This window comes from Xenopus laevis, chromosome 9_10S (genome assembly GCF_017654675.1).
Source record: "Xenopus laevis strain J_2021 chromosome 9_10S, Xenopus_laevis_v10.1, whole genome shotgun sequence".
Lineage (NCBI taxonomy): Eukaryota > Metazoa > Chordata > Amphibia > Anura > Pipidae > Xenopus > Xenopus laevis.
The window spans coordinates 81,437,985-81,576,015 of record NC_054388.1 but is presented as its reverse complement, the minus strand read 5'-3'; the positions used below and the strand labels follow the sequence as shown (position 1 = coordinate 81,576,015).

The 138,031-nt window shown below is 37.2% G+C and overlaps 1 protein-coding gene across 1 annotated transcript; it reads left to right on the top strand.

Annotated features, from left to right (window-relative positions):
• Positions 1 to 17,916: 17,916 nt before the first annotated feature.
• On the top strand, positions 17,917 to 87,171 carry pth2r.S (parathyroid hormone 2 receptor S homeolog). Its single transcript, XM_018237869.2, has 13 exons — positions 17,917 to 18,446; positions 33,217 to 33,319; positions 36,135 to 36,245; positions 37,597 to 37,718; positions 40,243 to 40,340; positions 42,973 to 43,159; positions 47,590 to 47,743; positions 57,811 to 57,871; positions 60,417 to 60,483; positions 65,858 to 65,952; positions 73,388 to 73,526; positions 75,816 to 75,857; positions 84,543 to 87,171. Exons 1-13 carry the CDS (start codon positions 18,375 to 18,377, stop codon positions 84,936 to 84,938), a joined length of 1,647 nt encoding a protein of 548 aa, XP_018093358.1. The 5' UTR covers positions 17,917 to 18,374; the 3' UTR covers positions 84,939 to 87,171.
• Positions 87,172 to 138,031: the final 50,860 nt, after the last annotated feature.

The following is a 138,031-nucleotide window of genomic DNA, read 5'->3' as shown; positions in this document are numbered from 1 at the left end:
GGCAGCCCATTCGACTCTTAGATGTTACAAGAAGGCCAAGCCAACCCCCAGGTAAGAGTCCAAGAGATGTACCCCAAGAAGCAGAAGGTCGCCGTTCTTAGGTGTGAGTTTATGTTTGGTTTCTTCATTACTTTCAAGCTAAAACTCATACCCATGTTCTTGGGTAGTCCCAAGAACACCCAGAGGTGGTAGCTGAAAAATTACAAAAGGAGGTTGAATTGAGTAGGATGTCAGGTCCTTTTGACTCCCCACCATTTCTGAACTTGAGAATCTCCACACTGGGTGTAGTCCCCAAGAAGAAACCAGGGAAGTTCCACATTATACACCATCTTTCCTATCCCAAAGGTGTCGGTCAATGATGGTATCAGCAAGGACAACGTCTTCTATGCTTCCTTTGATAGGGCCATCACCTTAGACAGGCAGGTAGGGGTTCCCTTCTTACCAAGGCAGACATTGAGTCCGCCTTTCGCCTCCTCCTGGTACACAAAGACTCCCATCATTTGCTTGGTTGCTCGCTTGAAGGCTATTATTACTATGATATGTTCCTCCCTATGGGTTGTTCGATGTCTTATTATTACTTTGAGGTATTTAGTTCGTTCCCGGAATGGGTGGTTTGGAGCGAGTCAGGTTTGCATTCTGCTAACCACTACCTAGATGATTTGTTGTTTGATAGCCCTGCTAACACTCCCTTCTGTTCCCAGTTACTTTGCAACTTTCTTTTTTTTTTTTGCAAAAAATTTGGGGTTCCCCTAGCTGAAGACAAGACTGAGGGTCCTACCCCAGTTTTAACTTTCCTGAGCATTGAGATCGGCACCATCGAGATGGGATTCCTACTTCCAACCCGAAAACTAGAAGAGCTTCTCTTGTTGTGGATCAGGTCAAAGGTGCCAGGAGGGTCACACTGAAACAGATCTAGTCCCTGCTGGGTCTGTTGGTTTTTGCCTGCTAGATCATGTCAATGGGTAGGGCATTTTGCTGCAGGTTGTCTTTGGCTACGAAGGGGTCCCCCCACCACTTTATTAAAATTACAAAACAGTTAAAAGATGATCTGTTGGTTTGGTCAGCCCTTCTGCAGGTTTACAATGGCCGGTCTTGTTGCTCTGGAAGTACTTAACTCTGAGAGGTTCGGCGATATACTGAGCAACCAGTGGTGTGTGGGGATCTGGCCTTGTGGCTGGAGGAACTGGGGTTATGAAAAAACTTGACATTGCTGGAACTCTTCCTGCCACGTCCGCCCGACAAAGGGCATTGTGAGTGTGCACGCACACACAATGCGCAGCAGAGGGGATCCGGAGGGGGGCCCTGGGACAGCAGCCCAGTCCGACCCTGATGGCACATAAAAAGATATGTTTTTGGACGGACAACATAAGTGGTGTTTTTGCTATAAAAAAAAAGACCTCTTCTGCCAGTTTTAGCTTTGTTACATCACCTGGTCTTTTTGTGTCTGACACCTAATATCTGGTTCTGAGCAAAACACATGCAGGAATGCCCAGTTTCCTTGTAGGGGATAGTGGAACACAACTTATGAGCCTGGTACAATTCTCAGTGGCCCCCTCCACCTGGGCGGCACATGGTAAGGCCTAGAGGGAATAGTTAGCTTTGATCCCTCTGAACGTCTTTGTCTCACCTGATAGTTGACTTTATGTTTACAGTTAACTATCTCTTGCGGTTCCGTCACCTGGGCCAGTCAGCCATGGTTTCAAAGAAGCGCTTAGAAGCCCTAGCCTTTTTGTTCAAGCTTCTGGGACGGGAGGATGTGACCAAGCAGTTTGCACTAATTCAGGCTCTGAAGGGTTGGCACAAAGGTTATAGTAAAAAAGAGGCCAGGAGGCAGATATCTTTAATGCTGCTTTCTATTAGCATTTTTCGCAGCTTTGTGAAAAGTTAGTCCCCCTCAGCAGGTTTAAGTCGGACTGCTAGTGGCCGATGTTTTACGTTACAAGTCCAACATTCACTTGTGCATTAGGAAGTCTAAGACTGACATCCTTGGAAAAGGGGCATGGGTTGTGCTTTTCACCATTGAGGGACCCGTGTACCCAGTAGCCTTAGTTTCAGAATTTCTGTCAACCAGGTTCCCCTATGACCATTTCTTGTTACACCAATTGGGTCAGCCATTTACTCGTTATCAGTTTGAGTTGGTTTTCAAGTGCTGCCTGAGCAAGCTTGTTTTGAATGAGGCAGATTTTGGCACACATTCATTTCGTATTGGGGCAGCTACAGAAGCTAGATTGCAAGGGTTGGAGAATGAAAAGGGTCCGCTTCTGTTTCGGTTTAGCTGGTTGGACAATCCTATATTTTTCAGGCAGAGCAGATAGCAGCAATCCAACCTGAAGTAAACAGTTTGAAGTTTTAAGGGCGTAAATTTTCATTGGTGGGGAATGGGAGGGCTACGGTGGTTGCAGGTTCTTCCAGAAGTGGTGTTGGTTAGCAGGGTTACCTCTTCCCGGGTCATCTGGTAACTCACGCAAAGGGCAGGACAGGGTCCACCTTAATGATTTCTGACTTGACATATTCCTTTCAAGGTTGCAGGATGGCATAGACGAGGCCCTCCGCTTGGGTGGGGGTCGGAGCTCTGTGTATACTTACACAAGCTCCTCTCTGCTGGTAATTGATTTTGGTCCTTGACATTTGCGTCTGGTTAATAAAGATTTTTCTCTTTACATGCCCACCGTGGCTGCGGTGGCTGGCATCTGGGGTTACCTTTGTTTCAACATAATATGGCAAGGACGGGTTATCTGTTTGATTAAACATTTTTTAATAAAGCTGTTTCCGACCTCCACCCATTAAGAAAAGGAAAACTCTGTCTGGTGTTTTTCATTTTTTGGTCGCAAGAAGGTTGTATGTTTCACACAAGTGACTGCCCCCCACAGTCCCTCCTACAGCTATAGCGAGTGTTTAATTTCCAAGAAAAAGCAGGAATACTGAGGAATACTCTGGAGTAATGCAGTATTGAATGGTCTCTGGGCATGTCAGACAGCTGGAAAAAATGTATCCTTATTGGAGGCATCACAATCTTATTGGGTTTATTTAGTGCTTAAATGATTTTCTAGTAGACTTAAGGTATGAAGATCCAAATTACGGAAAGATATATATATATATATACACACACACAGTCAGTAGGGTGGCACACCGCTTACTAGTTTCATACCTGGGTGCTCGGTAAAGTAGTGCAGAAATGACCAGCAACACCAGGATTTTAGTGAAAAAAATGATATATTCATATATTGTATTCAACGTGACGTTTCGGTCCTCTCAGGGACCTTTCTCAAGGCACACATGGAGGCACACATGAAATACACAAACACTTTTGATTTGTAAAATTAAAGAAATTGGAATATGGGACACCTGGATATTAAACAGACTTATTATTATTATTACTAACTGGGCAATGGGCAGAGTCCCCCATCCTCCCTACTCCATAGGTCACCACATTGTTACAACCTGGCGTAGTAAGCCTGTTCCTAAAAAGACGACAGCCTGAGGTGGTTAATGTGTCTGTGTAAGACGCGCCGGGAGAATCAATCAGTTACTCACCTCCCGGCGCTCCTCGCTTCATGTGCGCAGGTGTGCATTTCCTGTTTGATCCCCTGTCGCCCGACGCTGGCGCCATGACGCTGGGCGCCAAACTTCCTTTTAAAAGCCTGGTTCACCATTTTGTCTCTGCCCAAGCTAGGCTTCAGCTTACTTATCCTGCTCAAGCATATATTTATATTGATTATCTGGTTTTGACTCCTGCCTGAGTTTCTGATTACAAATTCCTGCCGCCTGCCTTGAACTCTTCACCTGTTTTTGACTATACCTCTTTGAAATCCTTGCCGGTACCTAACTTACGGACTTGTCTCTAGCCACGCACATCTTTGTTGGTTTTCCACAGCAGAAAGCCCAAAAGGGCGTCGGTGAACACCGGAGACCACAGGGTTTAACTTGTGCAACCTAGTGTACCCTTCACTGTGCAAGGTTCGTACAACGAGCTTGTTACAGTCTGGACTTAGAAGCACAAAGAGTTATTTCACTCTCGTTTTCTCTTTATTTCCATACATTTATTTCTTAATTTCTTTATTTTTTTCCTTTCTCTTCCTTTTGCTGGCCACATTCATAGCCATCCTGGGCCGCAGGTTGGACACCACTGATTTAAAATAAGGGATAAACAGTCAGGTTTAGTAACTATGACGAATTCTTAATAGAGGGTGAACTATGTAGCCTCAGTCCCAGAAAACAAAAACTTTACAGATCACCTGTGTCTTGCAATTTTTTTAAAAATAGATTTTTCGGAACATGCAACATGTCACCATCTAACAAATCAGAATTTTTTACTACTACATGTGTTATATTCCAGGGTTTACAATAATACAAAAATAAAGACTATGTACCGTATGTGCTAAATGACAGGGTTATTATAAACTCTATAACTGGTGCACACTGCCTTTGCACCGTATGTCTATGAACTGTCAGTATGTGCCTGCAAATTTACATTTAGTTGGATTTGTGCAATATATTATCCTGCTTGTGCAACAGCCATAATAATGTAAATGCAACATTTGTGAACCATAAAAATAGTTAGTATAGTTTGTGTCTAGCAGTAGTTGAGAATTTTGCAGTGGGCATGGGCAGACAAAAGAATGGATTGTTGTAATAATATTTTGCATGTTGCACATAGGCATTTGCAGCAAATTAGCATTGGCTTTTTTATTTAATAACAGGTGCAGCTGATTGTATGTGCTAAAGAGGCAAAGCTGCGCAGCATGGTTTGCCTCTACAATTTCTGACTGCTTGACTTGGAATTCTGGTCGCCAATCAGGAGCAGGAGCTTTAGTACAGGTATGGGACCTGCTATCTGGAATGCTCAGGACCTGGGGTTTTCCAGATAAGGGATTCTTCCATAATTTGGATCACCATACTGGTCTGCTAAAATAATTAAAATATTAATTTAACCCAATAGGATTGTTTTGCCTCCAATAAGGATTAATTATATCTTTCATTGATTAATTTAATCTATTATTGGGATCAACGTACCGTCGTATTACTACAGAGAAAGGAGATTACCTTCCTGTAACTCAGAGCTTTCCGGATAAAAGGTTTCTGTTTCAGGATCCTATACATGTAATTTCTGAAATATAAAATGGGAGACCCAGTTCATAAAAGCATTTAACCCTTTGCCTGTCAAGCACGTACACACTGTCACACAACTTTTAGAAATGTACAGACATTTATACACAAAAAACTGACAAAGAGTGTTTTTTTTGTTTTTCTTTTACTTTTTCATTTTACCATTTTGTGTTTTTACTACCCCTAAAAACAGTTTATTTTGGCAGTGTGACTACTGGATAATCTATAATTTTATTGCTACACATTAACTTAAAATTGTATTTTATGAGCATTTTACTAAACACCACAAAAAAATGTTACATCTAAATGCAGCTATGAAGCATTTACATTTATTTTGTGGTGGTCTATGTTCTTTTACATGCAACGCTGTAAAAAATATATATTCATTTAATGAATATTTTCATCTCTAATTTTTGTACTCATGAATTATTAAAAAAATAAGATGCACCTCACAAGAACTTTTTAATACATTTTTCAATTCTTTAAGACACTTTGTGAAAACAGTTGAAATTATTTGTATATTTCGCCCTTTGTGCTAAAAGAACAGTCTAAATAATAAATCAGCTGCTTGTGTCAGAATACCAATTTTAAGAGTGAAAATGGGAATAGTAAGGCAGAAAGCCAAAAAAACCTCTCTCAAGGTACTATTTAAATATGGAACAGTTGAAGGTCTATGAATCCTATGTGTCCCGTGCTAAGCTAAAGTATTGATGTAGAGTTGATGAGTAAATTGATGAATAATTTGCAGTAGAATTGTACATATTTAGTATGTTAAAGGTTTTCATAATTGCAGGAATCCACTTACCTCCTAAACAAGCATTATGAATATGAAATAAGTAGAGAGTATTATTGTGCAGTACTGATACAGAATAATTAAAATGCTCAGCATCTGTGCTTGGATGCACACCAATATTATCTGGCACATAATGCCTGCCCAATCAGTCTTATTGTGTTTGGCTGTATACCAACCCTGGCAATCTCTCATTGACTCTCAAAATTGCTCTCTAATTAACTACATATTCTCAGATAAAAATCAATATTGAAACATGTAAAACAAACTCTCAGGCTTTGGCTCAGACAAAAGAAGTAGGGATCAATGGACATAAGCATGAGTCTGTGGATTATAGGGCTAAGGGTTGGCCCATTCAATGTTAAAGGAGAACTAAACTCTAAAAATTAATATAGCTAAAAATGCCATTATTTATATACCAAACTTATTGCACCAGCCTAAAGTTTCAGCTTGTCAATAGCAGCAATGATCCAGGACTTCAAACTTGTCACAGGGAGTACCATCTTGGAAAGTGTCTGCGACAATCACATGCTCAGTGGGCTCTGAGCAGCTGTTGAGAAGCTAAGCTTAGGGGGTCGTCGAAATTATCAAGCAGAAAATTAGGTTGGCCTGAAATATACAGTAAGCTTATGCTACAAAACTGTTTATTCAATTCTGATGTTAATTGCTCTGGTTAATGTGCTGCCATGTAGTAATTATCTGTATTAATTACTAATCAGTCTTATATTGGGACATTTATATATTCTATGGGTACTGCATATAGTGAGTCAGTCCCTAAATTCAGTAACTAACGGCCACACTGAACACGTGAATCATCAGAAAAGAAAATGGGGAGCTACTCGGGCATCTTTGGAGGCACAGCTCTTCCCCTACACTTAGTCCCTACTTCTGGGCAATTAGCTAAATAGCCTGTCTGTCACTCCTAGAGTGACCATTTAAGTAAGTAGCCTATACTGATGAGACCTGATCTGTCTAGGCTCCACTTTTGCCCTGCCCGCCTGCTCAGGCCAGGGTTTGAACAAAAATGGACCCTGAGCACATGGCTACCCAGGATTTTATACTTTAGCACAGTGCCATCTACTGGGCACTGGTTGAACCACAGGGGGCATGGCTTTAACCAGGATAAGGAAACAGGTCCCCCTCCTAACTGTATTTTAGGACCCAATTAGGTGTCTATAACACTAGGGGACTGCTTGCAAAATAATACTGGGATACTAATTTACCAGTCCCCTACACACTAAAGAAAAAATTCTGCTAAAATAAATGTAACAGCCAACCTTATCAATAATATATTTATATATATATATATATATATATATATATATATATATATATATATATATATATATATATATACAATTCCACATATAACGGCACTCACCATATAAAGTATCACAGCTGGGTGCTAACCGTAATTCACATAAGCCCAATATGAAAGCACTCACAGCAGATTTCATCAGTGTATAAAGAGGTTTATTCACGCGGTGAATAAACCTCTTTATACACTGATGAAATCTGCTGTGAGGGCATTTCATATTGTGCTTATATATATATATATATATATATATATATATATATATATATATATATATATATATATATATATATATATATATATATATATATATATATATATATATATATGTGTGATGGAAGGCTAGGGCACACACATAAGGAGTTACATACCTGGGTGCAATGCAGGGATGCAATATTCACTCAAGACAAATGCTGCTGCACACCAGGATTTTTCGTGAAAAAAGTTAATCCGATCAAATAAAGGATTAACTTTTTTCACGAAAAATCCTGGTGTGCAGCAGCATTTGTCTTGAGTATATATATATATATATATATATATATATATATATATATATATATATATATATATATATATATATATATATATATATATATATATTATTCAGCACTCTAAGGACTTAAAATTATAAAAAAGGTTTTTATTCATAAAACATAATAAATATTGTTGGTTTTGCTAAAAAAAAAAGTCTGACATGGAGAAACGAAACCTCACAGAACAGCTGTTGCTGTCTCTGAATTCAACTTGCAAGGCTAGTATTGTGCAAGGATGCTAACACTTACACATTTGTATAGGGTGTGGGGTTAGGACTGTCAAGGTTGTATGTTTAGTTTGGCATGTTTTTTACATGCTACAGGGTCTGAGAGATTTATTAAAGGTTTGGTTTTACCTAAGGGTTTCTATAAAATATTTTGGGGCAGTTGCCATTCTATACACATTTCCCTCAAGAGGACATAAGCATTTACTCTTAGAGGTCTTGGCACATTACTATGCTGATTGCAGGTTCTAACTATGACTATGTCTCTCTCAAGGGCTTTGTCGGCTTTTGTTTGCTTTGTCTGAAAGTCACATCCATAGTTGTTGGAGACAACATATGTCTTTTGGTAATGGTCTTGCACTCATAGACCTTATAGGTAAGTTTTAATATGTCCCTGCCTAGGACATAGTTAACTGGCCCGTGTTATGGATTGTGTAACAGTTAATAACTTGACCTGAAGTATGTTATCTTAAAAGACAGGTTTTGAAGCTTGGAACAGGGTATGTTTGACTTCCATCAGATTTAGTCAGGATACAGGGCTATCAAATTGGTTAGGTTGATCAGGTGTGACCTTGACTCCTAGTTCTGATGTGTCTCTTTGTTTCTGTACAAAAGAGATGGTTGCCTTAATGTGTCAGTGTACAGCAAAATTTAGGGACTGTTTGTCTAGATATTGTAGTACATTTATAGGAAATTTGCCTGGTTTACCCTCATGAAGGTCAGTATTCTAGTAAGGTTACCTTTTGGCATGATAGCAATCTTTTAGAGGTCCTAACAGGATAGTATCTGGTGAGTGGTCAGGAGGCCAACATAAGCACATATAAGCCTTGTGAATGCCTGACAGGGCCCAGAGGGTTTTTGCCTACAGTAATTTTTCAGAGAGGACATTTTGCTGTTGCATTGTGTTGCTGTTCCTGATATGTTATCAGATTATCTTTTTTCAATAAACATTGTGGTACTCCTGGAACAGAACTTCTAGTTCTTTTGGAGTCTGGGGTTAGGTTTTGCATTATAAACAGGAATTTTCTCTGCTATGGTCTTAACAGGTATCTTCCACTTCTGCATTTTACTCTTCGCAGGGGTTCATTTTACATCTGTCATTTGGTATGACTCCGCATTGTTCATGTTAAATTCTGGTAGTTGGTTCAGCTCTCCATAGGAATGGGAGATGTCAGGTTGGGGTCATTCTCAGTGTGCGTTCCTTTGTGTAGGACTGGTATCATTGTTGGTATCATTTTTGGCTCCTGTACATTAATAAGTTATGTTTAACTATTTATAACAATGAATAGTTGCTGAACTTCACAATACTAAGTTATTGCAGTATTATCCAAGTGTCTAGTGTCTCTCACAACTGGGCATTAAGCTTGTTATGTCCCAGTGAGTGCTGATATGGAGTATGTGCAGGGAAAAAATTATTGAATTGAATCATACTTATTTTCAATGTAACAGAAGTTAGATTAAAGGGGTGGTTCACATTTAAGTTAACTTTTATTATGTCACAGAATGGCTAATGCTAAGCACCTTTTCAATTGGTCTTCATTTTTTCTTTTTTATAGTTTTTGAATTATTTGCCTTCTTCTTTCTTTCCAGCTTTCAAATTGGGGTTACTGACCCCATATAAAAAAAAAACAAATGATTAGTATGGCTGCATGTTTATTGTTATTGTTAAAACTGCAAACTGGAGAGCTGCTGAATAAAAAGCTAAATAGCTCAAATACCACAAATAATGAAAAATTAAAAACCTAACTGGGAATGGATTAGCAGGATTGCTTCACAGGCAGATAAAACAGCATTATTTTTCTACATCCTCCTGTGTGCTGTGCTAGCAAGAGTAGTATTTACTGAATTTGGGTCATTGGGCTAACAATTCTAAAGGGACATTCTCCGCATTATTAAAATGTAATTGTTTTCTGAAAACTGCATTCTTAAGCAAAACAAATAAAGACAATATTTTTGCTCATGCTTAACTAATGTGTTCAATTCAAGGTGCTGATTTCCGCATGAAAATAATCTTTCTTACTTATTTTTGTCCTAACTATGTCTTTGATGATAATGCCTAATGGGATCGACATATGGAAGGAAATTTATCAAATGCAGTTGACCTGTAAATCACACCTTATGTTTCAGGAAGAATGGAACCCCCTGTTATGCATAAAAATGACTGCAGTCAGCAGCAATACAGTAGAGCAAATCCCAGTGCACCCAGAAACTGACTATACTTAAACCACACCATGAGCTTTACAAGCAAAATAGTTGCTTTATAAAAATAGAAGCATAATTATCACAAGAAATACACACACACACACAATTGGACCTTGTTTTTTTTAAATCAAACCTGATGCAATCCAAGTAAAAAGCTCAGGAAAACGTCTGCAAAAAAAAAAAAAAGAAGGTAAACTAAAAGGGTGAATAGGTCCTAATGTAGGAGTGGATGCTAACATCTGATTTTATCACACACACACACAATTGGTTAATATCACCAAAAGCCATTTTTATTAAAACTCAATTTGTTTTCTCTAAAAATTCGAGTTTTTTTCACAAAATTTATCAAAATGTATTATGCCCTGAAGCTGCTAAAAGTCTGAATCCGAAAATACTCTAAAACCTGTTGAATTCATGTAAAAGTCAAAGGCATCTTTACATGTAACCATTTGAACATGTTTTTAACCTTCACGAATTTTGGAAGTTTTGGGGTGGCTGATGCTGGTTTTCATTCGAAAACGTGAAAAATTCAAGGTATTTAAACATATAAACTCTGAAAAATTGAGATTCATAAAAACTCAGATTTTTAGAGTTTTTTTTCTGCGATTTTTTCAAGTTGAATTATTAGTAAATTAGCCAAATTCATGGATGGGAGTTAGGTTGAGTTTGTTTCTGGTAAAATGTGGAAAAGTGTGAGTGACAGAAGAAAACAAACAAAAACAAAGACATTGAAGGGTAATGTTAAGATGAATTTAAAAATGTTTGTTTATACCAAATATCTTTAAAAGTTTATAATCATCTGAATGCCATTTTTTTACAATACCCTACACCAAAATGTTTTTTTTTCTGCCAGTTTAACTCCATTTTAAAGCCACAAACTTCAGTTTGGTAAAAGTTGTACTTAAAATTTGTTTGGAGAAATTTGGTACTTTAGATCATTAAACTAGCATTCTAGAAAGACAGTAATGCTAAACCTCAGTATTTATGAAACGGATTGAAAACTATGTAAATATGATGCTCTTTAACTCCAATAACATTTCTTACGTTTACTTCAGTTTACCACACTTTCTCAAATGCCACCCCTCCAGAGATTCTTCCAAATCCACTTACCTTTTTTCACATTTAAGAACCCTAGCATGTTGCTTGTTGTCGTTAGGTGCGCACTTTATATTACAAGCAAAACCTCAAAGTGGAACTGGTGTAAACATGACTTGAGTTCTTGTAGATAATTTGCCATTGCACTCACCATTTGTAAAGATAATTACACCTGCAAGATGACCATTTCATATTGTAAAACACTTACCTATATTTATGACAATAGGTTTGGTTTTGCCCACAGTTTCCTGCATCTACATAAAATTCAGCCAGTACCAAATTTATAGTCCTGAAGCGAAGGTGTTTTTCTGTGCACTTACTTGCCTTGTAACCGATCATATTTGTTTAATAGAAATGTAGTTTTGTGTCCTTGAAATCTGTTTCATTGCTGTGGCTAGTTTTATAAATAGTCTCTAGATGGCAGTATCTGAATATTAATATGCCAAAACTGTTCACGGCAGTTATCAAAATCAGCTAATTGCTAAATTATTGCTGGTTAATGCCTATGTGCACATGCCCGGTGTTAGCCCTACCTGTGTTCTGAATTGTGTTGATATGCTATATACTAACAATTACTCTTGCATAAATCAAAGTTAAACAAATGTACTTGATTACAAATCCAATAAAAACTACACTGACTCTGGGAGTTAGCCAAATGCATTACATGCTTAACCAGCATTTTATCACAGGCTATGATTAAGTGCTGCGATAGCATGAAATGCGTTAGGTTAACTGTACCGGATGAATGTAGTGAAAGAATTTACATTTAGGGGGCCTAGTTATTATGCTGTGTAAAACAATAATCCCCAGAAAAACAGTGTAAAAAGCTGTGTAAATAAACAGTGAATTTATCAAGGTGTTATTTAATGCCAGATTTGCCCCATTATTTTATACTGCTTTAGACCTTTGTAATTAAGTCCCCGAAGGAAGTTGCTCACAGACAAAGGGCCAAATTCACTAAAGTGTAGATTTTCACCTGAGAAGGCTTTTCGTCACTTCGCCAGTCATCAATTCACAAAACGCTGGAGATGTTTCACTAGGAATAAATTCGTTTCAAGCATTTCATAGCAAGCTTTCATTAAAGTTAGTTTCTGCCTAGCAAAATTTCGTTAGTACACTTACGCTTAGGTCAATTTGAATAGGGGGGGGTACATATAGGTCATATACAGTATATGTCTTTATTAGTGATGTTGGTGAAATTGTTGGAATTGGCCACTTATTATTAAAAATGTTCAAGGAAGCAAAAACAGTTACAGCTTTTAAATACAATCTCACTTTAAAATATGAAAATAACGCCAGTTTTTTTTTATCATTTTTATAACTTTTCAGCACACCGGATATGATGTCACTGACATAAGATTGAGGAGGATGTCGCTTCATCTTATCAATTTGCCAGGTCTAAGCTGGAAAATTCGCACAATTTGCAGAAAACCAATTGTTTGCCGTAATGAAAACTTACGAAAGGGCATCACATCTAAAGTATCAAGTGCTGCCCATGCCTCAAATGATAAGGAGTTTAAAGGACCAGTAACATCAAAAAATGAAATTGTTTTAAAGTAATAAAAATATAATGCAGTGTTCCCCTGCACTAGTAAAACTGTTGTGTTTGTTTCAGAAACATTACTATTGTTTATATAAATAAACTGCTGTGTAGCAATGGGGGCAGCCATTCAAAGGAGAAAAAGCTCGGGTTACGCAGTAGATAGCAGATAAGCTTTGTACAACATAATGGTGCTATCTATTATCCACTATTTAACCTGTGCCATATAGCCGTTTTTCAATTTCCGCCATTGCTACTCAGCAGCTTGTTTATATGAACTATAGTAGTGTTTCTGAAGCTACACCCCTGTTTTACCAGTGCAGGGCAACACTACATGATATTTTCATTACTTTAAAACACTTTCAGTTTTTGGTGTTACTGTTCCTTTAAGGTTTCTGCAAATAAATTGAAGAGGGGAATAAATTAGGATGTCTCTGTAGTTCTGGGTCCCTCAGCAGCTTCTGGGTTCACCATCTATGTTTTATTTGGGTTTTTCTAATCATTTTTAAATACAGTTTATTTATATAACAGTTTATATTATTCTGACAAATGCTGACTCCCCTCCCTTCCCACTCGCACATAACTATAGAGGAAGCAGAGCCGGTGTATGATCAGCCACATAACTACAGAGGAAGCAGACCCAACAGTGCAGGCCCCCATGTCCCCAAGCCCAACAGGGACTGCTTCCTCTATAGTTACATGGCTGATCATACCCACAAATGGAAGACTGAGTTATTCTATGTCCCTGTTACAAGGAATCTGTAACTGATTTTGTATTTAAATTCCTGGTAATATTTCAGGTTTGCATATTATTAATTCACAGTCCACTATATAATTTACGGTCACTTTGCCTGATATATTGCAGGTTTTCTGTTCCAAGTCATAACTGCAGCAACACTGAAACTCAAGCATGTCCTTGTCAATCTTTGCTACAAAAGAGCAGAAAAACAAGATATCAATCATATCAATCATATCAGTCATCAATCATATGTGAAGGACCCAGCAGTCCTGAGAGTACAGACCTGTAGAGTAAAGCTTTTACCCTGCAAAATAGGTTTTTTTCCGATTTTTATGTTTTCACAACTTTGAAAGCCTGTATATATGCATGCTGCTTAAGCACCTACTGTATGTGTTTAGCATGCTCTCATGATGCCTCACGATTATGTCAAAAGACATTTCTAACCTATAATACCTGCCCAGGTACCGTTACATCAAAGCTGCAATCTATTAAGCCCTTTCCTCCCACACAAAGCATCAGCTTCTTTCTTAATCATTCTTAATCATTCTTAACATTTCATTTATGTCTGCCAGCTAAGCTGGGAAACATTGGGGGACACTTACTATGCCCACAGAAGAAATGCAAGAGCACTAATCATTCATTCATGAAGGACTTCCGATTGGGGGGAAATGGTTGCTGCACTTCAAACCAAAAAGAAAACTCCTGCACTCGATTCAAAATCAGAATCAGCAGGAGCAGGCCAGACCTATCCTTGAAAACAGGGCCCCATTGAAGCCAGTGTCCTCTGCTGCTCCCTAAGTTGGACATATGAATGATGTGTAAGTTAGGGGACAGGTATAGGGCAGGTGTGGGACATCTCTGTGCCTCTCTCACCCAACTCCCATGTATACAGCACTATTAAAAACAGGCAGCACTTTATTTATGGGGATACCTGAGGCGTCTGTGTGTTGTAAAATACAGAGCAGTGGCCTGCAAAAATACTGCAACAGAGAAACCCCCATATGTAATAAAAGGCACTAAGGGCAGTAACTCATAGCAACCAATAAGATATTTGGTTTTAAACATGTGACCTGTAAATTCTACCTGCTGATTTGTTGCTATGGGTTATTGCTCCTGGGCAAATCTATTGCCTTTTATAACCCTCAAAGAGTGCTAAATACAAAAATGGTGGTTGCGGCTATTTTTTGGACTCGTTCTGATTACCTTGCTGTACATAAGCCCATTAAACTTGCACATGGACAGTAGCATCAAATACCATTCTTAGTCTACTGTGCATGAGTGAGTCTCATCTGCTTTAATATCTTTGGAAGGTAAGAAACATGGCAGTGCTGCTCTACTTTTTCTCAAGGACAGTGTGTTTTATCTTCCAAAAAGAGCACCAGTCCAGGAAAAAAACTTGATGATGACAAATGATTTCACAAGGGGGATGCCTAACATTGGCACTCAATCAACCATCCAAATGTCCTTTAAACCACATTTATTGGTAAAATCTTAAAACAGTGAATAATTCCTTATACACTCCAATTCCAGAAGGTAGTATTGATGGCAATTAAATAGTTATTTACAGTCAGAGTTGTAAGGGTAATTTACAGCTGCAGGTGTAGTTTGCAAACTGCACTTTCAGATGCAAATCTCTATTTTTTTATCCACAATGCAGCATATTCGCCCAGGATTTCAGTGTTGCTGTGGCCGTGCTGGCAGTTGCGCCCACCACACTTGTGTCTGAAGTGTTAAAATTAGCACAATTGCATTGAATGAAAGTTGTTGGAGCAGAAAGAAGGTTACTGGTTAAATTAAGGAATATTGGCCGGGAATATAGTATATGTACTTGGAAAGAGAACTGGCTGAAGGTTAGATTACAGAGAGTGGTAGTAGATAGTATATTTTCAAATTGGTATCTTTACTTATAAAAATGATCAGTGCACTAGAGGCCACCCCTTTATGGCTTGTACACATAGCATTTTTACCCTGTGCTTCCCTGTATTGTGTTTTAATCCATTCAGCCACAGGGGAGCGCAGAATTAAACACATCAGAGTCTTCATTATGCACGTAATTGCCAAACTCAAGTGGAATGAAGCATGTTGCTTTCCACCTGCGTTCAGCACTTACGCGTGGCGTCATCTGTACGTGCCAATAACAGAGAATTGGATATGTGTCAAAGCCTTTACACTAGAGGAACAGAACTTTCATTTGGAGCAGTGGAGGTGGTTCTTCATGGTGTGAAATGACTGGATACTGCATGAAAGTCTGCGTATGCAGGACGGGCGAAAGAGAACTCCTCATGCAGCGTGTAGTTAATTTATTTTACTTCATTGCTTGTATGATGAAAAGTCCCTTAAATTTATTGATTTGGATTGAGTTTTGCCAGGAATGAGGATTTGGCCTAATGAGAATCCTGCTGAAAAAAACTGAATCCTGGCTCAATACCTAACCAAACCCTGTATTCAGTGCATCCCTAATTCTCATAGACCAGGGTACTGTTTACATCTTCCCTCCAGCCTATCAGAACTACAGTATGTCCCCCGCCAAGCACATTGTGACTCAATGTGGTTAAACTTCAACCCCTTGCAGAGCCCTACACAGGTTAGTACAGCGTGAGCTAGGGAAGGCAGGGGGCATTTTCAGTAGAAAAGAAAAGCAGCACTAGGGTTTATGGAGGGATATGTCACTATACCTTTAACCATGTCTGCTGGGATCTTGCTCCCTGATATCACAAAGTAGGTGGGTTAACCTAGAGCGTTTAAGAGAAATAAAAGTGAGCAGAACTGTTATGATAAGGTGAATGGAGAGAAAGGGCAGGACGGGGGAAGAAATAATTTGCTTATTATCTATTTTGTAACATTGCTTACAGAGCAGATAGCAATGCATTCTGAGTTTAAAAACTCTAAATGCATTGTTATTATAGTTAATATTCCAAGAGCCCCTTGACTGGTGAAAAAAAACACTGGACTAATAAACACCCTTGTTTTTAAGAAAGAAAAGGCATGTTTTCCCCCACTTGAGACTTAATTTAATTGTTAAGGCATTTAATAAGCAGTGAAAAATTCAGCGAGAATAAACTTCCTAAGAAATACCAACTACTGTGAACCTTGATACAGTATATAACATTTAATTGCAGTACTTCATAACTGATGCCTATTAGTTACTTTGTAAATGAACAGAAGACCATATTTAGGCAGGGTACATTTGTCTCTAGTGTTAATTATACCAAGGCAATTATGACCAAAGGCATTTGTACTTCTGCAACTATTATCTCGAGGCTCTTTCCATATGCATTTATTTATTGAAATGGGCTTAACTGCATGTACAGCATATACTTAACAATGATGTTATTGCCACCACATCCATTTCGGGGTTGCAGCTGATACGAAATACATAATAACGGAACCTTGTCTTTTACTGCTAATATATTCTAAATACATTTAAGTGGTACGTATTAATTTGTTGTAGAAAGGTGCACACTTAGTGCTGAAAATGATAAACTAATTAATTTAGGCTGTGCTGTTATGGTCTAATGATTGAAAGTGGATAAATTCATTTTTACCCTATTAGCATACTCTGTATGTGTTTGCTCATTAACCTCATTTTTGTTCAAATTGTTAAACATTCCTGCCAGCATAGAGAACAAAACATAAAAATAATAATCCCAGGAGTACAAAGGAATTTGTTACTCTTGGAAAAAAAAAGGTGAAAGTGATTACAATGTACAGGTATGGAATCCGTTATCCGGAAACGCATTATCCAGAAATTTCAGAATTATAGAAAGGCCATCTCCCATAGACTCCATTTTATCCAAATGATCACATTTTTTAAAAATGATTTCCTTTTTCTCTGTAATAATAAAACAGTACCTTGTACTTGATCCCAACCAGGGCTGGAACTAGGGGTAGGCAAAGTAGGCACGTGCCTAGGGCGCAAAGGTGGAGGGGCGCCAGGCACGTACTTATTCCTACCCCTAGTCCGGTCGATTTGCGCATGCGCAGAAGCATCTTTTCGCATATGCGCAGAAGCGTCTTTATGCACAGAAGCGCGCAACTAGCCGGCGCAGTAGCTGGGCAGGCTGCCTAGGGCGCCTGCCTGGCTTGGCCCAGCTCTGATGCCAACTAAGATATAATTAATCCTTATTGGAAGCAAAACCAATCTATTGGGTTTATTTAATGTTTACATGATTTTCTAGTAGACTTAAGATATGAGGATCCAAATTACAGAAAGATCCATTATCCGGAAAACCCTGGTCCCGAGCATTCTGGATAACAGGTCCCATACCTACAATAAAAAAAATACAATAAAATACACGTGAATTCTTGACTTTGTTAAGCCACCCCTGCTTGAAAAACAGAACAGTCCTCATAGCCAGAACAACTGCTCAGTGTGAATTGTAAGGATCAGATCAGAGTGCACACAGTTATGAGATAGGAGAGGTAATGCATTTATAGTAAGATCACCTCACTGCATTGCTATTAGTCTAAGGCAGCAGCAGAAGTTGCAGAAGCTGATGTGCTACATTTCTACGGCATGTTCCAGAAGCAGTGCCATCTCGGCAGATTCAGTCCAATCCTTTCTACTGTTTTTTTCAAGCCTTCCAGCTGAGGAAACAACATGTTAAAGGATATAAAGAAGAACATTGCTATCAGCAAAGAGGAGAAGAACCGGACTACGGTGTTACATGGTTTTATTCAGCCCAGATAAAGTTGTGAATTCATGGACCCTTCGGACTTGCACAGGACAAGAAAGAGTTAAAAACCACATGGATCTGCAAAGCTGTCTCATTTAAGTTCTGGGATTTAAATTTGTTATTCGAGGAGAAAATTAATGTTGATTAAAAACTGATGGCCAGCTCCTGGATTCTGCATGTGTTGGGACTGCTGTTGACTATATCTACATGTGTGATTGAGGGTCAGGTAAGATGTTGTTTCTTTTTTAAAATAACAGTATCTGTAATGAACTTATTAATGATTTTCTTCACTACATGCCAGCTCTAGTTTTCTTAGTGAGAGTGTGCTTACGTTACATTATTATCATTATTATTAATCTTTGAAAAGTATTGTCTACTTTAAGGCAATACTTTGATTGAACCACAAAGAGGCATAACATACATACACAGGTGACAAAATCCAATATAGGATAATAGAAAGAATAAGCAGCAAACGATTTTTAAAAAAGATGATCATAATTTTTTTTTTTTACCTATACAAGCATTTGCTTGTAGAATGCTTCCACTTATAATAATCGGTGCATCTAACAAAAAAGTAATAAGAATAACTATATATGAGGTTCTGAAGAGCTCCGTACCACCAGGAATAAAACACTTTGCTGGTAGGAACGTTTAATGAATCAATTATGACACTGAAAGTGTAATTTTGTGGAAATACTCATGGGGGAGCCAGTTTATCAAACAAAAATTGAATTTGATACTAGAGTGTTTATACTAATAGAGTTTTGTAGTTGCTCTTAAATATAGTACAGGTTTTATTCAAATCAGTCTTTATTGACTAATTGTATTTAAGTCCCTGTTTTTTTCTGAATTATTTCAGCGTAGGTGTCCTTCATCTTATTCTTCATCTTTTTGTGCCTTGTAGAAGGCTGCATATTTTAGAAATATGTATATATTTTTAGTGATATAAATTATACTATTATAACAAAAAATAATATATCACAGTGAACTTTATTTTTTCAATCAGTTTTAGTATAGAGGAGATGAGAAAAAACAGCATGAATTTTACCTTTTTTTAAATTTTGTGCCTGACTTTGAACTGAAAAGTATACCTGCCTGGACATTGTAAGGTTGCGTTATGTCCAGTTACTTTTATGTTGTGTGTTCTTTTAGATCTGATATACTATTAATATATGATAAATATAAAAAAAGTAACTTTTAATACTTTTTGTTTCATCTACATGTGAATTACTTGCCATATGCTGTTTTATCTGTGAATCTGCACTTGCTTCTTGAAATATGCTTGGGTTATAATGAAGGCAAGTCTGTTACAGTTTTGTTTGTCCTTAACCAATTCAACAAACCAGAAACAGAAATACAGGTATATACCTGTGAACTAAATATTATTATTACTGGTACTGGTATTTACTGTATATAGTGCAGTGCTTTACAGATATTATACATGATTCCCATTGGCCCCTGCCCCAGTGGAGCTTGCAATCTAAGTTCCATATGGCATTCACCCACAGTAGGGTCAATATTTATCAGTGGGCCTGCATGTATGTTTCAAAGGTATAGTCAAACACGCATGCAAACACAGGAAGAACAAACTTCTTGCAGATAGTTCCATGGCTGGAATTAAATTTAGGACCCGAGAGCTGCAAGGCAACAGTGCTTACCATTGAGGTGCTCAACAACATTTAGAATGGGAATTTTATAGATGTGAGGTCAAAGTCACTAGGGGTCAGTTACAACTGCAAGGGCCATTTCCAGTGCAGTCTCTGTATTCCAGTCGTGGTCACCAGTGAAATTTGCACCCAGTGTCTGATGGTTTATGCTATTGTTTATGTATGCAAATCCAATGCAATTGTGCTGAAAATGTTCTAAGTCTAGTTGTTGTCATTTCCGAACTCTGCATGCAAATTATGTGTGGCCAATTTTTTTTGGCTCAAAAATGCATTGCAGTAATTGCCACAGGGTGCTGTTTGAACCCTGGAGCTAACGTCTGGGTTCTCCTGCATCAATAGGTGCAACAGGTGCAACTACAGTTAATTCGGAAGAGGAGGCAGGAAAGACTGGGTGACGTTGAACATAACTGTATGAAAGTGCAAAGAGCACCCTTTGGTGCAGGTACAGGATTTTTGGCATAGTTTCAAAACTACAATTGCACTACTAGTCGTAAATGAACCCTACCTGACTTCCAGATCACTTTAAATGTGACTTTACTTGCAGTTCAGTCTAATGTTTTGCCTCAATCCCTGTCCTTGAATCTGAAGAATAGGCAAATCAATGGGTTGGGAAAAGTGTCTAGCAGTATACTATACTTGAGCATTTTGTTTCCAAAATCTATTTTGATTTTACTTTTTTACATCATATAATTCTACAAAAATGTATTATTTGTTATTTATTTATTTATCAACTTATTGGAATAGATCTGATGGGTCCTATTATTACATTGCTAAAGCAACAGCTACATGAATAATTTAGTTCAGCTCATTATTTCTTAAAAAGTGTTTTTTTTTTTTTTTTTTAATTGCCAGCTATAAACCTGTAAGCTTTAACTTCTCATTTATTAAGAAAATTTTCGTTGTGTTTCGCCTCAAAAATTACGCATATACACTCCATTGGGTGAAAAAGATTGTTGCACGACAAAAATATTTAACATGCCGCATCACGCAACCAAAAAAAATTGATGCCCATAGACTTCAATGCATTTTGGTGAATTTACGCTGTTTCTCAAATTTTTGGCAAAGCGAAACGGGTCAGATTCGCCCATCGCTACAAGAGCAAAATGGAATGTCAGTGAAAAAATTTGGATACATTAGATTAACTTGTAATATTTTGTATTATGTAACATATGTACTGAGTTATTTAATGTTTGTTTTAAAAAAAACATTATTTTAGGCTACTGTATATAACCTATTATTTCTGTTAATTTGAGTTTATAATGTGACAAAGCATTAAATGGACTAGGGCTTGGTATCAATTATTTTCTATAAGGAGATGTTATATTTTTTGAAATTATTAGTGCATTATTACCTCTAAACAGTCTCACATAATGCTTGATTACCTTTTAAACAAATATTTAAATATTGGCTCTAGAGCCATAAATGAATTGATTGGAAGCATTGTTTGATGTACACAAAGTGGTGCAATTATGACTATAGCTTAAATCAGGGGTGTCCAAACTAAGGCCCGCGTCCAAATGCGGCCCGATATCCATTTTTAATTGGCCCATGGCACATCTCCACTCACTACCTACCCCCACAATCCTAATTCCCGCCTACCCCTTTCGCTGCCAGAGAATTGCGTATCACTACCACGTGACTACTCATTCTTCCTGGGTTGCCCATGCATAGAAGCTGATAGCGTCGGCCCGTCAGCTTCTGGAAGGAAGCAGCCAAGGAGTCATACAATGTGATTGGGTGTGGCAATGAAAGGATGTGGCAAACTTTGCTTTGGAGCGTTCAGATTGGCGGAGATAGTTGTCACTCACACTAAGGGTAGCTGGCTGGTGTGAATGAGCTCAGCGGGTCGCACTCTGCTCTGTGATTGGTACCCGGCGTGACGTGCAGTTTATTGTCACTGGTTCATTTTCGTGGAGAGGCGGAACCATATGGACCGGGTGTGGGAGGATGGGGTTTACTGTAATGTGTATAAAGACAGCTTGTTATGTATATTTCACTTTAGCGTTTCCATGAGCCCTTAATGGTCTAATAGAAATTGTATTTGTCTGGAAAGCTTACATCAGTAGTGTCAGTGAGAGTCTGGGGGATGTACATCATCAGTTCCAAGGCTGAGCATTTCCTGTTTCACCTCAAGTGAGTGGCCCTGCTGTTTGTGTATTTTACTGCATATGGCTCTTGGTGGAAAAAGTTTGGACACCCCTGGCTTAAATAGTCAATTTACCATATAGAGGCCTATTTTTCAAGATGTGCAAACAGTTTTTAACCAGAACAGTTTAAAAAGCGGTGTAAAATAAAAACCGCTTTTATTCTCATGCTTTAACTGTCCAAATACACATGATTTTCTTCAGAATAGCAAGGAGCTAAAGGGATGATGTGTGGTGTATTTTAACTCAACATTTTAGTTAATACAAAGAAGACATATGTTTCAGTACGCAACAAAGACACAAGAAAATCGTGTGTCCTATTATCCTCTTTTTACACTTTAATCAGAGGGATTTGAGCAATTGGGATTTGGACACCAGATAAAATCAGCTGGTGGTCAGATGTATTAGTTCTGCCTGTGTTTGTAAGCTAGTTTAACTTTCTGGTTAATAGCAACATTGTAAATTAGTAATAATAGTATATTCTATTACCTGTTCTCCAGAGGTAATGTAAAAAATAAAATGTTTAAGGTTCCTAAGAAGCAGAGGTGGGCCAAGCCGGCTGGGCACCCTAGGCAACCCAACCGTCCAGCTTTCTGCACCCGCCTTGCAAGATTGTGTGTGCATTATTTGCTGCATGTTTGCACTACTGACCCTGCACAGACGACCCTGTAGCACAGAAAATAATTGCTAAGCAGTAAGGAAATGGGGGTAAGCTGCAGAAGAGGTTATTCTTTATAACACTCAGTCTTTGGGGGGTAGGCAGAAGAGGCGCGTGCCAAGTGTGCAGTGCCAGGGGGTGCCAGTCATGTACCTCTTCTGCCTTCCCCTGCTTAGCCCTGCTAAGAAGTATTTTTCAAAGACTGAGTGTTATAAAGATTAAAATAGAGTTTTATACTAGAGTATAAAGCATTTCAGAAATGAGATCCCAGCTACATGGAGTTTATAACCCAAGTTGTTAGTTGGTGACTTACAGGCCCAAATGACAATGAAATAAATTAGAGATAAGAGATCCTTTCAGAAGAAATTAGGATGGAGAGGATAGGAGCAAGAGAGAAAGTGTTAAACCAGGGAATAGAAGTGTAGCTGGTTTAAACTAAAGTAATGATGGCTTTCAGAGGAACAGATGAGGTGCTAGGAACAAATGAATACACAAGGGAATTAAAGGGAATGGGATACGGTCATGGAAAAACATGTTTTTTCCAAAACATATCAGTTAATAGTGCTGCTCCAGCAGAATTCTGCACTGAAATCCATTTCTCAAAAGAGCAAACAGATTTTTTTATATTCGATTTTGAAATCTGACATGGGGCTAGGCATTTTGGCAGTTTCCCAGCTGCCCCAGTCATGTGACTTGTGCCTGCATTTTAGGATGGAACTACTTTCTGACAGGCTGTTATTTCTCCTAATGTAACTGAATCAGTCTCAGTGGGACTTGGCTTGCTATTCTTAGATCTTCCAGGGAGCTGTTATCTTGTGTTAGGGGAGCTGCTATCTGGTTAACTTCCTATTGTTCTGTTGTTAGGCTGCTGGGAGGGCAGTACAGCAGTAAAGAGTGATTGAAGTTTATCAGAGCACAAGTCACATGACTGGGAGCAGCTGGGAAATTGATAATATGTCTAGCCCCATGTCAGTTTTCAGAATTGAATATAACATATTACCTTGGAGTTCCATGACCTGTATAAAAACCCTCTGCCTTCGGCCTTGTGTTTCTATATGGTCATGAAACTCCTCTGTAACTTATAATATCCTTATATTTTACAAGGGGGGGTACTTTATTCACTATATATAATGTGTGTGTGTAAACACAAATATGATATATAAATATTTAAGTATAATATGCCTCATTAATTTTCCTGCACACTCTGTTTATTTTCAACGATATACTTAGCTTTCATTTCTTCTTGCTTTTATACATAAACAGCTCATTATTCATGGTAGTTACTGTAGGTTTATTAACCATGGAGGCAACAATCAAAAGCAACATGGTATATACAGTATATTTATATAATATATTGTATCAGATAATAAATAGCACCAATAGCCATTCAACTCCTTCTTGAACCTATTTAAGGCAACCTCAGGAAGAGAATTCCACAACTTGACTCACTGTACAAAAAAAAATCCTTATGATTGTATTTCTAAATTATACTGTTTACATTACAAATACAGTTATTCACACTACCATATAAATGTTATTTCTGGACCAAAAGTGTATTTTTTTTTAGCTGTAATATTGGTGTGTAGACAGTCATCTCATTGTGCCAGTATGTCATGATGTAACTGCTTTCAGATAAACTATTGTTTTCTCCTACTCAATGGGTTTTTACTATTGAGTGTTATTGTCATATCTACTACTAAGTGGGGTATGTGAGCATTTTTAGCGGTGCAGAAGTCAGGGAGCTGTTATCCTGTTACCCTCCTATTGTTCTGTTGATTTGCTGCTTGGGGGGATAGAGGGGGCGGGGGTGATTTCCTTCCAACTTGCAGTGAAGAGTGACTCAGAGCACATGTCTCATGGCAGGGGTCACCTGGGAAACTAACATGTTCAGCCCCATGTCAGACTTCAAAATTATATAAATATATATATATATATATATAAAAAAAAAAATATATATATATATATATATATATATATATATATACTCCAAAAAGACCAGCAACGCAACACTGAGTAATCTTGTGAAAAACTTCAAAAGTACATTCAAAAGTGCATGAACACTGTTGAAGTGTTCATGCACTTTTGTATACACTTTTGAAGTTTTTCACTCGGTGTTGGTCTTTTTTGAAATATATAAATATCTATATATATCTATTTATATATATCTATATATATATATCTATATATATATATCTATATATACTGTGTAGCTGGTGCACACGGCAAATAGTCCAATGCCTGTGTGCTGGTTTACAACAATCACATAGTCCGCTCAAAAAAAACCGCATCAACCAGGTCTTAGTATGAAAAATCAAATATTCAAAATTTTATTGTCAACGTTTCGGCTCCATACTGTAGATTGAGCCGTCCTGAAGACGGCTCAATCTATGGAGCCGAAACGTTGACAATAAAATTTTGAATATTTGATTTTTCATACTAAGACCTGGTTGATGCGGTTTTTTTTGAGCGGACTATATATATCTATATATATATATCTATATATATCTATATCTCTATCTATCTATCTATCTATCTATCTATCTATCTATCTATCTATCTATCTCTATATATCATTTTGAAGTCTGAAATGGAGTATCTAGAATCATTTGCAGTGCACCCAAGGCAAACAGTACAAGCGGTGTTTGTTCTTTTGAAAAATGGATTTCAGTGCAGAGTTCTGCTGGAGCATGAAAAAAACATGTTTTCCCATGACAGAATCTCTTTGAGTTCAACTTTTTAGTTAAAATGAAACCTGCCTAACTGCCAGTTGATTGAGAGGAAAGGAAAAATCCTGCCTGCAGCCTCTCATGCCTTCTACACACACAGTGCCTGTCCTGTCTAATATTTTTCCTATATTCTCCACCAATTGTCTTCCTCTCCTGCCCTGAATGCCTTCCCTTTACCCCTTTGCCCTACAGACTTTTTCCTGTTCACCATCTATTTTTTTAAATTTTTTTGAGCCCACAACTTTACTGTTCAGTTACGGAGATATTCTTACTTCTTTTTTTTTGTTGCTCCTGCCTGATATTCTTTCTGTCACTACCACGCTTTACCACTCACACGGTTCTCATTCCTAGTCTTCTTATTTTGTATTTTATACTTGATGTGTTCAGTCTCTACCCACAACAGAGCATTCCTGCTTCTTCTGATCAGTATGCCTTTTTAACTTCAGATGTCTGCTATATTTTTGTAAAACTTCTGTTTAATGTTTCCCTTAGCTCATGCAATAAATCTTTTTGCTTCTTTAAAGAGATACTGACACCAGAAAGTACAACTTTTTTTTTTACAACTTTCATAACATTGTCTATGCATGCTATTTTATACATAGAAGTACTTGTCTGATGGTTTTACATTACCCATCTGATCCCCCATGTTCCTCTATAAGGGGGCTGCCATATTTGTGCAACAGTAGTTTGTTAGAATTAGAAGCTATAACTGACAGGTTGAGAAGGGACAGTCAGGTTCACAAAACAGTCAGGTTTTGGAACTTCAAATAAAAATAACTTACAAAAGCAGACCTTTTAGCAAAAAATGATGACCATGACCTATAGATAACTTTTAATGTACATTTATATTTTGAAAAGTGATTTTTAAGTGTCAGTATCAATTTAAATGCCCAAATTACTGTTCTTGTGATAGTTTTATGTTTTCAAATTGATATATCAGTGCTGTCAACACCCCTACATTTATCGGGAGTTATCAGAATTTGAGGTCTGTCCCCCGGTCTCCTGTCACTCTGACACATTCTCCCGATTTTCAGACAATTTCAGACAATTTTCTGTGGAAATCCGGTATGCGCCGAACATTTAAGTGATGTCAGCTGGGGCGTTGTACGCATGCGCAGGTAAATTTATTTGCCTTTAGGAATACTTGTATGCGTGCACATGATGGCGCACACCACTGGTCCCCCTACTGCACACTTTGTCAGGTTGACAGCTCTGTATATATCTATATATATCTATATATACAGGTATGGGATCTGTTATCCAGAATGCTCATTACCTTGGGCTTTTTGGATAACAGATCTTTCTGTAATTTGGATCATCATACTTAATTCTACTAGAAAATCATGTAAACATTAAATAAACCCAATATGCTGGTTCTGTTTCCAAAAGATTTTTTATAACTTAGTTGGGATCAAGTACAAAGTACTGTTTTATTATTACAAGGAAAAAGGAAATCATTTCTAAATATGTGGATTCTTTGCATAAAATAAAGTCTATTGGAGATGGCCTTTTTGTAATTCGGAGTCTGGATAATGGATTTCCGTATAATGGGTCCAATAAATGTACTGTATATATACATACATATATGATCTAAATGATCTCAAATGCTTTAAATGCTAAAAATGGCAAAGACTCAGCCAATTAACAGCTCCAGGAAGATAAAAGTCTAAAGCTACATGTGAGTACTGTTACAATATCATCAAAATACTTGAAACGGTCATGTTGCCTCATGCCGAAGAGGAAATGCCCTTGAAATGGGTATATAAAAAATGCTGTTTCTGAGGCAAAACCAAGAAATGCAGAAGAATTGTGGAATGTAACAGGTGCCAGAAGTTGGTTGACTCCATGAAACACAGATGTGCAGCAGGTCTCAGAAACACTGATTATACAACTAAATATTAGTTCAGCGATTCAAAGGAAAGCAAAATCTTGAAACATGTTTCAGTTTATACAGTGAATGTTTGAGTTTGTAAAGAAGAATGCAGCCAATGCTGTTTTTTGGAACAGTCTAATATTCCCTTTTCTTCACTTTCTATAAAGGAATAACACAAATTTGATACAATTTCTTCATGTTATGATTGGGAATAGAATGTGCAGTGTTCCCAATGCATTTGCCTGTATGGGAATAAAAGCTATTGTAAGGATTTTGAGCTTTATTCCCTTTTTTAAAACCATATTATTCTGAACACAACTGCATGTAGCAGTGTTTTATTTTTAAATGAATTTTACAGTATAAAGCCTAGATTCCTTAACTAATACATATTTTAAGAGGGGCTGGAGATTGTAGCGGCCTTTGAAGGCTTAAAGTGCTTTAGATTCTTTAACTAGTCTGGGAAACTGAAAGAGCATAGGTACTTTAATTAAGGCTGGAGCACTAATGACAAGAACTGAAAAATCCCAAATGATTTTCTTCATATAGAAGTAAAGATATTATTACATTCCCTTTGTCATTTCTTTATAGCTGCTTAATTTGATGATCTGCTTTTCTTTTTTTTTTTTTTAGACCCTTTGGCAGAAATGGAGAGAAATACCATAATTCTTACATATATTCTTCTTGTATAATTTTGACCCTAATACAAAAATAATAGTGCATTAAATTATGGTTCTGTGTGAAATTAGAAAGTGCATCTATGCTTTGATTTCAGTCATGCTGCTATAACTAATGAGGAATATACGCTGATACAGATTGCATCACACTTCCCCTGATACCTTTGTAGAGTAAGGGGCCCATTTACTAAGGGTCGAAGTGAATTAAAAGTGAATGTTCGAATTCAAAAACTTCAAATTTCGAAGTAATTTTTAGGTACATCGACCGTCGAATAGGCCAAAATCCGATTCGAATTGAAAAAACTTTGAATATTCGACCATTTGAAAATCGAAGTACCGTCTCTTTAAAAAAACTTTGACTTCAACACTTCGCCACCTTAAACCTGCCGAATTGCTATGTTAGCCTATGAGGACCTCCTAGAACCTATAATCAGTATTTGGCTAAGTTTTTAGAAGTAGAAGTTTATTTTTTGAAAAAAAAATCGATCGATTAAATCATTGCCACAGTATCAGCCCCATGGTGTAGAGTTCTTATTACCCCCAGTTTATGTTGTGTTTGAGGCAGAGGATAAGGATAATAATAAGGATAAATAAGGATTTTTCCGTTTCCTTATTACTAGACTACAAAGGCAGTCAAGAGCTCTTTTGTGAATCTGAGCCTTTCTCTTGCCTTTAATGCTTGTTGTAAAAACCCACACCTGCATTTGTTAGTGGCCACAAATCATCTTATTCCTATTTAATCCTCTTTTTCCTTCCCATCACATTATTTTACCCCCTATTAGTTGTAGCTGAGCAATTCTGGCAATTACCTCATACAAGAACCAGTAAAAATAATGTGTTTATTTAAAATTCGGAATGCAATTTTTCTGAGCATGAAGCTCTACATGATATCATTTCAGATAATGTAGTGAAAATCACTATTTTTCAAGAGGACTAGAATTAAAATTGCATGCAATTATAGTTTTTTTAAAATCTGTGCTTACTTTGTAATTAGTCAAGATTACAAACATGATATAAACTTTGATTAGACCATTGGCAAACATACTGTAGTGTTATTATGCTGAGAAAACAAAGACACACAATTAAATGCAAGCATGGATCCCTTTCTATTTCTATCAATATGTATTTGCGTGTAATTTGTTTGCAATTCTCTACTATTGTACCATTCTAAATTGCTTTTTATTAAAAAATGCATTTGTTGCTAAAAATGCATCCATCCCATACTTCCTAAGTATCTTTTAGTAAGGAAACAGTTCATGGAGAAAATTCTACAATGTTAAAGTTCTCACCATGAAAACCCTTTTTACACCTTAAAATGAAACTTTTTGGTCTAATTGCAAGAATAAAGATTCAGATCACATCTCCTTCAAGTCCCCAGATGGATGGAAACTACAAATAACTGAAACTAAACAGTATTCACTTATAGGGGCAAATTCACTAAGCTCTGAAGCGCCGAACGCTAGCGTCAATTCGCTAACGTTGGGCATTTTCGTTACTTCGCAAATTCACTAACGAACGCTGGCGTAGATTCGCTAGTGTTACTTTGCACCCTTACGCCTGGCGAATTTTCGCTACGGACGTAACTACGCAAATTCACTAACGCCCGCAGTGTACTGAACGCTACCTTTTACGCTAGACTTCCTTCGCCACCTCAGACCAGGCGAAGCGCAATACAGTAGATAGGGATTGCTTAAAAAAAGTCAAAATTTTTTCTAAGTCCCAAAAAACGCTGGCGTGTTTTCTACATTATGGGTGATAGGCTGCAAAAAAGATCAAAAATTTTTGTGGGGCTCCCCTCCTTCCCCCCTACATTTCCTGACTCATGGCAACTTACCTAGACAGTGGGCACATGTGTAGGGCAAAATAAAAATTGTATTTGATGTTTTGAAGGTTTTCTAGGCATTTGTAGTGCTGATACGTGTTCCTCCATTGAAATTTGAATTTGGCGCCGTATACAAATGAACCATCGCTAGCGAAACTTCGCGTCGCTGGGCGAATCAACGCTAGCGCAACTTGGCAAACTTACGCTACCCCTGTGCGCAACTTCGGATTTTAGTGAATTTGCGGAGCGCTGGCGAAACTACGCCTGGCGAAGTGCGGCGAAGTGCGGCGAAGCGCGGCAAAGTTGCGCCTGGTGCAACTTCGAATCTTAGTGAATTTGCCCCATAGGGTTTCCAGCTGGTCTATATTTGGAAAAAAATTAAGCTTGATTCTATTAAAAGGGTTGAGAGGTAATAAATATAGCAAAACTTGTATATTTTTACAAATATGGTGACAACCCCACTCTTTTATTAGTATATTCAGACAGGCCACAAGGCTAATTCAGATTAATTTTGCTTAAATGCTGTCCGCCTCTCAGGCAGTTAGTTAAAGCCTTCTGTACTACAGGTATGAGCAGGGCCGCCATCAGGGGGGGACAAAATGAGACCTGTTATCCAGAATGCTCGGGACTTTGGGTTGCCTGGATAATGGATCTTTCCATAACTTGGACCACCATACCTTGAGTCTACTAAAAAAACATTTAAACATTAAATAATCCCAACAGGCTTGTTTTGTCTCCAATAAGGATTAATTTATATCTTCGTTTGGGTCAAATACAAGGCACTGTTTTATTATTAAGGAACCCTAAAAAATAATACTGTGCTTATCTCACTCACAGCCGTGTCCAAAATGTGGATCACCATTCCACCAAAAACAATACTACACAATTCCAAAGGATGTGCTTTTAAATATGGATCTTTATTTCCCTTCCGGTGTATTTTAATCTCTTCGTTCCGAGATAAAGATCCATATTTAGAAGCACATCCTTTGGAACTGTGTAGTGCTGTTTTATTATTATAGAGTAAAAGGAAATCAAATTTGAATTATTTGGATAAAAAGGAGTCTATTGGATATGACCTTTCCATAGTTTGGAGCTTTCTGGATAATGGGTTTCCGGATAACAGATCCCATACCTCTACTTCTGCATTAATGCTATTAATAAACCAAAATGGAAAATAAACCATTAAGTATATATGCTTTTTTAGAGTAACCTGTAGCAAAATATTTCAGTTTCGACACATCTATTTATAAGATGGTTCATTGCAAGTAAAACAATGTATTTTTTAATTTTATCATCATCATCATCATTTATTTATATAGCGCTGTCAAGATACGCAGTGCTTTACTGCAGTTATAGCAAACAGGGAATAAATGGTGGCTAACGGACAAGGATTACAGAGTACAATGGGGTTTACAAACTAAAAGGTTAGGGTACAATTGAGACATTAGGATTGTATAAACACTTTGTCATTTTTGATACAGCAATGATTAATTAAGGTACAACGAATAGGCCTCTTTAAAAAAGATGGGTCTTTAAGGAGCGCTTGAAAGTTTGGAAGGAAGGAGAAAGTCTGACAGCTTGTGGCAGAGAGTTCCAGAGAAAAGCAGAAGCCCGAGAGAAGTCTTGTAGACGAGAATGAGCAGAAGTGACGAGAGGAGAAGTGAGGCGAAGATCAGAAGCAGAGCGTAGGTTTCGTGAAGGAGTGTATTTGGAGATTAGAGATGAAATATAGGGAGGGGTTTCATTATTAAGGGCCTTGAATGTGAGTGTAAGTAATTTTATATTCATATCCATGTGCAGCACAAGATGAAGCTATTCCTTATTTTTACATAATAGAGTTTCTAAAATACTCGTAAAGTTAACTAACAATATGTGAAAAGTTATAACTAACTAAATATGGGTACCTTTATAACAGGTGATTTACGTTATGATACAGGATTTCTGCACAGAGATGTACAGCATGAATGAGTTGTATGAGTCAGATCAGATTCTTTGCAGCTTGCCTTCTGCTAAGCAATGGATTATCTTTGTACGTAACAGTAAGCCTTCAGAGAAGACAAGGTAATTCCTACTGGCCTTTAACACTTATAGGGGGTTATTTATCAAAGTCCGATTTATCTCTTTTCTGTTACAAACGCCGATCAAATCCGCTTGGGTCTTTTACGCTTATTTATTATTAAATTTTACAGAAAATTAGTTTTGTGAGAAAAACTCTGATTTCTTATGCTTTTTTTGCCTGAAAACTCAGAAAACTTCGGGGGATGGCACGAAACCCAGCGCACATCAAAAATCATTGGGACTTCTCCCAATGACTTATATGCAACCTCGACAGGTCTGAGATGCCAGATTTTCTGGTTCGGATATTTCTATTCTCGGGGTTTAATAAAGTCCGAAAAATGTGTGATTAGTGAGAAATGACGAATTTTTGCATTTGGAGTTTAGTAAATAACCCCCATAATGTCACATAAATTGCTCTGCAGAAGGCAAGCTGCAGAGTGCCTGAGCTGATCCACAGAACTTCCCTGCCTTTTAAAGATGTACATCCAGGTATCATGTCTTTATAAACATACATTTAATTAAGGGGATTATGCTAACAATGCCTTATTTTTTCTATTTTTTAATTTAGTGGCTCAACAGACCATTTTTTTCCCTGCAGACCAAAACATTTGGGGGCAGATGTATCAAGGGTCGAATATCGAGGGTTAATTAACCCTCGATATTCGACTGCCGAATTAAAATCCTTCGACTTCGAATATCGAAGTCGAAGGATTTTGCGCAATTCGTTCGATCGAACTATCGAAGGAATAATCGTTTCGATCGAACTATCGAAGGAATAATCGTTCAATCGAACGATTAAATCCTTCAAATCGAATGATTCAAAGGATTTTAATCCATCGATCGAAGGATTATCCTTCGATCAGAAAAATGTTAGCAAGCCTATGGGGACCTTCCCCATAGGCTAACATTGGCCTTGGTAGGTTTTAGGTGGCGAACTAGGGGATCGAAGAAATTTTTAAAGAGACAGTACTTCGATTATCGAATGGTCGAATATTCGAACGATTTTTAGTTCGAATCGTTCGATTCGAAGGTCGTAGTCGAAGGTCGAAGTAGCCAATTCGATGGTCGAAGTAGCCAAATAAAACATTCGAAATTCGAACTATTTTTCCTCTATTCCTTCACTCGAACTGAATGGGCCCCTTGGTGAAATTCAAGAACCGATTTGTGAAAAATGTTCACCACTGGGGAAACATGGATTTTGCTGCAGAATTAACATATATTGGAAAAGAGTTTTTGGGCAGACAACCCCTTAAACCAGGGTTCTGCACTGTAATATTGTATTATTAATGTGTCAATATTAATTTGACTTATTTTATTAAGGTATTTTCATGCTAATAATGTCAGATAACAGTAAAACAATTATTTACTTAATAGGTTGATTCGGATGATACTGTTACCATGGAGGAACAGATCTATCTTCTCTTGGAAGCAAAAGTGCAGTGTGAACTTAATATTACAACACAGCTGCAAGACGAAGGTTAAGTATTCGAAGTAATATTTTCTGTTTGAATGATGCATGCGAATGATAATTTCACCTTTGATTTAATTCAACATTTGGAAACATTAAATATAAAAAACTTATAGTAAACAGCAAAAATGCTTACTGCTAATTTGAAATTTGCTTTTCACTTTTAATCTCTCATACTGTGATTCATTGTAATTCTCTATGATTCTCCCTTTATAATTTTTTCCCATGTCAACTTCCCATCTATTCACTTTTGCATACTGTGTGTCAATATTCTAAGTTAAAAAAATCTGTATACAAGATGCACAAAAGAAGGTGACTGATTATACCTTTTTTATTTATTTTCTATACATTGGAGAAACATAAACTTCTTGCAGATAGTGCTCAAGTCAGAATCGAACTCTGTATCCCAGCACTGCATGGCAGATAATCTATCACAACCAATAGCAACACGTACAATACATCACAAACATCCATTCTACTCTGCATAGTCTTTATTCATTTCAGAGCCTCTCTATATTTTCTTTTCTTCCACCAGTGATTACAATACATTTACACATAAGTGAGTGAGGTCAAATTAGAAGCCTTTGTTTTAGAGATAGAAACCCTGTTTGACAATGATCTGAATCTAGGTTTTACAATGGCGTTGGATCCCCATAAAATTAACCTGGATTTTACTCTAATATGCAATCTAGGGGTGGAAGTTTCTAAGAACTTTTTTTCAAGACCATATCTGGCAATTCTCTGCTTCATGTCAGGAGTTGGCACCCATCACTTGCCATTAGAGGTTTGCCCTACTCCCATCAGATGTGGTGACTTTGAAGTGTTGCTGGACTGCTGCGAAATCTTCTGGATTTTTTCACTACAAACTAAAATGTGTGACTTAAATAAAATTTTGGGTATCCTTAAAGGGATACTGTCATGGGAAAAATGTTTTTTTTTTCAAAATGAATCAGTTAATAGTGCTGCTCCAGCAGAATTCTGCACTGAAATCCATTTCTCAAAAGAGCAAACAGATTTTTTTATATTCAATTTTGAAATCTGACATGGGGCTAGGCATTTTGGCAGTTTCCCAGCTGCCCCTGGTCATGTGATCACAACAGGCCTCTTGTTATTGAATCTTTTCTGTGTGGAAAAAGAATCCCCACTTTCTGTCCTCTGATGTACTTGTTTAAGCTGGCCAACTACGTCATCCCATATCTGGCCAGTCCTACGCTTAATTTTCATCTGAATTATTAATAATTCTATTATTTCATTATACATTTTACAAAGGGACTAAGTTTTACCTGCAACTTACTTGCTGCTTTCAAAGTAAAACTCCCAAACTTGGCTGCCCTTTTATTAGACACCAGTGGGGATGATATGGGATGACTTTGACGTAGTTGGCCAGCTTAAATATATTGCAATATATGGACAAACAATCCCTGTTTTGTTTAAAGGGTAAGGCATTTTTCAGTAGCAGTATGCACAAAATGTCTCTGTCTTAAATGTATTGATAATGGGTTGAGTGGAGAGGACTCTTGTATTTGTCTATATGTATTTTGTGGTCACAGCCTCATTGCACCCCCGCCTAATGGTTTTAAAAATTAGTGGTGAGAACAACTTTCCCTTGTTTGTTATAGTTATACAGGAGCAGTGACCAGCTCCATGTTGTAGCTCCCACCCTTCCCAGCTATAGTCAGGTGATCTCACTGGTGTCTAATAAAAGGGCAGCCAAGTTTGGGAGTTTTACTTTGAAAGCAGCAAGTAAGTTGCAGGTAAAACTTAGTCCCTTTGTAAAATGTATAATGAAGCAATAGAATTCTAAATGAATCAGATGAAAATTGAGCGTAGGACTGGCCAGATATGGGATGACTTTGACGTAGTTGGCCAGCTTAAATATATTGCAATATATGGACAAACAATCCCTGTTTTGTTTAAAGGGTAAGGCATTTTTCAGTAGCAGTATGCACAAAATGTCTCTGTCTTAAATATATTGATAATGGGTTGAGTGCAGAGGACTCTTGTATTTGTCTGTATGTATTTTGTGGTCACACCCTCATTGCACCCCCGCCTAATGTTTTTAAAAATTAGTGGTGAGCACAACTTTTCCTTGTTTCTCTGATGTACTTGTAAAGAGTATTCAGGGGCATAACTATAGAGGAAACCGACCCTGCTGTTGCAGGGAGACCCAGTGAGGCCCTCATTAATGAACCATTTCAATATATCTTGTTAAAACTTGTCAATATCTTAGCAATGTTTTAGGAACCTAAAGTGAGTTGGCAGTGGGATCCAGTAACATCTAGCTAAGCTTACTAAGAGTAATTATGTCCCCTTGCAAGAGGTTGTTCTCCAGAGAGAACACTTGGGATTTTGTTTTTTCAGAGAGAACAACCCCAGCCTTGACAGTCTGCCCTCATAATATAAATTTTTCTTCCCCTTAACCAGTTTAGTTGCACTTCTTTACACCTGCTCCAGCTAATTAATTTCCTTGTTAAGGAAGGATATCTGTAGCCTGTATATGTTTGCTCATATTTGTTCAATGTAATAAACAGGCTTTCACACTTTGATAAATATGCCCCCAAGTGTGATTCTAATTATTGTTTTTTTGTATATTACAAATTGGACTCATTCTAGATACAAACTAAACTATAATCATTAGGGACATTGGACCAATATGGATTGATGATCTGAGCCTTTACTAAAGTGACACATGGATATGTATAAAATTGTCTGGAACAAGCTAAAATAACGAATCTAAGATGTCAAAATGTAACACGGTCATTTTTCTGAAGGTTGTACATATGCAAACAACCACATTGAATAATTCTTGTTACTTTGTCAGCAGATAGTAACTGTATGCCTGAATGGGATGGACTGGTTTGTTGGCCTAGAGGAATGCCAGGGAAAATACTTGCAGTCTCTTGTCCTTCATATGTCTATGACTTTAATCACAGAGGTATGAAATGTCAATATTAATTATTTCCACATTATGTGATCAATAATTTTATTTTCATTGCCTAGTCAGTCAGTCAGTCTTATATAGTGGCATTGTCATTGTCCTTAGCTTTCCTAAAAACAGTACTCAAAAGATTTGATAATAGATAGATAGTAAAGACTTTAAGTTTCTTTACTTCAACACATACTTTTTATTTTAATAGAATTTGGTCAAAGCCCAGTTGTTAAGCAAAACCTTATCCAGAACCTTAAAGTAACGTGCAACTTATTGTCAAAATTACCTTTATTTTAGTATCCCATTCAGGCACATTTTTAGACAAGACAGAATTTTAGACATACAGTATGGGGCCGATTCACTAACTTTCAGTGAAGGATTCGAAGTTAAAAAACTTCGAATTTCAAAGGTTTTTTTGGGCTACTTCGACCATCGAATGGGCTACTTCGACCTTCGACTACGACTATCGAACGATTCGAAGTAAAAATCGTTCGACTATTCGACCAATCGATAGTCGAAGTACTGTCTCTTTAAAAAAAACTTCGACCCCCTAGTTCGCCATCTAAAAGCTACCGAAGTCAATGTTAGCCTATGGGGAAGGTCCCCATAGGCTTGGCTAACTTTTTTTGATCGAAGGATATTCCTTCGATCGTTGGATTTAAATCCTTCGAATTGTTCGGTTCGAAGGATTTTATCGTTCGATCGAAGGAATTATCCTTCGATCGTTCGATCAAACTATCTGCGCTAAATCCTTCGACTTCGATATTCGAAGGATTTTAGTTCCTAGTCGAATATCAAGGGTTAATTAACCCTCGATATTCGACCTTTAGTGAATCGGCCCCTATGTCTCAAAAGGTGAGAACATTTTAAACCAAAATCTATAAAATGATTTGCCAATATTTCATTATTGCTGTATAATACAGGGGTTGGTATATGGTATATATATATATATATATATATACTGGAGAGCCAGTGTTTGCTCTAGTGATAAGACTAGCGAATGGAGTAATATACAATCTGTTTCACTGGGTTATTAATCTGATAGCTCTAGTATTAAATATTGTAAAACCTTTTAAAGCGCACTTAGCCGTTGTGTGCTATTGCCCTAACATTCAATATTGATCAGCCCTGTCTTAGCAAAACTGGAAAATGGATTGACTTCTGGAGCCAAACTCTCAAAACTCTTTCACCTAAAGGCTGAAAAATAGAATACTGATTAAAAAACACATAGGCAGGAACATATACAAATAATTATTCTTTTAATAGATGGTATTTAACAATTATATTGTCATTACGTAATATCAAATATAATTGTTTCTGTTTATATTTTACTGTCTGAACATTTTTTTTTTTGCAGGTCTGGCCTATAGGCGATGCAATACCAATGGCACTTGGGATTTTGTTCACACTTTAAACTTAACATTTGCCAACTACTCTGAATGTCTACGTTTCTTAGGACCGGAAATGAGCCAAGGAAAAGTAAATATTTTTAGCTTGCATATTTTAAAGGTAGCAAAAAAAAAAAGAGCTTTCCAATACAAAAAATCTGTAATTATTAAAGGAAAACTTTACCCCCAAAATGAATATTTAAGCAACAAATAGCTTGTATATCATATTAAGTGGCATATTAAAGAATCTTACTAAACTGGTATATATATATATATTTAAGTAAATAAATCTCTTGCATTGCACCACAATTTTGTGATTGTCTCTGTGCTGCCTCAGAGATCACCTGACTAGAAATAATGCAACTGTAACATGAAGAAGAGTGGAAGCAAAAGATGTTTTGCAATATCTTTTTGTAGAGACCTACCTTGCTCGGGGGGTATAGTTTTCCTTTAATGCAGATCGAATTCTTTGCAGCAAACCCAGTTTGTCACACCTTTAGAAAAATTATTGACTTTGCAAGAAAGCCATACAAGCTATAAACACGTATAAATAGATTTATCAATTTTCAAAATTCGAAATTGTGATTTTACAGTGATATAACTAAACCGAGAGAAAAGGTTGCAATCTGTAATGTAGTTTTGAACCAAGAGAAAAAAGTTGCAATCTGTAATGTAGTTTTGAAGTGAAAAAAATCTGAAAACCTGAATAATTAAAGCCTGGAACTCAGTAAATGTTGATTCAGCATTTTATTTTAATGTTTTTAAAGCGGTTATTAATTAATGGAAGACTGCATTTTCATTTGCTATCATTAATGCAATCACAAAAAAGAAATTAATCTGCCTCTTAGAGATTTTAGCTCTTCCCTGGTATTCAGTATTACAGGTAATTTGATAATTGTCCTTGTCCTTTAAACTGAGGGCACACTATGGGGGTTATTTATCAAAGTTCGATTTTATCTCAACACTTTCAGCTACAAACTCTGATCAAATCCGCTTGGGTTTTTTTTACGCTTATTTCTTATTACAGTTTCCTGAAAGTTTTATCATTTCTTTTGGATTTTTCACCCGAAAACTCAGATTTTTTATGCTTTTTTGCCCGAAAACTCTGAATACTTCTGGGTATTGCACAAAACCCAGCACACATCAAAAATCATTGGGACTTGTCCCATTGACTTATGCAACCTCGACAGGTCTGAGATGCAGGATTTTCTAATTCGAAGGATTTAGCGCTATTCCTACAATCGAACGATCGAAGGAATAATCAATCGTTCGATCGAACGATTAAATCATTCGAATCGTATGATTCAAAGGATTTTAATCCATCGATCAAAGGATATTCCTTCGATCAGGAAATTGTTAGGAAGCCTATGGGGACCTTCCCCATAGGCTAACATTGGCCTCGGTAGGTTTTAGGTGGCGAACTAGAGGGTCGAAGAATTTTTTTAGTACTTCGACTATCGAATGGTCGAATAGTCAAACGATTTTTAGTTCGAATTGTTCGATTCAAAGTTCGTGGTCGAAGGTCGAAGTAGCCCATTCGAAGTAGCCATAATCGACCATTCGAAATTCAAACTATTTTTCCTCTATTCCTTCACTCGAGCTAAGTGAATGGGCCCCTTAATGTATAAAAAAGTATCAAGTACCTGCATCGAGACAATGATTCTTTTGTGTAGATATTGCCGCTAAATCATATTGCTTCAACATGTATTTTATATCATTTTAAATTATAATTTCATGTTTCAGTATGAAAACACAGGCAAAGTGGGAAGATATTTGTGCACTGTCTCTATCTCATAATGTGATTCACAGGGCATAATAATACATTTGGTAATCAGTACAGGTATAGGTTCCATTATCCAGAAACCCGATATCCAGAAAGCTCCAAATTATGGAATGGCCATCTCCCATAGACTCCATTTTATCCAAATAATCCAAATTTTTAAAAATGATTTCCTTTTTCTCTGTAATAATAAAATAGTAGCTTGTACTTGATCCCAACTAAAATATAATTAATCCTTATTGGAAGCAAAACCAGCCTATTGGGTTTATTTAGGGGCTGATTCACTAAGGGTCGAATATCGAGCATTAATTAACCCTCGATATTCGACTGGGAATTAAAATCCTTCGACTTCGAATATCGAAGTCGAAGGATTTAGCGCAGATAGTACGATCGAATGATCGAAGGATTATTCCTTCGATCGAACGATTAAATCCTTCGAAACGTTCGATTCGAAGGATTTTAATCCAACGATCGAAGGAATATCCTTCGATCAAAAAAATTTAGGAACATTGAGTTCGGTAGGTTTTAGATGGCGAACTAGGGGGTCGAAGTTTTTTTTAAAGAGACAGTACTTTGATTATCGAATGGTCGAATAGTCGAACGATTTTTAGTTCGAATCCTTCGATTCGAAGTGTAATATATACATTTAAAAATATTTTGTCTTGACATGGATGTGTGATTCATAATTTGGTGCCTAAATTATGCTAATTTCTACTTTTTTGTTATAATTAAGGTACAGTCATAAGTAGTAAACAAATTATTTAGCTATTTCATGGACATCTTTCAGCTAAATACCATAAGTTTATCTAAAAATATTTGGTGATTTTTTTTCCAGAGAGAATTTTTTGAGCGTCTTTACGTCATGTACACAGTGGGATACTCCATATCTTTTTGTTCCTTGGCAGTTGCTATATTCATCATTGGATACTTCAGGTATGAACTAAAAGATATTTCTAAGTAATACTATGTGGTTACAGACCTTTGTTTTCTTGCTTTCATATTCTCAAAATTGTTAGGGGGAAAATCAGTGTTCCTTGTTTCTCCTTTTGGATTATTATGACACATGCTGTATAACATCTGGTGAATACTGTTTAGATCAGAGCCAGAAGTAGGGGTAGGCCCTGCAACTTCAGCTTCTGCTATTCAGCTGTTAGCATAGAAAGACTTAAAGGAACAGTAACACCAAAAGGTTTTTAAAGTAATAGAAATATAATGTCCTGTTGCCCTTCACTGGTACAACTGGTATGTTTGCTTCAGAAACTCTATCATAGTTTATATAAACAAGCTGCTGTGTAGCCATGGGGGCAGCCATTCAAGCTGGAAAAAGGAACAGGATACAGCTGATAACAGATAAGCTCTGTACTATACAATGTGATTCTTCAAAACGTGTATCTTGTGCTTGCATAGCTGTCCCCATAGCTACACAGCAAATAGTTTAGGACCTATAGTTGTGTTTTTGAAGCAGACACAACAATTTTACCAGTGCAAGGTGTTACTGTTCCTTTAAGTGAGCGAGGGAGAAACTTCACCAGTCAGTAGCATAAGAAAATCTTTAGTGAGTTGGGCATGGGTGATTTGCACGTGGTTGCCACGTGGTGGCCATGTCCATTGGTGTGGAGATCAGAGTGGTATGGAGGAGGAGAATGGGAGATGATTGAGCGCATTATGTTTGGGTTGATAAATCAGTCAATGGAAATGTAACCGCTCAAGACTCACCCCACCACATCAGTCCTTCCAATCAGCTCTACAAGCTCCTTGTGCCACCAGTGTTCCAACTGTAGTAGATCCAAGAAAAATATTCCAGGCGGCACTCCAGATAAATATAAAGAGGTATGATTTGTTGTAGTCAACATCGCCTTACGCGTTTCGGGAACACACTCCCTTAATCATAGGCATGCCTATGATTAAGGGAGTGTGTTCCCGAAATGCCTAAATAAGTCAGTCCCATAATTTTTCAAATTATTCCTGTGTTCCGTCTAAATCTGTCTACAGGGAACTGTCTATTGCCCTATTTCTTAACTCTGGATTCCCAGATATTAATAGACTTCAGCTGAAAGCATTCTTCATTAGAAAAGGTGAACAAAAGAAAAACAAAACTCATTAATATGGTACCTTTTTCCTTCTGAAAACCTTTATTCTTAAATGTAATGAATAGTCTCTTTTTCCAATACATTTCAACTTCTTCCCCGGGATCCAATATTCTGCACCTCCCCAAGGACCATAATCAAGTTTGGTCTAAGTTTAGTTTCGATAAGCCACTATATTCTTTTGAACTCTTACTCCCTCTGATATTCCTATATTTCTTCCTTTGTCATTCTGAATGTCACATGTTTCACCTGCTATTCTCAGTCCTTGGAAAATGTTGCTGGAAATAGATCAGTTTATAACAAGTTTTTGGTGAAATGGTCAGACATTATTAGTATGCTCAAAAACATTCCATGTAATAGCTTTACCGGCCCTTCAATATGATGTATGTTTTAACCAGCCTATTGCATTGGTCCTTTTATATTTATTACATGCACATTTTTATTGACAAGATTAAGGTAACGTTTTAATAAATTGAACATTGGAAGTCAGAGAACAAATATATAAATTAGGGCTTATAGAAGAGAAAAAATATTTGCCATATAAAGTGCTTTGGTTTTTCTTTTGTCCGAACAGACACATTTCACTAGAGAAAAACTTCCCTCTGTATTCTATTTTATGGACATTGGTGCACAGCCACATTTTTAAAAAAAATCAACAGATAAAGGAATGTTACAGCTTCTATGAAATAGTAGTCCATCAATATTATGGCTCTAACTGAACCATTATCTTGTAAATTAAATCTTTTTGAAATATGCCCAGTTCTATTAGGTACAGGTATGGGAACTGTTATCCAGTATGCTCTAAACCTGGGGTTTTCCGGATAATGGGTCTTTCCGTTATTTGGATCTTCATACCTTGAGTTGACTACAGAATCATCTAAACATTAAATAAACTCAATAGGCTTGCTTTGTTTCCAATAAGGATTAATTATATCTTAGTTTGGATCAAGTACAAGCTACTGTTTTATTATTACAGAGAAAAAAGAAATCATTTTGAAGAAATTGGATTATTTGGATAAAATGCAGTCTATGGGAGATGGCTTTTCCGTGATTCGGAGCTTTCTGGATAACGGGTTTCCGGACAATGGGTCCCATACCTGTATTAATGTAATTTAGGCATGGATCCTAAGGCACTCCATTTATATGAAATGCATCTTTGCAACAGAGAGAACTATATTTACCACTGCATTTTGTGAAACAGAAGGGTGCCAGATGTGTTTAGGGGCTTGTTTTTGACAAAGCATCCTCATGCCATATAAAACAATACAATAAAGATATTCTAAAGTCAAGCCTCCCTGTGGTAATGCTTATGTCTCTATTGCAAATTACATGGTGAATGCCACAAAAGTGATATAAAAGTATGCTTCTTACCATGTAAATGTAATTGTTATTCTGTTTTCAGTAGTATACTTTGAATTGTTTATCCAATTTTTTTTATTTCATTATATATATATATATATATATTTTTTTTTCTACAGGAGATTGCACTGTACCAGGAACTACATCCACATGCACCTGTTTGTATCATTCATGCTAAGAGCTGGGAGTATCTTCATTAAAGATAAAGTGGTTCATACACATATAGGAGTGAAAGAACTAGATGCGGTTCTAATGGGTGATCTTAGAAGTATTATGGTTTCCCCAGTGCTGGACAAAGCTCAGTATGTAAGTTTCAGATATATGTCCTTACCTTTTATAGGTATGTAACCGGTTATCCAGAATTCTCGTACTTTGGATCTCCATACCTTAAATCTACTAAAATCATTTAAACGTTAAATAAAACTAAAAGGCTTGTTCTACTTCCAATAGGGATTAATTATAATTCACTGCACTGCAACGGAAGAACGACCCGTGAGGTCCAAACATGTATTTCTAGGCATCTCTAAATAAACGACACCGAAGCTGTACCTGTATGCTCTTCAGACGACTTTGTTTTTTCATTGTAGGCATTTGCATTCTGTTTTTTTTTCATACTAAAAAAAAGACACATTTTTTCCCCATTGCTTAAAAAGAAGATAGATTGAAAGCACAAACGCAAGCACTGTCTGATGAGTCTCTTTTGAAATTAAGAAAACTCTCAATCAACGTTTAATTTTTAAAGATTGCAAGTGCACCTACCGTACATACTATGTACAAAAGAAAGTTGGACATACCCACAAGGCAAAAAAAATCTCACTAATAATATTAGATATACACTATGTTAATGTATGGATTTATAGATCCAAGAATTTAAAGCTGTCAATACTCTTTCTTGGCTGGTGATCTTCAGTGCAATAGTGATATATGACTACAAATCCCTGTACTATTTTAAGAGCAGATCTCATCCAGTCAGCAATGTCAATAACATTTTGCTAGGAGAAAGATAATAGCTAAATAAAAACAAGGGCGGCGAGGAGACAACTGGGGATGGATGGGTGAAATACTCAGTATGCTGTGTTGTTTACCAACTATGAAATTGCAGCTGGCGTCTCTGCTGTGCAATTTTATTTTACAAGCTGTACATGAGAATGCCTTTTGCTGACTCAGCTTGCACCAGATGTCCTTGCAGTTTCATCAGCAAACTACAACCTAATATTACAAATTACAACCTAAAAATAAAAGCAAATATTATTAGCCTATGAATAAGGCAGAGCACCTATGACTACAGCTTGGTATAATGCTTCCCCCTTAAGAACTTTTGTTATATTATTAGAATTGAATATTATTTAAAATGTTATAATTGTGTTACTGTACAGGTATGACATTTCCAGTTTTTAGGTTTGAGAAGTCCCTTAGCAAAGCAAACTACATTTGAAAATGTATGGGAAAATGATTGGTATTTGCAGGCTCTTCTTCCTTAAGTGCTTTAATATGTGCCTGCACTTGAGGATGTTTCATTTGCAGTACAGGTATGGGACCTGTTATCCAGGGATCACAAAGACCATCCCAAAATGGGGGGGCTCAAGGGAAAAGATTTAAATGGCAATATTTATTCAAATATATATTCCACTTGTCTTACTTTTCACTATTTCTTACCACTGGTAAGATTATTGTATGTGCCACTTTAACTGTCTGTTGCTGAAATACTCATTATGGGGGTATATGGACACAGTAGCAGATTTATTAAAAGTAGAGCTCACCAAAGAAATGCACCCACTTTCTATTCATTCCTATGGGATTTTTAGAAGCTTATTTATCAATGGTAAATAATTAAGCTTCTAAAACTCCCATAGGAATTAATTTTTCTGCGGTGAGCTCTAATCTCACATTTTGCTAAATCTTTCCCATACAAGAGCTATTACATATACAAATTATTGGTAAATTAATATATATTGTAAAGTTTGGGTTGACATTACCTTTAAAGGAGAACTAAACCCTCGTTAATCAAAACCTCCCATCCCCTTTCCTCCATTGGTCCCCTTTCCTGCTTTCTCCCTCCATAGTACGTTACTTAAAAAAGTGTCCCTGGCATTAACGTTGGCATGTTCATGCAGAGTAGCACATCGGAGCTCTTGGGCACTATCTTCGGTATCTTCGGATTCCTTGCGGAAGTGATCGCTAACATGGGGTTTTCGAATATGCACAGTTGGGGCTAGTCTGGTATTCGTGCTTACTGTGCATGTGCCGGAAAGCTGTGAAGATTGTCGACAGAAAAGGATCCGAAGATACTAAAGATGGCGCCCAAGAGCTCCGCTATGCTACTTTGCATGAATATGCCAATGTTAATGCCAGGAGACTTTTTCAAGTAAGGTACTATGGAGGGAGAATTCAGGGGGGGGGGGGAAATGGATGGGGGATGGGGATTTTTGATTAACAGGGGTTCCTTTATGGAAAATGTACTGGTGTACTAGAAGTAAAGTAAGTATTTCGAAGCAGTCCAGGATAAAAGATAATAAAACTGAATAGGCTTTAATCTGTCCTCTAATATAAAGTATGTCTCTTGGTAAACCTCTGCACTTCTCCCTCAGGTTCAATGATAGCTGTGCACACAACCTTGGCCTTGCCTCTTAATTCTGAGGTGCATGGACCATGTCATTTCTTGCGCTTTGTGCAAATTCTTTGTAGTGAAAGCATTTTTAAATTATAGTTCTCTTTTAAAGACTGTATCTTAAAGTATGTACCTCTTCTGCTGCCTTCCCCAAGTTCGGATCCTTATATCCCCCACCTGTGGTGCATCTTTGGCTCGTGCGCTTTTCTGAGCATGCGCATGAGGAGGAGGAGACACAGCCAGCCGGGTTGCCTAGTCCACCCAGCTCGGCCCAGCACAGCTATGAGTATGCCATCAGCATACTCTTAAAACATCTCTTACAGATAAGATATTAACAAAAATAATATTACCATAAGTGACATATACAGAGGCAAGAGGATTGGAAAAACTGCCCATTGAATATGTATGTTTGTAAAAGTAAAAGAAATAATTTAACAAGTGAATCTTTTCGGTTTTGTGAGAGGATTCAGTCCAGCACTAACATATTTAGGAACGCACAGCCATTTATCCATGTCAGCTCTAGCAGATTGCTGGTTCATGAGATGAATAACCCAGTTAGAGTATTCCTTTGTGCAGAGTAAAGCAGCTCACGAATGCAAAAGTGAGAAGGAAGATAAAACAGTTCAGCTATGTCAGTAACTATGTTTACATGGAGAATAAAACGGGTCAACAAACAAGCCTTCTGGCATTTGAAAGGGGCTGGGTAAAACAGACATTAAAGGGAGGTGTTTTTACTGTAGAAAATGTGATGGAATTAAGATGTTAGTAACTTGAGCTATCTGTTAGACAATTTATGTTTACTCTGAATTAAGGCATTACATGTGTTTAGTATATGCTCTAATTTTTACTCTTACCCTTGCAGTGAGTTAGTATTAATTCTACTTTTAAACATGTTTCACCATTATAACACATACGAAGATGCTCTTTAAGCAAAATGTCATATTTTGTTTGTTCTGTCATTATTATTGAATTGTCCACATCCCTATTTGAGCACAGATACTGATGGCTAAAATCTATATTTGTAAACAATTCAGCCTCAAACTAAAGACCTAAGCACTTGAGGATGGGTTGCTGTACACTGTAATAAGAAGTAATCTCACTGCCAGTGGTCTGCAGGCAGCTAGGCTTGTATTTTAATAGTCTGTTCTTATTCTGAATATACAGTGTTTTATAAAAGGAAATACCATCCTGAAGCTACAATTTGAAGTTGTAGTAGTGGCAGCGTATAACACAGTTATTTGCAGAGAATGCTTAGTCATACACAGAAGTACTTGTTTATGTGCTGCTGCGCAAATTCACTAACCGGCGAAAATTTGCCAGCGATGGCTTCGCGCAAATTGCAACACTTCGCTAGGCGTAAATTCGCCTGGACAACGCTAATTCATGAAGATCCGAAGTTGCGCACAGGGTACCGAACGCTGGCGAAATTACGCTCAGCAGTTCGAAGTTACGCTAGCGTTGGCTAATTAGCATACGGCGTGCAGTTAAAGTACAATGGCCGTATATGCTGCAGCAAATACATTAAACTACACAAGGCCTGGGAACCTTAATAAAATTATATAAAGTTGTTATAATGTCCTACACATGTGCCCACAGTATAGTTTAGGTGCCATATGTTAGCAAATGTAGGGGGGAAGGAGGGTGGCAAAAAAAATTAAAATCTTTTTCAGTCTATCACCCTTTGAAAAGGAAAAAACGCCAGCGTTCAGACAGAGATGTAACCCGACTGGCAAGAAGACTGGGTAAATACTGTTCTGAAGCAAATAATTTTGGTGAAATGGTCATGCTACTTCACTGCAAGTTGTATCTTTTGCTAATAATGTATATCCAGTTAATGAAAATGTATATAAATATCTAATTATACATAATATTACAGCAGTTGGAGGAATAACGACTATCCCTTTTTAATGCATTTTCACGTGTGAAATAAGGCTTAGGAGACAAATCCTTTTTAATAATTACATTTTCCAACAAATGTTACCCTGCTGTTGTTGGCACTATACAAATTGAATACCTGCTTAACCTGTGCGTAACAATAATTTCATGGCTCTTTTAAGCAAACTATTGCAAACAAGATATACACTTGTTTAGTGCTTGATGTGATTTCAGTGTGTCTCTGTTCTTGCAGGTTGGATGTAAAATCACAGTTGTAATGTTCATTTACTTTCTGGCAACAAACTACTATTGGATTCTTGTGGAAGGACTCTACCTGCACAGTCTGATATTTGTGGCCTTTTTTTCCGACACCAAATACCTGTGGGGGTTCACGCTTATAGGCTGGGGTAAGGTATTTTATAACTCATTTCCAGTATCCAGTTGCAAAATATTTAAAAGGTTCAGTCATATTCCCTTTGTTTTCTTTACAAATTGTGTATAATATTACAGTGAGAGAATACACCTACAGATCTTTACTCGGTATGCCCACATTGAGCTGGGTGATATAGGGCTGATATAGTGGTTACAGCAATGAATGAAAAGCCAATACCTTTTTATGCATCAAGCTGGGTGATCCCAAAATTTATTCCATGGTGCTCTTGATGAAGGGCCATGCGGTCCCAAAACGTTTGATCTTGTGAACCGTATCAAGAGCACCATGGAATAAATTTTTGGATCACCCCGTTTGATGCATAAAAAATGTATCGGCTTTTCATTCATTGCTGGATTCATTGCTGGCGTGTGGCTAGGCCAGTGCCAATACCAGCATCCCCTCCTGTCTAACTTTAATGCATATTCTGATCTAGTGGTTGACCAGCAGTGGTTGTTGTTGTTGAGAGCTGTACATATTTATAGTTACAATGAACAGAGTGTGCAACCTGACTTGCTCACTGATACTGGAAAACCTGAGAGGAGGGGAAAATAAACAAAATAATGTTACAAAAACAGCAAATAATTACTTTTTCAATTATTTCCATTTTTAAAGTATTTCATACAAAAACAAAGTTTGGCACAGATCATAACATTTATGTGCAGTAATAGTTTACAGTCTGCTGTAGTATAGTGTTATGGAGTTGAGGGGTGCCTTTTAAAGCCACTCCTTTCCATCACACTTATTCATCTGCACCCTTTGGAGTGTGATTGCCCCAGGAGCCCAGGATAATATAGCACACATGATTTTGATCCACATTGCATCCCTCCATCATCAGCTGTAGCCCTCCTGAATCTCCTGTCTGCCTAGCTGTACCCAGCTAAGTGGCACACACATATATTTTTCACTTTTACACAATTAGATGCACAAATGCACATACACACTCATATGTATCCGCATCCCTTTTTCATTTTCTGAAAGCTAGTTTTTGCCTTAAGTGTTTTATTGCCCAATGTGACTAGCAGTTGTGTATAAATTGTAATTATTGTTTTATTTGAATTCAGTGATATTGATTAATTTTATTTCATGTTCATATTTTCTTGCTTTAAATTATTTGTTTTCCCTTAAAAACAATCCTTGCACAGGGAAACAGGGATTTAGCCAACCAAGTCCCCTATGCAATGATTTCATTTTATTTTATTTGTGTGTGCAATAAGAAAGAGAGAGAGAGAGAGAGAGAGAGAGAGAGAGAGAGAGAGAGAGAGAGAGAGAGAGAGAGAGAGATATGTGTGTGTTTGTATGTTCCAAATATATATGCTTTTCTAGGATCCACTTACTGTTAGAATTTTGATACTGTAAATACATCTCCCTGGGGCTGGAAGTTGTTGATGATTCGGTTCTTTTAAAATGATGTTTAAGTAGGCGTTATGTAAATTCATATTATGTAATAGTTGCTGATGTTTGCATTGTTGTAACTCTAATGAAACTGCGGCCAATATCATTGGTTAGTTAAGTCAGTTGTGTTGGCTGGTGCCTGGTTTGTGTGATCCATTCGCTGTAGCTACTCTGACCATTGATAGGGAGCAGTAAATCACTATATATTAATGTATATATAAATATGATATGCCATTCAGTTATGTTTGTCAAATGAGTTTATGTGGAAGTGGTGAATATATACAGTAATATATTATAGGTGAAGATTTCCATGCAGCACCTGCATTTCCACTATGTCTACAATGAGAAAACATTATACAAACTCAGTAGGTTTAATTCCCCATTGCATAGCTTTAATAGAACAGCAAAGACAAATACTGCTCACGGAAAAGAGGAAAGAGCCACATATTGTATTTGAATTTAAAAAGAGCACACAGTAAAAACTAGTTATTAAACCCACATATACCATATTCCATTTTGCTTTTTTTCTGCAGTTCTGATGAACTGTGTTTTAATTAGTGATTCATATTGTAGGCTGAGCCATAGCCTCTTTGCTGGTTTTTATCAGAATGGTGAATCAGTAAGGTAGCTTTAAAAAAGCTTAAGAGCTTGGAGAGAATGCATATGGTAAGCACTTATTGACTCATTATAACAAGTATACACATTTTCTTTTTCATTTCATAGTAACAATCCTTAAATTGTAGGGCACATCTAAAAATATTGTAATTCAATTCCAGGTTGTTGCAGAAGAATAAACCAACTGTCCAAGCAATGATTAAGAAAAATGTGCATGTCCTAGAAAAAGCAAAACATTTTCAATAAAAAAAATGAAGATCCTTTGAGGATCAGTGTACTATACAAAATTAGCAATATATAGAATGCAATTACTTTTTTAATCTTTCTATTAGGTTTGTACGTCTTTATTCTATTATCTTTATTCTGTTGCCCAATGATAAGATTGGCAACTATGCTGATAACTAACAGGCTGCTGGCTAACTATGAAAGATAAGTAGCTTTCTTATATAATGTATAATTAACATGTGAGTGTTTAGAATACTTTTGAATATTTGTTTGTTTTTCAGATTTAGGCAAGAGGGGTTACAGCAGGTTTAACAGAAGATACCATTTTTTTGCTTTTTGATGTATCTTAAGTTTGATTTGGGTGAGTTTACTATATGGAAGAAGTTAAAGATTTAGATTAGGTCAAGGATTAAAGCTAAAGGAAAATTCTTCCTATGTCAGGAATACTAAAATTTTACAGGTGCCATGTACAACATTAACAAGGCAGTGGAAACGTTGGAAACTTAATCTGCAGCTCAAATTCTAGGTATAGGTTTCTATAGGTAAAAAAGTTTTACTGTCCTAGAGCAAAGGGTGGAGTTTTTATTGCAATATAAGCTCTATAGCTGCAATGTATTACACTTCAATGAATGGGGGCCTGCTGTGCTAGTGGATGGCTTAGAGGCTGGATGGAGAGACGGAGGGTGGGTCAAGTTATAGAATAATGGCACATTAGTATAGCTTTAAATTCTAGATTAAAATGATGGGGAATGGAGCAATAAGTTTACATGCTAAAGACATTTCACTATTACAATTACATCAGATTAATAGTTGGTGTTGGTGGAAATCTTCAATAAATAATGTAAATTATTAATTAGTAAATTATTAAAAGTAGTAACCTCCACTGTCTGCTTGCAAATGCATATAGCTTACCCAGCAAATTGAAATAATTATTAATTGCATGAATTGAACATTATGATTTAATTAGTATGAACTGTTATTGATTGGAGGAATCATATGACTGGACTGTGACTTTATACATTTTGGGAATGAGAAAGTTGGATTTAAGATTGCTTACAAAATGACCACTGATTTCTACTGCTAACATCCCAGTATAAAAAAGGATAATAAGCTCCAGCTACTATTACAAAGGGAAAACAGCTCTACAGCCAGTTCTGGCTGTAATTATGATCTCAATGATCCAAAATATCCAGACATTGAATGAAGTAATATGATGGAGAGCTGTGTCAGAAAGCTCACACAGGTTTGTTAATATGCTAATTATAACTTATCATTTCAGGTAGTTCAGGAACCTACTAGGAAAGATATTCTATTGGTCTTCATTAATCATCAGTAATCATTAATCATACCAAATGTATTGTCAGCACTAGTGTGGGTGAGCTTTTAGGGAAGAGTAATCACATCATCCTTTAAGCTTTCAGAGACTACTTTATAAGGGAGTGACTCATACACAACATTTTACAACTTTGGCAGTATAAGAGCATCTCTGCAGCATATTAACTGTGACAAATTATATTGTTAAACACAGAAGGCAAATTAAATGACTTTAAATGCTACTTAACAAATAAACATTTCTGTATATTCCCTTATAAAAAAAAAGGAAAGCACACAGAAAGGAAATCATTATGGTTTAAAAGAAAGGTTAGCATTTCGATTTGTATGGAAAAAAACATTTAAGGCGTGTACGTTCTCTAGAACTGGCTAGATAGATTACAAAAGGGGTCATTTATGACTTCAAAGGTGTGCAAAAAGAGTGCAGTCAGTTTTTTTCTTCCCTGCAGGTCTTTGTGATCCATTTTGAAGCACGGGTGTATACAGTCAGCCCCATAAATACAGAACTGCCTGCATTTGGCAGCACTGTATTTGTAAGTGGGTTGGGGGCAAAAAATAGCCGTGCCCCCTACCCATGTCAACCGTAGTGGAGCCGGGTCCTTATTGCCTGCCTTATGGCAGGCGGTAAGGACAGGGCTGGCCTTAGCCCTCCAATGCTGCACTTTGCAGAGCCATTCCTCAGGGCAGAAGTGGGCACACATCCTTTAAAGAATTAACTAACTTTACACAGTATTTCTCACAGTCATGAGTCTATAAAGGACTCTCTTTTATTTAAAAAAAAGGGCATTGGGTCAAGGGATGAAAGCATAAATTTCCTTCTTTCAACTGGTAAACTCTTATCTATACAGTGGCTTTTGGGTGCCAGTCCATAGGAAGAATATTAAGAAGCTGACGTGTGCAGCTGAACTGGTCAACAGAATGGAAAAACAAAAGGGTGTGGAAAGATTAAAAGGTTTTGCTATTATTTCTCTCCAGAAGATGGGCCTGAGAAGGAAGACTAAACCTTATGCAACGGTTAGAGATGTTATAGCTAGATGTCTGGGTTTTTCACCACACAAAAGTAACAATGAATGAAAGACCACAGCTTTAGACTGTTTTACATTGTAAGACAAAGGCTTTAGAATTGAAGTGACAGAAACTTCACCTAAAGCATAGTTCCTCACAGAGAGGCTTTGTATAATGCCCTGCTGTAATAACTTACCCTGTTGGTCTAGTGGTGCGGCAGAGACGCCCGCCACGCTGTTCCTCTTCCTCTGTGTGCCGGTAGCTTAGTGCGCGCGCGGCGTACATCTTCACTATTTATAGGTGCATTGCGCAATGGCGCAAAATTCAAAAGGATTTAAAGTGACAATTTGTATTTTCTCATTGCCCGTTATAGGTTATCTCCTGTGAGTTTATTGGGTGCTATTTTGTATCTAGCTTGTATCTGATTCTTGTTGTGACCCCTGCCTGCCTGATTAATCTGTTTTCTGTGATCCTGACCCCTGCCTGGTAAACCGACTATTCTGATTTCTGTACTCTGACCCATTCCTGTCCTGACCATTCTTGATTGATCTCCCGGCTCTGACCCCTGCTTGTTTGACTCCGCTTGTTTTCTGCCTACATCGACCCGGCCTGATTTGACTACACTTTCTGTCTGGGAACTTCTGCCCAAAAAGACTTTTGCATAACAATCGTGCCCCTCTGCTCATCCAGAACCCTTAGCTTGGCTCCTCTCTTTATAAGACCTGGCGGCATCCGATTAGCTGAGGGCTCCTCCCAAGGTGAAAGGAGGCTGTTAAAGGCAGAAGCAAGAGCCGAGACCAGGGAGCCTAGCATTGGTTCTGGATTCTGGGTGTCGATCGTTAGACCTGCCAAATGGGGGTAGCATTTTCCCTTAATGTCTTTAAGAAGGGCTTACATTTATTTTTTACTGCCAAAATAAAGTTACAGTAAGTTTAAGGGCTAAACTTAATCATTCCACAAAAAAAACTAGACAAAATTATTTGCACTCTTTTAGGCATTGTGATATTTAGGCATTTGAACATTTCATTATGGAATATCAGCAATATTGCAAAAATGTATATAATCTGTGAAAAGGTGGTTCTTTTTGAGACCACTTCTTCCTTGTGATGTAGAAATAGGTTCACAGTTATTAAAAAGTGTTATATCAAAAATAATTAAATTATTCCTAAAAATAAATGATGGATCTGCAATTCAGTGAGGTCCTTTTTAAATTAGTAGCTAGGTTGAGATAATATTTAGAAGTTTTGGTAAATTTACACATTTCCCCAGCAGATAGTGCTGAACACCAAATTGGTTGGATTAGCTCGTTTAGCTTTGAACTTCATAGGCAGGTGTGTCCAACCATGAGAAAGGTTTATTTGAATTTTAGAAACTCTAAAATTAACAAATTGGAATTTGATACAAAAGCCTCCTAGTGTTTGTCTAGCCTTTATGTAAAATATCAAGTTCAACCCCTCCATTTAAAATCTGTGAATATCATTTGATTTTTTTTTTTTATCATGTTACATCATAAGAGGATAATAAATAAAACAAAGTGAAAACCATAAGTAAGATATTTATTGGCAAGATAGGTTTTATCCCATATCATCATATTTGTGTATAGAATATTATTTAACAGAGATTCTACCCTTATTTATCAGTATGTAAGTATGAAAACTGATGTATTAACATTTTTGCTTTTGTTCCTTGTTGACTGTAGTCAAGTAGTAGCATAAAATTGTAATGAGCCATACCTCACATCACATCAATGAAATTCTAAAACACTTAGGGGCACATTTACTAAGGGTCGCATTTCGAAGTTAAAAAACTTCGAAATTCGACCATCGGAATAAAAAAAATCATTCGTTCGATCGATTAAATCGTTCGGATTGAACGATTCGAACGATTTTACAAAAAAATACTTAGACTACTCAAACCTTAGCCAAAGTTTATAGGAGGTCCCCCATAGGCTAAACAGCAATTCAGCAGGTTCAAGGTGGCGAAGTGTCGAAGTTTTTTAAAGAGAAAGTACTTCGATTTTTGAAGTCAAAGTTTTTTGAATTCAAATAGAATTTTGGCCTATTTGATGGTCGAAGTACCCAAAAATTACATCGAAGTTCGAAGTATTTGAATTTGAAAATTCACTTCGACCCTTAGTAAATGGGGTGTTTTTCACTGCCCATATTCTTTTATATATATAAGAATATATTTATTTTCCTTCAATTGTGTTCAATGAAATTCAAGAATGTGCAACCACTTTTTAGGTGATTTCAGCCTATTTTCAGGCAAGCTACTGATTAGTAATTGCAGAATATCATTAGCAAACAAACAAGGGGTAAGAAAGCCACTAACTAGACTTATACCAAGATAATTGCAAAAGCACATTTATTTTGTTCGTACATTGTTGGTTTACTGCTCTTCTTTCCAAGAATAAATCTTTGATCCAATGATGAAAGGATGTTTTGAAATTATTGCCAACTAAAATTTACCCTCCCTATCTCTGTTGGAAGTAGGATATGAACTATATTCCCTTTTGATGCCTGGGAGTTACAAATATCTGTGGACTAAAATATTAAAGAACAAACGGCTACTGCTCAGTAGGAAAAAATCTAGATGAGATGACTGATAAGTAGCATGACTTGTATAAAGTGTAAAAAGCCAATCCAGAACCAATTACAGTTTACTGTTCTGACCGAGGGGTAAAAAAAATCATAGTGTCAATTGTTGCCACAAGTGAACATGTTTTCTGCTGTTCCTCACATCAAAAAACAACTGGTTTAACACAACTATTAGGAGGGGATATATAAAATCTGAGTTTGCTGTTTTTCTTGAATCAAGACAGAACATGATTTAAAAAAAGTGAATATGAATAATTGCAAAAATGTGAGATTTTGCCTGAAAAAATATGGCAGGTAAAAGTTTCTATTAAAGTCAGTGGAAACTGTCTTTAACAACTTTTTATCCCAGTTTATTACAACATTTGAGAGTCTCAGTCATATTGAAGATACATGAAACATTGTAATTCTTGCATGTGTATTAGATTTTTTCCCACAGAAAAATATGACCATGAATATGTTACCATTTTTTTCTTAAATAAGCTGGTGTGCTTTTTTGCATTTTTTTCCCTCAATGACAAACAGGAGTAAATAAGCCTCCCTGTGTAAGATCATTTTCAGAACTTTTTAGTAGCAAAATAAACCATGGCAGAATTGTCAGCAAGAAAGTTTTGAGGAACACCATCTCTTGCTTAGCTGTGGGAGACTAGTGGGGATTATGGCTACCATCATAAACAGTATGAGGACCTATAGGTAAAATGGGTTGTTCACCTTCAGATTAACTTTTAGTATAATGTAGAGGGTGATATTCTGAGACAATTTTAAATCAATTTTTTATTTGTGTTTTTAAATTATTTAGCTTTTTGTTCAACACTCCAGTTTGAATTTTTAGCACCCATCTGGTTGCTAGGGTCTAAATGATCCCAGCAACCAGGCGGCTGTTTAAATCAGAGAATTGTATATGAATAGCCGAGGGCCTGAATAGAAAGGTAAGTAATAAAAAGTAACAATAACAATAGGTTTTTTGGCTTCTAGGGAAAATTTAAATTGAAAAAACTATGCAAAAACAAAAGGAAGCCGATTGAGATGTTGCAAAGAATTGGCCATTCTATATCATGCTTAAAGTTAATTTAGACATGAACTACCCCGGGTTAGGGTCTGTACTTGCCCAACAGTACATTTTTATAAAAAATAAGGCATATTGATGTTATATAAATTGTACTATTGTTGTTTTACTGTAGCTCCCGTTTTAAACATTTTGCATTTGGTTGAATTTAGGCTTGGTTAGAATGGTACTCTAACTTTCCCCTGATGTTCCCACCAGTTTTATTTCTCTTACAAAATGCAAGTGTAATGTTAAATAGGCTTTGTAAATTGTTATGAATTCATACAAGTCATAAGTGAAAAACCTTTATGTGGATATTGATAACTATCCAAATTTAAATACATACAAACATAGATACAATGTGTATATATTTATGGAGTTCTTATAAAAGCAATCCCCTTACTATGGAGCAGTGGTCCCCAACCAGTAGCTCTTGAACAACATGTTATTTACCAACCCCTTGCATGTTGCTTCATGACTTTGTGGCAAGTTTTGGTTGAATAAAACAAAAAATACTGCCAAACAGAGACTAGCCAATTGCCTTTGACACCCCTGGAACTTTTATCATAGTTGTGTTGTTCCCCAACTCTTTTTACAATTGACTGACTCACGAGTAATAAAGTTGGGGATCCCTGCTATGGAGGGTGCATATTACTGCTCAAATCGAGATGTAAATAACACAATAGCATATTCTTTACCTGAGCGGTGACCAGAGTGGAGACCCCATCTACTATATAAACAAATTGCCATATACACAGATCACCAATCAGTGCCTGTAAAAAGCTGCAGAAGAAAACTTTCATAAACTCTGCAAGAAATTACTGATCTCCAAGACAACTCCAGAACTTGACTGCATAAGATTCAGATATATTCTTATACACTTCTACTGACTTTATCAAGCCCATGACGTACAATAATGCCTCAATTTTACATACCGTGATTTTAGATTTTCTCAAATTTTACACCATTTTTGTGGTCCCACCATTGTATAAAGCATAATGAATCTCCCTGTTTTTACATTTACGTTTACATTTATTCTGGTCTCTAGGGATGGGCGAATTTTTTCACCTTATTTCACAGCGGAAATGACGCCCATAGACTTGTATGGCGTCAGCAACATTTCGCCGGCGGCAAATTTTTGTCGAAGCGAAACGGGTCAAATTCGCCCATCCATACACATGTAAAATGGAATTCCAGCATAACAAATGAATTCATGATAAAAGGGGAGCTTGGTGTTAGTTTGACCACTGTACTTTTATTATTGTAAAATGAAATACGCTTTCGAATGATAATAAAATCGGGGGGTAAAGCTATCCAAAAATAAACTTTGCTAATTGGATTGCCTACACCTTTTTTTAAGTGCTTCTCAAAAAAACAGGGAAAACATTTAATATATGAACTTACGATATGTATAGATTATTATGGTTTAAAATGAAATAAATGAATATTAATGTACAGGTATATGAATGGCTGGCTCCCATAGACTCCCTTTTATCCAAATAATCCAAATTTTTAAAAATGATTTCCTTTTTCTCTGTAATAATAAAACAATAGCTTGTACTTGATCCCAAGTAAGATATAATTAATCCTTATTGGAAGCAAAGCCAGCCTATTGTGTTTATTTAATGTTTAAATGAATTTCTAGTAGACTTAAGGAATGAAGACCCAAATTACGGAAAGATCCGTTATCCAGAAAACACCAGGTCCCGAGCATTCTGGATAACAGGTCCCATACCTGTACCTTATTCCACCACCTTATAAAAGGCTGCAATTTTAATATATTTTGAAAAAATGAATGTTTCTAAAATAATTTTGTATGTTGTATAATTATAGGATTCCCAGCTGTATTTGTAGTCATATGGGCAGTGGCACGGGCAACCTTAGCAGATGCCAGGTAAGATTTAATATATTACACAATGGCACTGCCTGACATGCGCTTTTAAACACGGTTTACATTTTTTGAACCTAAAGAGCATATAGAATGTAATTAATTTTGTTACCCTTACCACATGCTTCTTTTTATGGACACTATTCACATTTTTACAGTTTTATTATATATATTATTATATATTTTTCAAATTGCTGCAATATTTGCATACTTGTACAAACATGAAATTGTTCCTTTTTTTCAACAGCAGTTAAGTCAAAATGCATGTGCAAAAAATTTAAACTGCGGATGCTTGGGGTCTCAGAGGGAATATCTACACATCATTAAAAATTGCAGGGTAGAGACTAAAGGGTTTATTTATTAATGTACAGGGTTGGACTGGAGCATTGGGGGCCCACTGGGGCTGCAAAATGAACGGCCCTCCTTGCAGTCCCCAGGGGCCCCCTCCCGACCTCCAAACTTGTGCCGAGCATATGTGTGAAAGACGAGGTGCCTTGTGCATGCGCGAAACATATTGTGCAACAACTGATTTACTGATCGTGGAACTGGTCTGAGGCAGTGGGGGCCCATGAGGGCCGAGGCCCACCAGGTTTTTTCCTGGTGTCCTGTAGGTGCAGTCCAACCCTGTAAATGTTTGGGGGGTTTTTCCACAATTTTTTGTACACAAAAACTCATTAACGTCCTTAATATATCCTTAAATAATAATAAATCCTTACTGGAGGCAAAATAATCCTACTGTTTTTTTTTAATGTTTACATGATTTTTTTTAGTAGACTTAAGGTATAGGGATCTAAATTAAAAGATGACCCCTTATCTGCAAACTCCAGGTCCTGAGCATTCTGGATAACCATTCCCATACCTGTATTCAAGCTTTATTCTCCACTATTTTATTCATTGATGTTTTTTGTATTTGGGTTTTTTTTAATAATAAAGATACTATTTGTGTTTTTTTTAAATTGTGAGTTTATTCAAAGTACCACTGAAATTACACGAATCCAAATTTTGATAAATAGGCCTCCAAATCAAATCAGCGGGAGCCGACTAGGCAACATTACAGATTTATCAAAGTGTAAAATTAGAGCTCATCACAGAAAAAACCCACCCACTTTCCATTTGATCCTATGAGATTTTTAGAAGTATATCTATCAGTGGATGAAAGCTAGAGTTCACCATTTGATAAATAAAATTCTCAAAATCCCATAGGAATAAATAGAAAGAGTGTGTGTTTTTTTTCTGTGGTAAATAGTGATGGGCGAATTTCTCCCGTTTCACTTCTCCGGAAAATTCAGAAATGTCCTGCAAAATTTGCGAAACTCGAAAAATTCTCAACAAATCGTGAAATCGGAAAGTTCACGAAAAATCTTGAAATTTGAATTTTCACGAAAGAATTGTGAAATTCAAACGTTTTCACGAAAAAATTGAGAAATTCTAACGTTTTCACGAAAAATCATCCAATTTGAATGTTTTCACAAAAAAATCTAGCAATTCGAACGTTTTCATTAAAATCGAGCAATTCGAACGTTTGCACTAAAAAAATCTAGCAATTCGAACGTTGTCACTAAAAAATCTAGCAATTCAAACATTTTCACGAAAAATTTGAACAATTCAAACGTTTTCATGAAAAAATCAAGCAATTCGAACGTTTTCACAAAAAAATCAAGCAAATCGAAAGTTTTCACGAAAAAATTGGATGATGCTCAAAGTAGACAGAAAGCAGGTGCTTTTTTTAATCACTGTCTTGGAGGCAAATTTTGGTTGCAAAAGTACAGGTGTGCTGCCAAACCGAGCCTCCTGTAGGCTGCAAGTCCACATAGGGGCTGCCAAATAGACAATAAACAGTCCTTATTTGGCACCCCCAGGAACTTTTTTTCATGCTTGTGTTGCTCCCCTACTCTTTTTATAACTGAATAGGGATGTCGCGGACTGTTCTGCGGCGAACTTGTTCGCGCGAACATCGGCTGTTCGCGTCCGCCGCAAGTTCGCGAACGTCGCGCGACGTTCGCCAATAGGCGTTCGCGTCAAAATCGTTCGACCATTCGACCATTCGGTCGCTAAAATCGAACGATTTTCGTTCGATTCGAACGAAAATCGTTCGATCGAACGATTAAAATCCTTCGATCGTTCGAATCGAACGATTTTCGGATGTTCGAAGTTCGCGAACTTTGCCGAACGGCGTTCGCGAACACATTATCGGCGGTTCGCTACATCCCTATAACTGAATGTGGCTCATGGGTAAAGAAGGTTGGGGACCCTGGAAATACTGTAGGATATGACATTCTGTCAGTGCTCTATTAGAATAATTATTCACAGATCTTCTAACTTTTGCGCCATTTTTTGTTTTTCTTATAATCGGGGTCCATAAAAAGTTGTCACCTGGTGTACTAACACATATACAGGCAGAAAATGTATATTAAAACCAAAATGTTTTATCCGGCAAGATCATGGAGAACAAGTTGACATGGAAGAACCAGAATTCAGATGTGCAAACATAGTGTTGAATAATTACTGCAGTGCTTTGTGCTACATTCAAATGCTTTGATTTGCCTTTCAGATGTTGGGAACTTAGCGCAGGTGACATCAAATGGATTTATCAAGCTCCGATACTGGCAGCTATTGGGGTAAGTTACTAAATTGCTTATTAATACAAAAGTCTAGAAACTATTTGGGAAAAAATCTTGTCTTTGCAACCATTTTTTTCTGGATTTTAAACATCATTTATATAATTTGAGGATAATTTAATTTTATGAACACATGAACCTTTGACTACTTGACTACTCATTTTCTATCCACATCCTTATATATAAGATACTTTTAGATTCCACCGTCTGTCCTACAGGACTTTTTTTAATTTGATTTTTTTTCATCAAAAGAAACATAATAATGTGAAAAAACAACTCTAATGCAGCAATTTCACATTGTATCCTAATTTAAAGAGTCTGCTCAATTTTGAAATGGTCTCAAACTCAAATTGAAATATACAGGTATCTTGAATGTTGCCAATACAACTGCCATTGACCTTTAGATTTTTGAAATTTATATTCAAGTTTTTCTGCTTAATAAATTAGGGAATTCAAGTTTAAAAAATTTAAATTTGCTATTTTTTTGACTGTGGTAAAATGTCAAACTTTTTTTTTTAAGAAATGCCTTATAGATTCAGGCATTATTATTGAAATCTCTAGATGCAATATATATATCTCTCCTAGGGGAAATATATCTCCCTTCAAACTGTTCTCCAGTTACGGGTTCACTATGTGTGTGTGTGTATATATATATATATATATATATATATATATATATATATATATATATATATATATATATATATATATATATATATATATATATATATATATAGTGAACCCGTAACTGGAGAACAGTTTGAAGGGAGATATATTTCCCCTAGGTTCATGTCTTACTCCCATATGTACAGCAGTCCTGAGTGGGTTCATTGTTCTAGAAAGTCTCATTTGGGGAATAATTAGCAGGCTAGATCCTCAGAGTAATTTTGAGCTACACTCTGAGAGGGCTGAGACCTGGAATCTGATTGTAGCCATTTGGAGCTGCTGTTTGTTTGTCCAAAGGAAAAAGGACCTTGGAAATGTACTGTGACTCTGTGGAGTTGTGTTTGGCCTGGAATCCCAGTAGGGGACTGGTAGTAGAGAGGGGAAATGATCCTGCTCAATATATATATATATATATATATATATATATATATATATATATATATATATATATATATATATATATATATATATATATATATATATATATATATATATATATATATATATATATATATATATATATAGACAAATACAAGACATTTTGTGCATACTGCTACTGAAAAATGCCTTACCCTTTAAACAAAACAGGGATTGTTTGTCCATATATTGCAATATATTTAAGCTGGCCAACTACGTCAAAGTCATCCCATATCTGGCCAGTCCTATGCTCAATTTCATCTGATTCATTAAGAATTCTATTGCTTCAGTATACATTTTACAAAGGGACTAAGTTTTACCTGCAACTTACTTGCTGCTTTCAAAGTAAAACTCCCAAACTTGGCTGCCCTTTTATTAGACACCAGTGGGATCATCTGACTATAGCTGGGAAGGGTGGGAGCTACAACATGGAGCTGGTCACTGCTCCTGTATAACTATAACAAACAAGGGAAAGTTTTGCTCACCACTAATTTTTAAAATAATTAGGCGGGGGTGCAATGAGGCTGTGACCACTCGAGGGGTGTTATCACTCGAAAATGGAAAGATCCTTCACCCCCCCCCCCCATGGCAGCACAGTGGATTCAGGAGGTTAAACACATTTGCACCCTCGGCAATCTCATCTATGAGGTAGCCCTAAGAAATACCAAAAGATTTGGGATAAATGGTTGGAGTGGGTAAACAATTAGTCATAGAATACCAATAGAATACATTGGTACAATTTGTACGATGTGAGGAATATTACAGTTTATGACTTCAATAAACTGTGCCTTAATTTAAAAAAAAAATGTAATTGTCTGCAGGTTGGGGTTCCAGTAAATGTCTATTAATAAACTTACCAAAATATTCAATTATTAAAAGAATGTCTGCACATCAGTGATTTGATGACATTCCAGCAATATATTTAAAAGTGATTTGGGCAGCTTATTTTAAAACTGATTATTCATTTTAAAGAAATACGGTTGATTTGTAGCCTGCAGAGAGAGAGAGTAAGAATTCACTTTGATTCATTTTTTATTTTTATTCGTATTTCACTTTTTATACATTATTTCCTTACACATTTCTAGGTCATATAAAATATGCTAACTAGATCACCCATTTAAATCAGAGATATTATTATTATCAAGGTTTGCCTTCCCTGAAGAAACATGTTGTTTTTAGATACCTGATGAATTTTCATGTGATTGTTATTCTTTCTAACAGTACTTTATTCATGAGTTTGACCATATTAATTTAGAGTTAATTTTTGAGTAATGAATATGCAATGAATGTGTCAATAATTTGTTTATTATTATTCTAATGAATAAATACTTAATAGTAACTTTTGGTGTAAATAGGCAGTGTTTGAATTTTAGGTTCTTGATTCATTTTAAGTTTTCTTTTCTACAAGTAGGAAATCTTTACATGAAGGTTTTGTAACTGTTAACTGTGCATCTAAAGCAAACATTTTACTAAATTAAAATACTGTATGCAAAGCTCATAAAGAAAATGTGACCATTATAGTATTATGAAGACTTCAGTGTTAATATTTTCTTTAATACAATGTTTCTTACAGTCACAATCTTAGCTTACCTAAAAAAAATGATTTCATTGTATAATGACTTAGCACCTAGGGGGTTAATTAGGTTTTACCTGTTTGTTAACGATTCATTGTAATTCATATTTAATAAAAGACATTTGAATGTTACTTTTCTCTGGGCAATAGAAGAGTATCTGTGTATGCATATTAATGACCCACTTGAAATTGCTCTTTGGCATGCTGACTTAACATCTTTGGCAATGGATGCCATGTTTTTGGAAAAAAAAAGTTGAATATTCTAAAACTAAATCTGTATTCTAAAAACAACCTTTATATCCTTAAAATTGTATTATTTTTATAGTTGTCTCCAACGTAGAAAAAAAAAATAGTAATTTAATAGGTAAGTTCTGTGCTGCATTTTACACGCATAGGAAAGAACTGAATTCAACTGTGTAAAATTGACTAATTGACACATTTTTCTGTTTTAATAAATGCATCAGTTCGTTAAACATTACTTAAATTGCTACATTCGATGAAACAAGGGTTAAAGCTTTCTGCGTGGCTATGATAAAATACTAAAAAGACTTAAAGGCGTATCGTGCCTGTGAGACTTCCAATTTGTAGAGGCACATTTACTAAACTCAAGTGAAGGATTCGAAGTAAAAAAAACTTCGATTTTCGAAGTTTTTTTTGGGGTACTTCAACCATCGAATAGGCTACTTCGACTACGACTTTGACTTTGAATCGAACGATTCAAACTAAAAATCGTTCGACTATTCGACCATTCGATAGTCGAAGTACTGTCTCTTTAAAAAAAACTTTGGCACTTTAAACCTACCGAGCTACAATGTTAGCCTATGGGGACCTTCCCCATAAGCTTTCTAAGCTTTTTTTGATCAAAAGAAAATCCTTCAATCGATGGATTAAAATCCTTCGAATCGTTCGATTCGACCGAACGATTTTTCCTTTTGATCGTTCGATCGAAGTATTTGCGGTAAATCCTTCGACTTCGATATTTGAAGTCGAAGGATTTTACTTTGATGGTCAATTATTGAGGGTTCATTAACCGTCGATATTCGACCCTTAGTAAATGTGCCTCGTAGAGTTTTGCTGAAGGAAAAACAAGAATAAGGATTTTATCACGGGGGGGGATTATTATTAACATGTATTTATAAAGCGCCAACATATTCTGCAGCACTGTACAAAAAATGGGTGTATATATTTGAGAAGATAAAGAAACAGGGCTGGCCACTCAAATGGATCCACAAGACCAGAGATGCTCAGTTAAAAGATAAATTTATTGGTAGAAAAATTAAAAATATAGCTTCATCTCCATCCACCCATGGATGGATTGAGATGAAGCTATATTTTTAATTTTTCTACCAATAAATTTATCTTTTAACTGAGCATCTCTGGTCTTGTGGATCCGTTTGAGTGCCGGTCAGCCCTGTTTCTTTATCTTCTGCTGTACCGCTCCCCGAAGCTGGGGGTCTGGGGCTGGTGCACCCGGACCACTTTTACTGTTTGGTGAGTAACCTTACAACCAATTCTGGAGCACCTTGCCGTCCTCTAACCATTTGAATTGTATATATTGGACCCACAGTTTACATAAAAAATCATATCAAATCAGCTTATAACCAATTCAAAGGATAAAATAAGTTAACAAAAAGTGCCAGTCTCTGGATAGGAAGGTCAATTAACAGAGTTACTGTAGTCAATGCATGACATGATGCCTGAGGCCTGCTTCCTCTATAGTTCTGAGAAATCCCTCCCTGCCGAGTTGCTCTATTACCTACCCCAGTGTAAGCAGGTGGAGATTGGAGGCACAAGTGGTTTAGTGCTACTGACAGGCAATCCTGTGTGGGCTGGGCCCCTCTGAAGACCTTTTTGCATGGGGGTTGGCTTGGTGGCACACGGTTATGATGCTGGTGGTGGATACTCCCCCTAATCAGGCACAAGATTGTTAGAATCCAGGTATTGTTTCAAGCCTTAGCCTGGTATGTATTCAATGTCATGGCATCCTTGTGTAAATATGTCATAAATTAATAATTATATTAATCTGCTACCAAATGGTTGTTCATTTTAAGCTGTGGAAGATGTGTCTCTATGTTTAAGGTCTTTAAAAGTTTGTTAAGCATTTTCAAGGCTATTATGGCTTTTATAGCAATCATAGCTTGAAGTTTTGCCCCTGTGTTTCCCTCCACTAGCTTCAGCCCTTCAACTCACCCCTGTTAAAAACGCCCATGTCCATGCCAATGGTGTCCTGTTGCATACATAACTTTAACTACACTTTTTAGATTATATTCATTCAACAACAAGGGGTGATTTTTCAACATTCAAATTTAGATTTTAGCTGCAATTCTAATCCTCAAATGTAAAACTTCGGCATCTAAAAGCTTGCAAGTTCATATGGAATTCAGTGGGGTTTGTCCTAGTCAACATTTTTGTTTTTTTTTACTTTGTTTTTTTTTGAGAGTTTGTATCAACCATTGAAAATGATGAGTAGAATAAGAATTTGATGCATTTCTCAAATGTAACTTTTGATACATAAGCCTTTAAAAGAGAAGAAATGTTGTAGTCTACATTTTCACTAGCATGCCATGAAAACATCTAATAGGGAAAACAAGCTGTTATGGAGTGAGAAAATGAGCAAATGATATGCCTAGGCACACATATGTATGCAAAAACACATATTAATGAATTACAATATTTTGCAAGATTTATTTGAAACTTCTATTTTTTTTTAATTTGCAGTTGAACTTCATCTTGTTCCTGAACACAGTGCGGGTTCTTGCAACTAAAATCTGGGAATCAAATGCAGTGGGTTATGATACCAGGAAGCAGTACAGGTTGGTTAGTACTTACTGGGAACAAGCAATGTTCTTTTTAAAATGTAACATTTACAATATCTATTGGTATTATCATTGTTATATACCTCCCAGTTTACACTGCTAACATGTCTCATAGTATATTAACCTATAACATGTCATTGGCTCTTCTGACACACTTTGACCTTTATTCTGCAAATATGTCCCTTAATATATTGTTTGTTTTGACTTGAGCTGCTCAGGACACTGCCATTGTTTTGTTTATCTTTGTTTGGTCTCTAAAACATAACTAGATTTATCCATAGCAAAATATTTCAACAGAGTTGTCAGGACATAAAACAGCTTGTTTAACTATAAATAGTTATCAGGATGATATTATATATAGCAAAGCATACAGTCTGCATTTAAATATAGACTGGTACAGCTGGTACACTATGTAGAAGATGTTTGCTGAAACGTGTTTATTTCAGAAGTTCAGAGTTTTAACAAGAACATCCTGATTTGCGACTGAAAAGCCATTTTCTTAAATCCTAATTTGGAACTGAAAAGCTAATAGGGTTTTTCAGTCCCAAATTAGAAATTAAGGACAACACGTTCAAAATCTTAAAAGTCCTCAGCTCTGATGTGTGTAAATCCATGCATTTTACTTGCTACTAGTGATGAGCAAAATATTTCACCAAGTTTTGCGCCGAAAATGACACCCATAGACTCGAATGGGTAAAAAATTTGTTGTGCGTCAAAATTTTGTTGCCCATATATTTCAATGCTTTTCTGTGAATTTTCACTGTTTCTCGAATTTTTGGTGAAGCGAAACTGATCAGACTTGCCCATCACTTCTTGCTACTATAAGGATTTTATGTAACCCACTGGGTACGATTCTATTTCTGAACCTTTGTAAAAGCATTTGCACATCAGCACTGCAATCTGTGTATTCTTGATGTTATTCCCTTCTGTGTGATATAGTCTACCATATGTAACTTTTGCTCTTATTCTTGCATAGACATGAATTGTGGTGTGTTATATGCCCCTGCACAGTGCATCTATCTTAAGGTGGCCATACATGGAGAGATCCGCTCATTTGGCGATGTCGCCAAACGAGCGGATCTCCCTCCGATATGCCCAACTTGAGGTGGGCAATATCGGGCTGATCCGATCGTGGGCCCTAGGGCCCAACGATTGGATCCTAGCAAACGCAAACGGGCGGTCGGATCGCGGGACCGCATCAACGATCCGATCGAGATCTGGCCAACTTTCGGCCAGATCTCGATCGGGGAAGCCCGTCGGGGGCCCCCATACACGGGCCAATAAGCTGCCGACACGGTCTGTCTGCAGCTTTTATCGGCTCATGTATGGCCACCTTTAGTCGTTTGTAGATACAGTATTAAAGCATTTATCACACTTTTTGAGTGTAACAGATAAGCAACCTGTAACTCTGACAGAATGGATCAGTTAAGCTCCTGGTTAAATCAGGTAGTTGCCTGGGCAACTGACTGTGGGGACTCCATTATTTAAGCACTGGACTTAAATTAATTAATTTATTTTTTGCACTTCTTTGAGAAAACTTTGTCACAGTTCATGTATTTATGTAGTGTATTTATTTTGTTACCGACTAAGAAAATATGTCCTTTATTTAGCTGACTCTCTAGTCGGACGAATACGTCTGACACAATGATTATCTTGATTTTTTTTAAAAAGAGGTTATTGGTTTTTATACAGTACTTTCTATTGCGTTATACTGCCAGAAGACAATGTGACTTAATCTGGGGGCCTTTAATGAAATAGCTGTGCAATGCATTGCTTAGCTTGTACAGAAATACCATAAAACCAGGAGAGGTAATTCCAGTGTCGGACTGGCCCACCAGGATACCAGGAAAACTCCCGGTGGGCCAAGGTGTCAGTGGGCCCCCCTGCTTCCAAACATTTGGCCTATTTCATGGTCATTACCAATTTCTATGAGTACAAAGAGGATAAATAGATGGATTAATAGATTAAAATATGTAAAGAAAAGAGAATAGGATAATAGAGGTTGATTGAGGAGAGGAAGAATAATAGTACTGAGAGTGAGCCCCTGGTCTAAGGTCTTTGGGTGGGCCCCTGGTGTCCTAGTCCAACACTGTAAGAGGGCCCCTAAGATAACAGTCCCAGTGGGCCCAGGACCACTTGTAATCTGTATGTTTATTGTATGCATCCATTTATTATACAGCGTTGCGGAATATCTTTCACATTGTGTTTCAGTGCTTCGAAATAAAAATATCACAGAGAACAATTTCACTGTAGGATTTATTGCTCACTAAAATGAGGGAATTGATCAAGGGTCTGAATCACTTGGCACTGTATTTTCCTATTGTAATGTACAGACACATTGCTATTTAGGCTGCACTGATTGGGTGAGGGTGGTCACCTAGGGCAAACACTCTTTCTTCTTCAATTTCAATGACTTAATGACTGACAGGGAGAGAAACTGGGGAGCTAATTAGGCACCGATATAACTAAAGTAAAACTTTAAGTGCTGTTATTCAGATTGTGAGTTTTAGGGAACTATTGACTTTGTTTGAAGGATAGCTGTGATTCACTTTCTAAATGTATTACTGCTGTAAGTGGGATACTGCAGGTTCTGTTCATATCCCACTTCTTTTTAATGAATGAATTAATGGGGCAAAGTACAAATTATAGATGCAATGTGCCCTGGTTTTCCCACTGTGCCCCTTGCTCTAATGTGATTTGTGGGTAGTGCCCTGAGGCACAACTCTTTATCATAAATGATAATCACAATGATTTGCTTTTCTCTCTGGGTGGCAGTGAATACAGAAGGGGCAGGAGGTGAAAAGCACATGGGTGTCTCCTTTAATGTCCCTAGCATGTGCTTCATTAAGAAAGGTCAGTGTGTTAAGTAAAGGGCTCCTTTGTATCTGACAGCCATGTACTATACACCTGTACAAAAAAGTGAACATAAAACTTTAGCATCTAAAAGCTTGCAAGTTCATGTAGAAGTTAATGGGAGTAGTATTGCTGTAGCAAAATTTTAGCCGTTTTAAGTATCTAATGAGTTCAAGTTGTTTTTACTCAGATTTATTTAATCGAGTTTTGTAAAATTTCCAGTTTATTGGAATTAGAAAAAAAAAATATGGAGCACTGGGAATTACAGAAGAGTATTTGAGCTGTACATCTCTAGTGCTTCTTAGAATGAGACTGGGCAGCATGCCACCCCTAAAATGTTGCCGCCCAGGGCCTATCAATGGACAGAGACCACATTGAGCATTGGCTATTTAAAATCAACAACAGATCAAACAAGTCACATGCTTCATTAATCATGTATGAAGTAGTGAAGCTAGATACACAATATTTTGGGAAATGTTCCCAAACACATGTATCCTGATTATGTTATGCAATTCCTGCTTCCTATTAGTCTTGGGTCTTCATACCTCTACAGAAAATGCCTTCATACTTCTAATGCAAATACACAACAGAAGTCTTGTCATGCTTTATGTCTAGGATGTAGATGATAGTCTGTCACACAAAACTGAGACAAAAAAAGGGTTGGAAAACAAGACAAACCATTTCACAGGAGTTCTAAAATGTACAACCTTATCAAGAATGTATACGTTTTAATTATTTTTTGGTGTTCGTTGAGTTGCTTTTGTACATTGTCATTTGCATGTTAGTGTCTTGCTATAAATTTGTACTGAATCTGTACTTTAAAATATTGATTACACTGGTCTTTGTTTGATGTTGTGTACACACAAAAACAGCATTAGCAAGACATAAAATAGATTAAAACAGATGACTTTGTTAAGGACCATTATGCATTTGAGCACGCACTGTGCATTTTATCAGAACATTTAGCTCAGAAAAAGAAAATTCTTTATAGACCCTGAAATATGGCAGAAAAATCTGTAAGGAGAGATTTATCGGTACATGGCATTGAATTTGTACACTGCTAATGCACAGCAGAAAATGAGGAAATTAAACTACAGATGCTATTTTATAACTTGTAGATAGAAGCAATTAATATATATTTCCCCATGGACACACAGGGGCAGATTCATTAAGGGTCGAATTTTGAAGTTAAAAATACTTCGAAATTCGACCCTCGAATTGAAATCATTCGACTTCGAATATCGAAGTCGAAGGATTTAGCGCTAATCCTGCGATCGATCGATCGAAGGATTTTTCGTTCGATCGAACGATTAAATCCTTTGAATCGAACGATTCGAAGGATTTTAATCCAACGATCGAAGGAAAATCCTTCGATCAAAAAATCACAGGCAAGCCTATGGGGACCTTCCCCATAGGCTAACATTGACTTCGGTAGGTTTTACCTGCCGAAGTAGAGGGTCGAAGTTTTTTTTAAAGGGGAAGTACTTCGACTATCGAATGGTCGAATAGTCGAACGATTTTTCATTCGATTCGTTCGATTTCGTTCAAATTCGAACGAATTTAACCAATTCGATGGTCGAAGTACCAAAAAAATACTTCGAAATTAGAATTTTTTTATTCCAATCCTTCACTCGAGCTTCATGAATCGGCCCCCCAGTATTAGCTAAGAATGAACACCTATATCCAATTTATTTTGGTAGTTGTTTTGGAGTTTCTTCTCCATTCAGCCAGGGCAAAAAATGAAGGCTGCAAGGTATCTGTTGCCAGTGTGTGTAGAAAGGTGTGTGTGTGTGTATATACAGTAAATATATCTGTTTTGAAAATCTATATGTATGAAAGAGGATGTGTGTACTGATAATATTGTGCAATTTATAAATATTTATTTTAAAAAAAAATTGGCTTGGTGTATAGTAGCCGATTTCTTGTTGCAGGAGTGCTCTTGTAACCCCCCATTTGTCAGCATATAGACACACACCGCTGCTGACAAAAGTACAAGTGGAGTTGTTCCGGGTTTTTAACTCTTTATTATGGTGGAGTGCATGTGGCACAGTAAAGCCACTAGCCCACCTACACTACAACAGGCAGTTATTACTGGATATCTCTTGGAGCATATTGCAGGATTTTTCATAACCTTATGGTGTATACAGTATAACAAAATACATTAAACACTAGTAGATAACAAGCAATCTCCTTGCATTGTGATGAGAAACTCATAGTCAAGTAACAGGCTGCTGCTCAGACAGGGCAGATGTCTCATACAGCAGCCATCTTGGGAGGCAACATGTCCTCTTCTGGGCTTCACTATAAACTTCAGCTAATCTTCCATAGTTCTTAATGCACTGGGGAGGGACAAAACCATTTGGCTGTTACAGAGATAAAGCCTGGTATATGTTATGCACTGATTTCATCTATGATATCAGGTTTAGCTTCTGTCAGAAATAACCTGGTCCTAATATTAAGTTGCATTAATAATTTTCCATTTAAAATCCTTTTAAGTGTGTTTGTACAACCCAAAAGTTTTCCTTCCTATCATTCTTTCAAATTTTAGCAAACCAGAAATATTGAATAGTGAAGATAACGTAGGGAATTAGTGCAAACCTATGTGATCTCCGTGCAGCAGGAAGTGACGCAGCAGCTAGTGAGTGGCTGGCAGGAAGAGGAAGTCGCAGATGCTGGCAGAAGAGAAATACCTGGCAGAGAGAACCACATGGTGAACAAAGAGAGAGAGACTAGAGAGCTGCTGGTGGGCCCAGAGAGATGAGAGGCTCCACCAAAACATTAATTTGGATCAGACTGGCACAGGGAAGCCAGATACTGTGCCTGGAGAGACAGAGAGTGTGAAAGGAATCCAGACTGGAGGAACAACCAGCAGGAGATTACTATCTGAGCATCCAAAGGGGCTGGTAGTCGCACTGTATGTCTGAATGTGCTGGACTCGCCTGAAGAGAACTCTGTAAAGCATCCAAAGAGCATTTGGAGTGAGTATCCTGTTTAAAAGGACAGAAACTTAAAGAAGAGCTTGAAGATACAGAGACTGTTTTGGGGAAGGATATTAAGGACTTGTCTTCTTTAGTTAGCTAGACAGATTACGCTAGCAAATTAGTTAAGTGAGGGCCTATTGCCATTGGTTAGAAGTGCTGCATGTATTAGGTACCAATTTATATCTTAGATAAACATTTATCCAGTTTAACCAAAACTGTGTGTGTATTATTACTGTATTACTGAAAAAAGTAATAGTCCTTTAATCTGTACTTCAACTTAAAAATTTTTCTGAAATGCTCAAACTCTTGTATGGATGCACTTCTTTAATGTTATTTGCGTGTGTATATATCAATCAGGTTTACATATGTAAATATACAGTAATACTAGCACTATTGAAAGCTTTAGAGAAAACAACCATAGACGTAGACATGCTGCAGGAGTGACATTTAGGAGCAGATTCATAAAAGACCATAGCTGGGAAAATCAGTTCCAACTAGTGATGGGCGAATTTATTCGCCAGGCGCGAATTCGCAGCGAATTTGCGCGATTCGCCGCCAGCGAATAAATTCGTGAAACGCCCGCGCAAATTCGCGTCAAAAATTCGCCAGCGTTTTTCGAAAAAACGGGCGCCGGCGTCAAAAATGGGCGCGAAATTCGCAAATTTTTCGGCGAAACGGCGCAAATTCGCCCATCACTAGTTCCAACAAACAGAGGTCAATTTCTGGACTCAGTTTTGTTTTCTGCAATCAATTGCTTGTTTTCTTCTGAACTGGTTTTAAATAGTGGCAAATTTAAATTTTTTGCAAAAACCAGTTTGTGGGAAAAAATAACAGGAATCGGTTATCCAGAATAAACAAAAGCAAATAGATTGCAGAAAGTGTGTGTTCAGGAAGTGACTCATCAGTATGCCTAGCTGTGGTTCTATTTCTGTTTTTTCTTTTAATTCTTTTAATTTTTGAGGGGAAAATATATTGTAAAAAAATTACTGCTTTTTACGGCATTTGACGGCATTTGTCTTTGAGCGCCACCAAAACAGAGACTATCAAGGGAAAGGATTACTCTTCTTTTAGTCTTCTCTACCATGCTAGGAATCAGCAGTACCAGAGAACATTTTTAATATAAAAAGAATGTAGTAACTAAGTGAATAGTTGGCTTGGCTACAATTTTTAAACCTTTGGATTGAATGTAGCATCTGTTAGTAGAAAACTCCACCCGAAAACTCAGTTTTTTTTGTGATTTTTGCTTGAAAACCCCTAAATCTTCAGGATATTGCTTGAAACTCAGCACAGATACAAAAATCTCTGGGACTTCTTCCATTGACTTATATGCAACCTCGGCAGGTCTGAGATGCCTGATTTTCTGATTCTGACTTTTTCCATCCTTAGTGTACAATAAAAATGTGTATTTTATAAAAAATAAAACCACAAATTTTTCGGATTTTTGGCATTCGCGTTTAGTAAATAAACTGCCTTGACAGTGCCAATTTATTTTATTCATGGGATGCAATTAAGTATTTTTAAATAGACAAATGTACATTTTTATGAATTATTTGACATTGGTGATCTTGACTCATCCACACTTCCAATTTGTTTTCTAGAAAGTTGGCTAAATCTACACTGGTTCTCATCCTTGTGTTCGGGGTCCATTACATTGTGTTTGTGTGCCTGCCACACACATTCACTGGCCTAGCTTGGGAAATTCGGATGCATTGTGAACTCTTCTTCAACTCTTTCCAGGTGCAGTGCCAAAGTTAGATCGCAGTTGTATATTTTGTGTTCATGCTGGTTATTTTCCAGTTATTTTCTTCTTTATTAAGAAATAATATATTAAACTGCTGTTATGAAGTGCAGAGCAAATTCATACTTAATTACTACAGCCTGTAATTTACACAACCCCTAGTGCAAGTACAGATGTCAGTTTTATATACCCAGCTGATGCCTATTAAACAGTCGGCCTCAGGCAAATTTATGAGACAACATTCATACACTTAAAGGGGCAGCAATTTCAAGATATTATTGATTATTGATTGTGTTCTATTTACAAGGTCAACTGAAATGTTTGCAGCAGTTCAAGTTTTAGTCGAGCTAAAAAAAACCTTTAGATTTAAAAAAATTGGCACCTAAAAGCTGACTAGTTGTCCTAGTCAATACTAAGCATTTTATTTTTCAATTCAAGGTTTTCAAATATTATTTGAACAAATTCAAGGTATAGTACTGTACTATCGCCTTCCTGAATTATTGCAAACCACATTAAAGGGAGAAAGGGTTCAAAAAGGAAAAAATTCAGACAAACATTTTCCATTGAGCAAATCTTTGTATGAACTACTCTATATTCATTAAAAAAATAGCACTGATTTATAAATCAGGCTCTCAATGTTAGTATTACTTTTTCATATTACATATATTTCTATTCAGGCCCTCAAGTAAATATCTTCCAGTATGTTATTCATGCCACTGCCTGGTTGAATGGTTGTGACCACATACAACTAGGTCAATTTAACATACAAACTGTTGGGTATGTAAAACAGACATCTGTACTTGCACTAGGGGCAAAACAATAAAGACAAAGACTAACTGCAAACTGTCTTAGAGTACAATTATATACCTCAGACTAATAGTAAGCATGTATATGGATTGAACATCTTTTTCAAATTTCAGATATTATGAATTGCTGCATTAGGCTGACCACTTCTAAACCATAAGGCCCTGCTCTTGTGTTGGTTTCTTGTAAGATTACCAGACTGAAAGGAGGGCTTTGGTAATAGAAAACTTTATAGATGGCAGGGAAAACTCTGCAACAAGAAAATACCATTATAACAGTATATTTGATTCATCTCGTAAAGGTTGCAGATGCAAAGGTAAAATATAAGTGAAGTGTATTTATCCCTTTACGTGTTATTTTACATAATTGGTTTTCAATTATTAGGGACTGGGAATTCTGTGCATATTGGCATCTAGGAAGAAACATATATAAAAAGAACTAAAACTACAGTGGAAATTCAGCAAAACACTGACCTATAGCATAAAATAATTATATGTGTATTTTTGAAATTACAGTACTGATATACATTATACTTCAAACACCTTCAAATGACATATAAATCAACCATATTATACTGCCACATGTTTGATGGTAACTGAACAGATGGCCCACACATTTTATTTCTAGTTCAAAATAAATTATGTTACTTATCACAAATGCCATCTAAAATAAGCTGCTATAGAGAATCTTGTGTTTCCTGCTCGAGATTTTGCTTACTTTTGTTTGCCTCCCACGGGATCAATTTGATGAGTTTCTTTGGAAAGGTTAGTCTAAATGGCCTTATGGGTTTTATTTTCAAGCTAACTTGCTATGATAACTTTCAATTTTAATGCAGCATTTACAGTTCTTACTACTTCTTAAATCAGTCATATTTCAGAGGAAAAAATATATACATGGCAACTACAGGAGCAACTTTTTTAATGATAAATAATTAAAAAAATTAAATCGTTGTATAATACAAGACATGAGGTTGATTTACTAACATAGGTGCCAGGGCCGGGCCAAGGCAGCCGGGCGCCCTAGGCAACCCGGCTGGCTGGCCACCCCACTCACCCCTACCAGCACATGTGCGGACGCCCGCGCCCAAATGCAATTATGTGTTCAGATGGCAGGATTTGGGACAGAGGGTAGATGACAGAAGTGAGAGAGCGATGAAGGGGAGGGGTAGGAGCGGCAGAGGGGAGGGGACGAAGGTTGAATACTAAAGAGGGCTGTGAAAATGGAATAGCCCTATTTCCGGCCCTGATAGGCGCTAAACTTCACCAGTTCAGTTACCCATGTCAACCACCAATATCTTCGATTTCATTTCCTAACATGTATTTGACTTTTTTTAAAAACTGCTGATTGGTTACTTTTGACTACTGCATTAGTACAGTTTATCAACCTGTGAGAACATCTCATGTTATACTTGTCAAATATTACTAAGGAATATAAGTGTCTGCTGAATGCAATTAACTCATTTGTTATTATATTTCATCCTGCAGGGCTTCTTTGTCTCAATAATATACTGTTATTGCAATGGTGAGGTGAGTACACATATTTTCATAAAGTTTATGTGCTATTTCAGTTACTGCTGTTGCTAGTACTGTTAAAAAAGATTCTCACATCAAATAATAAAATACATCAATTTCCTGTAAATAATATCCTTATAAATGGTGCTCAGTGATGTCATCAGTTATAATGGTGATCAGTAACTTCTAGGGATGCACCGAATCCATTTTTTTGGGATTCAGACAAATTGTTCATGAAAGATTCCTGAACTGATTACTGAACTAAATCAGAACCCTAATTTGAATATTCAAATTAGGGCAAGGAAGTGTTAAACGATCAGCGACATCAGTTTTTTTACTAAAAAATTTGTTGGTGTAGAACGAAAAAAAACCACAAGGACATATTAAACTTTTAAATCGCTGTCTTTATTAAGAAATTACTTACTGAAACTCTGCTTGCGCTCCTCTTCAGAAAAGTCGACGTGGCGACTATCCATAATGCGGCACTTCCTTTCTCATCCCTGGCTATCTCCTATAAGGAAAGCAGGGAGGAGAAATCAAGTGCCGCACAATGGATCGCCTTTTCTGAAGAGGAGCGCTAGTAGAGTTTCGGTAAGTTATTTCTTAATAGACACTTAGGGGTAAATTTATCAAAGAGTGAAGTTCCGCCACTAGAGTGAAATTCCGCAGCTCTCAATTCATTTCTATGGGATTTTGAAAGGCCTATTTATCAATGGGTGAAAGTGAAAGTTCACCCTTTGATAAATACGCCTATAAAAATCCTATAGAAATGAATGGAGAGTGGCGGAATTTCACTCTAGAGGCAGAACTTCACTATTAACTTCACTCTTTGATAAATATACCCCTTAGCGATTTAAAAGTTTAATATGTCTTTGAATTTGTTTTTTGTTCTACACTAATGAATTTTTTAATAAAAAAAATTGATGTTGCTGGTCCTTTAAAGAGAACCATGTGCTGGGTACATGTTTAAAACATTTTTAACTTCCTTGTTTGTGTGAAGAAACGCCACATGATTTTTAGGATTCAGTTCGGCCAAACACTTGGATTCGGCCAAATCCTGCTGAAAAAGGCCTAATCCGAAACAAAATCCTGGATTCGGTGCAACCCTACTAACTTCTACTCACTGAAACTTGTGTATTATAATAAATAATGTACTCGCTATTGTACTCTTTGGTGACTATCCTTAGATTTTACAATAGGAGGTACAAAATTCACTGTATTATTGAAACAGCGAGTTAAAAAAACGTATGAAAATGATCTCAGTATATCTGTCACAAAAGTTTTGATAACAAGCAAAATTAACCAATCGGTTGGGAATCTTTCTGCACAGTAATCAGTGCAGTCATGTACTTTATGTTTCCCACAATGAAGCCTGAATCTTAAAACTCAAGCTTCAAGGGACCATTGAACAGAGCAGGAGGAATACTGGCAGAAGAGAATGCATTCTGTAAATCAAGTTTAAGCAGGGAGACATGGAAAGGAGTCTGTGGAGCCAAGGCCAGAAGAAGAGCCAAATGAATTGAATCTGGCCATGTATTATAGCAAATATTCAAGCTGTCCTCTAATTGCATCATTGCAGCCTCTCAAATTCAAGTATTTCTCACTAAACACCATGCAAGCACATAATTACACCATTCCCAGTACCATTTATTGAATAAAATAATAAATAAAGTTTGCCCAATTTACAATCTCTATGAAGACAAGTTTATTGCCGCTTACTTCATGAATTCATTTGTCTGTTGTATCAGGAACATTTACTAAATGTATTCTTACAAATAGTGGTGAATGAAACTGTCATGAAACCACAAAAAAATTTGCAAAAAACATTAGTGTTAATGGGAACACAAAACAACAGTGTAGTTAAGAGCTAGAGTTAGAGCTCTGCAATAGCATATACTGTACATTGCAATGCAGAGACGCTCCTTTCCAATATGTTACAATTGTTATTCAAATAAAAAAAGACTACAGTGTTGCCAATTTCTTCCGTATACAGCATCATACAGGGAGAGGGCTCCTATTGGTTGATGCAGAAGACAAAGGGCACATAATGACATCTGCAACAGAATGCATTGCAAAATTCTTGTGCAGATTCAGGGTAAAGTAGCGGCTTACAAAACTGCAAATTTCACTGCAGAACTATACCTGGCATAAAACTATATTTTTATTCTCATCATTTAATAATTATCTTTCTATTCCCCCATTTTTTAATCACCACTTGGCTTTTGTTAACATGTTTTATTGTTATGTCTGAATTTTTGAGGCCATCAATTTAATTCCATTCTAACACAGAAAGAGAATCTAAAGGTGTAACATGTACCATTTTTGCTAAAGCCTCTAAATCCCTTCCTACTATTTACTTATACAGATCTTGCATTAGTGATATGTGAAGTTAGTGGCTAGAATATCGAAACAATGCTGCTTTCATCTCTCAAAATAATGTGCCAATTATCGTCCAAAAAATGACTTCCTTTCAGGTGCTTAGGTGATCTTTATATGGATTTACAATATACAGTATCTTGCAAGTCAGACCATTGATTGATTCTCTTATTTTACTTAAAGTAACAGTAACAACAACAAATGAAAGTGATTTAAAGTAATGAAAATAAAATGTCTTGGTGCCCTGCACTGGTAAAACTGGTGTGCTTGTTTCAGAAAATTTACTATAGTTTTTATAAACAAGCTGCAGCCATTCAAACATGAAAAAGGAGAAAAGGCACAAGATACACAGTTCATAATAGATAAGTTCTGAAGAATCCCATTGTATACTACAGAGCTTATCTGTTATCTACTGAGTATCCTGTGCACAAATGACTGCCCCCATGGCTACACAGAAGCTTTTTTATATAAACTATAGTTGTGTTTGTGAAGCACATCTTCATCGCCTCGGGAGTCTTCAGTAAGCAATCGCTGTATTTGCGCATGCACAGTTGTAGCAATATTCTGGTCCCGAACAACTGCGCAAATCGAAAGCCTCGGAAATTGCCAAAGGGACCCGGAGATTACCAAAGAGCTGCAAGATGGCGCCCGTGAGCTCCGCTGCACTGACTCTGCAATGAGGGGTAATTACGAGCTTAGGGGCATTTACTTGTGTGAACACCTGTGCGGGGGAGGAGCAGGGAGGAGGGACTGTAGGGGGTAGGGGTTTTTATTAGCAAGAGGGTTTAGTTCTCCTTTAAACACAGAGGCAAACAGATGTGCTTTGAATTAAAGCATTAAATACAATGTCACATCATATAATTATAAACATTTGCAGACAGAACCCTTACTTGGCTTGCATTATTACACAGAGGTGTATATTTAGTTTGCTGGGTTGAAAAGCATTAAACCCACTAGCACACGGCAAATTTCTGGAGGCACAAGAGCACTTTTTACATTAAAAGATATGGTGCTTCCCGGTATTAAATGATTATACACAGTGACAGGCTAGAGAATTTAAAGTGAAAGGCTAGGAGATTGCTTGTATTATAAAAAAAATCCAAAACTTACATTAAACCATTTAATACAGTAGTCTAACTACTGGTGGAATATTATGTGCTACAGAAGCCAATTCTTGGTGGTATTAAAGTGTAACATTCTGGCTTTACAGGAGTTTGTTAGAAAAAAATCACAGCATTAAACAGTACATGGCTGAACACAGTTTCTCAGTCAGGTAACAATCTTGTTCCATATTAGTTAATATATAGTTGCCTTTCTTCTTAACTCTATTCATGGATAGTTCATAAGCACCTTAAAGAAAAGAATGGAAGTCTAAAGTAACTGTTTTCTCCCTTATGATAAAAACTCAAGTTGCAACTTTCCAAGAGAACTCTTCCACCAGTTCTTGTTCTTGACAGGGTCTCCGTTCCTTCTCAGTTATGTGTCCTTTTGATTTCTGCATTCCCTTCACAGGAATAAATTTAAGCAGGTTGATTTATCAACAGATGAATTTTAGCCACAAATTTTTTTGAATCAAAACCCCCTGAAGTCGAATTATGCTTTGTAATACTCCTATGTACAAAAACTACCAAGCACAAAAAAAAACTGTGAAACTCAAATGCAAAACTATGGCATGTAAAAGCCGCTGAGTTCATGTAGAAAAAAATTGCGTTTTTTTCACTCAAAAACTCAACCAGAGAAACTTTATCTTTAGTAAATGGACCCCCTAAGTCAAAAAGGGGGTCAGAGAACAGATACAAATGGCTTATTGTTTCACTATCTACCTTCACTTTGTATGTTAATGCCAATATGTGGATCACTACTGCTCCACATCAATGAATATATTTATTTTTAAGTACATAATGTCATCCCTTTACATAGCCTTTCAAATGGGGCTATGGAGGCAGACAATATGCACCCCACCCCACATGAGTTTGTGTCATTTTTATACAGTCTCTCTGTTGGTAAGTTAATATATTTTAGGCAGTGACGCCTTGCATGCCCCCCTGTGGCTTAGTAGATAAAAAATTTGTGAAATTCTCTCTTGTCTGTCAAAGATAACAGCTTGTATTGACATTGCCAAAACAGAAGGTACTGTTATAGTCCAACAAATCACTAGTATGTCCTCTCTCACACTTTCTATAAATTCGAACTCTGAGTCACTATTTCAGCAGCACAATTCCATAAGGAGCATTTTTTCTGCTAATTATTATATCGACCAACCTCAGAGACCCTAACCCCAGCAGTGAAAGAGAAAAGATAGCAGGTTCACAGTGTTTTCACTTCACTCCTAGGTATAAGCACTTTCCATTAAAGGGATACTGTCATGGGAAAACATGTTTATTTCAAAACGCATCAGTTAATAGTGCTGCTCCAGCAGAATTCTGCACTGAAATCCAGTTTTCAAAAGAGCAAACAGATTTTGTTAAATTCAATTTTGAAATCTGACATGGGGCTAGACATATTGTCAGTTTTCCAGCTGCCTCCAGTCATGTGACCGATTCAGTTACATTAAGTAGGAGAAATAACAGCCTGCCAGAAAGTAATTCCATCCTAAAGTGCAGACACAAGTAACATGACTGGGGCAGCTGGGAAACTGACAAAATGTCTAGCCCCATGTCAGATTTCAAAATTGAATATGAAAAAAATCTGTTTGCTCTTTTGAGAAATGGATTTCAGTGCAGAATTCTGCTGGAAAAGCACTATTAACTGATGTGTTTTGGAAAAAAACATGTTTTTCCATGACAGTATCCCTTTAAGTAATGTTGATTTGACCATGCAGTCTGTAATTATTAAAGGGATAGTTCACCTTTTTGATAAATTTTAGGGTCTTCATTATTCAATTATTTATTTATTTATTTATTTATTTTTTTAATCACTTGCCTTCCTCTTCTGCTTCTTTCATCTTGCAAATGAGTGTCGCTAACCCCAGTAGCCAAAAAAAAAACGATCACAAGGCTACAATTTTTTTTATTATTCTTTTTTTTTTTTTTTATTAACTAACTTCCTATTTAGACCATACCAAACTGCAGAGCTGCTGAACTAAAAGGATAATAACTGAAAAACGACAAAAAATAAAGCATATAGTATAGTTTCAAATTGTCTCAGAATATTAATGTCTACATCATGCTCAAAGTTCACTTAAAGGTGAACTATCCTTTAACTAGCACAGACAGACTGGGCATATACTGTTGCTAGAGTGTGAATTACAACCAGGTGCTGTACAGAGAATCATACAAGCATCCTTTTCAGACTAAAGAACAGTTCCCCTTTCCCCATTATTTCAGTACTGAGACATCTTCTGCAGAAGAACAACCTATCAATAAGAAAAGTTGATCAATCAATCTTTGTTGTTATCTGGCAATCTGCTTTAAAAAGCTTTAATATTTTCCTGGCACTGTTAACGTGATATCTTATGACAGATTTTTTATATATACGATAACATCAATTCATTTCAAATCCACTTGTGCCTAAAAATATACCCACATTGTATCATCTGAAGCTATTCCAGGCATTCAGAATGTAGGGCTTGTCACTTTTGGGTGATACTTCATTCAAACGTTAATCTATTTCAAACATCAGCAATTGTCTCTCCAACATACAGTAGATCAGTAGAAATTGTGCCGAAGCCACTGAAGAAAAAAAAAAAAACGCCTGGCAAAATATGTAATAAATGGTACTCTGTAGTACAAGGATGTAAAAAAAAGTTCTACTGAAATATCCTTGATTTTATGCCTCTGCACCCCTATATTCATATAAATATTTCTTCTTTCACTCTTGCATATAGTTGTATTAAAAACATTTTTTAGGAGCCTATGACTGAGTAAGCACGACATGAATTAGGCTTAACTGAAAAGGGTCAGGAGGTTAGGATTAGTTAGGTTAGGATTCGGGGGTTCGGCTGAATCCACAATAGTGGATTCGGTGCATCCCTATATATTTCACTTTATCATTTCAAGCATCACATTGGTTGTGTTACAATGATTGTCATCCACATGTTTGGCCATAGCTGGTCTATATTTAACTCTACTGGCAAGAAATGCTCCAGGAACCTCACACCAGAGGTTGTAATAACACACATGGAATGTAACTAGTCTGTACATTCTCGAAAAGGTACATAATTAATTTACACAACAGGTACATCTTGTATACACAATGGAGTTCTAATTTAAAAAAAAAAGGTGAAACATATATAATTTACATAATAATAGGCTTTGTCCATTCACAATACCAGGTGCTCCCAGGTCCTTATCTGATGATGTTGTTTTTAAAGTTGTCTTAGAACTATAGCTTCCATCCCTTGTGATTATGAATCCATAATGGTGGTTACGTTCCTATGCATGACAGCATTAACACTACAGCTGTCCAATATCATTCTTAAATCCCATGCCTCCAATTTATAAACTGTTAGATTTTGAGCACAATACAGGAATAATGAGCAGAGCAATTAAGAGAACCCTCAGCAAGCCAAAGGAAAATCACAAAGCACTAATCAGACATAAACAACAAATAAATGCCCCTCAGATCACCAAGATAAATGTTCTGTTTTTTTTTGTTTTTTTTACAAGACTAGTAATACCACTATGTAACGACACCTACACAAAAATGCAAAGCAGGAATCCCAAGTCAGTTTCATGTGCACCAACACTTTACTTATCACAATGTTTTCAGTCAGACGCGACACTTGGGGGCAGATTCACCAAGGGTCGAATATCGAGGGTTAATTAACCCTTGATATTCGACTGGGAATTAAAATCCTTCGACTTCGAATATCGAAGTTGAAGGATTTTAGCGCAAATAGTTCGATCGAACGATCGAAGGAATAATCGTTCGATCGAACGATTAAATCCTTCGAATCAAACGATTCACAGGATTTTAATCCAACGATCGAAGGATTATCCTTCGACCAAAAAAACTTAGGCAAGCCTATGGGGACCTTCCCCATAGGCTAACATTGAGTTCGGTAGGTTTTAGATGGCGAACTAGGGGGTCGAAGTTTTTTCTTAAAGAGACAGTACTTCGACTATCGAATGGTCGAATAGTCGAACGATTTTTAGTTCGAATCCTTCGATTTGAAGTCGAAGGTCAAAGTAGCCCATTCGATGGTCGAAGTAGCCCAAAAAACACTTCGAAATTCGAAGTTTTTTTACTTCGAATCCTTCACTCGAAGTTAGTGAATCGGCCCCTTGGTGACTTGATGAAACAAAAGTTTCAATAAGATTTCGCAGTAAATTATATTGCGTTCTTTTGATGTATTGGGTTGTTGCAAATAGAATGTAATGTTACTTTTCCCTGGTCTTTTATGACCATAAGAACACCTATAGATAATTATTTCTGCCACCTTCTAAGCCCAATACATACTTTAATGCCACATTTCTTGCTTCCGGATTCTGATCTCTAACAAATTCATTATCAAGCAACTACAATGATAACAGAACAATTTTTGGGGGGAGGGGGGAGCTGCTGGAATCAGTGAAACACATTTGATAGCTGAAAATAAGCAGAAGAAAGGGGCATACTAGCTACCTTAAAGGTGAACTACCCGAAATCAGGCACAAGATAGAGAAAATTATTGGTATTAGTGTAAGTGCTCTAGTCATTGGAAGCATGATTCCAACTGAGCTACTTCATTGGTTGCTTAGTTTGTGTTCTAAATTCAATACTTAACAGATACACACAGGATGTTATTTCTCAATGCTCATATTTTTGACTTTATATTACTTAATATACACAATTATTATATTACTAAGAGAAAAAGCACGAATAACTCAAATGTAAAATTTGCCATCTAAAAGCTTGCAAGGTAATGTAGAAGTCAATAGAAGCTGTTCTAGCCAAAATGTAAACTATTTATTCAATTCAAGTATTTTTTGAGCTTTTAAACTCACTAAAATTATGAGTAAACAACCAATTTAAGGTACCATCAGTTATCTAAAAACACATTATCCAGTAAGCTCAGAATTATGGGAAGGCCATCTCCTGTAGATTGCATTTTAACCAAATAATTATAATGTTTAGAAATAATATCCTTTTTCTCTGTAATAGTAAAACAGTACCTTGTACTTGATGCCAACTAAGATATAATTAATCCTTATTGGAAGCAAAACAATCCTCTTAAGTTTAATGTTTATAAAATTTTGAAGTAGACAATGTATGGAGATCCGAATTACAGAAAGATTTTGTCTCTGGAAAACCCCAAGTTCCGAGCATTCTGGATAACATTTCATAACCATATGTCTCCTTTGTTTTTTTATTTTTCCTTATTGCTTTTCTTTGTTTTTAAAGGTACAAACAGAAATCAAAAAGACATGGACTAGGTGGAATCTTGCCTTTGACTGGAAAAGCACAACTCACTGCAGTAATTTTAGATATGGATCTGTCCTGACCAATATGACCCATAGCACTAGCAGTCAGTCTCAGATGGTAACCAGCTCTCGCATGGTGCTGATCTCCAGCAAAGTGAGTCGAAGTGTAAGCAAGCAGGCTGATGGGCACATGAATTTACCAGGGTATGTCCGAAGCAACTCTGACCATGACTGTTTGCCTCAATGGATCCAGGAAGAAACAAACGAGAATGAAGAAAAGCAAGTTGATGACATATCATTAAAAGAAAAGCAGAGACCTTTGCAACTTAGTGCCCAGGTAGAAGTCAACAGAAATGACATTGAGGAAACATTATAGTTGGCTTCTCAGGAACAGGATCCTGACTACATCCAGTCGGAACCATGATTTTAATGTTTGCTTTATTTATTTGTTTCATATAGAGAAGAGAACACTTTGCCTTTGGAAGTTCCTGACGCATGGCTCAGTGATTAGATCTTATTTACAGTAAGCATGATCATGTTTATAAGCAATGTACATGACATTTATAAAAGCACAAATAATGACATTTGAGAACGATAAATATGTATAAATTACTCGATCTGTAATCAAAATACTGTCTGTGAGGTAAGATGTGTATATAAATTATATATATATTCTGTAAACTATTACGGTAAAATATTAAATATCTCTATAAAAAGTCAAGAATTTCTGTTTGAAAAGGTTTTTTCTAAATTCAGCAAGTATATTAACTGTAAAATCATGATATATTGCATAATAGACTTTATAGCTATGAGACGATAGTCCGATTTTCTATTAGCTGGAGGTACAAGGTACAGTGCACTGAACTGTATTTGGCCTAGAAGATCAGTGATCAGCCTTTAATATGAAATCTAATGACCCTGGTTTGATCCCCTGTGACTCTGGACTGGTCACTTAATCTCCTGGTGTTCTGGCATAGTTAGTATGAGAATAAGCTCTGTCTTGCTTGCTCTAAAGTGCTTTGAGTCCCATCGGAGAACTACAAGGGAGCCCTGTTCTTTACAGTTATTTTCCAAGTTGTATCTGCAGGGCTCCCTCTCTGTATTGCACATGTGCATGCTCTTATTTTTGGGCCAATGAATAGATTGTCCCCAACAGATTGCCATTGATTTTACATTTTCTCACCCTGTCCAGACACTTTTTTTAGTGCTAAATCCTACCTCCAGGTGGTGCTAGAGTACGCTGCAGTACATTGCTTCTGATGGACGAAGGCCATTGCACTCTAGCACCATCTAGAGGCAGGATTTAGCACTATAAAATGATTCCGTGACACTGTGCACATCAATGTGAAATCCTGATGGCTTCATCTGTAACTTACACAATGAAGTAGACGCAACCATTGGTGAAAATACAGAGAAAACAGACCCTGTGGCCATGTAGGGACCCAGGTTTGCTTCCTCTAAAGGGGAGCCTGCAATTTTGCAAGTGTCCGGCAGGTCATCTGTAATTTTGGCCAGGGGTTGGCAGCACCACTGGATGCAACTTCCACATTATTTACAAACAAAGCCAATTAACAAAATGTGAGTATTTTTGGTGACATGGCAAGCATAATTATCCTGGTATACTGAGGGGAAATGCTGCACCCTTGAAAAAAAAAGGTAAATGGCACATATATTTGCACTTGCTCTGTTAATTAACGAGGCACAGTATTTTAATACTTTGAATTGCAGTCACATTCTACTTCATATCAATGCTTATTTCAGGAAATTGCTTTCACATTTTAATATGGAGGATAAAGCTAATACAATCATCTAAGTAATCCCCTGACATATTTTCTACAGAGTTAACATGTTTACATGTTTGGTCTCTGGATGTAGTGGAGACAATAAAACTAATTTGAATATTTCCAATGTTCAGATACAATATGTGCAGTCTTATTTGGAAGAAAAGATGATAGCATTAATTGCCTCGCTGTACTCTATTTTTTATGTGAATGGGTCTTTCTCACGTTTAATTATGTGTGTATATATATATATATATCTATATATATATGTATAAAGTGTACATAAAGATTTCTTTTAAGAATGCAGGGACAAAAATATAATGCAACGAATTTTTTTTCTTGCATGAATTAGCAAAAAGAGTGTATGGATCCCACAGCAATGGCCATGTTTTAAACAGAAACTCATGAATGGCATATATCTTCTTCCAACCTCCATGTATTCATTTTATTAAATGGTTGTGTTGAATTGTAAAGAATATTTTCATATTTTTATTTATGAAGATGATGATAGTCTGTTGAACGATACAGTTTTTGCCTTGGAACTGCCCTCTAGAGCAGTTACTGTTAAATTAGCAAAGAACACGTTAAATTTTTAAGGCTGAAAAGGTAAAACCCAATAGCCCAGCATTAACGTCCTTCAAAATAACCAATTTCTTTTGAAATATAGATGGAAATTGAAATATACAGAAAATCTATAAAGGTATACATTAAGGGACTTGGGTTTTACACTTGACATTGATTCCTTCTAAAATGATATGACTTGCTGTATGATGAATTTATTTCCATAATAATGAAAATTTAACACAATATTAAAAACACATATTTGCATTGCAGTGTTATCTTGTGGTTCTTTTTTTCTCTCCTTGTAAATCAGACTTTTTTTATATAATCAGAGAAATTCTTTTTGCCTATGACGTGGTAAAAATGATTGGACTATTGGAGTATTATAATTGTTTTTCCATTTATATTGTTTTGAAAACTACCCAAAACCTCAGACATCAGGCTTCTCAGCATTAATGACATGTAGGATGTTTTTATACACAACCCTGAAGAAAATCAGTTATTTAATGCACTTGAAATCTTGGGAATTTTTATTTTAACAAAAGGAAGTAATTTGAATGCACAACCATACTGTATTAGAAATGAAGCGAAATTTAAATTTATTATTGTAGTGTCCGTTTATTAGTTATTATATTGCTTCTATATTATTTCTACCGTTTAAAATCACAGATGCAGGAATCTTGGTTTTATTGGGCTGTTTCCATGGATATCTATTGAATAAATTGCTCTCCATACACAACAGACACACACATGCACACAACCAAATAGACCTGAGCCACCCAAAATACTTTTTGATGGAATGGGGAATGCTGATAATTAATTTGAAGAAAATTATTAATATGATCAGCCACCAATTAGTTTACTGCCTGATATTCTTACATAAGAGAAGATACTGCTTTCAGGCAGTGTAAAGTAAAGTTTAAATATAAATGCCGATACAAATAAGAACATTTTAATGGCCTGAAACTTCAATAAGAGCTGTAGCTTAGAGGTCATTTTGATGAATGCTATTTGTAGCAGGGAACAAATGCTGCTATCAACCATGTACCACTTTCTGTTACAGAAAAGAAATGCAGGAACTAATTATCAACACAAAAAAGATATTTTGCCTGGTATGAGAATATCCCATCTACTGCTAATTAGCTATTGTTTTTATGTGTGCCTATTTTAAAAAGACTGACTATGGGTTGGGAGTACATTACTCCTAATACTGTATATGGCAGTGATGCACCTTGTATGGAAACAAGTCACCAAGCACCTATAGTAAAATATCAGTTAATCTGTTGTAAACTAGAATGTGCTTCAGTCCCATGTCCAGCAGGTGAGAAGAAGAGTTGAGTTGAGGAGACTGTTAATTTAAGTCAAGGCATCAAGACAAAGAAAAAAAGTCAGGCCAAGTAGGTTTAAAAAAGGGTTGTCAAAAACTAGACTGGAACGGAAAAGGCAGTTGAGAGTAAACTCAAAAAAGTTATACAATCAGTAATTTGATCTTGCCAAGAAGTATGCTTGCAGTGTAAAACAGAAATACATTTATGACAATATTTACAGGTATGCGTGTACAGACAGGGAAATATCACATTTCTTCAGCCATTGCCAGAGCAACTACTAGTTAAATATTACAATTCCTAATATTCATAAACTTCTGTTTTTCCCAATCCTCTTCCCCAAAATCTATCATCCCACAGTGTCAGAGCTACCCACTGAATTATCCAATAGAAGAATCATTGCTGTGTAATCACTAGCAAAACTAGTGAGGCTTGAAAAGAACTCCAAGGACCCCAACTAGAATGTGTGTAGATATATATATATATATATATATATATATATATATATATATATATATATATACATACATAATGGTGTCTTTCAAAGAGATCATGCTAAATAAAGAGAAAAGCCAATATGGACTGTCTCCCCCCAAAGGTAACACTTTCTTTTTTTTTAGGATAGGACTGACGCATGGACACTGCCTTGACGGGGCGCGTCAGCTTATGCATGCTTTGTACAAACTTTTTTATTAGTGCATGGTGCATCAACGCGTTTCGACTCACGTGGAGCCGTCGTCAGGATGAAAAAACAGGAAGTGAAGCAAACCAATAAATCAACCACATTTCCAACCAACTTGTCAATGTTTAAAACAATACACATGTGAACTAAAAGGTTTCTGCCTATTCGCATATATTAAGTATGAAAAAAGATCCACTGCAGGGCCTTATAACATAATGGTTTTAATAGTCACTTTTTAACATATTGGTCTTAGTAGATATTTAATAGTACTAAGTGGATCTTTTATATATATATAGATAGATAGATAGATAGATAGATAGATAGATAGATAGATAGATAGATAGATAGATAGATACAGTGGTGTGAAAAACTATTTGCCCCCTTCCTGATTTCTTATTCTTTTGCATGTTTGTCACACAAAATGTTTCTGATCATCAAACACATTTAACTATTAGTCAAAGATAACACAAGTAAACACAAAATGCAGTTTTTAAATGAGGGTTTTTATTATTTAGGGAGAAAAGAAATCCAAACCTGTGTGAAAAAGTAATTGCCCCCTGAACCTAATAACTGGTTGGGCCACCCTTAGCAGCAATAACTGCAATCAAGCGTTTGCGATAACTTGCAACGAGTCTTTTACAGCGCTCTGGAGGAATTTTGGCCCACTCATCTTTGCAGAATTGTTGTAATTCAGCTTTATTTGAGGGTTTTCTAGCATGAACCGCCTTTTTAAGGTCATGCCACAACATCTCAATAGGATTCAGGTCAGGACTTTGACTAGGCCACTCCAAAGTCTTCATTTTGTTTTTCTTCAGCCATTCAGAGGTGGATTTGCTGGTGTGTTTTGGGTCATTGTCCTGCTGCAGCACCCAAGATCGCTTCAGCTTGAGTTGACGAACAGATGGCCGGACATTCTCCTTCAGGATTTTTTTGTAGACAGTAGAATTCATGGTTCCATCTATCACAGCAAGTCTTCCAGGTCCTGAAGCAGCAAAACAACCCCAGACCATCACACTACCACCACCATATTTTACTGTTGGTATGATGTTCTTTTTCTGAAATGCTGTGTTACTTTTACGCCAGATGTAACGGGACGCGCACCTTCCAAAAAGTTCAACTTTTTTCTCGTCGGTCCACAAGGTATTTTCCCAAAAGTCTTGGCAATCATTGAGATGTTTTTTAGCAAAATTGAGACGAGCCTTAATGTTCTTTTTGCTTAAAAGTGGTTTGCGCCTTGGAAATCTGCCATGCAGGCCGTTTTTGCCCAGTCTCTTTCTTATGGTGGAGTCGTGAACACTGACCTTAATTGAGGCAAGTGAGGCCTGCAGTTCTTTAGATGTTGTCCTGGGGTCTTTTGTGGCCTCTCGGATGAGTTGTCTCTGCGCTCTTGGGGTAATTTTGGTCGGCCGGCCACTCCTGGGAAGGTTCACCACTGTTCCATGTTTTTGCCATTTGTGGATAATGGCTCTCACTGTGGTTCGCTGGAGTCCCATAGCTTTAGAAATGGCTTTATAACCTTTGAAATTGAACTCAGGTGTGATAAACCACAGTTAAGTTATTTTTTAACAAGGGGGGCAATCACTTTTTCACACAGGCCCATGTAGATTTGGAGTTTTTTTTCTCCCTTAATAATGTAAACCTTCATTTAAAAACTGCATTTTGTGTTCAATTATGTTATGTTTGACTAATAGTTAACGGTTTTTGATGAGCAGAAACATTTAAGTGTGACAAACATGCAAAAGAATAAGAAATCAGGAAGGGGGCAAATAGTTTTTCACACCACTATATATATATTGAAGGCAGCAAGCAAAACAAGTCCACAATCAGACACACGGTCAGGGCAGAAGGCAAGCAGTCAAAGTCCACATACCGGGTTAAGTGTCAAAACCTGGGAGTCGAAACATGGGGGGACAAGAGCAGGCAAGAATGGACTTACAAGATTTCAGGACACAAGAACACAGGAATTCAGTATCTCAAGAACTAGGACAGACGGCTTGGTCACAGCAGAGAGCTTAATGATTCAGCACAGAGTAGGTTCAATGCAATGCAAAGTCTGCTGTGACTCAACCCAGAGGAGCAGCTTGAAGTAAACAGAGGGACCCTGTCTTTAGACCAAGGAGTTCCTTGACACACCTGCTTTTGACACACAGAATTTCAGAAGCAGGGACAAATGCACAGAGACATGGAGATCCCAATACAGCAAGTTGCTATATGATGTAAAACACAGAAGAAGATAGAAAAACATATGTCCTTATGCAAGGATTCTATCAATTTTTGAAGGAACAACCCATTGTGTGTTATACATGAAGTAGATTAGCCTTTGTTTTAGTATATAGTAGTTTTAGTGGTGGTTCCCTGGAACCGTCACTAACATCCTGTGTAGTATCACTATAGTGTAGATTTGGGAAGCACTCCCAACAGCAGGATAACTGCAATTAAGCTTTTATTGTGCATCCACACGACAGGTTTCGGGCTCACAGGCCCTTTTTCAAATTGTGTTAGTCAGCCAAGTACCAACTGATGCAAGAAGTATGCAGAAAGTTGGGTGTTGAAACTGAAAAACCATTATACAATGGGGGCATTTTATTCTACATAATGTAAGAACACTTAATTTTAAAAAAAATCTATATCTATCAATTATTTTATAATATATATGCAATCAATTAATGGTTTAATTTATAAATAGTGCTCACACTATTTCATGGGATTTTTAGTATTTCTGCCTATTTCAGGGCTAATAAACCAAAATAAATTTTCAGTGAATTTAGTTATGAAAAGCCTGTTCACTTCTGTTTGTGTGGTCTTATAAACATATCCACAATGTGGTGTAAAGGGGTTATAAGTATATGTTAAGTATTAGGTACACTCTCAGCAGTGTATATTGTCTAACAAAACTATGAAATTGTGTTTCCTGGTCTCAATTTTTGTTGCATTTGCAGAAAACACTGAAACACACTCTATTTGAAGGAGTTCACTAAACAGTAATCCGTTCTTACATAATTTAGCAGTTTGAATAATGAAAACAGTACAGTATATAGAGAAATGCTATGTCAGTGCAGGATTTATTTTGCTTGATAGGCAGTTCTCCACAGCCAATCTTTCTCCAAACTGGTCCAAATGTAGGAATATGTTTTGATTTTTAACTAAAAAAAGATTATTTTTAAGGGAGCACTTTATTATGTTGAACATATCATATAAACTTAAGTTTATGTAATCATTTGCAGGCAATTTATTACTATTCGGAACATGGATCCCTAAATCCTCTTACTGAGAAATATAAAATTGACAACACTTGCACCATAAGTGTCAGAAACAGGGGGACTGTGGCCCCTGTCAGAATTTTCAGCCTATTTTTCTAACGTTGATGTGGGCATGCCCCCAGGAGAGCCAGGAGGTAAGAAAAGTTGTATACCACAGTAATATTAATTTAAATGATCTTCTACAGCTCCTGACTTGCACACATAACTTATGGGTCATGGCCAATGATTTTATAATCTAGAACATATAAAAGGTCTAACTGGCAATCTGTGTTCAACTTGTTTTGTGTTTGCTGTATGTAAAGGTGACTGAACATGGAAAGATTGGCTCATTTGGCAAGATCAGTAAACAATCAGATTGGAGTTGGAGTGAGGACCAGATCAAGGAACCTTTGCAGTCCTCTCCCTAAAAGGAGTTTAAAGCTGCCCAATCAACATCTGGATGATTCTATTGGAGGGCCCAATACACGAGCAGGTAAGCTGGCAATTTGGTCTGAATTTCTTGGAAGTACACTTGATAGGTCTTTTCTGATAGTCACCATTGTAAAAGGTTATATGTTTCATGTACTCATCTGTTGCCTCTCTGATAAATACTAAACAAAAGATAATCTACATTTAACATACATGTCATTCAAAACCTTGTTCTTATAACCTCTCTCACAAAATCAATTGAGTCTGGACTAAAATCTTGTTACCCGCTGCAGTCAGTTATTTTTAATGCTTACTAACTGTCAAACATTTTCCACATGTTCCATGGACACATATCAATGCTTATAAATAAACATTGATAGACTTAAAAGGAGTCTAGTCAGTTAGGACTTTCCCTGTATAGACACCTATATGTCTTAAAATACTGCAGAAAAAGATTCTTTATATGTTAAAGTCAGAATGATGATTGTCCACATTAAATCCTAACACAAAATTCAGCTTCACGGCCCTGCCAAATCAGTAAAACTTACTTGATATAACAATTCCAGAATAGGACCTTAGGGTGCCTGTCATGGATTGGAAAAATGTTTCCAATATCCTATACACAGATAAGCAAAATTAGGGATAAAAAGGCTACTCTAGCTAAACCCAATTTATTAGTTAAATTATGTGCCAACGGCTACAAATTAATTGTGTGTTAAATTAAAATCTATGGGGCCTGTTTTTTAAGCCTCATTTTTCTGGTTGAGCTTTTAAAGGGGGAAACTTGAATTTTAGAGAAAAATACTCAAGTTTTTCAAGAGCTGCTAAAAATCTGAATCCAAAAAATACTCCAGCTAAAAACGTTTCAAAATCATGTAGAAATGTATTACAGATGGTCCCTTTAACAATTGTAACATGTTTTTTAACTTCAGGATTTTTTTTTTTTATAGTTTTGGGCTTTTTTTAAATTTATTTTTGTTCATAATCCAAATAATTAAAGTTTTTTTTGGGAGTTTGGCCAAATTTTTTTTATTATTATTATAATGAGAAAAAGTCAAATTTTAGTAAATACCCCTATGCACCAATATAAATTAATTCAATAGCCTTCACATATGGGATTGGGGGGAATAATGACTGTACATCTCCAGAAATACTAACAGCAACTCTGAGTCCCTACAAATATCATTTGGGATATGTATTACTGATATACTGTCCATGATAAATGAGGGAGGCCCAACACTGACCCCTGAAGATGCCTATCAATATATACTAATAGACAAAATGTGACCAGGTGCCAGATATTATATGATATTATATGACACCCAGGTGGCTGATTCAACTATTGCTCATCTTCAGTACATACATGAAACCTTAATCTATTTTCTTATTCCAAAAAACCCCATCATCTATAGTTTCCTTTACTTATTCATTTAATTCCAACATATATTTCTCAGCTCTGAATCCAACTTACAATAGCTCTCTTTATCAGACAATAACCTAGTTCATTAAAAAATGCAAGAAAATAATCTTTTTGATTGATCCTGAATCACAATTGCACCATTCCTATATGCAGGATCACATTGTTGGACTCAGCCTGAATCTGTTTGGAAGACTATTGTTCATCCTTAAAATTATGCCACTTAGATTTAAAGAAGTTTCATAATTACATAAGGAAAATGCTACAGTCAGTTAATTACATATAATACTAGAAATGTCATCTGTGCTGCTAGCTGTAGCGGAGGTTATCAGAATGTATGAAAAACGACCAAATCTTTGAAGTGCAGGATTTTAGAACATGTAAATGAAATATTTAAGTCATCCATGTAACCAAAGCACCTTCAAGGTCTGGGAGTATTAGAAAATACAATACAAAAAAGAAATGGAAATGTACCCAATCTTCAAAGAGAACGGGGTCTTTACATTCTTTACATTCTCAGTATTCTGAGGTTTCAAAGAAGTACTGGAATAAGTATATTTTTTAATATTAATGCATTGACTTAATTTCTTTTAAATCGTATGGATGAATTTTTAAATTATAATGAATTTTGTGATACATTGCTGCTGCATTGTAAATAGAATATGAATAGCTTAAACTTTTTTCCTCTATCCCATCTAATAGACTTTATATATAATATATGTAATAAGTAAGCTCATGAAACATGTCTTTTGGTTTGTATTCTAGACTCTCAGTAAATGAAATCTCAGTTATGCTTTGGTCACAGGGGCTGAGGCCCAGATAGTGTTAACATGGAGGAGAAGCTCAGCGACTGCATGGGAGAGAGTGCTGTTGCATGAAACATATAAGATAATAGGTCTCATTTACCAGACCCAAGAGGAATCATAAGGATCCATTAATGAATCACTTGCACCTGTGGGATTGGTGGTATTATATGGCTCAAGAAAGCCCTGCAATAAGCACCTGTCATAGAACCTGTGTAGCCCCAAACAGTCCCTAGCCTGCAAATCCAGAGGATGCCCAATTGCTGTCCACCAAGTGCCCACTCTAGATGCACCACAGCTGAACACAGGCAGCATTGTATTTAGAGAGAAAAATGTAACAATATATGCCCTTTCCTACTTTGTACATTCCCTTATTGATTTTTTAATGAGGCCCAATGTTTTTAGCTTCCTAATTAAAAGCTGATTTCAACCCAAACATTTCACAAAGGAAAATTTAGTTGTAAGCAACTCTTCAGTATATTTCTATTGAAAACTGTGCAATGATTTTTAAGTTATTTGTAAATATTATTCCTTATTAGTGATGGGTGAATTTATTCGGCAGGCGCGAATTTGTGGCGAATTTGTGTGATTCGCCGCCGGCGAATAAATTTGCAAAACGGGCGCAACAATTCACAAATTTACCGTGAAATTTGCAACATGGTGCTGGTGTCTCATTTTTGACGCCGGCATCCGTTGTTTTTTTTTTACGTCTGCGTCAAAAACGAGACGCCGCCGCCTTTTCGCAAATTCGCTCATCACTATTCCTTATTTCCTGGAACAAACTTTTGAAATAGTGTAACAGAAGCCAGATGAATAACAGCCCTACCTTGGCTTGAGAAGTACTGAGCAATATTTTCAATATTTGTTTAATATTTTAAAAATACTTATATTTACACTTACATAATATATTAGAAAGCTGCTTAGAATTTCTTTTTTTTTTTAATTTAAAAATAGTATTACTTGCTTTTGCATGGGAATTACTAGGTTAGTATTCATTTATTTGTTGTTTACTAAAGTCCGATTTTTCCTGGTCAGATTTTTAAAGGAAAAACACAATTTTTTCATAGAAAACAAACGTCTAATTGTTTTGAGATTTATTAAACCCAGATGGTGTTAAAAGTCAGAATAAAACTCCATCTCAGACCTGTGAGTTCATGTAGAAGTCACAGTGGTAGATGTCCTGTTTACAATTGGTTGATATAATGATTAATGCTGGTTTTCATTCAATAATCTGAGGATTTCTTGGTTTTCAGGTGATAATCCGAAAATGTTGCAGTTTTCAGGCGTCCTATCTGAAAAAGTTGTGGTTTTCTGCGACAAATCCGAAAAATATGTCGATTCAGATTTTTTCACCATTTTATCGAGTCTGTTCCCACACAAGAGATTTTTTTGATAATGTATTGATAAATAGGGGGAAAGGCCATGCGGATTTGGTTGGAGTGGTTTTCAGAAAATTTCACAGTGTGTAAAGAAACTTTCAGGCTTTCACAAAAATACAAATGAACTACAGGTATGGGACCTGTTATCAAGAATGCTCGCGACCTGGGGGTTTCTTGATTATGGATCTATCCATAATTTGGATCTTCATATTAAAAATAATGGAAACATTAAATAAGCCCAATAGGCTTGTTTTGCGTCTGGTAAGGAATAATTGCATGCTAGTTTGGATCAAGTATAAGTTACTGTTTTATTATTACAGAAAAATAGGAAATAATTTTTAAATATTTTAATTATTTGAATAAAATGGAGTCTATGAGAGGTGACCCTCCTGGAATCTGGAATTTTCTGGATAATGGGATTCTCAAAATGGATCCCATACTTGTATATATGTAGAATATTATACTGTATTCTGAGCCACTATTTTATGACTAAGAAATACACTTATGTATTGTTTTTGCAAATAATATTTGCATGGATGTTTTCTGTGTTTCACTCCTAAATAAACCATTCATAATTATATCTGCCACTTCAATAGAGAAAACAAATGCAGAAACTCTCTTCCACTTGACTGGACAATATTCATAAACCCAGGGGCACACAGTGAAATGCTGTCATAACAGTTTCATATCAAAAGATTATTCCATGCAGTTTCCAAGAATTTATTATAATGTTTTCAGTCCTACCACACCTACAGCTCAACAATTGTACTGTACCCTTTGGCCAAACCCCAACCACTCTACCTCAAGGACAGGTGGGAGGGAACGTCATCCTCTCCCTTCAGATGTCCATTGGTAACAGCTAACTGTTTCTTGCTTTCCCTTTTTATTCTCCCACTTACTACTGCCTCACAAACTATAAATCCCATCATCCTAACACCATCTTTTCTGTCTGTCTATTTACCCCCCTGGCATGGCCCCTGCCGCTCCACCTGTGCCAGGCTCACTCTTCTGGGCTACTGTACTGTCATTTTCACAAATTTGTATTTTTTCACTTGAAAGTAACTAATGTATCTGCCAATATTGTATAATACTGCCAATACTGTCAATAATGTATCTGCCTCAGAGAATTCCACAAATTCACAGCTCTCACTGTAAAGAACCCTTTTCGCATCTTAAAATAGAACTTCCCTTTCTTCTAATCTGAATGGATGCACCCATGTCTGCTGGAAGAATCTACTGGTAAATAAAGCAGAGACTTTTTTCAGCACATACCCTGTGCTGCAGTCCCTTACCTGAACTTAGGAACTGACAAAATATACAGTACATATAGAATATAAAAGTCACAATATAAATTTTTAACTTACAAACCTGACATCATGCTCTGGCACATCACTAGGCAGGAGTTCCACAAGAAAAAGACCATTGTATATGCAGCACTGAACCAGCAGGGAGCGCCAGCTGGAGTTATGATGTTGTAACTGCCTGGAGGTAATATTTCTAAATTCAATTCCCCATTGAGAAGACTTGCCCCCAATCTTGCAGCCCTTTCTATCTGCAATAGAAGATGAACCTCTTCCTCTTCACTTACATTACATAACACAATGTGTAGCCTACATTTAAGTTGCCTGCCTTTTTAAAATTTGTGAAAAATGAAATACATAAGGCCCCAACTCTCTCCCTCCAACTCCAAGCCTGGCCGCTTCTTGCCCTGCCCGGCCAACTACTACCACTCCCTCAACATCTCCACTCAGGATAATGGGCCCATCAGCATGTTCCTGTGTAGGAGAGCTGTGCCACTTTGTGAGGCTGCTAAACTAGGGAGCCCTTTAAACTGGTAAGTGAGCTGCGACTGTAAGGCAGGGGATTGTGAGTGAGCGGTGGTAGTTGGAGGGAGAGAGTGGCACCAAGCAGTGATCTGCAGTATCTAGTGGAGCTTTTTGGAGACGAAGAGTGGAGACAAATACCATCTGGGATCACTTCTGACAGCACAGACCTATCTTCAGCACAACACGATGCACAGCTCCAGCAACTCTGCCCTGTTTAATCGCACCGTCTGTGGCCTGCACAATCTCACTTACACGCAGAACTGGGGTGGGGTTGCTATGGGTGCTGAACGCACAGAACTGGCTGCTGATGCTGCTGCTTCTCCCTGAGGAATGGGGGGGCTTCTCTGCGGCACAGAGTGGTTAGGCTTGCATGGATCTTTTGCATGGGTGCCAGGGGGTCCCTAAAATTAACTCTGGATAATTAGCGTTTACAAAGAGACTGATGTCTATAGCAGAATCGGGGAGACAGGGACAGAGCTAGAGCAGGACGATACAGGCTGGGACTGAGGGACTGGCATTTTGAGAGAAGCGCTGCAAGTAAAGGGGGTCTGTACACAGCAGAAAGGGGGAGACGTGGATCTCGGCCTAACAACCCTAAATTCCCTTACAGATGACAGAACATGCAGCCTGCGGGGGGAGCCAAGGATGAACCGGTGCCGCTACCTCATCTGCCGGCTCTACAGCTGCTGGGGAGCCCGTCCAGCTTACCAAGGAACAACTGAAAAATTTTCAGTGAAGTTGTGTCCAATTTCTGTTGACATGCAAATACAACTGTATCCCTATAAAGGGACTGCGTCTGATTTACTTCAAAGTGCATATTTCAGCACATTGGCTGCAACTGCCACTTCGAGACACAATAACTCTAGAATTATGGGGAGAAAATGCTACATTGTGGGTAACAGCCATGATGACTTGTACTCAAAATTGCACAATACACTTTTTTTTTAATACATTTTTTTACAAGCACCACTAATTGGCACAGCTTGTAAAAAAATATATACAGATTATTAGTCAATAAGAACCTTACTGTGTGTGTAAATACTTTTCTGGCATTTTCATACTTAACCAAAGAAAAACTTAACACTAGTGATGGGCGAATTTATTCGCCAGAAGCGAATTCGTGGCAAATTTGCGCGATTCGCCGCCAGCGAATAAATTCACAAAACGCCCGCGAAAATTCGCCCCAAAAAAATTCGCCGGCGTAGAAAAAAACGGGCACCGGCGTCAAAAACGGATGCCGGCATCAAAAAAACGGGCGCCGGCACCGTTTCGCCCATCACTACTTAACACAATTGTTATAAATTGAGAAAGTACTGATTTCAATTAAAAAAATGTAAAAATGCTGTTCCTCTAGTAACACAGTCACAATACAATGTTTAAAAATAGTATGTGCATATTCCAAATCAACATTTGCCATAACAGTAAGGGTTTTTGCTGAAATTGTCCTCTAGCATGATGTGTACTTCTGATTAAAAAGCTCTGTGAAACCGCTTCCTTCCTGAACACATGCATGTTCTTTGAATTGCACAGCAGATGGATCCTCTTTTAAATTAAAATCTGGGTCTTTTAATTAAAAATTACACATGAAGCATTTACTAGAGACTAAACATATTGAATTGTACTTTGTGCTGTGCTTCACAACGCTTGATATTACAGATATACTTAAGGCAAAAATCAGAAACTGAATTCACTCTTGCTTTAAAATAATATTAAAATATAATACACAAAAGCTGTGAATATCTTGTAAATTATATCCTTATAAACGGTGAGTAGTGATGTCATCAGTTATAAACGGTGAGTAGTGATGTAATTTCTGTCACATGACTCACTAAAATTTGTGTATTATAATTAATAAAGTACCCCCAGTTGTAAAATATGAGGATATTATAAGTGACCTCGGAGTTCCATGACCTGTATAAAAACACTCGGCCTTCGGCCTCGTGTTTTTATATGGTCATGAAACTCCTCGGTCACTTATAATATCCTTATATTTTACAAGAGGGGGTACTTTATTCACTATATTATAGATAATGTTAATAACTCAGACGCAACTCTATACCTTAACATATTCATTATCTAAAGGGATTTTGTAGAAATCCATTTCCTTCAAGGTCATGTATCAGTGTCAATATATGACCCTCAGGACTTCTGCTGAACATACTTTTTATTACTTATTGTTTAAAGGAGTGTTTCACCTTTATGTTAACATTTCGCATTTTATAGAATGGCTGATTCTACGTAACTTTTCAACTGACCTTAATTTTTTCTTTGTTTTAGTTTTCAAATGATTTGCTTCTTTTTTTGACTTCAAATGGAGGTCGCTGACCCCATTTAAAAAGCAAATGCTCTGTAAGTCTACAGATTTATTGTGATTGCTACTTTTTATTACTCTTCTTTCTATTCAGTCCCTCATTCATATTAATACATGGTTACTAGGGTAATTTGGACCCCCGCAGCCAGAAATTTAAAAGACTGGTATTGCCAAAAATGTTAATTGCTTATTTCACTTGACATGTAGAGAATATACACCCTAAAATTTTATTTGATACTTAGGGGCCCATTTACTCGAGTGAAAGAATAGAGGAAAAAAACTTCGAATTTTGTTGTTTTTTTTTTGGCTACTTTGAACATCGAATGAGCTACTTCGACCTTCAACTTCGAATCGAACGATTCGAACTAAAAATCGTTCGACTATTCGACCATTCAATAGTCAAAGTACTGTCTCTTTAAGAAAAAACTTCGACCCCTTAGTTCGCCACCTAAAAGCTACCGAAGTCAATGTTAGCCTATGGGGAAGGTCCCCATAGGCTTTGGTAGCTTTTTTTGGTCGAACAAAAATCTTCAATCGATGGATTAAAATCCTTTGAATCAAACGATTCGAAGGATTTAATCGTTCTATCGAACGATTTTTCGTTCGATCGTTCGATTGAACGAATAGTGCTAAATCCTTCGACTTCGATATTCGAAGTCGAAGGATTTAACTTCGACAGTCGAATATTGAGGGTTAATTAACCCTCGATATTCGACCTTAAGTAAATTTGTACCTTAGGTCCTACCAGATTTATTGTATTCAGCCATTTTTATATATATATATATATATATATATATATATATACACACAAAAATTCCCAATCCGGTGCACTCTCAACCCAATGGCATCAGCCATTCACCTTCCTGAACCTTCCTGAAGACGGCACGAGTGTTGTTGCTGAAACGTTGAATACAATTTTTTTTATTTTATTACATATATATAGGGATGTAGCGAACGTCGGAAAAAAAGTTCGCGAACATATTCGCGAACTTGCGCAAAAATGCGAGCGGTTCGCGAACGGTTCGCGAACCCCATAGACTTCAATGGGAAGGCGAACTTTAACATCTAGAAAAGACATTTCTGGCCAGAAAAATGATTTTAAAGTTGTTTAAAGGGTGCAACGACCTGGACAGTGGCATGCCAGAGGGGGATCAAGGGCAAAAATGTATCTGAAAAATCTGCCTGTGTGTGCTTGGAAGAGATAGTGTAGGGGGAGAGCTGTTAGTGATTTCAGGGACAGATGATAGTAAGTTTGCTGGCTAGTAATCTGCTTGATACTGCTCTGTATTGGAGGGACAGAAGTCTGCAGGGATTTGAGGGACATTTTAGCTTAGGTAGCTTTGCTGGCTAGTAATCTACTGTTCTCTTTAAACAACTGCCATACGTTGACCTTGTAGGCATTGTTTGCCCAGTTTTTTTGGACGCAGCCACTGAAGCACAGTTGCCATAAAAAATATGCCATATAAATGCTGAAAATAGTAATTTTTCGCCATACGTTGACCTTGTAGACATTGTTTGCCCAGTTTTTTTGGTTGCAGCCACTGAAGCACAGTTGCCAGAAAAAATATGCCATATAAATGCTGAAAATAGTCATTTTTTGCCATACGTTGACCTTGTAGGCATTGTTTGCCCAGTTTTTTTGGTCGCAGCCACTGAAGCACAGTTGCCAGAAAAAATATGCCATATAAATGCTGAAAATAGTAATTTTTTGCCATATACGTTGAGTCAACGTATGGCAAAAAATGACTATTTTCAGCATTTATATGGCATATTTTTTCTGGCCTCTGTGCTTCAGTGGCTGCGGCCAAAAAAACTGGGCAAACAATGCCTACAAGGTCAACGTCGTTGACCTTGTAGGCATTGTTTGCCCAGTTTTTTTGGCCGCAGCCACTGAAGCACAGAGGCCAGAAAAAATATGCCATATAAATGCTGAAAATAGTCATTTTTTTGGTCGCAGCCACTGAAGCACAGTTGCCAGAAAAATTATGCCATATAAATGCTGAAAATATGCATTTTTTTGGTTGCAGCCACTGAAGCACAGAGGCCAGAAAAATTATGCCATATAAATGCTGAAAATATAAATTTTTTTGGTTGCAGCCACTGAAGCACAGTTGCCAGAAAAAATATGCCATATAAATGCTGAAAATAGTCATTTTTTTGGTCGCAGCCACTGAAGCACAGTTGCCAGAAAAATTATGCCATATAAATGCTGAAAATATGCATTTTTTTGGTTGCAGCCACTGAAGCACAGAGGCCAGAAAAATTATGCCATATAAATGCTGAAAATATAAATTTTTTTGGTTGCAGCCACTGAAGCACAGTTGCCAGAAAAAATATGCCATATAAATGCTGAAAATAGTCATTTTTTTGGTCGCAGCCACTGAAGCACAGTTGCCAGAAAAATTATGCCATATAAATGCTGAAAATATGCATTTTTTTGGTTGCAGCCACTGAAGCACAGAGGCCAGAAAAATTATGCCATATAAATGCTGAAAATATAAATTTTTTTGGTTGCAGCCACTGAAGCACAGAGGCCAGAAAAATTATGCCATATAAATGCAGAAAATATGCATTTTTTTGGTTGCAGCCACTGAAGCACAGTTGCCAGAAAAATTATGCCATATAAATGCTGAAAATATAAATTTTTTTGGTTGCAGCCACTGAAGCACAGAGGCCAGAAAAATTATGCCATATAAATGCTGAAAATATGCATTTTTTTGGTCGCAGCCACTGAAGCACAGTTGCCAGAAAAATTATGCCATATAAATGCTGAAAATATGCATTTTTTTGGTTGCAGCCACTGAAGCACAGAGGCCAGAAAAATTATGCCATATAAATGCAGAAAATATGCATTTTTTTGGACGCAGCCACTGAAGCACAGTTGCCAGAAAAAATATGCCATATAAATGCTGAAAATAGTCATTTTTTGCCATACGTTGACCTTGTAGACATTGTTTACCCAGTTTTTTTGGTTGCAGCCACTGAAGCACAGAGGCCAGAAAAAATTAAACCAGTAGGGTTTGCACCCTAGTTTGTAACGGTGGCGGAGGGAGGAGGAGGACGCTAAAGGACAGCTGTGTGTGGAGTCATGAGGCTTGAAGAGAAGGACAGCTGCATAGAAGTCAGAACAAGTCTTCCGGCGTGCAGTAACCCTCCGAGATCCACCCCTCATTCATTTTAATAAAGGTCAGGTAATCGACACTTTTGTGACCTAGGCGAGTTCTCTTCTCAGTTACAATCCCTCCTGCTGCACTGAAGGTCCTTTCTGAGAGCACACTTGAGGCTGGGCAAGACAAGAGGTTCATGGCAAATTGTGACAGCTCTGGCCACAGATCAAGCCTGCGCACCCAGTAGTCCAGGGGTTCATCGCTCCTCAGAGTGTCGATATCTGCAGTTAATGCCAGGTAGTCCGCTACCTGCCGGTCGAGGCGTTCTGTGAGGGTGGATCCAGAAGGGTTGTGGCGCTGCCTTGGACAGAAAAACATTTGCATGTCTGACGTTACAGACTGGCCAAAGGGCTTTGTCCTTGCAGGTGTGCTCGTGGCAGGATTACTGGCACCTCTGCCCCTGGAATGTTGATGAGTTCCTGAAGTGACATCACCCTTAAAAGCATTGTACAACATGTTTTGCAGGCTGGTTTGTAAATGCCGCATCTTTTCGGACTTGTGGTATGTTGGTAACATTTCTGACACTTTATGCTTGTACCGAGGGTCTAGTAGCGTTGCGACCCAGTACAGGTCCTTCTCCTTAAGCCTCTTGATACGGGGGTCCTTCAACAGGCATGACAGCATGAAAGACCCCATTCTCACAAGGTTGGATGCAGAGCTATCCATCTCCGCTTCCTCATTATCAAGGACTGCATCATCCACGGTCTCCTCCCCCCAGCCACGTACAAGACCAGGGGTCCCCAAAAGGTCACACTAGCCCCCTGGGAAGCCTGCTCCTGTTGGTCCTCCTCCTCCTCCTCCACAAAGCCACCTTCCTCCTCTGACTCCACTTCTGGCACCTCTCCCTGCGTTGCAGCAGGTGCCTGGGTTCGTTCTGGTGATTCCGACCAGAAATCGTGCGCTTCCAGCTCCTCGTCACGCTGGTCTACAGCCTCATCTGTCACTCGTCGCACGGCACGCTCCAGGAAGAAAGCGAAGGGTATTAGGTCGCTGATGGTGCCTTCGGTGCGACTGACCATATTTGTCACCTCTTCAAAAGGTCGCATGAGCCTGCAGGCATCGCGCATAAGCACCCAGTAACGGGGGAAAAAAATCCCCAGCTGTGCAGATCCAGTCCTACCACCCAGTTCAAAAAGGTACTCGTTGACGGCCCTTTGTTGTTGCAGCAGACGTTCCAACATAAGGAGCGTTGAATTCCAGCGAGTCTGGCTGTCAGAAATCAAACGCCTGACTGGCATGTTGCAGCGCTGCTGAATGTCAGCAAGGCGTGCCATGGCTGTGTAGGAACGTCTGAAATGGGCCGACACCTTTCTGGACTGGGTGAGAACGTCCTGGAATCCTGGGTACTTGGAGACAAAACGTTGGACTATTAAATTTAACACATGTGCCATGCAGGGCACATGTGTTAAATTGCCTAGTCTCAACGCTGCCAACAGATTGCTTCCATTGTCACACACCACTTTTCCGATCTGCAGTTGGTGTGGGGTCAGCCACCGATCGGCCTGTGACTGCAGAGATGACAGGAGTACAGATCCGGTATGGTTTTTGCTTTCCAGGCACGTCATCCCCAAGACAGCGTGACAACGGCGTACCTGGCACGTCGAATAGCCTAGGGGGAGCTGGGGGTGCACAGGTGTGGAGGAGGAGAAGGAGGACCCAGCAGCAGAGTAAGAAGAAGAAGAAGACGAGGTAGAGAGCGATGGAGGAGTAGAGGTGGTGGCAGAACCGCGTGCAATCCGTGGCGGTGACACCAACTCCACTGTTGTTGTTGAGCTACCCATTCCCTGCTTCCCAGCCATTACCAAGTTCACCCAGTGGGCAGTGTAGGTGACATACCTGCCCTGACCATGCTTGGAGGACCATGCGTCAGTAGTCATATGGACCTTTGGCCCAACACTAAGTGACAGAGATGCGGTAACTTGGCTCTGCACATGTTGGTACAGGTGTGGTATTCTCTTTTTAGAAAAAAAATTGCGGCTGGGTACCTTCCACTGCGGTGTCCCAATTGCTACAAATTTGCGGAAGGCCTCAGAGTCCACCAGCTGGTATGGTAAAAGCTGGCGGGCTAAGAGTGCAGACAAGCCAGCTGTCAGACGCCGGGCAAGGGGGTGACAGTCAGACATTGGCTTCTTACGCTCAAACATGGCCTTCACAGAAACTTGGCTGGTGGCAGATGACTGGGAATGGGAACAGGTGGTCAAGGTGGAAGGCGGAGTGGAGGGTGGTTCAGACGGGTCAAGGAGAGCAGAGGTAGAGCAGTAAGATGCTGGACCAGAAGGAGTGTGGCTTTTAGTTTGCCTGTTGCCTTTGAGGTGTTGCTCCCAAAGTGCTTTGTGCTTGCCGCTCATGTGCCTTCGCATAGAAGTTGTACCTATGTGGCTGTTGGGCTTACCAAGGCTCAGTTTCTGACTGCACTCATTGCAAATTACAATGCTTTTGTCAGAGGCACACACATTAAAAAAATCCCACACTGCTGACTTTTTGGAAGTGTGCGATCTGGCGGTAACAGTAGAAGTTGGCGGCATTGGCGGCAATGGCGGGTGCGTTGGCCGGCTGAACACAGGTGCCGATACATGTTGTTGCCCTACTGATCCCTGCGGGCTGTCCTCCCTGCTTCTTCTAAGTCTTATTCTCCTACTGCCTCTCTGACTCTCCGTCTCTCCATCTGAACTACCCTCCTCTTGCTCTCTTCTACTAGGCACCCACAAAACATCAATCTCCTCATCATCATTCTCCTCAGATGCATCAATTTCTTCTGACACATCACAGAAGGAAGCAGCAGCGGGGACCTCCTCCTCATCACTCATTATGTCCATCTCTATCGTGTTCTCTGCCAGAATTAAATCTGGTGTAAGGTCCTCATCTCCTTCATCTTCTTCTGGCAATAATGGTTGCGCATTACTCAGTTCAAGAAACTCATGGGAAAATAACTCCTCTGACCCCAGTGAAGAAGGGGCACCGGTGGTGGAGGAAGTGTTACGTGGGGTGGCCATAGCAGTGGAGGATGAGGAGGATGTTGTGGTAAAGTTAGAAACGGTAGAGGATGGGGTGTGCTGTGTAAGCCAGTCAACTACCTCTTCAGCATTTTGGGAGTTCAGGGTCATTGGCTTTTTAAAACTGGGCAATTTGCTAGGGCCACAGGATTGCATAGCAGCACGGCCCCTAGCACGGCCTCTGCGTGGCGGCCTGCCTTTGCCTGGCATTATTTTTAAAAAAACAACAACAACAACAAAAACTCAGTTGGTTTTTCTGGAAACGATAATACACACAGCTAGATGGCGGGTTGAAGAAAACAGTGTGCAAATAATGCCTACAAGGTCAACGTATACACTACTACAGCGGTGGATACGGATTACGTAAAATATATGAATGCTGCTTGAAAAAAAGTAACTCAAGTGGTTTTTCTAGAGACGATAATATTATCAATATTTAGACAAAATGTGAACAAGCTCACACAGCTAGATGGCGGGTTGAAGAAAACACTGTGCAAATAATGCCTACAAGGTCAACGTATACACTACTACAGCGGTGGATACGGATTACGTAAAATATATGAATGCTGCTTGAAAAAAGTCACTCCGGTGTTTTTTCTGGAGACGATAATATTATGGATATTTAGACAGAATGTGAACAAGGTCACACAGCTAGATGGCGGGTTGAAGAAAACAGTGTGCAAATAATGCCTACAAGGTCAACATATACACTACTACAGCGGTGGATACGGATTACGTAAAATATATGAATGCTGCTTGAAAAAAAGTAACTCAAGTGGTTTTTCTAGAGACGATAATATTATCAATATTTAGACAAAATGTGAACAAGCTCACACAGCTAGATGGCGGGTTGAAGAAAACAGTGTGCAAATAATGCCTACAAGGTCAACGTATACACTACTACAGCGGTGGATACGGATTACGTAAAATATATGAATGCTGCTTGAAAAAAGTCACTCCGGTGTTTTTTCTGGAGACGGTAATATTATGGATATTTAGACAGAATGTGAACAAGGTCACACAGCTAGATGGCGGGTTGAAGAAAACAGTGTGCAAATAATGCCTACAAGGTCAACGTATACACTACTACAGCGGTGGATACGGATTACGTAAAATATATTATGGCTGCTTGAAAAAAGTCACTCCGGTGTTTTTTCTGGAGACGGTAATATTATGGATATTTAGACAGAATGTGAACAAGGTCACACAGCTAGATGGCGGGTTGAAGAAAACAGTGTGCAAATAATGCCTACAAGGTCAACGTATACACTACTACAGCGGTGGATACGGATTACGTAAAATATATGAATGCTGCTTGAAAAAAAGTAACTCAAGTGGTTTTTCTAGAGACGATAATATTATCAATATTTAGACAAAATGTGAACAAGCTCACACAGCTAGATGGCGGGTTGAAGAAAACACTGTGCAAATAATGCCTACAAGGTCAACGTATACACTACTACAGCGGTGGATACGGATTACGTAAAATATATTATGGCTGCTTGAAAAAAGTCACTCCGGTGTTTTTTCTGGAGACGGTAATATTATGGATATTTAGACAGAATGTGAACAAGGTCACACAGCTAGATGGCGGGTTGAAGAAAACAGTGTGCAAATAATGCCTACAGGGCAAATAATGCCTAAAAGGTCAACTTATACACTACTACAGCGGTAGTAAAATAAAAAAAGTAAAATAAAAAAAAAATGAATATTAAAAAAAAAAATTAAAGTTGGTGCTGCTGAACTACTAGGAGCAGCAGATTAGCACACCAGTCCCACTCCCCAACACTGCTAGACTAATAGCACTGGGCTCTTATAGTAGTAGTAGTAGTAGTAGTAAAACAACAAAAAAATAAATAAAAGCAGTCCTTACAAGGACTACTGTTATTGCAGCAGTCAGCAGATGAGATCAGAAGCAGGACAGCTGCCCACTGCAGCTACATACAGAGCACTGCAGTAGAAGGTAGATTACTAGCCAGCAAAGCTACCTAAGCTTAAATGTCCCTCAAACCCCTGCAGACTTCTGTCCCTCCAATAACAGAGCAGTATCAAAACGATTACTAGCCAGCAAACTTTCAACTGTCCCTGAAATCACTAACAGGCAGCAGCTCTCTCCCTACACTATCTCTTCAGCACACACAGGCAGAGTGAAAAAACGCTGCAGGGCTTCGGTTTTTATAGGGAAGGGGAGTGGTCCAGGGGAGAGCTTCCTGATTGGCTGCCATGTACCTGCTGGTCTGGGGTGAGAGGGCAAAAAAAAGCGCCAACAATGGCGAACCCAAAATGGCGAACGTTGCGCGACGTTCGCGAACTTCCGGCGAGCGCGAACACCCGATGTTCGCGTGAACAAGTTCGCCGGCGAACAGTTCGCGACATCTCTACATATATATATATATATATATACATTGTACAAAAAACACCACCCAGTCTGTGTGTTCAGAGTCTTAGATATTCATGCTCTAAACCCAAGACGGCCTTCGAGCAAAGATATTTTGTGTTTAAAATGATTAAAATCTTTTGGTGACCAAAATTTACTGCAGAGCGATAATTTCTCTACAAAATTAGAAGTCAAGTGGACTTTCTCCAATATACTGTGAAAACGTAGCTTTAGGGAGAGAGCTGAAATTAAACATGCTGTTTGCTACAATCCTGGAGTATTATGCATTAACAGAAGTCCTTTGCTGCAAGTGGAAGTGATTAATATATATACATATTTAAAAATACATTTAATTAAAGATGCTAAGCAAAGATGTTTATTACCATGAAAAGACAGTCTGAAGTTACTGTTAATTCTAGCATATTGTCATCTCATGTGTACACATCTTTAGGGATGTAGCGAACTGTTCGCCCGCGAACTAGTTCGCGCGAACTTCGACCGTTCGCGTCTGCCGAATGTTCGCGAACGTTTGGGAACATTCGCATTTTGAGTTCGCGTTCGATCTTTCGACCATTCGACCATTCGAATTCCTTCGACCGCTAAAAATTGAACGATTTACATTCGTTCGAACGATTGTAAGCATTCGATTCAATGAAAAGCATTCGATCGAATGGCTTCGATCGTTCTATTCGAATGAAAATCCTTCGATCGAACGATTAAAATCCTTCGATCGTTCAAATCGAACGATTTTAGCGGTGTTCGAAGTTCGCGAACTGTTCGCGAACGTTCGCATTTTTTGCCGGTGTTCGCGAACGCCATTCGCGAACACCAAATCGGCAGTTCGCTACATCCCTACACATCTTAAGGTAAACTTAATGGCAGAATATTATAAACTATTTTACTCTAGTACATAGCACAAAACTAGTTTATACTAATAAATAAAATATTTTATATGTCTAACTAGGTTAGAGGAGATATTCCTTTTATAAACATGATTGGCAAGTATACTTCATTTTTGTACTTTATCTAAAATAGTCTGTCATTAATTATGAAAATTAAATGACTGTAAAAGACATTTTGAAATACGCCTTCATTTCAGTCAGGAGTTTTGGGAGTTATTGTTACTGTCATAAAAAAATTGATATCCAATTAGTCATCATCCATGGCATATTTTTTAAATGTGTATGTTCTATATGTACAACCTCCTATACTGTATATGATTTGCTAAATGAATAATTGTGTTAAGACGCATTCTTCACTGTATGCACTTATAATTTCATTTTCAACATTAATAAAAATAATGATGAATAATCTACTTCACAAACAAATGTTAGAACTGTCATATTTTGATAAAACTGTTAATAATTTTCTGAAAAGAAGCATACTAATCTTTTGTTTTGTAATGGCACAAAACTGCTCTGGTCAATGAATTAAATCCAGGATGTAGAATCCTCACAGGGAGGTTTGGACAAACTAGTTGACTGAGCGGCTATTCCAGCCAGCAGCAGGAAGGGTCAGGTATTGTCCCGTAGGAGTAAAGATTGACGGGAGATGAGGGTCATTCTCACTATGTACAATGAGCTAGTAAGGCCCCTACTAGGGGCTATAGTTTTAGCCCATTCTAGGGGCTATAGTTTAAGCCCCCTCTAGGGGCTATAGTTTTAGCCCCTAATCCTTAAAGGATTTCTACCACTAGGGTACTGGACCATTTTTAGCAATGCAGGTGTCAGGGAGTTGTTATCTTGTTACCTGTCTGTCTGCATGGCTGAGTGTATCTGGGAAATGAAGAACATGTCTAGCCCAGGTGAAATTTCAAATATTAATCTAAAAAATCTGCTTTTTTTAAAAAAACTATTTCGAATGTAGGATTCTGCTGGAGGAACGCGATTAACTGATGCATTTTGTTAAAAAAAATACCAGACAGAATCTATTAAAAAAAGGATTAAGGATTAATAAACAAAGAAAGTCCAAAGAAGATCAACTAAGCTGATAAAAGGGAATGAAAGATTAAGATAAAAGGCTGGCTAAATTGTAGTGAATGACAAATTGTAGCAACATTTACAAACTTACAAAGGCATACAAAGAGCCTAAAATACCAAAATAAAACAATATTTGACTTGTTTTAGAAAAAAATGACATCACTCAAAATAGTTGATAGAAAATAATATTATCATGCTTAATTATTTCAGACTAGTAAAAATGTGTAAACATAATTGGGGTCCCAATTATAGGAAGACGAAGAAGGTCAGAGTTTCAAAATATTCACCTTTCGTTAAAACTTTACATTTTTACCAAATCACAGTTTTGCATTTTAAAGTACTTAACTTTTATATCATGTTTCTTACAACTGGCATTGGTTGTATCTGCGGGAGGAATAAATGAGAACAATACAATAGCATCAATAGATTCTTTTGACTTACAGAGAGGCTCTAGCCTATTACTGTCAATTGTACTAATGAGCTTGTACTGAAAGTCAGAGTTAACCTTCAGAATTATAACTGCCCTTTTCTTCTAGTTATTTTAATCGCTGTGCATATTAGAAAGCAGATGGAACAAATGTATGCATAATATTGGACTAATGTTTAAGAAAGAGTAATATGTCAAAGTCGTAGGAATCAACTTCTTTTAACCTCTTGATCCAAGAAATGATAAGTCAGAAAAATTGCAAAGTATCTAAGTTAAAAAGCAAATGGCAACTCACTCATTAGGACTGTAAACCCTGATTTGTTAAAACTGGCTAATTATCTCTGGGGCAAGTATATTTTCTTTATCTCCGGTACCATATCAAGGATCATTTGCAAATGTACCCATAGTGGACTCAATGAAGAGTGCATGTTGACCGAATTAAATACTTCCATCCAAACTCCTGCATTTCCACTTGGTTTCAATCCTGCTTCTTCTGAAGGAAAGTGCTTAAAAGCGCCTATTGTCTGCTATTGGTGGGAAACCCTGAAGCTACTGCCACCCTTAAATTTGCAGTAAATCTATGATTCCTACAGATGGCTGTGATAATCTGCGTGCACTTGGAAACAGCATTTGTTTTTTTTTACGCATTACAAAATCTTATGTAAACTCTTTTGGGCATGGCCCTCTTTACTCTTGTATTGATTTTTGGCTGTTTTTGTTTATAAATATGCATGCACCCATTTATGGTAAAGTGCTGTGAAATATGTTGGTGCTTTATAAATACAGTATGTGTTAATAATACTGTTTAAAAACATGGCGATTTTAATTCAAAATAGCACTTTGCATACTGCACTTTAATTTATATATGACCCCTATTGTCTTTGTTGATGTGATATGTTGATGTGGGTTCTTTATGCATTGTTGAAACGTCTGCACGATCAAATTATTTGTTAGTGCAAAAGTCAGATGTATCATGTTTTGCTCAATTTTCACTATAAGCAATGTCTCAACTCTGTGTCCAATAAGGGTATATTGCAGCACTTGTGTTCACACAGCAACCCTATAACTTTGAACTCAGGACTACTATTAAACAGGAATTTGAAGCTCCCATGCTATATGTAATACGTGTGATTCTGCCATTCCCTGCTGCACATGCATTTAAACTAGAACTAAACCCCCCGCAATGTTAAGTCCTCACTACCCCCCTCCTTTGGCCCCCCTCCCTGCCTCTTACCCAATAATTCTGCCCCCTCTTGTAATAGTGACCGCACATGCAGAGTGAGCGCAGCGGAGCTCATGGGTGCCATCTTCTTCTCTTCGGTAATCTCCGTGAGCAGCGTAATGGCGCATGTGCAGGTGGAGCAATCTTCTGGTTCGCGACAACCAAAGTGTTGGAAATTGCCGAAGAGCCAGAAGAAGACCCGAAGATTACCGAAGACAAGAAGATGGCGCCCTTGAGCTCCACTACGTTCACTTTGCATGTGTGGTCACTATTTCAAAAGGGAGCAGAATTCTGGGGTAAGACTGTGCAGGGGAGAGAAAGGAAGGGGGCCAACAGAGGGGGACCAGTGGGGAATTAACATTGTGGGGGTTTAGTTCTCCTTTAATGGCATAAACATCTACATCAAAGCTGAAGTTATTAACAAAAATACATGTTTGTACATATAAATATGTTTTTCTATTTAACCAAAAAAAAGGAGCTTACATTGGAAAAGACCACAAAAGAAAAGAAAAGCAACACCATAAAAGTATATGAAAATCACTAGTGCAGGTTTTACTAACTGCTAAATAACTGAAGGTATGTAACCTGCACATGCCCTGTGCTAAGATTTTACTTACCGGTACCTTACACAAGATGAAGGCAGTCACAACATGTAAATTGTTGAATTGGAAATTGAATCTACACATTTAGCCAGCTTTTAGTATTTGAAGGATAATCGAGCACCAATTTTCTTTTAAGTATCGTCGAACATCTTTCAATGCCCCTCAGCACTAAAGATTGCCATGCCTCCCCCATTAAATGTATGTATGGGACAGTGACCATTGGGTTTTAGAAGCTCAGTTATTTGCCAGCAAGTGTTTATAAATAAATGTGACAAATATTCCCATTAGTTTTAAACCTATGCAGAATCTCTGTAACCTATGTGTGAAAATGAGCCTTATACCTTGGTACTTTTCATTGTATAGGAAATACAGTGTTTATTTTTCTGTAGCAATTAGTAAATAAGCAGATGTGTAAAATAAACATTTCATTACATTGCTTCCTAAACGCAACCAGGACAGGTTAGCCATGAAATGATTAAGCATTCCTAACTTTTCTTTGGATTATAATGCATTCAGACTTATTAATGTGTTTTCTTCACGTTGATATGAATTTTAAATTGCTTAGAATTATTATCCACATCATTATCAGTTGTTGATATAAACATTCAGTGCTGCAGGTCTGGAGTGAATAAGAAAACTCTCAAAATTTTTAAAACACGTATTCAGTTTTTATGCCATTCACAAAGAAACGAATGGATTAACTGATTTCTAGAAAGCTATAACGGGAAACTTTTTACATACTCAGATGAAAACATTTATCTTTCCTTTTAAAAACACACCTAAACACTAACTGAGAAGTAATTGTGGTGCAAGGCACATACTTCAGAAGAAGTTTGGGATAGGAGTTCAAGCTGTATGTTTGGCAGCTGTCAAGGAGACAGAATGGTTACGACAAAGTTGCCATGACAATACCTAAATTCTCATATTCAAATTTTCATAGCTGCTTGCACTTGTCAACAAGTCACTGATATCTTTTCGCTTATGTCAATATAAAACTAAAATAAGTAAATAATTTTAAATTGTGTCATTATTTGATCAAATAGACTGCATTGTAGTATTGCTTTTAAATTAACTACAGTACCACACTAGAGAAGAGGATGGCGCCTCATGATAAAAATGTATGTGTAGTAATATATTGACATGGGGGTACTTCTTCTGTCTTAGTAGGGCACTGTGGCATGCAACTCTCAGCTGGGCCTTCACAGAATAATAGAGGTAAAAAGTACTTAAGTGGAATTATAGCAGTTACACAAACACCCACAAAAAAATCTTGGGCACCAGGTTCTTAAAGTAGAAAGAAAAGGTGCCAAGTTGTTAGGCATCCCCAAATAATTATAGTCACTTTACTGCTGCTCCTGGCTGGCACTCTTTGTGAAACATTGCATTGCCATCTTCTTTGATCCTCCCATGTGTCTCATGTGACAATACTAATAGGGCGTATGAACAGTACAGAAATCTATATACTGTAAGTTCTATACTGCACATAGCTCCCCTAAGCCCCACAGAGAAAGCCTGGATGAATCGAAATATGCAATTAATTTCCTTTATAATAACCAGCCCGTCACTCTGACTGTGCTTATAGTAATGGAGAACTACTTAGTAGCATATTGTAGCAAAGGGCAAACCAGGTGGTTTTCTGGGTGCTGAGCTTCGGCCTACCATTGATGTATCTAGAAAAATCAGTGACCGTCTCATCTGACATTGCCCAGTTTCCAAGTGAGTCAGAGTGAATCTTCATATTCATATCATTATTTTCAATATTTACATTTTTATAACCTTTGAGTAGTTTTATCTCCTGGAAACAGTGTTTAACACTTTAAATTTGCATGAGTTATGCCTATCCTGTTTAGTCAGAGATTGAGTATCAACACCTCTTGTTTTGAACACCGGAGGCAGGCCCAGATTTGTGGCAAGGCCTGCGCTCGCTAGAGCATTGTGGGCAGTAGGCACTAGGACTGCATGGCCCAGCGCTAGGGCTGTGCGGCCTAGGGGCGCCCGCCACTGGAATCCGGCCCTGACCAGAGGAAGACTGCCCAATTACAATCTCATAGTGCTATAAATGTGGAGGTGGGGGTACCTGTTGGAGTCTGACCAGTTCTTTTACACAGGGTACATTTGGGTTGAAGTGGAGCTATCATAAAAATAACAATTTAATATAATCTTAATCTCACTGAAATAAGAAACTTTCTAAATATAATCAATTAAAAATCTACACAGATTCTGAAAATCAATTTCATCTTCAATATCCCCCTCTCAGAATCTCGCTCTCTCAGAGTCAGATTTTGATTAACAGTTGTTATCTTATTTCCATGTGATGAAGCTTATATTAAATTTAAATTTCCATTTCAAAAGAATACTTGTATTACTCGATTGATGCCTGGGTGCCGGTAAAAATTAAATGGCTAAAGCGTATTCACTTTTGCTGATGACATTCTTTTAGTTATAAAAAAAAATCTAAATTACTCTAAAGGTTACTTTTGATCTCCTGAATGATTTGCAGTCATTCTCTGGCTACAGAATCAATGTAGACAAGACTGAGATAATTAATTTATTTGGGTCTATTTAAAATTCCCTTGTGAAAAATTTGCAACTTAAGAACCCAAAAACTTAAATATTTGGGTGAAACTAAACCTTTAAATTTGAATTACCTTTATTCATTAAAGGGGTGGTTCACTTTTAAAGTAACTTTTAGTATGTTATAGAATGGCCAATTCTAAACAACTCAATTGGTTTTGATAATTTATTTTTATAGTTTAATAACTATTTGCCTTTTTCCTCTGACTCTTTGCAGATTTCAAATGGGCGTCTCTGACCCCTCCTAACAAGCAAATGCTCTGTAAGGCTACAAATGTATTGTTATTCCTAATTTTTATTACTCATCTTACTATTCAGGCCCTCTCCTATTCATATTCCAGTCATTTATCCAAATCAGTGCATGGTTGCTAGGGTCATTTGAACCATAGCAACCACATTGCTGAAATTGCAAACTGGAGGCCTGCTGAATAAAAAACTAAATAACTCAAAAACCACCATAGCAAATCTTCTCAGAATATCACTCTCTGCATAAGACTAAAAGTTATTTCAAAGGTGAACCACCCTTTTAAATATCACACTAGCATGTCAAAAAATATTCTTAATGTGCACTAAATGGGCTAATTTGAAAGGAATCTCTGATATTCCTTAAGATTATTTATCCATTAATTAATCTACCTCTGCTCATAAGGTACTCTGATGTTAAGAAGCTAGACTCTGCTTTAATAAATTTTATTTAGAATGGCAAAACATCTAAGATTGCTTTCTCCAAATTAAGAACACCAGCTACACTACTCAATTTTAGAGCTTTTAACTTATCTGCCCTCAATAGCTATTTTATTGGATAGATTGGCCAAAGTAATAAATTTGTAAACTCAGAAACTTAAATTATTATTTTGATATCGCAGTGCTTGATCATCTGAGCTCCTGAACCCGAGCAGGCCTCTGATCTCTGTGGTTCCTGGTTCCTGTGTCCCCTGCTTGGTTCCATGGCCGCTGCCTGTTTCCCTTGCTCCTGTCCTCTTGTTCCATTCTAGTTCCCGATTCCTGCTGCTGTGGATTTCCCTCGTTCTGATCTCTGGCCTGTTACTCACCCTTGCTTGATTGCTGCCTGCCTCTGACCTAGGCCTGCCTTTTTGGACTTTGCTCATTTTTTACCCCAGCCCTGACCTTCACAGCCCATTACTGGACTCCGCTCTGTCTTATGTCTCAACTCAGGCCTGCATCTGGACTCTGTTTTTTTTTTCAGTTTGCACTTCTGTTTCTTTGCTTACTTTTATTCTGATCATTAAATCTGCCATCACTTACCATGGCTTCTGCTGCTAATGAGTGTTATCTGGGTTACCCAGCATATAGGCTTCTACCTGCTGGACACTCTACAGAGTTCAGACATGACATAGGAGTGTCTTCTAAATGGTGTGTGTGTGTGTTTCCCTTCCGATCTAGTCAGTTCTATGAATAAATATCACAATCTGATTCTCTATGAAAGTTGGAGGGTTCAACAGTTTAACTTTGTTCATCTAGATCATAGAAAGCTATATACAAAATATAAGTCCTCTGGATCTTACTCTTATTGCCCTAAATGTGAAAAACCTGATGTTGACTTATTCCACTATCTCTGGTCTTGTCCTAGAATAAATGATTTTTGGAGTGAAGTGGCTGGTTTTTTAAACTCTAAGCTAAAAACAAATATAATGCTTCTCCCTTGTTTTGCTTTATTGTATATTTATAATAATATGCTTTACTCAAACTTTCATTTCCCAAAGAACAATGAAATTGTTGAATTTATTTATGGCTGAATCAAAAAAAGCTTTATTTAAACATTGGCTAAATAAAGATTCTCCTTCAGTAACAGATATCATTTCATACTTTAATCAACTGAGTTTGCAGTAAGCTATAAAAGTAAAAATGAATATACCTACATTTCGGCAGTCTTTCAAGAATATGTGGTCACTTTACTTTGGGATATTACACTCCGAAAATAAAGATCAGATCTTTAAGTTCCTTCATATCTAAAAATTCAATATCCATGGCAACCACAAACACTACACTATTGGGTATATAAAGAGTGATCATTACAAGCAAGAAATAATTATTATAATAACCTTATTATAATAAATTGTGACCCCTTTGTAGTAAGTGGAGAAATATCATATAGCTGCAACACTGTGGGGCACATTTACTTAGCTCGAGTGAAGGATTAGAATGAAAAATACTTTGAATTTCGAAGTATTTTTTTGGCTACTTCGACCATTGAATTGGCTACTTCGACCTTCGACTATGACTTCGACTTCGAATCGAACGATTCAAGGTAAAAATCGTTGGACTATTCAACCATTCGATAGTCGAAGTACTGTCTCTTTAGAAAAAAACTTCGACCACCTACGCCATCTATTCTAACACCTACCGAGCACCAATGTTAGCCTATGGGGAAGGTCCCCATAGGCTTTGCTAGGTTTTTTTGATCGAAGGAAAATCGTTCGATCGATGGATTAAAATCCTTCGAATCGTTCGATTCGAAGGATTTAATCTTTCGATGAAACGATTTTTCCTACGATCGTTCAAAGGATTTTACTTTGACGGTCAAATATCGAGGGTTAATTAACCTTCGATATTTGACCAATAGTAAATGTGCCCCTGTGTGTGAATATGGCATGTTTCAAGATTATTCAAAAATAAATAAAGCACATGCCGGCCAGAAGAAATAATTATAGTAGTGGATGCATAGAGATACCACATAGTCCCATAAAGTCCTTACAAAAGGACGGCCTCATATTCTTTCTTCGTCTCTATGTGAAAAAATTCCCCCCACTTTTTTCAATAGTGGGGGGAACATTTGTAAAAAGTTCTAATGTCCCCTTGAAAGCCCCTGATAGCCTTTCCTATTAAACTGTTCCATACCCTTTGTTCAAGCTGAGAATGCACCAAGGATCTATAAATAGGTATAGTTATGCTTTTGTCTCTTGAGTTAATGCTTTTTATTCCAGATAAGTTAGAGTACTTTATTAGCTTTACTAGCTTATAGAAATTCTATTTAGAATTCACAGAATGAGGTGTTCTTTGCCACAAGAGAAAAACACATTTAAATAATGCAATGCAATTAACAACATTAATAATACAAAGATCGAGCAGAAAAATATGTTAATGCTTGTTTGTGAACCAGATGTGATAAATGCAAAAACTGAAGTTTTACATTTTTAAATAAAATGGAGAAAACTTTCATCCTTGTTCGGAAAAGGGCGTAATATAACTTGTTACTTCAGTATGATACATCAGCAATTAGATAGCACTGTAGACAATCACAGTCTCTCAGGAATGGCAATTACCTGAGTATATTCTTTCAATAAGGTTCAGTAAAGTACAGCATTCTATTTTTTGCGTGTAGGCTTGTACAAGAATAAGAGATACAGTATTATGACAAATTTTGAAAAGATCATTGCCATAGCCACACAACACCTACAAATATAGAAGTTACCTGTGCTTAAATTTACAGTTCTCTTTTTGTCATCAATTCCTTTTTTATTGGCTGAAAAGGAAATTGAAAACATTGATTTCTCTTCCCAGTGATTGGTATAAAAATGGATGGCCCTGATGAGTCATTGGTAACAGCAGAAAGCCATATGACACATATCCAATTTTATACAGTACATGCCTTATTTAATTAATTCTTATTTATTTTTGGAGTCCATAAAGTAATAGTTTGAAGTTAATTAGTGGGATAGATAACTAAAAGGGGATGGGTACTTACTGAAAGAATCTCATTGGATTCTACTACATGTTGCATACAGATTATTCGTTTTTAATACATGTATCTTACATAAAGCCTCCACTTTGTAATGGCCGTGTAGCTTGAACAAATAGTCTAATAACAGCCTTCACAGATGTGGTGGGAGTTATTTCTAAGGGGAGGAAACAAAAACAAACAGTTGGTAGGGGAGACTGTTCTAAATAGGCTTAAAGGGAAACTGTACCCTGGAAAATTGTAGGTCTTTATAAAGATGACCTCTGATGAAATGGCTAATGTCTTAAGCCTCTCCCCCCCACCTGTAACGCACCCTTGTGTGTTTTGAATGTATGAATGTTCTGAAGCTTGATCAATTATTTTGTCCTGTGAGGGATCTAATAGGTACAATTATGCACACACACAAAAAAAACTTTCCCATTTAAACAAACAGGTTGTGATAAAACATATTTTTTTGACCAGTTAGTCATATTCAAGGTCAGAGGATCGAATTTGCAGAGAAGGGAAGTGAGATGTTTAATAGAAATAATTACTGATGATTTTGAACATACCTACTGTATTAAGCAGTTTAAGGCAAATATAATTACACTAGCTGTAACAGTGGGAATTTGCTTTGGGTTTTTCTGTCTGTGACATCATCCAGCCTAGTTACAGGCTGGAGAGCCATCCGATTGTCTGGCGCCCAGTGCATCCTTGGGAGAGAGAGAGTGCCTGACTTTGGAGCCAAACAGGGTTTCCCACAGAGCTTAGAAGGGGAATCCCTGCTGCAGCAGCTACCTAGAATTAGATCTTCGCAAATAAACATAGCAAGGGTTTGTCCCTGCTTGAACTTGGACCTGAGTGCCAGTGAAATTATTTGTACTTACGAAATTTGAACGTTTCCAAAGCCTTCTTCACTGGGCATTCACAAAGAGCCAGGGTGTGCAAGCTGGTACTATTATATCATTCCCCAGGGTGAGGACAGGTCTTGCTTGTGTACCTGCCACGTGGGAGCGGCTACTACTTTCAAAGGGAAAGGTACCTTGGGGAAGGTAGAGCTACCTGAGGTCATAAGAGCTCTTGGGGAAAGGACATTGAACTGACCGGAGTGATTTTGCATTTATCCACCCGGTGTGGGACTGTGGCATTGAGAAACTGTGCCAGGGGTTGATAGTCCACACAGGTTCCCCAGAATAAAAGCTATATTGTGTGATTTGCATTTACAGTTAACATAAAGTTTATATTTTTTTATTGCAAACTGTGTGTGTTTTATTTTTCCTAGTGGAAATCCCCTAAGGTGTGCTCCTCAGTGTTCCCTAGGTGGAGGCACTGCTCTGTAAATAACAGTTCCCAGTACTTTTTACACTCAAAAGGGACTCAGGGCCCTGGATTGCCATGAGTTAATTGCTATTTAAAGAGACAGTAACCAAATTAGGGTTATACTATTATTACAGATAACACGAGCAGCTGATTTTTTTGTTAAATGTTTTAGATTTTTACTACATTATTCTAATACTAATAGTGTGCTAGGAATCTATTCATCCACTCAGTTATCAGTATCTAGCTTTGCATGCCTGTAACCAACAGGGTTGGACACAGAAACAAAGAATTGCAAGTAACATACACTCTAGCGAAAATAAGCATGAAGTGGGTGATTTATTAATGCTCAAATTAAAATTTTTGCCTCAATTCGAATAATTTCTTTTTAAAACTCATGAATTTGAATTATGGTTTCCAAATCTCAAATGGTTGATATTTATTAAATGCATAAAAATGTAAAACCTGGGCATCTAAAAGCTTGCAAGTTCATGTAGAAGTCAATGGGAGGTGTCCTAGGCAAAAACAGTTCGCGTTTGAGAAATCTTTTTTAGAGAGCTTGTTGAAGCATTGAAAATGATGAGTGCAATATAAATTTGATGAAAACGCGTTTAAAGGTGTTGTTCACCTTCAAATTAACTTTTTGTATGATGTAGAGTGATATTCGGAGACAATTTGCAATTGTTTTTCATTTTTAATATTTGTGGGGTTTTTTATTCAGCAGCTCTTCAGTTTGAAATTTCAGCTTAATTTCAGTTTAAATTACCCTAGCAACCATGCACTGATTTGAATAGGAGCCTGGAATATGAATAGTAGAGGGCCTGAATAAAAAGATGGGTAGTAAAAAGTATCAATAACAATAAATGTGTTGCCATACAGAACATTTGTTTTTAGATGGGGTCAGCGACCCCCATTTGAAACCTAGAATGAGTCAGAAGAAAATGGCAAATAATTAAAAATCTATACAAGATACATAATGAAGAACAACTGAAAAGTTGCTTAGAATTGGCAGCTCTATACCATACTAACACATGCTAACTTCAAAGTGAACCACCCCTGTAAATGTTTAATTTGATTAATTAATAAAAGGGATATCAGTGTCATGAAAGGTGTGTGTATTGAATACAACCAACTAGTATTCTGCAGTATTTATTCATATGCCTATGATAAAACAGTCCAAGAACATAAGAACTGCAACATTTGTTGTTTATGTATCAATGATGAGTGAAACAAATTTGTTTTTAGCATAGAAGTAAATGAAATTTTGGACAGCATGTATCTTCATAGCAACTGCTCACTAACTTAAAACAGCAAAACTTGTAGTTATTTTTAGATGATGTTTGAGATTGAGAAACAATTGAATAAGTTGACACTATAAAATATAATAATATACACTATAAGACACAGTTTGTAATTTTTCACCAGTTTCTTAAGTAAAGGAGGAGCTTTGCATCTGAAAACCTGTTCATTCTGTATAATCACTACATGCTATATAATTATTGTACACTGCTCTTTGTTTAATTTATGAAAATAATGAAAAGCAAACACGGTGGAAAATAGAAAAGCACTACTCAGCTTCAAAATGATGACATTTTTCTCACTCAATAACTATAATTTAGCGAAGAATGATTAATTTCAGCATTGGGAATATAACAGTTTATTAAATGGCATGGGCAAATGAAAATGCATATTGCATGAGTACTTCAAAGCAGGAAATTAGAATCAGAAGCTTTTTAATGGTTTTTACAAGTCATGCTGAAATTCACTTTTTTAGCATGTGATTTGTAAAAATAAATATATATAATGATCATCATAACACTGTGACCATTGTTCAACAGTTTATGACATGAAGGTGGAGTTTATAAAAGGTAAAAGTCTGAGAGATAGAATTGACATCACTCAAGAATATAATTCATATTATTATGATCACACTACTAAACTGAAAACAATTAAAACATGTACCGCTGTCAAGTAAAAACGATGATCATCCTGAAAAGTTACTTCTTCTGCCTTTATTTGCGTTATAACTGCACTAAAATGTGTTTTCTTTTACTAGCTATATTATATACAGTATTATTGCGCATCTTTAAAATCATTCAGTTCAAAAGAAATGTGTAGTGCTAAGCAAACAGAAACAATAAAAGTATTTATTTACATTTGAAAAATACTAAATATAACTGCATTTTCTGTTACCTGCATGGCTACAAAAGCAACAGGCATATTCATTTTATAATTGATAATTTCATTTAAAATAGAAAATCCATCATGTATGTCAAGAATTCGTTTGTGATGTGTACATCCAGTGTCGGACTGGCCCACCGGGATACCAGGAAAACTCATGGTGGGCCCAGGTGTCAGTCGGCCCTTTTGCTTCTAAACATTTCACCTATTTCATTGGCATTCCCTATTTCATTATGAGAACAAAGAGGCTTAATAACTTTAAAGTTGTGTTTTAATTTTTTTCTCCATTAAATCACTGTTTTCGCGTAACTGCTACAGATTACCACCCCCCTACCATTTTTAGGTCATATGACAGTCCCCCATTGAATCCAGCAGCCCTCCAGTGTTCGTTCAGGTAACTGTTACAAACACTTGTACAATTACACACACTTTTTACATAAATCGGCAGATTTATCAAGGGTCGAATTGAATTCGAGGGAATTTTCGAAGTAAAAAAATTCAAAATTCTAAGTAATTTTTTGGATACTTCGACCATCGAATAGGATACTACGACTTCGAATTTACTTCAACTTCAATTCGAAGTAAAAATCGTTCGAATATTCGACCATTCGATAATCTAAGTACTGTCTCTTTAAAAAAACTTCGACTTCAAAACTTTGCCAAATTAAACCTGCCGAAGTGCTATGTCAGCCTATAGGGACCTTCTACAACCATTTTCTTTAGACTTTAGTCTTTAGAGGTCGAAGGAAAATCCTTTGATCGCTAAAATCGTTCAAATCGTTCGACCGCAGGATTGCCAAATTTGTTGAAGAAACTTCGAATTCGATATTTGAATTCAAAGTTTTTTCATTCTAAAACCCTTGATAAATCTGCCCCCAAACAGTTAGTTACTTGTTTTTTGCTGGAACACTTTGTGCATGCAAATACATATACATATTTTGTTTACCATATGAAGGTGAAGTATGTATTTGCTCATGAGAGAGGTGAAACCACATCTAATACATTTTTCTATGTACCTCTGTATCTATACATCCAACATAGTTAGGGTAGTGAAAAAAAGCGGAGCTCACCCTGTAACAGTGTAGCAGATTCCTGCCGGCCGCAGCTCCCACGGTAACCCGGCAACTTCAAAACCGGAACTTGCATCAATCCTTGTAACCCGTAGTATAGAGCTGTCTGAATCATCCAACAGAGTCGCCAAATATTGCTTTGAAAAATGGCTTTATTCACGTACACAATATGTGACATCATAGGAAGTGGTCAAACTAACGTGTTTCGTGCCCTTTGTGTCGGCACTTCATCAGAGTCAAAGGTGAGACATGTGACATGCTATTGAAATAGGCTCTCTGATGCGTATTAAATCAAGAAAATATGTGCAAAGCTGCTTAAGTGTATTTTAGCATCAGAAGCCCCATTCAATATAAAAAATTGTGTTAAAATATAAATAAAATAAAATAAAAATGAACTGTGTCAATCGGTGTAAAATCATGTGAAGTGTGTATAGTGTCTACAATTATTTGTAGTATAAATATTAAATCTTAAATACATAAATTCAATTATTAAATCCTTTCAGTATACTTCTCTGATTATTTTGTGTTCAAATCAATTAGATCAAATAACAAATTAATTGATCAGATCCTATAAAAATTATGTTCTATAGAATGTATATTTATTTAAAGGCTACACATGAAAATATTAAAAGTAAACATTGCTACTGTTTACCTAGTCTTTTAACAATTCAGAATATTGATCTCCTATTGGTTATTTATGCAATGGTAGCTATATATACATTAATCTCTTCGATCGATCGTATCAAACACACTTAGGTAAATTAATTATTTATTTGACAATCTTGTGTCATATAATTCCTATCATATTTTATAGAGGGTAACTCACTATATATAAATCTAATAATTGATGTCTTATTTCTCAGCAGACTTTATCCTATAAATAAACTGTTAGCATCAAATATTCTTGTACATTAATTTACCTACTACATACATACTCTAGTATCTCTCTTGTTGTATCTCTTAATCTATATATGATTTAATATATGTCATACGCTTTTTTAATATCACTGGTTTCATACCCCCTCAGTATCAGTCTATCCCATAAATTCATGGCTCTTGATTGAAAAGCATCTCTAGAGGAACAGTTGCGACGTAGTCGCATGAACTGTTCAATGGGTATGCTCCGTAAGAGGGGCTCAGGATGGCTACTCTGTCTTAGTAAAAGTGAGTTCCTACTAATGGGTTTCCTATATATGTTCGTTTGTACTTTGTCACCATCAAGCTCAAATTGTATATCCAGGAAATCAATTGTCTGTCTATCACTCTTATATGTAAATTCAATGTGTCTGTCATTAGTGTTACACTGTTTCACATATACATCCAACTGTGACTTGGTACCCTCCCATACCAATATCAGATCATCAATGTAGCGATAATATCTCTTTACATTGATGAACTGCGGTACTTGGCGTATGTGGAACTTTTCTAGCCGGCCCATAAATAAATTAGCATATGAGGGAGCAAACCGTGCTCCCATTGCTGTCCCACACTTTTGTAGGTAGTACACCCCATTAAACATGAAATAATTATGATCTAGTAAGTATTTCACAGATTCTATAATAAATTGGTTTTGTTCCATCTGTGTGTCTAATTGAAGAGTACAGTTCTGTAACATCCATCGTCATCCATAAATATTTACGTCCCTACTTGATATCACTTACCTTATTTATGGCATCCCCTCTGTCTCTAAGGTATGAAGGTAACTGGATAACAATCAGCTGTATTAGTCTATCGACATACTCACTTAATCCTTCATTAAGGGAGCCTATGCCCGCTACAATGGGTCTGCCCTTGGGTTGTACAGGGTTTCTATTTGCTCATGAGAGATGTGAAACCACATCTAATACATTTTTCTATGTACCTCTACATCTATGTTAGTTGGAGAAGTGCTGCTTCTCCAACACCCCCATAGGTGGAAATATTCACAGAAGGTGGAAATACAGCTGCACCTAGTTCAGATGGGCCATATAAGATTCCACATGTCAAATCCTAGTCAAAGAGCAGAAATCAGAGTTAGATCAGATAAAAGGTCAGTGGAAACAGCATGGGCTTAGGTTCCACAAATCTAGGCCAACTGTCAGTACAGAAAAACACAATCCAAAGAGAGGGTTCAGTGTCAATCTAGGAGAAAAGATCACTTAGAAATGAGAAATAACCCTTGGTGTAAATCTACTGTGGTGTAAGTGCTGTGTAGGGATGGGCGAATTTGCGCCGTTTCGATTCGCCGAAAAATTCGCGAATTTCACGCGAAATTCGCGAAACGGCGAAAAATTCGCGAAACGGCGCCGGCGTCTCGTTTTTGACGCCGGCGCCCGTTTTTGACGCCGGCGCCAGTTTTTTCCGACGCCGGCGCCCGTTTTTGACGCCGGCGACTTTTTTCGAAAAAAAAATTTTTTTGACGCCGGCGAATTTCTACCGCGAATTTTCGCGGGCGTTTCGCGAATTTATTCGCTCGGCGCGAATCGCGCAAATTCGCCGCGAATTCACGCATGGCGAATAAATTCACCCATCACTAGTGCTGTGAATTAATAGATCTATGTAGCAGCATCAAGATGCGCGCATCCAAGGAATTCTACTGTTGGATGCCTAATCCTATTCCAAATGTGTCGTTTTCAAATGAGTGTGATGTTCTGGAGTCAACTTGCTGTGTAGGGGGTTTCACAACACATAAATGTAGGCAGTGTATTGTGTCCTCAGTAAAGTGTTGTATGTCCAAGGTACATATTAGGGTCTCTACATGCTATATAGGGGCATATTTACTAAAGTGAAAAATTTCAAATTTGATGCATATTTGCCATGCTATTGGCAAGTTACTAAAATCTAAGGACAATGTAAGTTTTGGGGTATTAACTTTGCATGTAAAGGTATATATATATATATATATATATATATATATATATATATATATATATATATATATATATATATATATATACAGTACCACTGCAACATTTCTTAAATATAACAACTTATCGATCAATACGTTTTTTTCACCAAATGTAATTTTGCCAGATCCAGGCTTGCAAACTACTATTATGAATATAGTACAGCCACTTTAGCATCTCATCACCAAAGTCATATCCTTCATGCTAATACCCCAATGAAAATCATAGCTTTATGGAATAAATTCAAAATACTATTTTCAGCTGTATGAGGAAAATGGTGTCATTATGCAAAGTATTTTCACCAGCAATGTTCTGACACATTACATTCACAATATTGCCGAAAAATATCCCTAATGGACTGATGTGAAATGTTTTGAGGCTAGATGAGGAGAAAATTTGCACTCTGTTAAATAATTTTTGTGATTTAGCAACTTAGCACCTATGTTAGGTAATCGGCCTCATTTGTTATTTGCTCGTGAGACATGAAGCTTTCCCAGTGTATTTCTATGCAAGTCTATTGGCTTGTGATACATTTCTATATTGTGAAAAATATTTATTTTTTTCTAGCTATTTCTCATATCTTTCCAGACATGGATTTACAAAAAAAAAAATAGATTAACCTGGAAAAGTAACATATTTTAGTTTTCCTAGAACTCAGAATAGGTCCAAAAACATTTTTGATGTTCAAAAATTATGTTCAAGCTTAAAAAAAAACATCCCATGACCATTATTTTTCCTACAAAGCACATCCGAGTGGAGCACAGAAACTGTGACAATTCAAGTGGAAGGCAGGTTGCAATGTGCAAAAATATGGTGGATTATATCAGTATTTTGTGATTTACTGTCTTCCTAGTTTTAAATTGCCCCCCATACCTCCCATATGTAATAACAAGCACAAAGTTTGCCCAGGAGCAAACTTTTTTTTATAAAAAAATTAAAAAAAAAACAATACAAAGTTTGATTTTAAATATCTGCCAATAAATGCTCCATGCTGATGGTTGATATAGGTGAAACTTTGCACCTTATATTAGATGACCCCTAAAGACGCTAAATAGAAAATAGACATGTAAATACTACCTGCTGATCACTAGACCTGTAATAAACATTGTTTTTAAAGTCCTTAAAAAAATATATGAGGATATATAATAAAAGGTGCAAACAACTGCTCAGAATTGCCATACCCAGTTAAAAAGCCAGCAAGCATAATGTGTGAATTTAACCAAACTACAAATCCCAAATTTTAGAAACAAGTCTTTACATTTGCTGCATTATAATTTTATGTCACAGACTGTTGAGGTCCCTAAACATGTATGATTTTATAATGAACATTAGACATTACAGTTGTACAAATACAGAAACCATAGTATTGTAGAATGTCATATATGTAACAAAATACAAAAATATTGGGTTCACTAACTTCAAGAGAGAAAATTCCACAGTAAGTCCAGTGAATAGAGGGATACAATTATTTTACAGATATAAATCAATGCCCTAAAACAATAAGAAATTAACATTTATACCTTCTTAGTTTATTCACCCCTGCAACAATATCTTTTAAGAACGAATTGTTTTAAATTGTATTTTAAAATGTGGAATATTTTCCTTTGAAGATTTTTAATCTTCCTCAAGCATTTCGTTATAATGTTATACCATGCTGATATAAAAGCAGAATTCAGACAGCAAGTGAAAAGAAGTCAAGCAAGGCTTTGGGTACACTGCATTCCTCAATGTACTGTATACATACCAAATGACCAAATCTCGTTCAGTTTCTATTTCTTTAACATTCCTTTATATTATTCCACCTAAATAAAGCTTACAGAGAGAGTACTTTTATATAAAAAGATGATTTTTGTATTAGCTGAAAAAGGTTGGACATTTTTATGAAATAAAAATAACATACTGTACCCTCTGTTGGATAGGCTGTCCGCTCCTACAGTAACTACCTCTAAACTTGCTGATTGGGCCCGGGCGTACAATTTGGTGGATGTATGGCGCTGGAAGTATCCCGAGCGCAGACAATTCTCCTGCTATTCTACTAACTATCAGTCATTATCTCGAATAGATCTTGCACTGCTTTCTTCGGATCTCCTCCCTAAAGTTCGAGAGGTTGGATATTTGGTGGAATCTCAGATCATGCCCCTTTGCTTCTTTCGTTAGACCTTCTCTCTGACCCCGCACATAGAACTTTGAGGCTAAGCCCATACTGGTTGAGGGTCCCTAGTGTGGTCGGGGAATCTGCTGATTCTGTTACACAATATTGGAGTGTGAATCATGGTTCTGCGGATCCCTCGACTACCTGGGAGGCTTTTAAGGCAGTCTCCCGAGGTACCCTAATGGCTGCAGTGGCCAGAGCTAGAAACACCTCTAAAGAAACCCTACGCCACCTAGAATTGGCAGTTGCCCAATCTGAAACGGAATATATTGGCAATCTCACGCCACAGACGCATGGGGAATTCACTGCTGCCCTTAGGCGCCTCAGTTTACATAGGTTAGAGTTGACTAAAAAGCAACTTCTACACGCCACCAGCACTACGTTTGCATATGGTGATAAAAATGGTAGGCCTCTAGCCTTTCTAGCCAGTCCTCCTAATGGTACTTCTGCTGTCCCCAGGATACTGTCCTTAACGGGGGATATGTTGACCTCCCCGTCTGAGATAGCCTTGGAATTCAGTAATTTTTACTCCTCTCTTTACACTTCTACTCCACACTACTCTAATTCTGACCTTCACGAGTATCTTAATGGGATTCCCATTCCGAATATCTCACCTCAGCAAGCAAAGTACATGGATTCCCTGATTTCCCCTCTTGAGATTGCCTAAGCCATACTATCCTTCCCTTCCGGCAAATCCCCGGGCCCGGATGGCTTTGTTATAGAATGGTACCGTATTCATTTACGTGAGATAGTCCCCAGATTGCATGAAACCCTGATGTATGCCTTTGACAATTTCTCTCTCCCTAAAACGTTCTCGGATGCGACAATTGTGGTCATCCCCAAACCAGGGAAGGACCCCACTCTGTGCTCCTCCTATAGGCCAATCTCATTACTCAATATGGAAATTAAAATTCTTGCTAAAATTTTAGCTAAGCGCCTTGTCAAAGTTGTGTCTACAGTGGTGGAACCTGATCAGACCGGTTTTATGCCTTCTAAATCAACCAGCTTTAACCTTAGAAGACTGTTCCTTAATTTACAACTGAAACACGAAAATATGGGTTCCAGGTTGGTGGTTTCATTGGACACGGCTAAGGTATTTGATTCGGTGGAGTGGCCTTACTTATGGGAGGTAGTAACTAGAATGGGTTTCGGCCCTTCCTTCATAAAGTGGCTTCGGCTGATGTAAAGTGAACCCAAGGCATCCATCCGGGTTAATGGCATTACTTCCGTACCATTTCGCCTGTCAAGAGGTACTCGTCAAGGGTGCCCTCACTCTCCGCTCATATTTGCGTTGGCAATTGAACCCATGGCCATAGCAATTCGGCAATCTCGGGGGGTACGGGGATTCATCTACAAAACAATTGAGGAGAAGGTCTCATTGTATGCAGATGATACGCTCCTATACTTAGCAGACCCACATGAATCACTCGCCTCTGTACTTGGGATTGTCAAACAATTTGGTGCATTCTCAGGCCTTCAAATTAATTGGGACAAGTCCATACTATTTCCCCTTGACGGACAGCTTCCAACTGGGGTGGCTGCAAACTGTAACCTAAAAGTGGCGGATAATTTTAAGTACCTAGGGATAACGGTGCACAAAGATCCAACCTTATTTTTGCAGCATAATTTACACTCCTTACTCCGTAAATTCAAAGACACACTTGCACACTTTTTTTAAATGGGCGTTGGTCTGGGCAGTCTCCCCTTTAAAAGCCGCATATGCAGGTGGCGGGGGAGGATCTAGTCCAGATTGAAACCAAGGTTTTAAATTTTAATCACAGGTAAACAGGTTAGGGACCGCCGTATGGGGTTTACCTTGACGTGGTATGGCGGCTTACCAATTTTATGATCATAATTTGTATCAAAAAACCCTGTTTTTCTTTTTTTAGACAGGGGATTATTGTATTTAAATATTTTTTATATGGCCTTAGGAGTGCACCCACAACCCCCCTCTTGTACACACTTGCACACTGGACCAAACTCCCTCTCACGCTAATAGGCAGAATAAATATATGCAAAATGATTTATCTTCCTAAATTTCTTTATATACTGAGTAATACCCCCTGCCACATACCCAAGAAAGCCTTACATGATCTAGACCGAACACAATCTGAATTTATTTGGGGGAACAAAACACCCACTCTGTCCAGAGCCGCTCTCAATGCTCCTCATGATCAGTTGGGACTGGCCTCTCCCAATTATGAGCTATATTATCTTGCCTCCCAGGCCTCAAATGCAGCTGGTTGGAAAATGTTTGACGCTGACAACCCGGCATCCATAATAGAGGCACTCTATCTTACTTCTGTGAAAGCCTACACAATGCTTTATATAGATCTCGAAGGGATCTTGGCCCTTTATTACCTGTAATGGATGCCACTAAGAGAGCCTGGGATGCAATTGTACAAATCACTAAAGCTGATACCAGTCTTTCTCCAGATTCACCTTTATGGGGTAATAGTAATTATCCACACTTCGCCGCATTCTCAGAGGTGGGAACGTGGTCTAAATTTGGTCTAAAGCGGCTATCACAGGTATACGCTGATGGAACTCTTCACACACTGCCTGATTTTCGCCAGATCCTCTCTCTGCCTGATTTGTCCGAATTCCGTTATAACCAGATTAGCCACCTTTGCTCCGCGCAATTCCCAACCCCTCCTCAGCACCTGCAATACACAGGGATGGAAACATTGATATCTCAACCCGCCAAGGTCAAGCTCCTATCCAATACGTATAGGCACTTAATTTCCAATAGATATGATCCCCGACCCAGGGTGAAGTATAAGTGGGAGTGTAGTGGGGTTCATGTCGACCCAGATGATTGGGATGAAATTATAGACAACCTCTATATCCCATTAGTAAGTGTAAGAGACAAGCTCATACAGTTTAAGAAAATACATCAAACGTACCTCACCCCTCAGAAACTATTTACTATGGGAAAAGTAGCTTCACCCAGCTGTCTGAGATGTGGTGCTCCTGTAGCTACTTTCATACATCTAGGGGCAGATTTACAAAATTCGAGTGAAGAATTCGAATGTAAAAAACTTCGAATTTCGAAGTATTTTTTGGGTACTTCGACCATCGAATTGGTTAAATTCGTTCGAATTCGAACGATTCGAACGATTCGAAGTAAAAATCGTTCGACAATTCGACCATTCGATAATTGAAGTACTGTCTCTTTAAAAAATACTTCGACCACCTACTTCGGTAGATAAAACCTACCGAAGTCAATGTTAGCCTATGGGGAAGGTCCCCATAGGCTTGCCTGTGATTTTTTGTTCGAATTTTCCTTCGATCGTTGGATTCAAATCCTTCAAATCGTTCGATTCGAAGGATTTAATCGTTCGATCGATCGATCGCAGGATTTGCGCAAAATCGTTCGACTTCGATATTCGAAGTCGAACGATTTTAGTTCCCAGTCGAATATCGAGGGTTAATTAACCCTCGATATTCGACTATTGATGAATCAGCCCCCTAATGTGGGATTGCCCAGTGATACTCAGATATTGGAGGGAAATTTTGAACTTCATGGCTACCGAACTGGAACTTCCCCAGATACTTAACCCTGCTACTTGTCTTCTGGGTCTCCTTGACTCCGTGATACCTAGAGTAAATACTAGATGCCTGATGAGGTTGCTTTTCTTTTACGCAAAGAAGGTCATTGCCCTGCACTGGATGGGCCCATCGCCACCGTCTCTGAGTAGATGGATTGGACTGGTTAATTCGCAACTGGAACTGTACAAGCTCACGTACTTGGCACGAAGATGCCCAAAGAAGTTTGAGAATATTTGGAACCCTTGGCTCGAGTAGCCAGCCACCTCGACCAATCATTGATAGTTACTTTTTCAGCCGTATCCCCTTCTCCCCACTTTCCCCTTCTTTTCTTTCCTTTCTAACTTGCTTTTCTTCCTTCTAATTTTCTGTTGTTAAAATTCAATAAAAATTAACCTTTAAAAAAAAAAATAACATACTGTAGATGCACCAAATCCACTATTTTGGATTAGGCCAAACCCCTGAATCCTTTGCAAACGATTTGGCCGAATACTGAACCGAATCCTAATTAGCATATGCATTTGTAATTTTACCATGTTTTTAGGGGTGGGAAGGGGAAAAAAATTTTTTACTTCCTTGTTTTATGACAAAAAATCACGTGATTTCCCTTCCCGCCCCCAATTTGCATATGCAAATTAGGATTCGGATACGGTTTGGCCGAATCCTGCTGAAATAGGCCGAATCCTGGCCGAATCCCGAACCGAATCCTGGTTTCGATGCATCCCTAAAAAAAAGTCAATGCAACTTTTTCCCCTTTAACTGGCATCCACTTTTGCCTGCAGAGCCTTGAAATGCTTTTTCAATTTAGAGGCATTTTCTGGGTGGACGTTGTAGGTTTATTATATTGTTTTATCTGTTTAGATATATCTGAATTGTGGGGTATTCTACTTCTGCAGTAAGAGATGACTCTAAATACCTAAATTGATTTGGAAAACTCAATATCTTCAGAGCATGTTGATACTATAAAAAAAAAATTCTTTTGAAAGTACACATTCTAATTCATCCATAATAATGTATGTTACCATGTTTTTGCTAAGATTAGCAATACAAAGTTAAACAACTGGAAACATTATTGCCATGGTGTGTATTGAATAGTTTGATGCTCAGTAACTATAGGAAAGCCCAACTATGTAGAGAAATCAAAATATACTTTCAGCACCCAAATATTTATACAGTAATTGACACTTCAGCTTCAACAAATACTCTTAAGTAAAGTACAAGGAAAATGTTCTAAATGTGAATTTTTTATCAAACAGATACCCCATGTTCATAAGTACCTTGAGATTTGGAATATAAATTGCAAATATGTAATTTTTCTTTCCTGGAAATGAACTCTATCAGCAATGCCAGTAACACTAGTAACCCCCATCATTTTTATAAATATATTTAGATGGCAGAGATGAATTCTAAATGAGTGCGTCTTTCTGTTCAAACTGCATATATAAATGTTTTAGTTTGGTTATGTTTTTTTTTGTTTTAAAACTTTTTCATGAAAAAGTTTCCTGAAAGGTTACATGTTCTAATCTTTCATGTGGCTTTAGACAAAAAGATAAATACGTCATAAATATGAATGCTAGGATCTTCAGAACAGTTTAACAACAAACATGATTGACACTTTAGCTGCTGCAAACACTAAACTCCATCTTGGTTTTATTAATAGTAAAAGTCTCTAACAGTATGCTAACCACAGAATTCTGGGGATTTTGGAATTCTAAAAAATTTGAATATGAAAAAGGTCAAGAAAAACCATCAAGAAAACGCAACTGGGATAAAAATCACAATCTTAATGCAAAAAGAAAAATGCAAAAGCAACAATAGACACGAAAAGCATGTCTCTGTTAGGGGCGGCAGCTAAGCTAGAGTGTGTGCTGTGTAACCCCTACCAAACATACTATGGTTTAATACAAACTGCGTTTTTAAACAATAAGATGTAATAATAAAAAGTGAAAAACAAGGAACCCAGTGAATAATAGTAAAAGTAAAAAACAAGTCCAAATACAGGCAAGAGAGTAAGCAAATGGCAAACAAGCCAAAAAAAAAGTCCCAGTTTGGGCAGAAATTCAGGGAAGGTGTCAAAAAATCAAAGACCAAGTTACAGGCCATGAGTCAAAATCAGGAAGAAAGAATATAAAGGACAAGGGCAGGGCAGGAACAGACTTACAGGACTTTAGGAGACAAGGACACCAGAATACAGGAATACAGTATCTAGGAAGTTCATGAACAGGAAGCTTAGTCACATAGTTTAACCAGTCTCTTTCCATCTCTAATCATATGAATACCACTGCCAAACCTGCTGCTTTTTCCACCACAATGTAGCCAAGATACACCCTTTCCTTTCACAAATAACAGCAAAAACACTCACACAATCCATGCCCTTATCCTATCCCAGTTAGACTATTGCTATCTTCTACTAACCAGTCTTCCACCTTTCTCCTCTGCAATCAGCTTTAAACTTTGCTACTAGGATCCTCCTGCTCTTTTCTAAAAGGGGACATGTTTAATATCAAGTAAAAGTGCTCTCCTTATGGAGCAATTCATGCCTGTTAAGCAAAAGATAAATCCTTCTGCTACATTCAAAGCCCTTTACTCTGCTCCTCACTCAATTTATTTCCCTTGTCATGTATGAGCATTTCGCCCTGCGTTCTATTATGTTGGATTTTCCTGCATTCCACCATAGTATGTAATGCAGCCTACCTTTCAGACTGGTCCAAACTGCTGTGTAGCCAGGGGGGCAGCCATTCAAGCTGGAAAAGGTAGAAAAGGCACAGGTTACAAAGCAGATAACAGATAATACACAATTTTATTGTACAGGGCATATCTCTTTTGTGCTGTGTATCCTGTGCCTTTTCTCCTGCTTGAATGGCTGCCCCAATAGCTACACAGCAGCTTGTAAATATAAACAATAGTAGTGTTCCTGAAGCAAACACACAACTTTACCAGTGCAGGGGAAGAGTATATTATATATTAATTACTTTAGAACATTTTCACTTTTAGGTGTTATTGTTCCTTTAAACATGTAGGTAAAAGTTCAGCTTTATACAGCATACAAAAACAGTGGGGTGCAGGCCCACAGTATGACCATTCAATGATTGATAGAAAATAATATTTACAAAGAGTCTGAAAGCATCAGCTCATAAAGCTCCTACAAACGGGTCTCCAAATTCATGTAGCAGATAACACCTCTAGCACCACAGTACCTAGAACTTACAAGCTAATAATGAAGCAGGATAAGTCCAATTGCCCCCTGGAATTTACCATTCAATAAAAGTGATGGCCGAATAAATTCAGATGCAAATTCTTGGCGCCACTGCTGCAAAAATTATTTGTAGCGCGACAGAATAGTTGCTTGCTTCAAAATTGACACTTGTCAAAATTATTTGGACACCCAATGCATTTGGACAAAATATAAAAAATTTTCATGGGAGTCAAAAATTATTTGGACACCGGTTGACTTCACTGCTTTTCGCGAATTTCGCGGTAAATTCACACATTTTTCAGCAAAGCGAAACGGGACAAATTCGCCCATCACTATTCAATAACCAACACATTTCAGAGGTTTTAATCCAACTTCATCAGGGTTAAAAGCTTTATGTATATAATTTTATTCTTATAAATATTTAATATCTTCACCATTAATAAGAGCTGTAGGATCTTCTGTTTTCCCTTTGCAAACATGCCTGGGTAATTGCTTTGGGATTGTTATTAATTTCTCTATTTAGGGTCATGCATCTCTTGCACAAAAACCTGTCTGTGACAAATTCTATTAATTGAACTCACACACTGCACAACAATATCCACCCACGTGCAACTAAGAAAAGTCAACATGACACTTCAGAATTCAGTTTTTTATTACTACATACACAATACAGCATAAATGTTTGCTTTGTATTCTTTATATATTTTCATTTCTGGATCTGCCCAGTTGCAATAATGACAATTCATCTAAGTGAAAAACATAAACTAGTAGCTCAACAGGTAGTGGCTGTGCAGTGGAATAGTTACAAAAAAAGCTTTGTTTGTCAGTGTGATTATAGCACAAAGCACAACATGAATATGAAAGATATTTCATTTTGTTAAGGCAGAAAAACACAGGTTAAATATCTAGCCAGAAATAGGTGTGTCTAGTTCAGTTAAAATGTACTTTAGCATTTCCTTCTTATGTGATCTGAGCTGGTTGCTAGCTCCCACACAAAATAATGCAGAAACATTTTCATGCTGCAGCAAATGTGTATATACCCAGATGTTGTTAGGAAAATCATATATACTCACCCAGAATAGCAGGCGATAACATTGTCTACTATCAAACATAAAGACAGATAATACAGGTATGGGACCTGTTATCCAGAATGATCGGGACCTGGGGTTTTCCGGATAACGGATCTTTCTGTAATTTGGCTTATATTAAATAAACCCAATAGGCTGCTTTTGCTTCCAATAAGGATTAATTATATCTTAGTTGGGATCAAGTACAAGGTACTGTTTTATTATTACCGAGAAAAAGGAAATCATTTTTAAAAAATTTTGATGATTTGGATAAAATGGAGTCTATGGGAGACAGCCATTCAGTAATTCGGAGCTTTCTGGATATCGAGTTTCCGGATAAGGGATCCTATACCTGTACTAACATTAGCTTCTATTCAGTGCAATCCTGGATATTTTACTGGTCTATAAAGTAAAACACTTTCCAGATAATAGGTCTTTCCATAATTTGGATCTTCATACCAAAAATCTACTAGAAAATCTTGTAAACATTAAATAAACCCAATAGGCTGTTTCTGCTTCCAACAAGGATTAATTATATCTTAGTTGGGATCAAGTACAAGGTACTGTTTTATTATTATAGAGAATAAGGTAATCATTTTTGAAATTTTGGATTATTTGATTATAATGCAGTCTATGGGAGACGGCCTTTCCATAATTCGGAACTTTCTGGATAACGTGTTTCCAGATAACGGATCCTATACCCGTATTACAAATTTGCCTGCAATTTACTGTATTTGCCAGTAAACCCTTTTGCTGCAACCCTGGCACCCCCACTAAAGCCCCAATCTGCAATGTTTTTCTTACCCCTCTCTCTTTCCAAGTACATCCAAATCCTCCCACATCCACCGCTAAAATCACCACTTTTGTCACCAACCCACAAAGCCCAGCCGGTAAAATAATTTTCAAATGGTGGAAACCCTAGTACAGGTTTGGGATCAGATATCCAGAAACCCGTTATCCAGAATGCTTCACATTACATAAGACTGTCTCCTATAGACTCCATTTCATTCAAATAATCAAATTATAAAAAATGATCACCTTTTTCTCTGTAATAACAAAACAGGACCTTCTACTTGGTCCAAACTAAGATATTATTAATCCTTATTGTAAGCAAAACCACATTTTCTAGTAGATTAAGTAAAGAAGATCGAAATTACGGAAATATCCATTATTTGGAAAGCCCCTGGTGCCAAGCATTCTGGATAACAGGCTCTATACCGGATATTTGTTAAGGGGACATTACTTTTTCACAATGACATTTTTTTAAATCCTAGGAAAA

Excerpts from the sequence above, each read along its gene's own strand:
- pth2r.S (XM_018237869.2), top strand. The coding sequence starts at position 18,375 with ATGGCCAGCTCCTGGATTCTGCATGTGTTGGGACTGCTGTTGACTATA. Across the intron at positions 33,320-36,134 it reads AACACAGCTGCAAGACGAAG|ATAGTAACTGTATGCCTGAA; the intron begins GTTAAGTATTCG and ends CTTTGTCAGCAG. Across the intron at positions 57,872-60,416 it reads GCAACCTTAGCAGATGCCAG|ATGTTGGGAACTTAGCGCAG; the intron begins GTAAGATTTAAT and ends TTTGCCTTTCAG.